Raw genomic sequence first — 137,514 nt, forward strand, 5'->3', positions numbered from 1 at the left:
TTTAAAAAACAGGCAATGGTTCATAATTGGTGGGCTGCTATCACCTAGGGGTTACTGCTGTTGGTTATTGGTACAATAGCTGCTTTGGCCATAATACACTTCCCATGGTTTGTTCTCTACAGTCTGTAGCATCTTATTGTGGTTCACTCAAGAAATGTTGTTTTAAAATTTGGTGGGTGATCACCTAGGGAATTTTGAAGAATATGCTTGGGGTAGGTCACAACATACTAAAATAAATTAAAATCACAGGGAATATAAAAAAAACTCTGTTTGAACTAAAAAAAAAATCAGTCAACAGAATTAGAAGGTTTTAACCCTTTCAGCAGTAGGTTTATACATGGGTGGGCTCTGTGGAGCCAGTTTTTTCATAGAATTTTGAAATTTTGTTAAAATAAAATCATAGTACATATGTTTTAATATATTAATTCGTTCTTATTTTTACTTTATTGCCCAACACTAGAGTAAAATTATTGTAAAAAATCATGCCAGAATTTAAAAAAAAAAAAAAAAAAATTATAAATAAAATCCATCATTACTTTTTTGATGAAACAATATCCTCTACATCTATTTATGAATTGTTCGATTCAGTTCTATCAAATTCTGAATCTACTGCAATCTTATAAATTGTGTCTATAATTAGTTGGAAACACAGATAACAGATGTAATTCATTTACTGAAAGAATTATTTAAAGTGTCCTTTGGAAACTTTAAAAGTATGCACTCCCAAAAACCCACACATGAAAATGTAGTTTTATATACGTACCGCTGAAAAGGTAAAGGAGTGGGAGATAGCACTCCTATTACACAAAAATTGAAACTTTTCTGGCTCAATGAAAACAAATACCAAACTAGTTTTATAATCAAGCTTTCAATTTCTGTTGCTTCGATACCCTTACTGATGGCTTTTTCAGAAGACCTTGGGTTAACTCAATAATCTTATGAATATCTAATGATTCACCTAAAAAAAAAAAAATAGCAATCAGAAAATCTTAGTGAATGAACTGACGAAACATATTTTAGATTTCAGAAAAATTTTTAAAATTTTTATCACTGAACTTTTCTAGCATTAAGCATGGCAGAAGCTATAAGACAATAGCAATAAAAATCCTAAACTGAGAACAACCTTGCCCTTCTGCATGTTTAGCAGCTGACAGACCCATGACTACAATAAATAAATGCATTGGTTTGCTGGTTGCCACACATTTCGGGTAATGTAGTCTTCAATTTACAAGATATTACAATGATCTAACACAGGGGTTCTCAAACTGTGGGTTATGACTTCATGGGAGTCATGAGCAACTTAGAAAGGAAAGGAGGAATAATTTTTTTTTAAATTTTGCCTTAGGCATGGCATCCAGCTCAGACTCTTCAATATTACTAAGCTTATGAATCAGTTTTCCACCTACTCACTTTCTTAGTAGAAGCACAAGGATTCTACAACCACCAGCAATATTGTATTCTTTAAATTATTATTTATATTACAGAACATTGTTTTGAAATTAACTTTTTTATACTACCTTATTTATCTTACAAAATATTTAAATTTATCTCTGTTAAAATCAAATGTTAAAAATTTGTTAATGTCAATAATGTTTTGTAATTTACCTAGTTTAAAACAATCATAGAAATCAAAAGTAAATAATACATTTATTACTTACTTTTGTTAATGTTTACTGATCTAATAAGTACACATTAACTTCTCTATTTTTATGTTTAACTTCTTATAAAATAAGCTATACAGCAGACCCTCAACTCCTAGAACCTAACTGGCTCCTGAGCAATGGTCGTAAGTTGAACCCTATAATCCCATAGATGTACGTTATGTTATTATTTCAAGTTCCATTCCTGGAAGCACATTTCAAATTGTAAAATACTGTGGCTAGTGGCATTCACTTTTGCAGGTACATGGTAGACCGATAAACATGATCAGCATGTATGCCTTTTGCAATCAATGTCGATTGGCCGTGCCACCTGATGGTGTGCCTGTGAAAGAGAACGCCATGAGCTACTGCAGTATTTTACAATATGAAATATGCTTTTACTAAAATGCCAATTTTCAACATTAAAATACTGTACGTGAAATGGCTATGAGTAATAGAGTATGTATCTCAATACTCTTCACTTCCATTATATCTGTAAATTTTCATTAGTTTTCAGATATTTTTTACTATTTGAAATAAGAATCTGATAAAAAAAAAAAAAAGAAAAGAAAGAAAGAAATGTGAATAGACTAGTTTCCTTTACTTTAATTCCCATCATGTTACTTCCTTTTCAACAAATGTAATAAATAGTTGTGATAAACAGCAGCTCTTCTTGAATTTTTCTGAGCACGCAAAGGCTCTAGAAAGTACACCGAGTAGCCAGAAATCATGGGATACCTACCTAGTAACAGGTGGGCCTTTCACCTGGATAAGGGCAGCGAGGCATTGCATCCACTAGTTTACAAAAACGTTCCACAGGTATTTCCATCCCTGCTGCTTGCTGCACCGCTGTCCATTATTCCATTGCATTCCTGGGTGAAGGATCCAAAGCTCAAATGGACCTTTCCACAGCATTCCAAAGCTGCTCCACAGGGTTCATGTCCAGTGAACAATGGGGAGGCCATTCCATGGTGGTAAAATCTGTGGAATGCTCTTCAAATGTTCTAGTCACTATGGTTCTGTGTGGAGTTGCATTGTACTGCCCTGCTGGAAGAGTCCATTGCCCTGTGGGTGCATGATGACCACGAAGGGATGCAGATGGTCTGCAAGGATGGACGTGTAACCTGGACTGTTCTGACATGTATCTAGACATACCTGAGGTCCAAACATGTGCCAGTTGAACACGCCCCAGACCATTACCAACCATCCACCTGCTCAAACAGTTCCTTGTTGACATGATGGGTGCATAGCTTTGTGCAGTTTTTGCCAGATATGCATCCGCCCATCCGCTCTCGAAATAACTGGATACAGGACTTATCAGACCAGGAGACCGATCTCCAATCATCCAAAGCCGATGTTCTTTTGCCCAGTTAAGGCATAGAGTCCTGTGCTGTGTTGGGACTCTGGTGGGCTGGCGGCTCCCATAACCTATTGCAGCTAATGATCACCTGATGGTCTTGGTGGAGACATTTCTGGCACCTCCCTCATCGAAGTCGGTGGTGATTTGTGCCACTGTCACTCTCTGGTTGACTGAAACAATGTGAGACAGATGTCAATGGCCACGTTCATAACCACCTTTCTCTGTCCACAGCGCTATCCACGATGAGATGTTATTCCGGAAATGGCATATTCCCAATACACTCTTGATACTGTTGAACGGGGATAGTGCAATTTCTGTACCGCCTCCACGATAGAGTGAACCATGCGTCGGGCACCAACTATCATCCCTCTTTCAAAGTCAGTTAACTGATGATGTTTATCCATACTGACATTGAATTACCATCTACACGAATGCAGTGTACTCATATATCTGCCAAGCGGTGGGTTCATCCATTATTGGGAGGGTGAGAGCATCACGTTGCCCAGGAACCAGGTATCCCATGAATTCTGTCCTTTCAGTGTGGTTGCCAACATTAACTTTGAATTGGTTATTACTGTAATGGTGGGTGATAGTCCTAATAAGATTTCCATTTATCCCTGTTTGTTCCAGTGCTTAAAAATGTTCCAGTGTATCCTGTATTAAACAGCTTAATACAGGGTACTGTCATAAAGTTTTTCAAGGTCAACAAAGGCAAAGCAGATCAGCTTTCTGTTGTTCTATATGTTCTCTAAAATCTGACAAATGACAAAGATATTTTTCACACATGGCTCTCCAGCAGTGAAGCCACATCATTCCCCCAGTGTTTTATACTCTCTTTTTCACAATCAATTATTCCCACTATTCTTATCACTGAATTTAATATGATAATTCCCCTGAAATATCTGCATCTTTTTTTACTTTCTGTTTTGAAGATCAATGTTATATAAATTCCATTAATTCTGCCAGAATATTTTTCCATTAAATATTTCTTGTATCAGCTCTGTACATAATTTTTTTATGATTTCTTTGCCAAACTTTAGTAGTTCCATCAGTATTACCAGTCACATCTGGTAGGGAGCATCATCTTGTGGATTGAATTCTGGTCTTTCTTCTTTTAACTCTTTCATAATAAGTAGCACACTGTTCTATCCCTATATACTATATGCTTATATTTCCTTTTTTTCATACTTCTTTACTGTGTTTGAAACCTATTGTACTATCAATCCTCTTGCAAGCTAATTCTAATCCTTCATTTTCATTTTCTAGTACTTTCCTTTTGCTTTATTTATCCGCTTATATTCTTTCCAATCATTTAAATCTTGGTAGTTATCTATTTTTGATGTGCCATTTTCTTCTCTTTTAGAGAAGAAAATGGCACATCAAAAGAGAAGAAAATGTGCCATTTTCTTCTCTTTTAGAGAAGAAAATGGCACATCAAAAATCCCGACTATATATGAATGGTACTACTGTCTTGATCTCCTCATCCCTCCAAAAGGTTGTCCTTTGTTTGAATTCTTCCATTCCCAACACTTCTATAGCCACTTCATGAATGCATTTCTTCAGAAATAGCTATTTTTCATCATTGTTCTCTTTTCCTTTTCATTAAGTTTACTTTCCAGTCTTTGTTCAGAATCCTAATACCCTCCTGGTCTAATAGGTATAGTTTGTACCTGGAGTAGTTGAAAACTGAAACCAATTACTTTCAGTAATTGGTTTCAGTTTTCATGTATTGAAGATTTTTAAATCACATTCACCACATAAGTCTATGATTTGACATCATAGACCTATGATTATCACTTCTCATTTTTTTTTACCATACCTTAGGTCTCTTCCTCCTCCTTTCCACACTAAAGGATAAATCTTAAATAAAAATGCAAGTGCTTAGCAAAAACATTTTCAAAGTAAATGTTTTTTCAACTACTGTTTGATGTATCATTGGAGACCAACTAACATTATTTACTATATATGAATGTCAGTAATTTGGAGAGTTCATATGAATTCAAACTTTTCCAAATGAATTCTATTCACACACAGGAAATAATCTGGTAAAGGAAATTAAAGTAAAAAAGTTAAAAGGATAAAAAATTAAATCTGTCATGTAATCTGAGTTCTCTAATTAATCCAATATAAGATGATGATGATATTTACCTGATGGTATACCATATCCTCGTTTTAAACCATAGGGATTTGAAGGTGTTTTACAATCCATGTTCACTTCCTTTCGTAATACTGTATCAACATCAACTGAACTAAAGAAAGCAACTGACTGTAAAAAGAAACAAAAGAAAATTAGAAAAAATAAAGAAACCAATAAATAACTGAAATTTACTTATATTTTAAAAAAATTACTATTAATTTATAATAAAACTAAACTGGTACATACTTTAATTTAATTTTTAATAGTCATAGTGATTGTTCAGGCATTTGCCCCAGAAAGTTCATCCCTGGTACAAAGTTTTGCCAGACATAGTGTGCATAGTGTTAGGGTCAGGTGCCACCTGTGGTTTCCCACATCTGCGCCGTATGTACAATGTGAAGAAATACAGTATTATGGTAAATGGCAGGAAAGTTTGTGTGTTGAATGTGTTGGGTTGTTGTGTGTCCTGGAATTTGGCCTGGTGGGGGCCACACGTTGCCCACACACATTGCTAGGAGGTAGCCAGGCTGCCCATTATTTTCTGGCTTGTCTCCACCAGGGCTGCTGGAGCTTCCTGGACAGACTAAAAAAAAAAAAAGGTAGAGCCGGGGGAGTACAGAATGTATGCAAGAGGGGAGGGTATAGCTAGAAATATGGAGGATGTAGGCAAAGCATCCTCCAGGTTATCAATGAAGTTTGTGTGTTGAATGTGTTGGGTTGTTGTGTGTCCTGGAATTTGGCCTGGTGGGGGCCACACGTTGCCCACACACATTGCTAGGAGGTAGCCAGGCTGCCCATTATTTTCTGGCTTGTCTCCACCAGGGCTGCTGGAGCTTCCTGGACAGACTAAAAAAAAAAAAAAGGTAGAGCCGGGGGAGTACAGAATGTATGCAAGAGGGGAGGGTATAGCTAGAAATATGGAGGATGTAGGCAAAGCATCCTCCAGGTTATCAATGGAGTCATCAAGCAAAAGGGGAACCCAGGGAGGATAAAAGCTGCATGTAAGTCGCCACTGGTGAATCAGGTGGCCAGAGGGCTAATTAATCCTATCCACGGTTTTGCCGGACAACAATTTTTCAGATTATTCCATCTGCCTCTCCAAGTTAGTATGGATGTTCAATTTAGAAGGATTTAATCAATAAAGCTATGTTACCAAGTTCAATATGGCTATACACTATTCTTCAAGATTTTGATATTCCCAGGTTTATTTTTTATCATGGATGCCAACAAACAGCACTTCAGTTTCATATCTTAGATTTGTCCATTTGCCAAATTTTATAATCTGGTTTTCATTTTTCATTGGAAATTTTGCATTTTTCACTTGAATACATATATTTTTAACAAGATAGCCAATTTTTTTATTATTATTAGCCATATGGTGCAAGGAAGCCTGAGGCTTATGCTGCAGCGGCCAAAAAAAAAAAAAAAATTCCCTATTACCCTGAGAGAGAGAGAGAGAGAGAGAGAGAGAGAGAGAGAGAGAGAGAGAGAGAGAGAGAGAGAGAGAGAGAGAGAGAGAGAGAGTTTGTTATTTGGTTTTTAGGAGCATTAGCAACTAAGGCCATATTGCTCTGGGATATGCGGTGGTCATTCCCTGACCTTTCCGCATCCTCCGTATTTGGTGGTGACGGGTTCGAACTCCGGTCTAATCAAGAAGCGTGTGCTACGCACTGCTGCTCCTTCCCACCTGGCTACGGAGGCGCCGAGAGAGAGAGAGAGAGAGAGAGAGAGAGAGAGAGAGAGAGAGAGAAGTAGAAAGGAATCACTAAGAAAGAGAAGAGAAGAGAAGAATGATGATATCCAGCTCAGGACCCTGGGTGTGCCAAGCCCATACTCACCAGATGTGAGCTCCTGGGCACAAAAGTTTCTGAAAAGGCAATCATATTTGCCATGTAACTTTATTTTATTGATTGTTTTAATAAAAATAACAAAAAAATAATATTTTTTGCAACCAAATAATGTCAGTGCACAATGCAGTGTATTGCAAGAACTTCAGGACATACTTCCTTTAGGTGGGCTATAAAACCTCTCTCCAAACATGGAGGTAGCACCATCAGTGGCCCAGGATACCAAATTTTCAAATGGTACTTGTTTTTCATCAACCCATGTTTTTACAGCAGCAAAAATGGATGCTCCAGTACAATCAGTTTCTATAAATTTTACAAACTACATCTCTTCTTGTATTTTATAATCATCTTCAAAATAACGAACGTATGCCATTGGAAGGGCCTTATTGTCAGTAACTGGAATTCATCAATCTGAACAGAAAATTTTCTCATTTTTAGTTTGTCAATTAGCTGCTCTTCAATGTTAACTGATATTTCATTGATTAGTCTTCGAATTGAATTGTTGCTCAATAGCAATGCTTTTAAAATACTGAAAGGATTTTGATGCATTACTGTTGAAAGTAGTCTCTAATGTGGTTCGTATAAAGTCTCAACAACTGTATGAGCCTACCAGTTTTTGCAATGATTTCTGCAATTTTATAAGATGCAATCATTCCATCATTTGTTTGTGTGTTCTTCTTAAATACGTAAGTAACAGTGTTACATTGCTCAAAATTCTGTTTTAAATTTTTATAATATTTGATATGTTGATCAACTTTATCAGGATGTTTCCTTTTTTAAGTTATCTAAAAGTCTTGATGATCTTACAGCCTCATTTGAAAATAACTATTACACATAAGACACATGGGCTGTCTTGAGTGAATATCTATTTCTTCAATATGTCACAAGGACAATGTTACCATTCTATTTAACCATATTCCAATCATGTTACATTTAATTTTCAACTCTGTCTCCTGAGTTTTATAAACATCCTTGCACTGTTTCAGATGGGTGCACTAAAACTTTCTTAGCTCCCCCCCTTCCCCCCAATTACAACTAGCACAACATATCTCATTTCAAATTTAATAATTTCATATTTTTTTTTTTTTTTGTTGTTGTAAACTTCCTAAAATGATTATTTTCACGACAAAATCTACAGTAGCAGCTGGCTCCATTTAAAAGTGAAAAGGTTGTCTGTCTACTAGGCTCATAACAATCTTACACAAATTTTATCAAGAATCATGTCATTTGTGCTGCTTTTCAAATCTCAGATCTAATGGTTAAGACTGACATAATTTAAAGATCAAACCACTCTGGTGATTTTTCAAAGGTGTGACTAATTAACACATACCTATTCACCTTACAAGCACCATTCCAACTCTTCTTCACCTATCAAAAATGCTAATCTTTTCATTCATGTTTTCTCAGCTTTCTCCTTGAATTGTGATTCTGTTTCAGGCCACTATTCTCAGTTCACAGTTGATATTAAATATTAGTTCAATTCATTTTAATTTAATCCCAATGATATTTTAACTGTACAATGAGAAAATAAACACTGCTCTTGTACAAGTCCTTCAAGGCCAGGGTTTTTTATTTATTTCTTTATCATTTCTGTTATTTCTTTATCATTTATGTTAATGTCAAATCCTAATACTCTATGGATCATATTATTTAAAAAATGCTCAGATTTTACTGCCAATTCTAACTATTTTATTCAATTTTTGCCTTTCTTCTGGAGCATATTCCAGTATTTTCAAAACACCCCATTTTCAAAATTAGTGGAAATAAATCTGATCTTTGTAGTTACGAATCCATCTTGGTCATTTCTACCCATCTTTGCTACCTTCGAAAATTTGAGTGCTCATCTGCTTACCCACCCACGTACTGTATTTCAGTTTGCTTTTCTGTCCCATAGATCAATATGCTCCAATTTTTTCTCATTGTTACATTTTATTCAAGTAAATCTAGAAAAGGGTAATCAAGTAAATTATCTATTCTTAGAAGTAACTAAAGCTCTTGACTAAGTTCATCCTGAAATTCTTCTTTTTAAATTACTGATCTATACAATGTTATCCTACCTTTACGTGACTCTACAATTTAGTTATCAAATAATTGGTTAACATATCTATTGTTTCACCATGGATTTAACCTAAACTTTATCCCCCCCTTGCTGAATGCCTCAGGATTCTCTATACTTATAATACAATTCAATCAACTCACTCACAACAGCACTGCAAACTTTTGATATGAAATGGCATCTATTTACCATGATTTTAGAATCAATAACCTTATATATTTTATCATCAATGCTTATATTCAACCTTCTAGTGCTGGCCTACAATCCAGTGCTACTACAATGATTGGCCTTTATCAGCATGGTACCTTCGCACTTTGCAATGTGGTGTTGCCATAGTTTGGTTGAGCCACGAAACACAATAAATAAATAAAAATGTCTGGAATGCTCAGAACTCTTTGAACTTGAATAACTCAAAGGCTAAACAAGCTTTTGACCCAATTCTTTTTTGCAATACGTTTAATTTATCAGTAAAACTAAGAAAAAAAAAAAAAATGCAAAAAATTTTCCGACTGATAATCCCGACAATTGATTTAGTCCCAGTGAAACTAACTTGCCATTTGCTTTGAAAAGAAGACAATTTCTTAGCTTGATTGATTGATTGATTTGGTAGTTATTGGCGCATCGGCTTCTGTGGCCATATTGCACCTCCCAAGGTTTTTGCAGTACTTTGATCCAAGCCCGAGGCGGGAATCGAACCCGCGACCTTTGGGTTGCCGGGCAGGTACTTTACCCACCAATTTCTTAGCTTTTGTCATCACAATCAATAAATCTCAGGGTCAGACTTTCAACGAAATTGGTGTTCATGCTCCTGGACAACTTTACTTATCAGTTTCCAGGTCCAGATAACTTTTTGTAATAATTTAAATTTTTTTTTAAGGAAGATATAGTCTTACATTTAAAAAAATTATCAAATTGCATTTTTACCTGAGTCCATCTGACTGACACCTCAGCATGTAGCAAGGGAGCCAAAGGAGAAGTTTTTTAATTACTTCGATATTCATCTTCACTTCTCTGAAACAGTTTTGGTGAAATCCGAGCCAATTTTCAAAATTTCTGTTACTTTTTTTCCCAACCGATTTTCAAAATTTCTGTTATTTCATTTTTTAATTTTATAAAAATAAAAAATTCCAGGATAATCTGCTTTTCAAAGACATTGCTGACAAGCTCAACAGTGAAAGAAACAACATAGAGCTTGGCAGAGTGATGAAAAGCAGCTTAAATAAGAAGAAAAACAGCAAAAGGCGAAGGATTGCAAGGCAGGAAGAAATAGATAGACAACATGAGTGTGACAGATTAACTGGTGAATCAAATTAGATTTTAGCATAATGCTTTGCACTTGCTCATGCATGGCTTTCAGCACTAGACTTCAACATAATGCTGAAAGTCATGCATGAGCAAGAGTAAATCATATATCAGTGCAATAAGAAGTATCCATAGTTGACAACAATTATCAAATTGCATTTTTAGTTATTTTATTACCAAAGTCTGTCCCACTGACACCTTAACTAGCAGCAAAGGAGGTGAGGAAGAGGATTTTTTTAATTACTTTGATATTAATCTTTACTTCTCTGAAACAGTTTTGGCAAATTTTCCACAGGTATTCTGGTAACCTAAAAAACCACTCCCATTAAAGTCATTGCATAAATGTAAATTTTTTTTTAAAAAATAAATTTAAAGAAAAAAATATAAAGAAATGAGACTCATTACCTGAGGAAGATCATATATACCCAATTTGAAAGCAAACATAGACCGAGTCAGGAGATTAGTTATTTGAAGAGCAAGACAAGCATAATAGCGGTCTTCACTTTTCACTAGATATCGAACTTCATCATGAATGCTTATAGAGAAGCGCCCAGATATGCCACAATCTTCCATTAACCATCTCATGCAAACAAGCATTAAATGTAGATAATCTACTGCAGAACTCTGAACCACCCAGTTCACACGGCTTGTCATAAACTGAAAAATATCAAAATACTTTATAAGACACATACAATCTGAGTGAATGTATACCTGCCAACTTTTATTATAAATCTATCTTCCAGCCAAAATACACCACAAAAGCATTCTGGATCATTTCTGCCATATTAAAAATAAGTAATTAATGTGTACCATTCAATGGTAGGAAAATCATGCATGTCATTATGAAATGCAATAAATCATATTTTAAAATTATTTTCTCATTTGTATGTTTAAAAAGTACTTATTATTTATTTTTACATTTAAAATTTTTATTTCATACATTTCCTGCTAATTACATAGGTCCCCATGGACTGGAGGTGTACAAATGCATCCCCAATTCACAAAGGGGGTTCAAAAGGTGACACAAGTAACTATAGACCTGTTAGTTTAACTTGTGTTCTGGGGAAAATAATGCAGTCACTGGTTAAAGAAGCATTGTAGGATCATCTAGACCAGTGGTTCCCAATCTTGTTTTGCTCGTGGCCCACTTCTGAGTTTCATTCACCTCTGTGGCCACACCCCTCACATTGTTTAATTATAATAAATGTAATATTTATATTAAATATGTACTTTATCAACTGCACTTTTTATTTAAAACACATATTATTTGTTTATAATATAAGTAATATTAATATTAACTACAATCTTTATTAACTACAATCTTTATTTATAAGAGAATTTTTACTCATATAACATTTTGTTTATTCACAATATGCAATTATGTTAACGGCTAACAAAAATATTATGATAATATTATCGTCCCTTAGTTTGTGAGATTCTTGGGGATCTCACTAATTTATTTTTTTATATTAGTAATAATTTTATTATAGAACTGAACTTTTTGTGGCCCACTTAACAGTGTCCATGGCTCCCAATTTTATGACTTTTACCTGTGGCCCCTCAAGAAATATGGCATGGCCCACTTGGGGGCCATATGGCCCCCACTGATCTAGACAAGACTGCAGTAGTAGTTAAGACACAGCATGGATTTGATAAAGGGAGGTCTTATCTGACCAATTTGATTGGATACTATGATGTGGTAACAAAGGAACTGGATGCAAAAAATAATTTTGATATCATATATTTGGATTTCAGAAAAGCTTTTGATACTGTTGCACATGGAAGACTGCTGTACAAATTGGAGCAGTATGGCATTAAGGGCAAGTTGCTACAATGGATAAAGGGATGGTTGAGTGGGAGACGACAGCGAGTGGCAATCAATGGACATTGCTCTTCGTGGACTAATGTTATTAGTGGAGTTCCCCAGGGTTCGGTGCTGAGCCCATTGTTGTTTTGTGTATTCATCAATGATATTGATGAAGGTATATCAGGCTTAACATCCAAGTTTGCAGATGATAAAAGATTGGTAGGGTTGTTAACAACAGTAAGGACAGTATATTACTGCAAATGGATCTAGATGCTGACGGGGTACTTCCGCTTGCTCAGACTGAGAACCTGAGGGGGCATAGATTCAAATTGAGGAAAGACAATTGTAGAAAAGATGTGCAGAAATTTGCCTTTAGCCAGCGTGTAGTTGATTGCTGGACCAGACTTCCATCTGTTGTGGAAGTTAATAGCAGATGGGTGAAATGGGATGGTTTTTTTTTGGCTGATGCTGTATAAGCTTGCTTCCCTGCATCATATGCCTCAACTAATGCTAATGATAGATATGTTGGGCAAATGGGCTGAGAAGTGGCAACTGAAGTTTAACATTCACAAATGCAAAGTACTGCATATAGGTAGCAGTAACCCAAGAGAAAGATACAAACTGTGCAGTACTACACTCAAGGAAATGGAGAATGAAAAAGACATGCGGGGGGGGGGTAATTGTGCAGTAAGGTATGAAGTTTGCTGAGTAGTGCAGATGGGCTGCCAGAGGAGGTCATGGAGTCTTGTCAATGATATATAGGAATTTTGCTAGCAGGGACAAGGTGATTATCCCGTTGTACAAGGCAAGGGTCAGGCCACACCTTGAATACTGTGTACAGGTCTAGAGGCCTCATTTTAGGAAGGATGTAGAGTTGCTAGAAAGAGTACAAAGGGCAATGAGATTGGTGAGGGTAATAAAGGGGTGCTTGTGCCAAGATAAGCTTAAGTAGAAAAAAACTGCAGCACCTGGAGGCTAGGCACATGCGAAGTGATCTCATTGAGGTGTATAAGGCTTTGAACAGGTTGAGCAAGCTCAATGCTAATGGGATTCTTCCTCTTGCTCAGATTAAGAACCTGAGGTGGCATAGATTCAAATTGAGCAAAGACAGTTGTAAAATAGATGTGCGGAAATTTGCCTTTAGCCAATTGGTAGGTGATTGCAGGAACAGGCTTCCACCTCTTGTTGTGGAAGTTGATAGCTTAAATAAATTTAAGGCTGAGCTGGACAAGCATTTGGAGTGAATAGATGGGTGAAATGGGAGGGTTTTTTTTTTTTTGGGGCTGATGCTGCATAAGCTTGCTTTCTTGCATTGTATGCCTCAACTAATGCTAACAGTACTGTATTTGTTACTGAAAATTTTGCATTCTGCAACTGTTTTTCGTTAGGGAAAAAAAAAATACAAAATAAAAATGCCAAAATAATTAAATCTATTTACAGAAAGAAACATTGAAATTAAAAGAATCTGATATCAATATGTAATCTCTGTACAGCCACTTCCTGACTTACGTAAGGGTTGTGTTCCATGGAACTCTCGAATTTTATGTAAGTTGGAATTTCCCTAAATGCTTATGCAGCACTTGCAAATTTGATTGAATTTAATTGAAGCAAAAAAGAAATGTTTGATGAACATATAAATAGAATTATTCATTCAATTTTTTCATCTCATGTGCAGGAAAAAATCACAAAAATGTACAAAACTATAAAATTACAAAAAGAGAGAGGAGACAGGCATAATGTCAGCAAATTTTACCTTTCAAGCATCGCTGCCAGAATTAACTTTCTAGCTGATAAGCATGCCGCTGTGGAAGTTGAGGGCTGTGGAGATTGTGAGAAGGATTTTTTTCCCAATACACCAAAAATTTCTCTCCAGCTGCAGAATCGGCACTGGCAACTTCACCACATACTTTAATGTTTTGGAAACCAGCGTGATGCTTGAACCTATTAAACCACCTGTTGCTTGCCACAAACTTGGCATGGGGGTCGCCATACTTATCCTTAATATCTTCATAAAGACTTCTTGCTTTTGCTTGAATTGCCATTGGACTCGAGGGCACTTCAGTCCAATTGCCATTCAAGCTTTTCCATCTTCGATATAGCGCCTGAATGCTTTTGTGATCACTGTTGACCTTAAATTGATCCTTTAACATGTTCTTTTATATGCGCACTGTACTTTAAAATAGTATTCACTGTTGAAGAAGCAGAGAGACCTAATTCCATGCAATAGATGACAAACTTTGTCCTGCTTTGTACTTCTTAATCATCTTCATTTCTAAATCAATTTTGTTTCGTTTCCTAGCACTGCCAGCACTTGCATTTTACATTGGTCCCTTTCCCTTCACCATTGTAATAAGTAAATAGGAATGAAGAGAAGATTCTGAAAATTTATTTATGTTTTTTATATGATTGAAGATTTCAGTGAAGGGGAACTCATTTCACCATAATACCGTAACGTAAAAACACACAGAATTACAGTTATCGGTATTATTGCAAATGCAGTGAGATTGAGTTTACTACCCATTTATAACAGACTGTGTTAACAGAAAAGACCAATAAACCAGAAAGTGCAAATTGTTTTTATTGTTTTATGATAGTGACCTCCAGAAAAATATCACAAAGGCATTCAAAAGTGATTAGCATTAGCATTACCATTAGTAGAGGCATTTGATGCAAGAAAGCAAGCTTATGCAGCATCAGCCAAAAAAAAAATAAAGTAAAATAAATAAATAAAAAATAACCACTTCCACTTCACCCCTCTGTTCTTTCGAAATACCTGTCCAGCTGAGCCTTAAACTTATTTAGGCTATCAACTTCCACAACAAGGGATGGAAGTCTGTTCCACCTACCAACCACCCGCTGGCTAAAGGCAAATTTCCGCACATCTATCCTACATCTGTCTTTCCTCAATTTGAAATTATGCCCTCTCAGGTGGTTATTCTGAGCAAGAGGAAGAATCCCATCAGCATTGGGCATGCTCAAACCATTCAAGGCTTTGTACACCTCTATCAGATCACCTCGCTGGTGCCTAGTCTCCAGACACTGTAATTCGCAAAACTTAAGCCTTTCTTCGTAAGAGCACCCCTTTGTTCCATTCACTAATCTTGTTGCCCTTCTCTGTACTTGTTCCAGCAGCTCTACATCCTTCTTGAAATGAGGCCTCCAGGCCTGTATACAGTACTCTAGGTGTGGCCTGCCAAATTGCCTTATACAAGGGAATAATCACCTCCTTATCCCTGCTAGAAAAATTCCTATATATAATTGACAATACACCATGAGCTACTCGTGCAGCCCGTCTGCATTGCTCAGAGAACTTCATATCTGCCTGCACAACCACCCCCAGGTCCCTTTCATTCTCTACCACTGTCAGTGTAGTACCACAGAGTTGATACATTGCTCTGGGGTTGCTGTTTCCCATATGTAGTACTTTACATTTGTCAATGTTAAACTTCATTTGCCACCTCTCAGCCCATCTGCTCAACCTTTCCAGATCTTGTTGCAGCAGCATAGTGTCAGTAGTGCCCTTAACAACCCTGCCAACCTTTGTATCATCTGAAAACTTGGACATTAAGCTTGATATACCATCATCAATATCATTTATAAATACAGAAAACAATAAAGGACCCAATACTGAACCCTGAGGGACTCCACTAATAACATTAGTCCACAATGAGCAGTGTCCATTGATTACCACTCTCTGTCTTCTCCCCCTCAACCACCCCTTTATCCATAGCAGCAATTTGCCTCCAATGTCACACTGCTCCAATTTGTGCAGCAGTCTTCCATGTGCAACAGTATCAAAAGCCTTTCTAAGATCCAAGTATATAATATCAAAGTTATTCCCTGCATCCAGTTCTTTTGTGACTGCATCATAGTATCCAATCAAATTGGTCAGGAAAGACTTCCCCTTAACAAAACCATGCTGTGTCTGAGCTATAACTGAAGTCTTGTCTAGATGATCCTGTAGTGCTTCTTTAACCAGTGCCTCCATTAATTTTCCGGGAACAGAAGTTAAACTCACAGGTCTATAATTACTTGTGTCAGCCTTTGATCCTCCTTTGTGAATTGGGGTCACATTTGCACATCTCCAGTCCATGGGTACCTCCCCTGAGTCCAAGGAAGCTCTCATAATTATGGCTAAGGGTTTGCTTACTTCCTTTGCTGCCTCCTTTAATATAACTGGATAGATCCCATCCACCCCAGGTGCCTTTCTTGTGTTTATCTTCAACAATTTCTCCTCCACTTTACTCTCAGTTATTACAAGATTCTCTAGCTTACTGCCAGAGTTGAATACACCTCTGGTATTCCCCTCGCTGAATAACTCCTCATGTGTGAATGTCGATTCAAAATATTCATTTAGTTTGTTAGCTACCTGAGCAGGATCATCAACAGTTGACCCATCGATATCAAGTGGACCAATCTGATTCATCTCCTTCCTTCTAGAGTTTCATAAGTAAAGAACTCTTTGCTGTTTTTCTTCGCATCCCTTGCCAAGGATTTCTCGTAATCTGCCTTCGCCTGCCTAACCTCCTTTGTAACTTGGTTACAGATCAACTTGTATCTATTATAGGCTTCTGTGTCACGTGTTAATTTGTATGTATCCCATGCATTTTTCTTCTCTGCCATATGCCTCATTAGTTCATCTGACATCCATTTAGGCCTAAACCTTGAACAATATTTCTTAGTTGGTATGTAAAGCCTAGTTCCAAGATAAGTTCTTTGAATGCTTCCCATTTTGAACTTGCTGTTGGTAACATCATCAGTTGATCCCACTGTATAGAATTTAAATACTGTCTCAGTCCATCGTAGTCACCTTTACGAAAGCAATACCCCTTCCCTTTACCCCTAATGGTAGTTACCTCTTTGAGTAGTAAATCCCACTTCAGAACACTGTGATCACTGCCACCTAGTGGTTCATTTATCTGCAGATTCTTAATGCATGAAGAATCACTACTGATAATCAAATCAAGAGTATTACCCCCTCTAGTTGCCTCCCGAACATGCTGATGTAGAAAACAATCATCCAATAAATCCACAAAAGCCTTGCTAGTGTGTGAGTGACCAGCCCCCAAATTCCAGTCAATATCTGGGAAATTAAAATCCCCCATTATAAGACTCTCTGATTTACTGGCCCACTCTATTTCTCTGTACAGTTTCTTATTATACTCATCAGAGTCATTAGGCCTATAGCACACTCCTACTCTCAATTTTGATCTCCCAATGCTTATGTCACACCAAACTGACTCGACACTGCACTGTCCAGCGATGTCGACTGGCTTCACTTCCTTGGATTTTATGTGTTTCTTAACTAATAGCATAACCCCTCCTCCCTTCCTATCCTGTCTATCCTTTCTGTAGACATTGTACTTCCCAAATTCCAGTTCTGCATTCCTTATATCTGTGTGACACCACGTCTCTGAAATCCCAATAATAACTGCCTTTGATGTTTTGAGCAATACCTCAAATTCATCAAATTTATTTACTAAACTCCTAGCATTGGTGTACACGCAAGTATACATGCACCTGTTCTTCCTCTTAGCCACCCTAACACAACCCATGTGTTTACTTGTACCCCCATGATTCCCAGCAGTCTCTGAATATTCTGCATCTTATTTTCCAGGCCTGCTGCTCATTCCAATAGAAGCAGTGCAAGAATAACTTTCTCCTCTGCCAGCGGCTGCTGTTAATCTATTAGTCCTTGTATCCCCCCAATCTAGCAGTTTTCCGACCCACCTAACACTGCCTCGATAGCATCAGCAAACATTCTTGCACCCTTTCTATTTCTGATTCTTATAATGGAACATATGATAATGATGAAAGTGTAGTGCAATCCATTATAAAAATGACCTTTTAGATAGATATATGGCGAAAATTTCAACTTCAGAGGTCTTGGAATGAATTACCAAAAAAAAAAAAAAACCACGTGTTGTTGGGTTCACATTACAATATTTTCGCGATACCTCCATTTATTTCTATGGGATGCAAAATACTTTTCCACGATTGCTGGCAGATGCAAACTTTTTTAAGTTTGCATCTGCCAGCAAAAACTTCCGTAAAGTCGAATTTCCCTAAGTCGGGGAGTGGCTGTAATCTATAAACATGTAATATAACCAACACAATCTATGAGTGTGCAGATTAAAGTAATGTATACCTATCAGTTCCCCATGACATGGATGAGACTGATCGAAGTACATTCAAATGCTTTAGTCAGTCAAATAGTTCTTAAATGAGTGATGAGCTTGGAAATTTAGCTTGTTTGTTAGTTATTTGGTTTTTAGGAGCATTAGCAACTAAGGCCATATTGCTCCGGGAATATGCGGTGATCATTCCCTGATCTTTCCGCATCCCCGTATTTGGTGGTGACGGGATCGAACCCCGGTCTAATCAAGAAGCGTGCGTTACACACTGCTGCTTCTTCCCACCTGGCTACGGAGGCGCCATGGAAATTTAGCATGCTGTCTACTGCAATCAAAGCTCTACATAACAACCCTCCAGGGGAATGAGAAAAAGGTTGCTATATTGGAAGGACATTATACTGATTGTTCCTAAAATCTCCAACAAAACAAGTAAAGGCTTGAATATTTAATGTAATTCTACTAATACAATGTAGTATAATCTTACTGATAATATATATATTACAGTATTAAATTAATAGAGGAAGAAGCATGCAAAACTGCAGGATGTTGATTTTGCATAATTTTTGCTTTCAAGACAGCACCATTTTAATAGCCTTCTTCGGTAGTTTTTCATAAAAAACTGGATTACACTTTGATCAAGTGGCTGAAGAACTAATGTCACATTTGGTGGTAGGTACTTGACAGTGATTGCACATAGGTCATTTACTTGACAATGAGGAGTGGAGTTATCCACAAATAGCAAATTTTTTCTATTCTTCTCACTCATCCTGCAATCAAAGTCACCGATCCATTCTTCATAGATTTGTGATGTCATCCATGACTTTTGGTTTGCTCAATACATAGTTGGTAATGTCTTCAAACCTTTAAAGCATTGAGGCCTTCTGGACTTTTCCAACGATTAAAGGAGGAGGAAGCTTCTCTGTGTGACAGTCATGTTTGCTGCTAGTAAAATAGTAATCCTTTGTCTGGCCTTTTTTTCCAACACTACATTTCTCGCCTTTAAATGTAAGTGTTTTATCCAGTAGCAATTTAAAAAAGAGTCCAGTTTCATCAGCATTGAATATGTCATTGTAGTCGTATGTCAGCAAAACATTTTTTAAATGATTTTCCTTCAATTTCTTTGTAGGGTCTCTGTCCACGGCTGCACTTTCACCACACACTCTTTTGAAAGATAGGCCACAACGAGTCAAATTTCTGGAACGATCCATCTGAACTTTTAAATTCTTCAATATCCATTTGATGGGCAAACAATTCAGCCTTAGCTTTTAAAAGGTTACCGCCTAAAGGAACTTTTTTTGCACGCTTCATCATTAGCCATTTCAAAATTACCGTTTCAAGATCCAGATACTTCGCCTTTCGTGCTCAAATTCTACCCTGCGCAGCAGCAGATTTCTCTAAATTTTCAATCTTTTTCTGATCTTTCAGGATAATGAACAGAGTACACTAAGGAATGCGTAACTATTTGGTAATGTCAGTCAGAATGCACACCATTATTTACAGCTTGCAAAATCCTAATTTTCTGCAATTAGCAAAGCTATCCGCTTTCTTGGAGCCATACCAATAAACATACACTGTAACTGACTTCTGGTCGATGTACATTTGATTACCGCACTGTGAGAAAAGAGTATGGGAAATTTTAAAAAATGATTTCTCACAGTCACGCTGCGATTAATCAATATATTTGAAGCATTGTCATTTTTAAATGCAAATATTGTAATAAGAAAGTGAAAATTCAGATTAAGAGGTAGAAATTTATCGTCATTATAGAGAAATCCTTTTATTTTCAAGGTCGTTATACTGAATGTAAAATAGCATTAGGTTAATAAGAAATTGGCCGGGACCCACTACACAGGATGTTATAACATGTTGGAAAGTTAAAAAGAGGGTCCCTATAAAGAGCTTCAACTGTATCAGTCCCAGAAATCTAACAGTAATGACAAGCGGGATTAGAGTATTGTTTATTTCTAATTCAGAATCAGGAAGGAGAGTCGCTGCTTACAGAAGTCGCAGTTCATTTATTTTCTGATAGTCAATAAATACGTCAACTGGCACTTCTCCAATTCGAAAGAATTGGAGAAGTGCAGTATACCACCAACCCATTGTAAAGCAAGGTATAAGGGGAAGTGGGTAACTGCATACCAAACAGATTGGCTTTAGTGGTGGGGAAAATCATGGAATCAATGATCGAGTGCAGTATAGGAATATTTAGATAGAAATGGAATTCTGAAGGAAACACAACATAGTTTTGTAAAGGGAAAGCATATTTAATTAATTTGACAGAGTCACTTGTGAGCTGGATGTAGGAAATAATTTCAACATTATTTATTTGGATTTCAGCAATGCACTCAGCTTAGTCTCTGATGAGAAGTTACTGTGGAAGTAAGAATTATCAGTATCACATGTATGATTCTCAGATGAATCTCAGGGTTTCTGCAGGGCAGAATGCAAAAGGTTGTGATTAATGATTACTCTTCAGATTAGGTTAACGGTTTTCTTTTATTCAGAATTTAATTATCGGAATATCATTATCTCTAGAGATATTCAAGACTGATAGCCTGGGGAAATTCAGAGGCCAACAGGAAAGGTATAGTGTGCATACAGGTAGTTTATTTGTTTATTTTATTTCAATGAAATGAATAGATGGGTGAAATGGAAAAGTATTTTTTTTTTGGTTGATGCTGTATAATAATAATTTATGTATCCCTATTTTATGTTACACTTTTTTGGGAGATAACAGCAAAAAGGGAGGGCAAACACATAAGCCAATGGATTTTTAGGGGGTGTTCCCTTAAAAAAACGATGAATATATAAATATACAACTGAAAAATAATACTATATCAGATTTATTAACAGCATTTAACGTGTTTGCTACAAGTGAACAATGTTAAAAAAATAAGTTAAAAAGTAGAAATCTCCTTAAATTAATAAAAAAATATTTCCTTAAAAATGTACACTTGAACGTTTTTAACTTTTGTGGCCAGTGGAACCCAAATTTTGGGATTATTATGACCCAAGAACCATTAATATAAATACTCACTGTATAAAAACACACACACACACACACACACACAATTTAGATGAATAAATGGCTATTTTCATATACAGTTGTTATTTGAAAAGACTTTATGGTGTATTGGATACCAGGACTATAACATATCTAGCATATGGCACCAGACCCACACAAAATTATAAAAAAAAAAAAAATCACAAAATTCATTATGAAGAGCTTATTTTTTAGAACATAAGCAATAACATTTAAAAAAAGATAAACACAGTAAAATAAAACCAAATTCTTACATTTTTATCAACAATTTTTGGTTCTAATGCACGACTAATATGACATCCTAATACAGGTGTTCTTGGTTCAGCACTATGAGCAATATCCTCCAATTTATTGAACATGTGAGATTCACTAGGAAATCAAGAAAAAAAAAAAAAAAAATTCAAGGATAATATAAAATCATAAGCGAAAAGAGAGCTAGGAAACAAACTATTCTGCTTGGTTAGAAAAAGATTTATCATATAAAATTATGCTCCAAAATATGCATAACTCGTACAAATCAACTTGCAGTTAAAGGAAAGGTAACCTAAACAATAAGGAAATGAGAGAGAGAGATTATATTAGAAACTGAATATGTATTCAGGAATTTTTTTCCTATAGTATATATTTATTTTTGCAGAATATGAAACATAAAATGCTTCGCGCACACACACACACACACACACACACACACACACACACACACACACACACACACACACACACACACAAAACCCACTTATTTTTAAATTACAGGTTAAGCTGCATCAATAAAACAAAACATAGGAATCATGAGCTACAACTGAACCTCTCATATCCAGCATTCAGTTTTCTGGTTATTTTTAGGAAAATGAGTGAAATCTGGCAAATCGCCTAAAAACCAGCAAATTTAGTTCTTCAGCTGACATCTGCCCAAAGTGAGCATCAATGATTGTTGTAATTTCACTTCAAAAGTTTTTACTGCACTCCATCCATTTTGAAGTTAGCACACATTAACATAAAATATAGTTGTTTTGAAGTTAAAGCATATCTACATATAATTAATTAACTGCAGGGGAAATTTTGTTATAGGTTCCAGGCATTGTGTACTATTATTCATGCCAAGATTACAGACTGATAATTAGTGATGAAAAATTTCAAAAAATTTTTGGATCACATGATTGTTATTTATATAACTTATTTATATGTTATTATTATTTATAGTACATTAGCAACTAAATCTATATTGCCGTGTATGTATAATTATGTGTATGTACATAGCATGTTATGTGGGTTGAAAAGCCTGGAATAACTTATATGCAAAATTGTACTTCCTCTTCCCTAGGTTGGCTAATTACAGCACCAGCTGAAGAGTTCCTTAGCATTATTAGAGGAATATGATGCAAGAAAGAAAGCTTATGCAGCATCAGCCAAAAAAAAATACCTGCTCCCATTTCACTCCCTCTGTTCATTCCAAATACTTGTTCAGCTCAGCCTTAAATTTATTTAGGCTATCAACTTTCACAACGACAGATGGAAGTTTGTTCCAGCAATCAACCACCCGCTGGCTAAAGGCAACCATTTGCACATCCATCCTACGACCATCTTTCCTCAATTTGAATTTATGCCCTCTCAGGCAATTATTCTGAGTCTAGTCTCCAGACACTGTAATTTGCAAAACTTAAGCCTTTCTTTGTAAGAGCAACCCTTTGTTCCATTCACTAATCTTGTTGCCCTACTCTGTACTCGTTCCAACAGCTCTACATTCTTTTTAAAATGAGGCCTCCAGACCTGTATACAGTACTCAAGGTGTGGCCTGACCATTGCCTTATACAAGGGGATAATCACCTCCTTATCCCTGCTAGAAAAATTCCTGTATATCATTGACAAGACACTGTGAGCTACTCTTGCAGACCATCTGCAATGCTCGGAAAACTTCATATCTGTCTGCACAATTGCCACCAGGTCTTTTTGTTGTCTACCACTGTCAGTGTAGTGCCACAGAGTTGATACATCACTCTGGGGTTACTGCTTCCCATATGTAGTACTTTACATTTGTCAATGTTAAACTTCATTTGCCACCTCTCAGCCCATTTGCTCAACCTTTCAAGATCCTGTTGCAGCAGCGTACCGTCATTAGTGTCCTTAACAACCCTGCAAACCTTCGTATCATCTGCAAACTTGGATATTAAGCTTGATATACCATCATCAATATCATTTATAAATACAGAAAACAACAATGGACCCAACACTGAACCCTGAGGTACTCCACTAATAACATTAGTCCACGATGAGCAGTGTCCATTGATTACCACTCTCTGTCTTCTCCCCCTCAACCACCCCTTTATCCATAGCAGCAATTTGCCTCCAATGTCACACTGCTCCAATTTGTGCAGCAGTCTTCCATGTGCAACAGTATCAAAAGTCTTTCTAAGATCCAAATATACGATATCAAAGTTATTTCCTGCATCCAGTTCCTTTGTTCATACACATCAGTGCCAAATCAAATTGGTCAGGCAAGACTTTCCCTTAACAAAACCATGCTGTGTCCGAGTTATAACTGAAATCTTGTCTAGATGATTCTGCAGTGCTTCTTTAACCAGTGCCTCCATTAATTTTCCTGGAACTGAAGTTAACTAACAGGTCTATAATTACTTGTGTCGCCCTTTGATCCTCCTTTGTGAATTGGGGTCACATTTGCACAACTCCAGTCCATGGGTACCTCCTCCGAGACCAAAGAAGCTCTCATAATTATGGCTAAGGGTTTGCTTACTTCCTTTGCTGCCTCCTTTAATATAACTGGATAGATCCCATCCACCCTGGTGCCTCCTTTATGTTTATCTTCAACAATTTCTCCTCAATTATGGAAGTGAAACTTGGGCATTCACCAAAAGAATGGAAGATGGGATTCTAACCGAGGCCTCTCCAAACAAGTGGCAGACCCACTATACTATCACTAAGGACCTGTAATACACACATGAAGCATTAGGTTGACATTTTTTTTTATGAAAATCCCAAACATGAGAGGTATTAGAACTAAGGTACCATACATGGGTTGGAGGTTGAGAAGCTGAAAGAAGATATTTGTTACTTCTGTAGATTGTAATTTTCAGGAAATACGTATGAAGGTTGTTCCAGAAAACAGAAGTTGACTGAATAAATGAGGAAGAAGAAAAGTTGGTTCTGTGAGTTTGAAATTGAACAGTAAAAAGGGTGTTGACTGCTTGCAGCATGTGTTCAGACTGCTTTGAAAGAGAGCAGGAATGATAGAAGCAAATTCAGAAGAACAATGACTGTGGAAGAATCTATAGAAAAGACATGCAGCAGAAACAGAATATCTACAAGACAGAGTGAAGAGACTCTGTTAGAGATGAGTCATGAATTAATCTAACTGTCTTCTTTGGAATGGAATCTAGAAGTGTGTGAGAGAGAGGTTTTGGGGGCACTGCCCTAGATGTGGAAACAATATTCCATGGTAGGGCGGATTTGCAATTAGTACAGAGTGAACTTTGTTTTTTTTTTAAATGGTCAAATACAAATTGATGATATTTGCCGATATCATTTTTCTAAGGAAAAATGATAAAAAAACGGTTTGGAAGAAAAGTAAAGATGAGAGCGAAAGAAAAAACACAGTTTTTAGATGCAGAGGAAGCAATATTTGTAATATGCTTATGTCAAGAGAGATCAGAAGTCAGGATAATCTCCAATAGAGCTATATACCCTTGCCTAAAAATCTGAGCATCATCAAAGATAAGCATAGGAGCAGAAGAATCCTTTTTGAGAGATATAAGAGAGGACTGAGTTTTAGAAGGATTGAAATCAACTAAGCTATCTTTGCCCCACTGGAGATCAGCATTATGCATTCATAACGCTGAACAATGAATAAAATGCATTCATTGAAAAAAAACCAAGCAACATAATAGTGTTTCAAGTGAAATTCTAGTGTTCGTGAAAAATGATATCGGCAAATTTCATCAATTTGTATTTGACCATTAAATAAAAAAAGTGTTTGTTGATTTGGATACATCATATCAAGGTTAGTATTAGTACTGGAAAAACAATGTATATGTGATATCACACAAAAAAAATATATATGTAAACAATGAAATTAATTTTAATTGTTGATTAGAAAATATAAAATGACAATCTAATTTTGCTAAAATATTGTCACTTAGGAAATAGTGAATTATGTTAAAACACGTAGTGAATTAAATTAAAATAGAGAACTGTAGGGTGGGAGTTATGAATTCTTATTTCATAGTTTTATCATTGATTCTTTATTTTTTATTTTGCAATTAAATTTTACAGTTTTTATTTTGTACTATATTTTGTTGTCTTTTGTTTTCATTAATAACATTTACTGACTGGAGCTGGAAGGGATATATCCATAGTGGATTAATTCTGGGAGAGTAATCCTACCACTAACAGTTCTGAACATTCTAATCATTCTTATTCAAAGTTCAACTATTACATTTACTGTATTTAACACACTTTTTTCTTTTAATTTTTTCTTACTTTATTTTTAATTTTTTCTTTTTCATTAATTACAAATACAGGCAGTTCTCGCTGCTTTACGAGTTCTCAGGTTTACAAGTTTTTTTCCCTCCAAGTATCAAGTATTAACAAAATTGAAAATATGAATGTTAATTGCAAAAAATGAATGTTAAACATTCGTAAATAATGCATTTAAAACCACGTGCACAGCTATACAATACAGTGTACCCTGCTTTACGATATTAATCCGTTCCAGAGACACCATCATATCGTTAAAATATCATAATGTGAACCCAATAACACTGTTTTTTGGTAATTCGTTTCAAGATTTTGGAAGTTGAAATTTTCACTGTATAACTAAGCTATTTATCTCTCTAAAATGTCATTTTTAAGGTCACAAGCGTGACCTTAAGGCCATATAAAAGGTCGTGAGCATGGTTTGTAAATTGTATTAGTTACCAATTCAAATCATTAAAATGCACTACACTTTCATTGATATCATATGCTCTGTTATAACAATCAATTTTAAATGCCTTTTTGATATTTTCTAAAGCACATTTCTGGAGGTCACCACTATAAAACAATAAAAACAATTTGTGCTTTCCGGTTTATTGGGCTTTTCTGTTACTGCAAGAAATTATAAATGGGTAATAAACTCAACATTATTGCATTTGTGAAAATACCGATAGCTGGAATTGTGTGGGTTTTTACGTTATTATGGTGAAATGCGTTTGCCCTTTACTGAAATCGTCAATCGTATAGAAAACATAAATAAATTTTCAGAATCTTCTCTTCCTTTTTTTTAAAGCTTTGTAAACTTGTTACTCCGTGCAAATCATGTTAGTTGCAATTTGTATGTGCCGTTAAAAAATGCTTATGCATACAATTATCTTGCTTATGCTTATGCATACAATTAAAAGAGATTATCTTGGAAACAAATGCCTCTTGAAACATTTCTGAAGAAGACGACTCCTTGTGCAACAAACCAACAAGTGCCAAGCCAATAATGAGTGATCAATGAGTGTGCATTTAGTTGATGATGATGAAGAATAAACATTCTTTAACATTTGTAAGTCGAAAATAATTTCTCTATTATTATAATTTGCTTGATTTTACAGGCTATGTTTTCATTTATTTGGATAAATCAATTATTGCTTAAACAAACTAATTAGCTAACTAATTTCATTGTTGAGAACATAACCCCTATTTTTAACCTTATGTCTATGTGAAATACATTCTCGCTTTACGAGTTTTCACTTTATGAGCACGCGCTAGGAACGAATTAACTCGTAAAGTCGAAAACTACCTGTAGTCTATAGTACATATTAAATGGTTTTGTATATTATTATAAATAGCTCTATGAGCACTCTCACAAAGTGAATAGCTGCTCAAGCAATATCTTGAAAAATTTTAAAAGCATTTTAACTTCTAATACTGCATCTGGTTTTCTCAATTCTCGAATTTAACTGTCAAACCTTGCAGTAAATGTTTTTATGTGCATATTAATTTTTTTTTTTTTTTTATGAAATCCCCAAACACGAAAGGTATCAAAACCTATAGTACTTAGTACCGTGCATGGGTTGAAGGAGAAGTATGGGGGGGGGGGGAGGGGGATGCCGGAAACTTTGCTCTAGAGACTAAACATGGGTTTCACCACTTCAAGCCTCCAATAAGCAAAGTGGTGGTATTGCACCGGTTGATGACAGTCATCTACCACCTACAAATTGCATAGTGAATTAAGTTAAAATAGAGAACTGCTGTGTGGAAGTCATGAATTCTTATTTCATAGAAAAAAAAATCTTTGATATTTTTTTATTTTGAAATTAAATTTTATAGTTTTTATTTTGCATCATCTTTTGTTGTCTTTTGTTTGAAAGCTTGATGGCATTTGAAATATGAAATAGATCAATAGCACTAGATTGTGATATATGAGATAAATGTTTTCTCAACATTTAGAACACAACATAATCCTTAGTCCTAATCTCGCCTAATTAAAAAAAAAAATTAACTAAATACAGATGTTTGTATAAGTAGATAAAATAAAGTAAAATCTAAATAAATACTCTACCTTCCTCCTACCCACTGTTCTTTAGTAACTGCTTCTTCATTACTGCTACTGCTCATTAAAATAACATCTTGCCCATCAATATCTTCCATATTTAGATATTTCCTAAGTAAAAATGGTCAAAGTTTTACTAATGAATCTGATGACTCCTACCTTAGAATCATGCAGTGTTGCTGCTTACTCAATAAATAAATTTCAACAAACACAGTTAATTATAATTCAAAAGCAGAATAAACAGCATAAAATATTTTTAATAAGTATGATTATGTAATCCTCACCTCACCATGGCTTCATTCTTGAAATAAATCCAAACAAATGCCTATGGATTTGTTTGGGTGACAATAAAGTTTATCCCTACTATGTAACTAAAACTTTAAATACCAATAAACATGAAAGATTTTACATGCTATATATGTTATAGTGGTTTGTTTCTTATTGTTGATTATAGCAGTGATGCAATATTTACACATTATCATTAGTAACTAGTAGAGACATTCACTAATTACTAAGAGTAATTAGTGAACAATTACTATTATTGAATTATTTTTAATATAATTATTAAAAACTCATTAAACTTCAGGCTGGTGTAAAATTTTTTCTTACATTCACAAGAGATAATAATAAAAAAAAATTTGATGAACATGTAACACACTATAGTTGCAATCACAATTCAATTTAATAATGCTCTTAAATAAGTTATTTTCTTCATGAATATTTTCCATAATTTTTAGATGGGGTTATCCATCTAGAAATTAAACTTACAAACAATATTAAACCATAACAAATATTTATTTACTGTAGTGTAATACTGGTTTAACTTGTTTGCACAATGAATATTTATTCATTGTGATAACAATAAATAAGTATTCATTGTGGTAACATACATTATACCTGTATAAGAGTGTTTGCCAACTAATCTTCAGGTTGTGTAGGCTGAGAAACCAGAAAAGTTCCAGGACAAAACTCTATTCCTTCCACCCTAGGTGGGCTAAATGCAGCTGCAATGGAATTTGAATTGTGACCACTTCAAACAAGTAACAAAATACTTACAAGAGAAATTTTAGCGATGGAAGGTCATTTGTGGAACCCTTGTCAATAGGATGATTCAGGTATAACAGCAGTATTTTTAAATTTTAATTTCTAGAAGTAGACTATTTTTCCTTCTGTGATTTAGATCCAACTGAATAATAATGCTTTTTTAGAAGAAAAATTAACTTTTCAATACAGTACTTATTATTGCAAGATAGCCTAAACTTCAGCTTTCTTTTAAAATTAAATTCCAAATTTGGAAGTAGCCTCAGTTGAATCTCTCTTCTTCCCCCACCCACCAAAATGTTGTATTTATCTCTACATTTCTATTTCTGCAAAGTATCATACACACACAAAAAAGTCATCATCTAACAGCACAATGTGAAAAGCAAGAACACACCATTAGACAGGCATTACTACATTTCACAGATGGGTTGGTGTCATCCTTCATATTTTTCTCTAGTGTAGTACTACATTTGAATTTTGCCGTCTGAATGAAAACAGCATATATAGAAATGCAACATTGCAGAAAATCCTTCGCCATTCGAGAGGTCAGTTCCATCAAGCATAATATCTACTACTGCACAGCAATTTTTCTGATGGTTGATTTTTTTTTATTTTTGGTAATATTTGATGTACTTTCTATTTTGGCCAGGGCACATGAGTTTTTAGTACAGAACACATAGATTGGCTACATATTATTATGCCTGTATAAGCATGTGTCTGCCAGTTGAGCTTCATCTTGCACAGGCTAAAAACAAGAACAGCTTACTGGACAAAACCTTATTCCATCTACCCTAGTTTGGCTAACTACAGCTGCAATGGGATTTGAATTGTGATCACTCAAAACAAGCAAACAAAACTGCTTACTATTACAGAGGGAAATTTTCATGGTGAAAGGTTTGTGGGTGGTGGCACATTTGTGGAATCCCTGTCAATAGGATGCTTCACATGCATCATGCATACTAACTTCCCATGCAGTTTCAGACCTCTTGGCCAATTCACTGGTAGCTCCAACCACAGCTTTAACAAATAACATCAATAACTCCTGTCATGTCTTGTGCAGTCTACCTAATCAAAAGCCAACCTACCTCTTGCTTTCATGTTAGAATTTCCTGAGCCAATTTTTGAGCTCAGCAAATTCCATTTCATATGTAGCAGCTGCAAAACTAAAAGTACCCATTCAGTAACTTATTAAAGAATAGCCCAAATCACACCTGCAGTCTTAAAAAACTTTTTTTCCTTCACTTAGTAAAATATCTGTTATTCAGAACACACTCTCTCTCTCTCTCTCTCTCTCTCTGAACAATGAAATTAATTTATGTTCTTATTTTCTTTGCTCAGGAAGTCAAAAATAAACAAAATACGATGATTAAATTGTTCAATGGTTACATATTTATTAAACAAACACAACATAAAATGTAAATAAAAAAGAAAGAAATATAAAATAAATATAAATAAAAGTAGTGATTTGGCTTGGATATGACTATCTTCTCAATTGGTAGTTATACCTAATACGGTTATAATTTGGCAGTTTGATACTGTTTGCAGCCCTAAAATTTTATAAATCTTATCACAGCTTTAAATTTAAGTCATTTGAACTCCATTATCTTAGTTAAGGAATAAAAAGCTCTCATCAATATATTAAGCAGCACATTATATGTGCCTTACTGTCGAACTCCTTTGGTTTCAGAATACATCTTCTTAGCCTTTCCTTTAGCTTCTTTGGAAGTAAGTTGGTGATTGAACTGCATCAAAAGGCGTTGAGCAAATGGTAATCCAGCTCCATATATTCGTCCATAATTAATTATCTGAAAATAGATTTATAAATCAGAAACATGTCTCTGGACAGAAGATAAATGAAGTATGTATGTAGATCAATTTTTTTGCTTATTACTCTGGAATAGCCACAAAGAGTAAGATGTTTATAAGATAAAGACTATAAAAGTATTATAATATTGTGGCATTAGAGATTTGAACATGCAGTGCATATATTGTGCACTGACTTGGCTAAGATTATGCTTAGTGTAAAAAGACACTCAACATTCAAGGCTCAACATTTTATGCTTGTATACCACTACATGACAGCCATCTGTGAAATTTATTTGCCCATATGTGCATAAGAGGTCAGTAAAGATCTATATTTGGCTAGACTCCCTGAGAACAGAATGTTGAAATTTGGTGCATTTATTAGTCCTTTCTTACATAGTTATTAGCCATGACTCAGTCTCCAAAATCACTGCATTATCATTATTAAAATGACTGCCATGCAAAAGTGAAAAAAAAAAAAAAAGGGCTTCAGGAATGGAAAGAGAAAAAAAAAAAATCTAAATAGTAAATACCAGGAAAATATGGGAGGTCTAAGAAAATTTCAAAGCCATTTTGGCTTGTCATCTTAGTGGCAGGATATGAATTGCATATGTGCAAGGGATTGTCAGCAATCCTTGCCCTTTTTTCTTGATAGTTACAGGTGCACTGATACAAGGTTAGAGTGATAAGCTGCAATGAAGATAATCAGTGAGAATTACATCACAACTGATCTTAGGAAACTAACAGCATTACCTTTCCAGCAGATGCCTGTGCCTTTTGGAATAAGTGCAGATGTCTGAATCTATTCTCAGTCATTATCCCCTTCTTTTGGAGACACTGATTGAGAAAATTTGCATTATTTGGAACATTTCATGGTTTCAGAGCAAAATAATGAATCTGTCTCTCAACAACAGTCACCATGTCTTCCACTTCATGATGATGGAATAAATTATAATCAAAACAAACTTTTTCTGAACGATGCTCAAGATATATTGTGAAAACTCCTTTGGAATTCAGAGTCTGCACCACATTCTTCTGAGTACTGTTGTCAATATTTAACAGTCTCAAATCTTCAACCTTAATTAGGATAAATTTGCTTTTAAAAAACAGCCAAAAGTCATTTTGAACAGTCTCCAAATAAGATGGATGATCATACTGGTCAATATCTTTTATATTTAAAAACTGTTTCCCAGAAAGTGCACTATGAATCAGGGAATTGTAGTGCTGAAGAAGCTAATTACTGGGCCATAATTTACTTGCATAAATTAAAATCTACATAAACTAAATAAAAAGTCCTTATTTTATTTTTATTAAAACCCCAAACACGAGAGGTATTAGAAACTATAGTACTTAGTACCGTGCTTGGGTTGGAGGTTGAGAAGATGAGAGAAGATATTTATTGACATTAGACTTGAACTTCTGCAGATTGTAATTTTCAGGAAAGACATATGAAGGAAGGTTATTCCAGAAAATGGCAGTTGAATGAATAAACAAGGAAGATGAAAAGTTGGTTAAGTGAGTTTGAAGTTGGACAGTAAATGGATGTTGGCTGGTGGTGGCACGTGTTCAGACTGTTTGGAAAGAGAGAGTGGGAATTATAGAAGCCAATTCAGAAGAACAGTGCCCACAGAAGTATCTGTAGAAAAGGGATGCAGCAGAAACAGTACGTCTATGAGATAGCGAGTGGAGAGATGCTGTTAGAGATGAGTCATTAATTAACCTAAATGCCCTCTTCTGAATGGAATCTAGAAGCCTGAGAGAGGTTTTGGGGACACCAACCCAGATGTGGGAACAATATTCCATAGTAGGGCAGATTTGCGATTTGTACGGAGTGAACAGCTGTTTGGAAGAAAAGTAACGCCGAGAACGAAAGAGAAAACCAAGTTTTTTAGATGTAGAGGAAGCAATATTTGTAATATGCTTGTGCCAAGAGAGATTAGAAGTCAGGGTAATCCTCAAAAGAGATATATCATTTTGCCTAGAAATTAGCGTGTCACCAAAGATAAGCATAGGAGCAGAAGAATCCTTTTTGTGAGATATAAGACAAGACTGAGTTTTGGAAGGATTGAAATCAACTAAGTTGTCTTTGTCCCACTGGAGAATTACCTGGAGATTCGCATTTAAGGAATTGGTAGCGGATATTCGAGAAGTTGAAGCTGATTGAGCAGGGCAAGGTTTCTCAAAATGGAAAGTGGAATGCAATGTGCTATCATCGGCAAAACTATGGATAGGATTTTCAGTCAATGGAAGGTCATTAATATACAAGAGGAAAAGAGTGGGGGAAAGAACAGAACCTTGGGGGACACCAGCATTAGTGGAAAAGTTAGAAGATAGAGAGCCGTCTACCGTTACCCTCAGTGAGCGATCAGAGAGAAAACCAATTACAAAAAACAGTTGGCAAACCATAAGATGGAAGCTTGTTTAGAAGACCTTTATGCCAAACATGATCGAAAGCCTTTGAGATGTCAAGCGCACCTGCTTGTGTTTCACCAAACTTTTCCATTGAATTTGTCCATAAATGGGTAACATAAGCCAAAATATTACCAGTGGATCGACACTGACGGAATCCATACTGGTAATCGTTGATCAGATGGAAGGTTTCTAGGTAGTTTAAGTGTTGGTGGTTAGTTGACTTCTCCATTACTTTAGAAAGAGTAGAAGTAATTGCAATGGGATGATAATTGGATGGGAGGAACTTGTCACCCTTTTTAGGAACTGGCTGGATATGAGCAAATTTCCAAGCAGAAGGAAAAACACCTTTTGGAATAAGAAAGTGAAAAAAAAAAAACATAAGCCAGAATATTACCAGTGGATCGATACTGACGGAATTCAACCTCTTAACACTACTCTGAATTCAACTCTGTGGCAGGTTGTTCCTTGAAGACCTTATTCCCTATCCCCCCATCCCCTTCTTCAAATGGTTACTATCTGCTGCTACAAAGAAAATTGTGGCCTGCTTTTCATCTAATTCCGCACCTGTCATTACTCAGAGAAATGGGCATGTGAGATCTTAGTAAAGTATTTTCATCTTAAATATTTTTATGTAAGGAATTATCACTTTAGGTGACACTTGCTACTTAATTTTTATTCATTAAATATTTTATGTAGCAACTAAACAGCTGAATCATAAAATTTTAAACGTTTATATCCAATGACGTTATAAAAATAAATAATTTTTTTAATAACATACACTGCTTTCACAAATTTAACAGTTTTTATAATTGATAAAAGCTCTTTTATAATATATGAAAGCTTTTTTTTTTATTTTAGCATTATATCCATTAACACATTTATTAATAAAATTTTATTTCTTACCTTAGCTTGATCTCTGGATATTCCCACTGTAGCAGCTGTTTTGCTATGCATATCTGTTCCACTACTCTTTTTACCCTGTAAAGTCATCCATCCAAATGCAGTACAACCTGCACAAAGATTATTTTGCTGAATTGAGAAATTATCATTCATATTTAAAATAAATAAAATATATTTATTTATAAATACAGGCAACCCCGCATAACATGGTTTCGCTCTAACACGACTGATAAATTGTGGCAATCCTCGCACAACACAGTACTTATATAACTGTTTCTCTCTAACATGGTTAGAGAATTTTGGTAAACCTCGCATAACAGGGTATTTTTGAGCTTTTGTGTGGGAAAAACCCTGCTATTATGTTGGATGTAATTTTTCATCCAACATACAATTACATCCAAGTTTTAAATTTGGATGTAACTGTATTGTATTTTTATAGTTTTTAAATAAAAGCTCTACAGTGATATTTTTTTATTTATTTTCATCAGCACTAACTATATTTTATTTATTAAATTTTCCATTTCTTTGTGTTCTAAGTATTTGTTCTTTTAAGGCTATCTTTTGCTTCACTAATTTGGATTATCGCTGAATCCGGATGACCTCTCCTCCCAATTACCGTATTTCCCCATGTATAAGACGCACCTTAATTTTGGGGCACGAAATTTGAAAAACAATGTATTATTACATAAAGTTATTGAACTCAAGTTTTATTCATCATAAAATTCATACAACTTCTCATCACTGTCAAAACTTCTATCCATTAGCTTGTCCTCATCTGTGTCTGATGACGAATCACTGTCTTCATATATTGCCCCGTCCTCAATTCCATCTATGGCATTTGAAATGCCACACTTCTTAAATGGCTTGACAATGATCTCGATCTTGATATTATCCCAGGTTCTTTTCACCCAGGTACAAACTTCTCCTATAGTTGGTTTCTTCACTCTTCCTGCTGGTATCAAATTGTCCCCAGAAGACCTCATCTATTGGTTCCATTCGTCTCTCATTCGTCTCTCGCAGCTTTGAAGGGTTTGTTAATGCTGACATCAAGTGGTTGGAGCTGGGATGTCAAGCCTCCAGATATGACGGCAAGTTTTGTTTTTTGCTCTGCAGCAATCTTCTTTGTATTTTTTGTTATGTGTGCCCTGAACTGATCAAGCACCAATAGGGCAGGTTTGCGTAAGAGCCCACCTGATCTCCTGCTCCAAACTTTCTCAAACCAGATCTTCATCCCATCCTGATCCATCCAACCCTTGTCATGAACGTGGACAATCACTCCTCGAGGAATGTCTTCTTTTGGCATTGTTTTGTGATTGAAAATCAGCATAGGAGGCAGCTTGGTTCCGTCGGCACAACAAGCTAGAACAACTGTATATCCACTTGTCTTCACAGTTACAGTTTTCACCCCCTTCTTATCAACAGTTCTGTTACTTGGGACATCAAATTGAAGGGGGACTTTGTCCATATTTGCAATCTGTCCCAACTCAAACTGATGTGTCTTCCGACATTGAATGACAAAACGATGAAATTCAAATGATGGCATCTTTTGGGCAAAGTCTGGTGCGTGTACGCATGCTTAGTCCATTCCGTTTCATGAACCTGAAGCACCAATTGTGTCCTCCTTTGAAATCAGTAACTTCTTTTTCATCAGCAATTCTTCTTGCCTCATGCTGAACCATCTTTGTGGACACAGGAATTCCAATTGTCCTTTGCTCTTCAATCCATATCTTCAATTCCCTTTCTAAATCAGGCCATTTTGCTGACTTGCCTCTCATGGCCTTCTACTGTGGCATTTTCAGTAGGGTTTTTTCTTCCCATAGCCAGTCTAGGATTGTTTTCTCAGTTGGAGGAGGATCAAACTTACGTTCAGCAGCACGATTTCCATTCACTTTTGCAAACTGGATCACTTTTAACTTAAATTCAGCACTGTACGAAAATCTTTTCTGAGCCATTTCTCGGCAGAATGTGGCAAAACGTAACCTAATATACTGGTAACAAGTGCGAAACAATGAGTGCAAAGACAACAAGTGTGAAAAAGCAGGAAATGCAAGTAAAAAAAAACCTACAACCACTGTATAAGATGCACCCAGTTTTTAAACCCCAATTTTTTTGAAAAAAGGTGCGTCTTATACATGGGGAAATACGGTAAATCGGATTAGCGAAGGTTTACTGTATGATATAATTTAGGTATAATATATTTATTATACCCAAGCCTTCTTTTGGTGACTACTTTATTCTTCATACATTATACATCTGCACTACTGACTTTTGTGACTGGGCGTCACATTTTAAAAAATTCTCAAATAATTTTCCCCCAATAAATATCAAAAAGTTCTAAATATGTGTATACTTGAATTCTGGCTATACACTTCATTACATAAAATACAACTATATACTTCATTAACTTTAATTTTGGCCATACACTTCATGATATCAAAGATAATCATATACTATACATAGTCTATCTTTCTTTCTTCTCACATACATACGTATCAGTACCTCTCACTGGAGAATGTCCATTACAACCGCAGCTTACCCAAGTATTACAATATTTTAGCAGTGTACTACTTTCTATCTGTTACCTTTAGCAACACTACTTCCACTCTATTCTTCACCTTCTCTGCCATTAGCCAGTTGTAATTTTTTTCCCCTCCATATATTTTACATGTAAACTAGTCCTCTACACTACTTCAACAAATTACTGTAGGTAACAAATTAAGTCAGTAATTTAATTTGTTACCTACATTTTAATATTTCATCTATTAATATATCAACATGCAGTCCGATAGCATCAGAAGCACCATTTTTGCTTTTGCATATTATAAAATCATAGTACTTTGTTTTGTTTGGTTTTCTTCATTTTCTATTTTGATCTGCTTGCATCAGAAGAAGTGTACGAAACATTATGACTCCAATGGATCATAGTGGTCCCCTAACAAAATTTGCTAAGATGAACCATTTTACTCTATTTTCTTCCCAGCACTGATAACTGTACCCTTCATCTCAGGCCTCACATAAGAATTGCTTATTATTGTACATTATAGCAAAATTTGCACAATGTTCACTGGATTTCTTCCAACTGCTCACCTCTATAACACAAGATGGGAGTTTGTTCGAACAATCAACGACCCTCTGGCTGAAGGCAAATTTCCATATAACTGACCTGCAACCATCCTCAATTTGAATTTATGCTTACTCTCATTCATGTAGTCTGAGCAACAGGAATGATTCTATCAGCATTGAGTTTATGCAATCTTTTCAAGGCTTTAAACACCTCAATCAATCAGATCTCACACATGCCTCATCTCTAGATGCTGCTGCAATTTCCAGAACTAAAGCCATTCCTGATAAGAGCAACCTTTTGTTCTGCTCACCAATTTTGTTGCTCTTCTCTGCACCTGTTCCAACAGATCCACATTCTTACTAAAATGAGGTTTCAAGACAGACCTGTATGCAGTACTTTCTTATCCGTGCTGGAAAAATTCCCGTACATGATTGACAAAATCCTGTGATCTTTCCTGGCAGCCAGTCTGCACCACTCAGATGTACAATTATCCCCTATGTCTTTTTCATTCTCCACTGCCCTTAGTGTGATATGTTAATCAGAGATTTTTACAAAGTACCTTGCATTTGCCAATATTAAACTTTAACTGCCACTTCTCAGTCCATCTGTCTAGATCTTATCTCAGTAGCTTATCCAGATTACTGTGATTAACTACCCTGCTAATGCAAGTATCATCCACTGACATTAAACTTGATATGCCTTCGTCAATATCATTAATAAATATAGAAAAACAAAATAGCGGGGGACTCCACTAATAACATTAGTCCAAGAACAGCAGTGCCTATAACCATTCTGTTTTCTCCCACTCAACCATCCCTTTATCCATACCAGTAAATTTCCCTTAATGCCACACTGCTCCAATTTGTATAGCAGTCTTTTATGTGCATTGCCATCAAAAGCTTTTGTGAAATCTAAGCATATGATAAAATTATTTTTTACATCCAGTTCTTTTGTTACTGTGTCACAGTATCCAATCAGACTGGTCAGACAAGACTGCCCCTTAACAAATCCACACTGTGACTGCAGTATAACTGCATCCCTGTCTAGATGATGCTGCACTACTACTTTAACCATGTGACTAAATTATTTTCTCTGGAATAGAAGCCGAGCTAACAGTTATGTAATTACCCTTGTCTCCCTTTGATCTTCCTTTTTGAATTGGGGATACATTTGCACATCTCCAGTGTATAGGGACCTCCCCTGAATCCAAGTATGCTCTCTTAATCATTATTAGAGATTTGTTTGTCTCTTTTGCTACCTCCTTTAATATAACTGGATAGATAGATCCCATCCACCCCCAGGCACCTTGTTAAAGTTGTAATCAACAATTTCTTTTCCATTTTCTCCTCATTTATCACAAAATCAGTTCTCCACCAGAATATGAATCATTTCTGACATCCCCTATCCCTAAAAAATTCCTCATGTGTGAATGTAGATGCAAAATACCTTTTCAATTTGTCTGCAACATTCTGCACGATGTTGGCATAGTGCAGAATGAACATTTCAACTTGTTATTGTGGAAAAATTTCCTTTCTATTATATATATTTAACTTAGGAGAAACACAAATAGTACTGAATTAGAGAAAGAGAGGGATAACAAAGTAGTGTGCAGGGGCTATTTCAGAAGTTTTCTGTATTCAAGTGCAAAGTCTCTTGTGATTGTAACAAGAAAAAAATATAAAATAAATAACAAAAAAGCAGAATTTAAAGTCTTCAAATTTCAAAGGTTCTCATTTGCCAAGAATAGAATTATTCCTTATTTTTCCTTTGCCTTTTCCAGAATTATGTGTATACTTGCACTAAAGTATGTGCGTGTAATAAATGTGAATTATGTATGGATATTCAGCAGATCACCACTAAAAGTATTCATGCAAGTTATGCTGAACAATACATAACATAATAGCTTTTAACACCAGTTAAGTGGCCCTATTGGGTGCCATGTATTGTTTCCCATGGCATTTGATATTGAGACATTATATGGTCATTGATACATTAGGCAAATTCTAAGCACTTTAATAAATACTGGCAGCTATGCCAGTATTTATTCACATGTTTTATCTTTCAGAAAGTTAAAGATTTTGTAATTTTTATCAGAAAAAGCAAGACTAAAACATGAGAATTTTTCAAAATTCAGACTTTGAACTTGTTTAATAGTTCTAGGCCCACCTTAACTCTAAATTACTATTATTCATAGTCTCAATAGTTAAAATTATAAAAAAAATCAACTTAATAAAATGTTCATAATATAAATTTTTATAGCTGCAGACATGGTCAGCATTTTATAATGTAGATTTATTTCTCACTGTTTTTTGTTTTGTTTTTTTTTGTTTGTTTGTTCTGGAGAACTAAGTATAAATAATTATATTTATAACAGCAATAGTTGTTTAAAATAAAAATTAAATAAAACATTTATATCTCCAATTTATATTTTCGAATTTTGTATCTAATAGTAAGTAACAATAGGGATTATTTTTTTCTTGAGTAATGTGCACTACTATAAGCACTATTAAAAGTAAAAATCTTAAGCCTATTTTTTTATTATTATTTTTTTTACGTAAACCCCAAACACGCGGTATTAGAACCTATAGTACTTAGTACCGTGCTTGGGTTAAGGAGAAGTATGGGGGGGAGGGGGATGCCGGAAACTTTGCTCTAGAGACTAAACATGGGTTTCACCACTTCAAGCCTCCAATAAGCAAAGTGGCGGTATTTCACCGGTTGATGAAAGTCATCTACCACCTAATTTTATTTTAATCAAACTAATATTTATCACAGAATTCCAATTTTAGAAAACTGTAATGTGGCTGTGAACAAAGATTTTTTAAAAGGAAATTTTTTCTAGTCAGTACAACTATATGCAATGTTAAAAGAAAATATGTTAATCATGAAATGATTATCATTTTTTATATAACCTAAGTGATTGCTTCTACTCATCACAGCATTTTAATTTTAGAAAATTATAATGTGGCTGTGAATAGAGATTTTTTATTCAAATTTTTCCCTGTTAGTACAGCTATATGCATTCTTAACAGCCCAGTGGAAACATGGGAGGGAATGGATCAACCGATCACATACAGTTCGTCATATCTAAATTGTAAACACTTAGACAAAGCTTTTAATGATTTTTAAGAACTCTGTTTTTATCCTTTTACTGCAGAAGAAATGTATTAGTTTTCTTCTAGTTTTTAAAAGTTTTTAAATATTAAATTCATTAAAGTTTTCTTTTCATTACATGAGGAAAGATTCATTAAATTTTCATGGCCCACATTTCTCCCTACAAACCTCTGTTTTTAATACTGTTGCTTATCACTAATATGCAATTAGTTCTAAAATTTAATCATTAATAAACATAATACAATAATACAAATCACTGTGACACTCAAACAGATTCAGAATCAGTACCATGTAATCCTCCAAAGTATGCATCCCCCAAAATAGCAGCTATCCAAAGTTCTTGAGAATCAACATCTGCTCCAACAAAATGGTATCCAGGAGGTGCTTGAATCATGGCTTTAAGTTCACTCCCCACACGATCTTCCTGAAAAACAGGAATTACGAATATATGTAAAGTCTGCCTTTGCGGTAAAGAGAAGTCAGCTATAAACATAATTCTCTTCTTGACTGAGGAATCAATCTGAATCCAGTAAGCTTTTAATGAAATTAACTATTAAGAACCTCCTCAACCTGCAAGTGAGGTATGCAACTCCATTTTTTTTGGATGGAGGATTTTTTTTTTTTCACAAAACCGCCGTGTTGGGACACAGTGGTCAACAAAGTTAACTTACAATACCTTTCAAGAAAAGTTTTTGTCTCAAATTCTCCATTAAAAATTCAAGAAATCTCCATCAAATAGAGTAAAAGTAACATTTGAAACTAATACTTACACATACTTAAGTGATTAAGTTTGCATGCATACCCCCACACAATACATTAGGACCTCTAGCTATAGTTGCCCACTTAGAACTGCAGCTGCTGAACTTATAATAAACATGATCAGACACATCTATTGTACTTATGCATATTTATGTACAGATATACTACCTGTGCCCCTGTCAATAGGTGCACTAGGAGTACGTCTATGGCCCCAAAAAGTTTAAATATACATCCAAACACAGGTAGTTCTTGACTTTACGAGTTAATTCGTTCCTAGCATGACTTGTAAAGTGAAAATGAGTAAAGCAGGAATTCTTTCCCATAGACGTAATGTTAAAAACTGTGGCTATGTTCTCAACAATTAAATTTTACCACAGTAATGTTAAATAAAGGTCAATAAAACAACAGTTAATACTTAAACAATGATTTATTTCTGAAGGAAAGAATGCACAGCCTTTAAAATCAAGCAAATTATAATAATAAAGAAATTATTTATGTCATTCAAACGTTAAAGAATGCTTATTTTTCATCATCGTTGACTGATGATGAAGAATAATGAGATCATGTTTGCTTATGATTTCATATTTTGTTTCCAATGTTATTCCTCTTTGATGTTTCTTTTTATTAATATCACGCCCCATAGTATTACTTCACTTTGGCATACTGTACAGTATTAATAAGCAGGTTAAATTTGAAATAAGACAAGACAGCGAAAATGAAGAGCAACACAACCACTCTTTGTAATGCCAGCGGGTAACTGCTTTTTGTTATGCGAGTCAGTGAAATGCTCTCATTTGTTGGAACAAACAAATGAATACACTGTAGTACATGTAGTTATACAATAATACAATACAATGCTAAGCGCGTGGCTTGAAATAAGTATTTATGAATGTTTAGCAGCTATTGCAATTTAATGTTCATATTTTCGATATTTGAAAACAAGAACTCTTAAACCAAGGAACTCGTAAAGCGGGAACTACCTGTACATAAAAGTTTTTAGCAATAGGAACCCCCAAATAATCTAAATTTACTACTGAGTGTGAGTGATTTTGACTGAAGCACAAACAATGCACAAATCTTAGAATACTCTTTATTTATAAGAGTACAAAATAACTAACCTTAATTCCCACACTGAACACAATTCAAATACAACTTCAAAAAGAAAAACAAACATCAAAGGGTGACACGAGTAATTACAGATTTGTTAGCTTAGCTTCTGTTCCAGGAAAAATAATGGAGTCACTCTCCCAGCTAACCAGCTCATTGTTATAGTAATTTGCATTAATTATCTCTTGATTACTTCCTCCCTATTATTCCATTTAAAAGCTACTCCTATGCTAGTGTTTTCTAATGAGCATTATTCAGAAAGTAGCCATAATTAATTCAATGTTTCTTCTGCTGACCTTCTAACGTAAGGAAGTTATTTAAATTCTGCAACTGAAATGACAATTTGGTTGCATAAAGTCAGCCAAAGAGCTGAGAACTTTCTGCTCTGTTGTGATTAGAAAATTCTTTAGATCCTTCTGGGATTGCTCTGGTCTTTAAAATTTACAAACGTAGGAGGGAAAAATTGTTTAGAGCTTCTTCTGTGGGTTGAAACCAGGAAACATCTGATTACAAAACTCAGCTGAAACCATCACTGAGAAATCCAAGAGAAATATAAGAATCATTAACTTGAAAAATTTTTAATTTGGCTGTGTGAAGAAAAATGAAGTTCCCAATTTTTCTGTATGCTAAATACTTACATAGGCATTGCTTGCAGTCAGCCAGGTTGGTTCCACTGCCCTTCGTGTCACTGTTCCTGCTGTGACGAGGCGAGGAAGAATGGCACCATACAAACAATCTTCATCATAAGAACTATTACTAATAAAAAAATTTGCAAAATAATGAGCAAATAAGCAACATTCTTAAATATCCTTCAGTCATAATTACCAATTCAGATTCCAAAAAAAAGAAGAGCAACAAATAGTTCAAATAAAAATGAATTACATCTAAAATAATATTGACTATATTTATTTAATATATATGGTAGAAAATTTATCCATCTGTCTGTTCCATTATCTAAAATAATGTTTTTGTTTGTATATCACGATAGCCACACAGGATCAGAAGAGTTTACAAGATATAGAGAAGAATATTACCACATTTCATATCACGTGGACTTGAAAATGTGCCATGGGTAACTATGTACTTGCACCTGACCAACAGGCTACAAGTTATGCCACTCAAGACTCTGCAGGAGACAATACAAGCTGACTTCTCTAATTTCATCTCGAGAAAAGTTAAGGCTATGTTAGGATATAAAATATTTGCTCCCAAAAGTGTTTTGAACCCCCCATACCAGATCACTATAGTAGATAGAAAATCAGTAGGGAAAGGTTCTCTCCCAGAAGTGACCCTCTCCCTGGACCCAATGATGATCTCATTGACAAAGGGAAAGTGTGTTTGGTGGGATGTGGTTGACCTGAGATAGTCTGGTATTAATGTCCCTGAGGAAGCAGGTTTTGAAAACACTTAGGCTCCTGACTATCCCTGACTTGACTGTTGTACATTAGTTGGACTTGAAGTTCAGTACAGTGCCAGTATCTGTAGATGATGGGAATGATCTGGTTATTTTCAGTCTTCAGGTATGCCCAAGAAGATAAGAGCAGCTGAAGGATGAAAATTGTTTTGGTGTGAGATATTAAGCAATGCATGGAACTTAAAAGGTTTCACTGACCTGCACCAAATAACCAGAATGTCCATATCAAGTCACCTATACATCTAAACTGTGGCACATAATTATGTGGCTAATACATATAAAAATGAACTAGCACAGAGTACCCAATTCAAAATCTGATGAGATAAAGATATCTATCAGGAGGGGGGGCAGAGGATTACCCATATTAAGTACTTCCTCCAAAATAAAATTTGCTCCTTGAAACCAAAAAATTGCTCAGCTGAGAGATCTCTTAGCTCCCTGCTGTCTCGGAATGAAAATGGTATAGGCTGGCTGGTGTGTACCTACCACCTTATACCATTTTCATTCCCAGACATCAGGGAGCTGAGCGATCTCTGAACATACTTTGGATAATAAGTAATCTTAATGGGCACAGAGTTTCACTCCAAAATAAGAACAATACACATTTTTTACCAATTTAAATTCTACCAATTCTGAAATCCCATCCTGTTTTAATATCAAGGCTCACACTGAGAGTTTGCTGTGTCTGGCTTAATTAGTGCCAAATTTAATCCTGGATACAAACTGGCCTTGTTACTGATAGTGTTTTGTCATCCTTACTTCTCGAGACACTATTTTACTCTGCAATATTCGAAGAATATCCAGTAGATCATAGTAGTTGACATCTTTCCGAAGAATTTCTTAGTGAGTTCTGACATCAAGTTGATGTTTGTCAGTGTTCTTCCGGATGAAACCTTAGCAATACTTTTAGGATTTACTGAAATCTCAGATGATTATCTGTATTTCCCTTTTAATGGAGGGATGTACCAACATACAAGTGGCCTTGATATAAAACCCTTTCTCATAACAGAAGCATTCTTGGGCAGTCTTGAAAAACAGACTCTACTGAAATAATCTCACTAAAATTTGATTTGGTTATATAAATAAAATTATTTATTAAAATTATTCATATAATAATAAAAATATTCATTAAAGGCTTGGTCTGCATGTCAAGCATGCATTGAGCAAAGGAAAAGCCTTCCCAGATGTCACTTTGAAACAAATTTATGCTTGGATAGACCCATAAAACTGAACTTATGTCCAGTGCTAGTGGGTTCAGCCACATATCTTTCTTAAATGTAATCTACAACATATCTAATTATACAGGCAGTTCCCGCTTTGAGTTCCTGGGTTTATGAGTTTTTTTTTTTTTCAAATATCAAGTATCAACAAAATTGAAAATATGAACATTAATTGCAAAAAAAAAAAAAAAAAAAGAATGTTGAACATTCATAAATACCGCAATACAGCATATCCCACTTTGCAATATTAATCCATTCCAGAGACACTGTATTGTGAAAATATCGTAATGTGAAACCAATAACACATTGTTTTTTGGCAATTCATTTCACGACCTCGGAAGTTGAAATTTTCGCTATGTAACTCTCTAAAAGGTCATTTTTATAATGTAAATTGTATTAGTTACCAATTCAAATCATTAAAATGCACTACACTTTCATCATTATCATATGTTCTGTTATAAGAACCAATTTTGAATGGCTTTGTGATATTTTTCTAAAGCACATTTTGGAGGTTACGACCATAAAACAAAAACAATTTGCACTTTCCGGTTTATTGGGCTTTTCTGTTACCGCAATCAATTATAAATGGGTAGTATACTCCATGTTATTGCATTTTAGAAAATACAGATAGCTGGAATTGTGGTTTTTTACATTGGTGAAACGTGATTCTCCTTTACTGAAATCTTCAATCATATAAAAAACATAAATAAATTTTCAGGATCTTCTCTTCATTCTTTTTTTTTTTTAAGCTTCGTAAACTTGTTACTCTGCGCAAATCATGTTAGTTGCAATTTATGTGTTTTGTTAAAAAAATGCTTATGCATGCTATTGAAATTTATAAAGAAAAGAGAAGATTATCTTGGAAATAAATGCCTCTAAGCATTTCTAAAGAAGACGACTCCTTGTGCAACAAACTAACGAGTGTAGAGCCAATAATGAGTGATAAGAGAGTGTGCATTTAGTCGATGATGAAGAATAAACATTCTTAAACATTTGCAAGTCATAATAAATAATTTCTCTATTATTATAATTTGCTTGATTTTACAGGCAACATTTTCATTTCTTTGGATAAATCAATCATTGTTTAAACATAAACTAATTAGCTAACTAATTTCATTGTTGATAACGTAACCCCTATTTTTAACATTAGATCTATGGGAAATAAATTCCCACTTTACAAGCACGCACTAGGAACGAATTAACTCGTAAAGTCAGGAACTACCTGTACCAATTTCTTTACTAGGAAATTCAAAAATAGTATTTTTATTCAAGCCAATAAATAATATCTCCTTGACAAGAATAGAGACTCCCAAATGAATCCACACTGGTTTAGCATCTTTGGACATATCTTTCATATGCATCCATTCACAGGAATCAATATTTCATTGATCTAAAAGAGAGGGGAGATGTCTACCAAATGGCTCTTACTAACTTGTCCTGATTCTTTCTTGATTCTCCAGGTTGATACAGTAGTCATCTATATCACTGTTACCTGCTGGAGACAGCATTCAACAATCTTATTTTGAGATACAGGTAGAAGTGCCCTATCACATTCACAATCAGGTTAATGGCACTTTACATCTGTTCTACATTAGAGACAAAGTGAAATTGGTAATTCCTGTTCATACAGAATCCATCAACTATTGCTTGTAACTATTAAATTAATTTGACAACAATCTGTCTGGGAAAATTACTACTCTATGTAAAGCTTTACTTCAAATTTTAATTGGTATTAATTAAAAAATTGTAAAACTTTTAGTAACTTTTCTCTGCTGTAAGATACTTTTTATTAGATAAATTTTCTTTGATTTAAGTTCTTATTCCTTATTACACTTTCCTTATGCTATACTTTTACACACCTGTTTAAATTGAATTACTGGCATTCTGTATCATGTTTTTCAGTTGGCACTATGTGATACTGCACTCTGATTACAGCAACAACATAAAGAAAGATTAAATACTGAATATCTTACAGTCACTTGGAGAACACAAACTTGCAATTATTTCCACTATCACAAGGGTTAACAAATGATTGCTCTCTTGACACCAAAATGCAACATATGTTCCTTGCTATTATCATTAGCTTCTCTGATATAAATTTGCTATTTTTTTCTTTTTGAAACAGGTTGAATAACATTTAATAATAAAAACTACTTACCTAATGATAGAAGAAGACAGTTCTTCTTTATTTAGCCAAACTACCATCTGAGACCTAATAAAATACTAAAATTAAGATGTGCAAAGTTAAACATTTAATTAAAAATTGATATTTTATTAAATGCCAATAAAATTTAAATCAGTATCAGAAATGACACCAAGTTACACAACATGCAAGCTGTAACACTCAATAGAAAAATACCCAATGAATACTAGTATGTAACCAACATTATCTAAACACCTTATAATCAATTGTCATTATTACAATTCAATTCTATTATTACTAATGGGTGCACTATATATTACAAACAATCTTCTTGGCTGTCAGTCTTCCATTCACTATTTTCATCAAGCTATCCTATTTCCCATTAGATCTTTAGCTGTAGCCAGAGTTACATTCTTTTAATGCCTACTTAACATCAATGATCCAATTTCCTCTCGGTCTGGGTCTATTTTTACTTCAAAAATCTGTTTAGCTAATCTGCCCTTCCTTATCCTTTCTACAAGCCCATGCCACCTTAAGTTCACATTACTTACCTTTGATCAGATATTTGTTACACCCATTTTTTCTTATTCCTTATTTACTCATTCATAACACAGTTTAGCTATTGCTTCGATCTGTTAGTTCCGTTTATTTTTCTTAAAATATTAATTTCTGAAAGTTCAAATTTTTGATCAATCTTATTATTCTTACCTACTTCACAGCTCTATAGGTAAAAACACAAGTAACCTATCATAATGTGAGTAACTTTTTTAAATGCCACCACACATGTGGAGTTCGGCCAATACTCAATTTTAAAATAGTGAACCGCAGCCATTTTTCCATATTTCTTATTCATTACTTTCCCACTGATTACCACAACTACATGGCCTCTAAATGCAATGTATCATTTTCATATTACTAGCAGTTGTTTTTTTTTTTTTTTTTTAATACAATTTCTGATGAAGGTAAGTTTTTTGGCCATTTTTAAACCTCAACTTTAAAAGCAAATAGTGCAAAAATAAACAAATATTTCTCATTGAATTTTTTCCTGTTAGTAAAAAAATAGTAGACTTTCACTTCTAATCTGCACTTCTTCAGTCAGAATATCTGCAGCTTAAAGAACTGTCTGATCTTGAAAATCTAGCTTCCATAACTGTTGCCTTACTGAAACCTGGACTTGATGAAGATACTTTGGACATTATTTCTGCTGGTAATGCTGGTTATAAATTTTATGTGAATAGCAGAACAGTTAAAAAGGGGACAGGGTTAAGGTATTAATAAAAGAGAGCTTTGTTGTATCAAAATTTTTATGCTCTCAATCTCCCATTTTTGAAGCCCTACTAATGGAATGCCATCTGGGGACTTTTTTAGTTTAAATGTTGTGAGAGTACATGTTCCGTCCAGCTCAGAAGAATAGGTCTTTATAGATTTGATTGTCTGGCTCAATCAACATCTTAATCTGAAAATTAGCACTACTATTTTTGGTGACTTTAATCTTCTTTTTCCTTCCTATGATGAATTATATTCACAAATGCTTCAATATTTCAGTGCTCTTAATTTATTCCAAATTGTTAACCTTCCTACCAGACATGCTTGTCACTATTATTAATGCTCATAATCCTAAACTATTAAAAGACTAGCAGCCTACTGCCATATCCATCTTACTGCTTAAATCGTTTCAATTTAAATAGCAGAAAAAAGGCATTTCCACCATCACTAATCTTTCAGAAACTACTTTTCTTGCACCTGATGCTATTAACTGCAAGGGTCAACTGACCTGGTTTACCTTGATTTATCATCTGCATCTGATGCTGTTCACCTGTCAGTGCTTCTGTACCTACTGTAAAAAATTTATGGCGTACAATGGAACTGGCTCATTTTCATTCAATGATCTTTCTCCACAGAACCTTCTATTAGTTTCATGATTCCTTGCTAATTAAAAAAATGCCTCTCATTGCTTATGTTGATGATATTAGCTGATATTGGCTGATGAGGCTACTGTACTAGAAGTTTTTTGGGAGCAGCTAAGCAGAACTTTATTTTTTATAATTCCCTGATTAATTTGGGAATTTGTTCTTTACTTGGCCCTTGTAATTGCTTAAAAAACCAGTCAATTTCTGCTGCCATCATATTGTATTGATAAGAACATTTCAGTTTTGCTGCCATTGTTTTAGTATTGATATAGGTGACACTGAGCAGTGTAATCAGTATTAGAAGAGGCTTATAAACTATAAAGCAATATAGACAGGTTTCTATAACTTAACTATATCATGTAGTACATAATGTAGAACATTAATAATCGCAGAGATTTTGTACTGGTGATTAGTGTGAATATAGCATTGCATAACTAGTAGTATAGTGCATACTAGTGGAATTGTAGGTTTTAATTGTTGTAAACAAGTAGCTCATAGGCTCTAATCACATAGGTTGGCATTTTTTTTTTGTTTTAGCTAAAGTGAATACAAATAATGTAAACTTGATAGCATAATACACATAACATAAGTTTTACAGTGTAATATGTATTATTGCATTTAGGTATCTATCAGTTTAGTGTATTATCCTCAGATTAAATTGAATTTAAATGGAAATTATGCCTCAGACTAGAGCAGCAAAGCAACGGGCACAAAGTATTGGAAGTGGTGTAGCTCGGGGAGAACCAAAGGGGCGGTTCTCCTATGAATCATGGTCTAACGAAATGTACTTGTGTGATGTTTGCAGACCATCTGGAATGACACAATGGAGCCAAGTGAATGTCTTCTGTGCATGTTTCGTGAAAAAAGTATGAGAATATTAGGTGTAAACTCAGCATTCTGATGGCCTTTTATAAGAGTTTGAAGAACAGAGTAAATGCCCTTGAAGTGATTAAAATGAAGAGCCGTGCCAGAGCCCTCACTTGTGCGTCAGGCAATGCAGAGGCAGAATCCACTGGTCCTAAAGGAGGTAGTAACTGTTGGTGACTATTTTCAGAGAAATATGATATGCTGTTCAAAAATGGTAAGTGGAACATGATCATTTTGTTCTTTTCAATCTTTCTGAAACTCAATCCTGTCATATATCTTGCAAAAAAGGTTTCTTGTTCCTATGCTTATCTTCAATGATATTAGATTTCTATACGAGATCATATATTTCTATTAGGGATTACCCATGACTTCTAATCTATTTTGGAATAAGTACATCACAAATATTGCTTCCTCTGCATCTAAAAAACTTTTGGTTTTCTCTTTGCTCTCAGCATTACTTTTCTTTCAAACAGCTGCTCACTTTGTACAAATTGCAAATCCACCCTACCATGGAATATTGTCCCACATTTGAGGCAGTACCCCCAAAATCTCTCTCTCTCAAGCTTTTAGATTCCATTCAAATGAGGGTAGTTAGGTTAATTAATGACCCATCTCTAAAAAAGTCTTTCCACTCTCTGTCTCATAGACATTGTTTCTGCTGTATGCCTTTTCTATAGATCTTTCCATGGGCACTGTTCATCCAAATTGGCTTCTATAATTCCTGTTCTCTCTTCCAACCAGTTCGAGACACATGCTGCAACCAGTCAGCATCCTTTTAGTGTCCAACTTGAAACTCACAGAACCAACTTTTCTTCTTCCTTATTTATTCCTTCAACTTCTTTGAAGTCTAATGTCAACAAGTATCTTTTTTCATCTTTTGAACCTTCAACCCATGCATGGTACTAAGTACTATAGGTTCTAATACCTCTCATGCTTGGGGTTGGCTGAGGAATGGCAGTTTAAATTTAACATTGCATTTATCAAAGTGCTACACAGGTTAGCAGCAATCCCAGATCAATGTAACCACTGTGTGATATTACACTGAGGGCAGCGGAAAATGAAAAAGTAATGTGCATAATTGTGCAGTCAGATATGAAGTTCCCTGAGCAATGCAGACAGGACAGTTCACTGAGTTTTGTCTATGATATATAAGAACTTTGTTAGCAGGGGGAAGGTGATTATCCCATTGCATAAGGAAATGGTTAGGTTGCATCTTGAGTACGGTATACAGGCCTGGAGGCTTCATTTTAGGAAAGATGCAGATCTCCTGGAACAGGTGCAGGAAAGGGCAATGAGACTGGTGAGGGGGAACAAAGGGATGCCCTTACCAAGATGTGTTCAGTTCTGAAAATTTCAGCATCTTGTAATCAAACCTCTTTGCATTTATACTGCAACCACCCTTCCTTAATTGAAATTGAGGAACGATGATTGCAGGACAGATGTGAGAAGGTTTGCTTTCAGCCAGCAGGTGGTTGACTGTGGGAACAAACTTCCATCTGGTGTTGTGAAAGTGGGCAGTTTTATTAAATTCAAGGAAGAACTAGACAAATTATTGGGGTGGGGGTTGGATAAATGATGTGGGAGGGTTATTTTTCCCTCTTATGGCTGATGCTTTATAAGCTTGCTTCCTTACATCATATGCTGGTCGGTTGTTAGAAGTTTCATGGTGCATCAGCATCTAATGCTATTGTGCACCAAGTCTAAAGATATAAAATATAAAAATATGCAAAAATATAAAATAATATATCTGATTAATATATTATAAACAAATGTATGACATAAAAACAGTAATAACATATTAAAAAATTAAAGTAATCTAAATAAAACTATATAGATTAATCAGTTGTAAATACCTGAATACATCTGTCATTGTCCGATAAAATCTGCCTGAGTGTATAAGGCTGAGACAGATAGGTAAAACATAACAGCATTCATTACAAAAAGACGTACATTCTACTAAAATGTCACAAATAGTTAAAACTGCTTTACAATGTCTACACACAGGACAATCTGCCCTCAGCAAATAGGAATATGTCAGGTGAGACATAGACTAGAATGCCAATGCATTATTACATACTTGATTTCATTTAATTTGTTGGTGGGGCACCCATTCCAAGATTCTTGCCAAAATGCATAATTTTTGTGAATTAGTTGCCTGCAGTCTGTATAGGGATTGACAAGCGGATGCGACTTTGTGGTGCTGCTGATTTGGCTGCTGCATCTGCCAAGTCATTGCCTCTGATACCAACATTGCTAGGGATCCAGCAAAAACAAATATCAAAGTTTAACTCTGAAAGGGAGTGTAATATTTTCTGAACCGAATATAATGCTGGGTGAGTGCTTCTCACGTTGGATAAGGCCTCTAATACACTTAGGGAGTACGTCATATGCCCCTAATAATAATAATAGTGGTATAGTAATCATAATAATATTAAAATCTGTGATATCTTCATTTCAATTCAGGAGGCACAGCAAAACAACTCACTTATTAATAATGCTACTGCTATGGTTACCAATTATGTTAGCCAAAATCTCTTTATCCATTTAATCTTACCATTCTTATTGATTCTGAGTCAGTTAAATCAGTTTTGTGTTATAAAGATTTTGGTGTTCTCTGTTACTAAACTCAATTTTAACTTTCACATCAACCTTAAAGTTCTCTCTCTCTCTCTCTCTCTCTCTCTCTCTCTCTCTCTCTCTCTCTCTCTCTCTCTCTCTTCTCTCTCTCTCTCCTCTCTCTCTCTCTCTCTCTCTCTCTCTCTCTGTGTGTGTGTGTGTGTGTGTGTGTGTGTGTGTGTGTGTGTGTGTGTGTGTGTGTGTGTGTGTGTGTAAGATGTGGCTTTTAAGACAGCAGCTTCACGTCTCCAATACAGTTACCATTCTCTACTATATAAAAACCTATTTTATATGCTGTTAAAATATGGTCAGCTGCTGCACCCTTCCACATTAAGAATCTCCTCTCAGTAGAATATCTTAAAAACTGGCCAAAAACACACCATCTCCCAAACTACAATGATAGAAAACTTAAATTATGTTCCACCCAAGAAATTGCTTCACATTAAATCTTTACCAGCACTTTCTAAACTCTTCTTAAACGGTTGGCAGGCCCCATCTATTTGGAATAATGTTGGCTGGCATATCCCCCCCCATAGGAGAACTAGACAGAAGCCATTTTTAATTCCTCTTTCCAATTGAATCTTTTCTCTTGATAGGTTCTTTACACATCCATTGCTCCAACTCATTCAGCAGCTCAGTGTTGATATATTCTTATTCTCTGTAGACCATCAATACTGCAAGGAAACTGTTGATATCATCCTTTCTTCTAACTTATAGACTTGTATGTGCATGTTATTATTACTATCTATCTCTCTTCTTCTAATGGGCTTTTCCCTATCCTGTGAATCTGGTACAAGGAGCATGGGGGTGGTTTTTATGTTCATTTATTATTATTGGTTGAGGAACTCTCTGACTATCTTACAGGTGTCCAGGATTGTGGCTTTCTGGAGTTCCATGTAAGTGTTCTCCATGAGGCTTACTGTTGCTAGTTCTTATGAAGACTCTTTGGCACCATGCCAATGGCTGCCATGGTGATTGGATGGTCAATTTCTTGTTCCTTATGCCACATTTCTTTGACTTCCTGCTTAGCTGTGTGTACTTCCTGATCTTTTCTTTGTAGGTTTTCTGGAGATTGCAGGTGTTAGGCACCACTATGTCGATCAGATAGGTTGCCATTTCCTTCTTGTCAATGAGGGTTGTCTTGTTGAGAGGGATCATCTTGTTCATTATTATGGTGCAGTCCCAGCATAGTTTGTGAATAGGGGTCTCTAGTATTAATATTAACTACTACTCTAGTAGTTATTATTATTATTATTATTATATGTAAACAAGACTAATTTATTATTATTTTATGTATCATTGGGACCTGATGTAAACCCTTCTGGCTTCAGCCACATTAGATACGTTTCCTCTAGTAAATTATCCATTTGCCTTGTGCAAAAAACAAACAGATATTTATTTATTTATTTCGGAATATCTAATATTACATTCATATACAGAATGGCAATTTTTAATAAAATTTTTAACATGGGCACATCAAGATTCATCATTATTTTTACAGAAAAAAAAAAAAAAAAAACAGGAAGCTGTTTTTTCACTAAAAATCTAAAATTTCAAGTTCATAGCTGCAATAGTTATTTAAGAATTTTTTTGTAAATATCACCAAAATTATTTTTTTTTAATAAAATTAATCTGGCATCTATCAAAAGAACACCCTATATAATAGTCCATGCTTCACAAGGTGGAGGGTGAGCTATTACATAAACAAACAAATAGAAACAATTTTTTATAAGCTGTTATCTCACTCTCCAAGAGATTGTAAAAAGACACGTCAAGCAGGGAAAACAAATTGTCAGATATTGTCAGATGAAGTGGTAAAACATGCAGATGGCTACCTCCATGAAAGGACAGTGGCTGAACAGCCAGGCGGAATTTCATGCTTGTCACAACATTGCGTTATTGGCTTCCGAAAAACATCACCTCTTTGAATATCATCTGAACAATATCACCATTTTGTGCACCTAGAAGATGATAGCTGTTCTACATGTGGGTGTCTACAGAAATTTTTCTGGGAAACAGTGAGGGGGGGGGGCAAAATATACCGACACTGTAAAAAAAAAACTAAAAAGTATAGAAATGGCCAAGAGCATTTTTTTTTTTCCAATCACAATGCAAGTTGTAAACTTGTAAAAATAAAGATTTATATATCTAAAATAAAAAAATATATATAAATTTATACAATTTATAATATTCCAATAATTTGAATAATTTGATAATATGAATCAGCTTTAAATTTGCACATCTGACATCATTATTTAAAAATATCCACCTCTTCCTATCCAGGAACTTGTTTTTTACAAAAAAAGCTGACTATGCATGTAGAGGTAGATGTCAAAGAAACCAAACATATTTGGATACAATTTTTTAGTCAGGTAAAAGAAATACAGCATTTTTGAAAAGGTTTGATTTATTACATAACAAGAACATAATTACATAATACAAACAATATTATTTAAAAAGGAACTAAAGGCGACTCCAATCATTGCCAATTTGGATTATGACTTTTTTCATAAAAGCAGCATTGTTCGAGTTAATTTTTTCTGTGCACACTCAACATAAACAACCTGAATAAATTATCATCCATTATATGTGATCTTAACCATGTTTTAATTCTGTGCAATGTACTAAAGATCTCTCAACAGTACATGTCATCACAGGTAATATTAATAAGATGAGCACTGCCTGGCATATGGATGAAAATAATTCAGTTTCTGAAAGCAAATCAAGGAATTCTACATTGCTGTCTTTCACTGCTGATGCAGACTGCTTATCAAACCATGTCAGTGCTTAAATTTTAAAATTTTCTATCTTGTATACATCATTTATGATCATTTGTTCCCTGAAACTTTCACGATTGAGATTTGCAATCTTAGATAGATGAAGTGAAAAGTGGTTAAATGGTACACCATTAGCTTCAGAGAAGCAACTTTTTTAGGGCATTAATTACAGAATCCAGATATAATTGAAATATAATTTGCTTAAAGTAGTCTTCGATATTTGATGTTTCAGGATTACTGCAGTATATCTGTCTGCGACTGCCACACTGATGTGGCAAAGTGTGCTGAATATTCAATCCTTATCAAAAATATCATTTCTAAAGTATTTCTCTGCATCTTTCCTATGCAGATTTAATATGCTTAGAAGTTTTTGACATTAAAAAAGTTTTTACTGGAGTTATTCCAAAAATTTTGTAATGACAAACTGTTATGTGAAAAGCGTTATGGAAGTGACATCATCTTCAGCCAGGAGCGAATTATTGTAACTTGTATTGTTGCAATCATACTTGTATGATGGCAACAATAATTTATCTTCTACTGGATCAAATTTAATGAAATTTTGCATGGAGCTTCATCTTAGCTGTATACTAGAGGAAAAACTTTCAAACCTCTGAAAATTGCAGTAGTTTTTCAGGATAGTGGAAAATATGAACACGTGATCAAGGAAATTTTATCACGTAATAAATGGGATAATATCAACATATAACAGATCACTGGAAAGCTATGGAATTTAGAAACAGAAATATTAAGGTTTTAAGATACAAAAAAAACTTTTGAAAACTGGGAAATGCATTAATTCGAATACGCATCTGGTTTCAAGTCACCTGGTGTTTTCAGATTGAATGTAATTTTTTTTTATTCTTCTATACAATTAAACTATGAGGCTGGAAACGAGTTCTGCACTTTTATGAAAACATTCTTCAACTTGGACCTGTCATTAGATATTTCGATAAATACATGCAGTGGAACAACTATAGATAGAGTATTTAGTCGTGAACTAAAATCTCTTTAATGTAAAAGTTATATATCCTACTTTAGTCATTACAGACCAATACTTCAGTAACTGATATATTGTTACTTCAGTAACAATACTTCAGTTACTGAAGTATTGGTCTGTAATGACTAAAGTAGGATATATAATTTTTAATAATAAAATAATTATTAATTATTAATAATAAAATAAAAACATTGTTATATTATTATCCATGAATTTTATTAATATCTGAAAATTAAAATGTTTTTAATGCCTGTCAATGACTCTTAAATGTAAAACACGTTAAATATGCTAGTGGCAGGACACATGTACCTGGTACAGAATTATTTTTTTATTCTATATGATCTTGTATTTTAAGAACGTCCAGGTGAATTGCTTGAAGTGCTTGTGTAACAGATTCAAGTAGTGCAGAATATGAGGAGATGATAATTACGCAAAATAGAAAAGCCGATGAACTGCATGAACTTCATGAATCTGTCGAGTAGTTCCATCTGGTACTCACTGCCCAAGATTCCAGCTGATTATAAATATGTTCAAAATTTTCACTAAATATTCTAATGCTTTTGTATTTATTGATCCACGGAGTCCTACAAAACAGTGGTATGTTTGGAATTAAGGATTTTTTCATGTAACTCCCGTGGAAGAATACAATGAGAGCTTTAACAGTACCAACAGCATTACAAACTTCAGTAACTGCGTTGAGAACATTGACTACTAGATTCAGTCTGTGAGAGGTGCAGTGAACAAAAGAGCTTTAGAGTACATTTTTCTAATTTTTGCTTGGACACCATTATCTTTTCCAGCCATAGTAGAGCATCCATCATAACCCTGACCCAATAATTTAAGATCAAATATTCAAGCTTTTACTTGTTTTGTTGGGGATTTTAGGAACGATCAATATAATGACCATTTTTCTCATTCCCCTGGAGGGTCATTATATAGAGCTTCGACTGCACTACATTTCGACAATTATAAAATTATCTTTTTCAAGTATGTGGTAAAATGACAGTTTTAACTTCATATTTTGTAGAACTTCATCCAGAAAGTATTTATATTATAAAAAAACATTTTAAAATTAAATAAAAATTGTATTGTTAATAAAACCTACTGTAATTGGTCACTTCTCAAATTGAATGTAGGTTTATATTTTAGGTCACTAATGTGTAACGTACAAGAACAAGGAAAGTGTCATTTCTTACATATATGTGACGCTGACCACAGTGACTGATAATGGAGTTGAGGAACAAATCGACCCAAAATCATGCTCACCAGTATTGCCACCAGTTAAATGGAAAATTTCACTTTCAGTACAGCACAAATCTGCTACGCAGTGCTATGTACAAAATTTTCAAAAGTTGCTATTTTGTGAAATTTTAAATAAAAAATTTGCTACAATTCTGAAATGAAATTAACCATTTTTTTATTTGCTAGTCCTCTTGTGAGAAAAAAAATTACATGAATTATATTAAAATTGAAAAATCTAGGGAAGGGGGTGCCACCCCTTACCGCAGGCACCCATGTATGGCATATAGATTCATGTATGCGTACATACACATGCACATCCGTATGCACACAGAATAATAAGAGAAAAAAAAATATACATACATTATTCTGTTATGGGCATTCTTCCAATAGGACAGCATCTTTGCCAATCGTAGTGCTCTCTCAGCTTGTGCACCACCCCATGCTTGAAGAATTCCTTCCTCCATTTTGGCAAGAAAATCTTTAGACAAAGGATTACCTACTCGTTTGTCTGGACCATCCTATTTGAATAATGTACTATATTATTTAAACTTACTAACATTAACCTATTAGCATTAAATCATTAAATAATATATATATATAAAATATAATACCAATGAATTAAAACTTGTAGAAATAGTGGGAAGATAAAATAAAACTGGATATGTCAAATGCACCAAAGCATGCAAAGCAGCAGCAAAGGATGCAAATGTATATATATCTATATTGTAATAAATATAACTTACACTAAAAGTCAAAAAGAAAAGATGGCCAAAATATGAATAAAAGAAATAATTAAAAGGTGGTGACCTGTAAAATAAAATAGATTACATGAAAATAAAGGTAATGGCAACTGACATCAGATAAGGGTGAGCAAATTTGGATATGGTTCAAAAAGGGGGAATAAAGCAAAAATGAAATTAAATCCGATATCAGCAAAGGTAAAAAGTTGTAGTCCCCTGATGAAATACTTGACCATGTATCAACTTTTACCTTTTCTGACATCGGATTGATTTAATTATTTAACTGCGGACATGCACTTGATATATGGTAAAGCCAATGGCAGTGCACTAGAGGCTGCATGTTTGTGCCAAGAAGCATTTCCCTGCTGAAGGCAGCCCAACAGAGCACATTCATCAGGGTACATCAATGCCTTAGAGAACATGGGTGCTTTGCACATGGAGTACAAGCAGGTAGGCTCAGAAGCATAACACCTGATGTTGAGGAAAGGGTGTTAGAAAGAACATCCTGTAACATGTAACATCTGTAAAATCCTGTGGCATTGAAACCAAAAATTAAAAATGTATTATCTTATGTTTAATAAAACCACCCTTAGCAAAGGATTCACAGCTATTCGTTAAACTAGTGCTCCCTTAGTCAGTGGCGGACCTTAACAGAAAATGTGCATTATCTCGAAAACGGTTCATTTACGGAACAATGTTTACTGAGACTTTTTTGCTTATTTTAGTTTGTACTTTTCACCTTTAAATTATTGACCATTTTTGAAACACCCTGTGTGTGTATATATATATACACCATGATTTCTTTTGTTCCTTTACTCTTTTCTATATATTTCTTTACTCTTTTTCTATATCCCTATTAATAAATATCTTATAATAGTTATTTTACCAGTTAATAAATATCTTATTGCGTTATTTTACCTTGTGTGGAAGACGATAAAACCAGCATCCACGTATGTGAACATCTTCATGAGGACCATTTCCTTGATGGTGATCAGAGCAACGTAATCCAGATTTTGCCTATTAAAAAAAAATAAAAAATTCATCACACAACAATTTATATACACACACACATGCACACACTCACGAGCTATTACAAGGGAAAAAAAAAAAAACATTGCAATGTACAGACACTAAATAAAAAATTAGTCACCTGTATAATTTTTAATTAATAATATGTTACCCCTTCTTAATGAATTCTCATTTTTGGTAGGGATTTGGCTAGATCCCTTAGATAGTATATATCAATTTCAGGCCATTCTGAAAATAATCAAGCCTGTAAATTCATTCATTCATTCATTCGAGAAAGAGAGAGAGAGAGAAGTTAGGTGTCAGGAAAAGTTCACATAAGAGCTGTGAAGGACAGAATCAACAAAACTGTAGCCCAGAATCAAAAGAACTGGAGAAAAATATCATCAGTTGCAAACTGAAGGAGAGAGAACTCAACATTAGCTGCACAAGATATGAAAGCAACTAGTAAAAGCAAGGAGGAACCATTAGATCTAGAAAGAATTAGAACAGTAACTGCATTTTATGCACTCTCACCTCTGAATTTTTTCAGTTGTATGGAGTTAAGTAGCAAGAAGTAAAAAATAATGTATATATTATGTATGTTATTGAGGATTGAGTAAAATGAACAAGGAAGATCTGTTCTCGGCTGTGGGTGAGACAGGAACCATGGACACAAATATAAAATCTCGGGGAATAACAGAAGACTGGATCTCATGAAGTTCACCTAGGCAGCAGGTTGTCAAACTGGAATAAATTGCATCCTGTGGTGGAGGCAGTGAGTCTGGTTAAATTTAAAGCAGAACTAGATGATGACCTCATGGAAATAGGAACAGTTTGAATATTCTGGTTTATTTGAATTTCTTTGCATTATTTGGCACTACAATAACTGCTATTTCCCCAAAATTGGCAGTAAAAGATAAAAATTCCTTTGTAATAGTCATAACTTGATAACATTTAGCATCAAAGATGCAAAGAAAACCAGCATATATGCAAAGAAAACCAGCATATATGCAAAGAAAAACAGCAAAGATTTCTTTACTTATGTAAACTCTAGAAGGAAAGGAATGAATCAGATTGGACTACTTAACATAGATGGGTTGACTATTGATGATCATGCTCAGGTAGCTGATAAACTGAATAAGTATTTGGCATCTAGATTCACACATGAGTTATTCAATGAGGGGGAGTACCAGAAGTTTATCAAACTCTAACAGGGAGCTAAGTGATTTTGAAATAACTGAGAGTAAAGTGGAGGAGAAATTGTTGAAGTTAAACATAAATAAGGCACCTGAGGGTAGATGGGATCTATCCAGTTATATTAAAGGAGGCAGCAAAGGAAGTAAGCAAACCCTTAGCCATAATTATGAGTGCTTCCTTGGACTCAGGGGAGGTCCCCCATGGACTGGAAGTGTATCACCAATTCACAAAGGGGGTTCAAAAGGTGACACAAGTAAATATATACCTATTAGTTTAACTTGTGTTCTGGAGAAAATAATGGAATCACTGGTTAAAGAGGCATTGCAGGATCATCTAAACAAGACTGCAGTAATAGTTAAGACAGCAGGGGTTTGTTAAAGGGCGGTCTTGTCTGACCAATTTGATTGGGTACTATGATGTGGTCACAAAGGAACTGAATGCCAAAAATAATTTTGATATCATATACTTGGATTTCAGGAAAGCTTTTGATACTGTTGCACATGGAAGACTGCTGTACAAACTGGAGAGATATGGCATTAAGGGTAAGTTGCTACAATGGATAAAGGGATGGTTGAGTGGGAGAAGACAGAGAGTGGTAATCTAATGAGAATGGACACTGCTCTTCATGGACAAATGTTATCAGTGGAGTTCCCCAGGGTTCAGTGTTGGCCCATTGTTGTTTTGAATATTTATCAATGATATTGATGAAGGTATATCAGGTTTAATGTCCAAGTTTTCAGATGATGCAAAGGTTGGCAGGGTTGTTAAAGACAGTATGCTACTCCAACTGGATCTAGATAAGTTGGGGGCAGGTGCCTCCGTAGCCAGGTGGGAAGGAGCAGCAGTCCGTAGCACACGCTTCTTGATTAGACCGGGGTTCGAGCCCGTCACCACCAAATACGGAGGATTTTTTTTGTTTTTTGTTTTGTTTTGGTTTTATTGGCGCATTAGCTACTAAGGCTATAATGCGCCAAGACCATGTCATTTATAAAATAATTTAAACTTTCAGTGACCTAATTAGTTAGGTCACTATGTCAAGAAGTATAAGAAAAATGTAAATTTTATAAACGAGTAAAAATATTTATTGACTTTAGAAATCTAAAAATAGCAGACACATTGTCATTGTCGGATAAAATCTGACTGAGTGTATATGGCTCAGTCAGATGATTAAAAGCGGTAAGACGGATACTGCTAAAAACTGGACATTCGATTAAAATGTGTCTAATTGATAAAACTGTGCCACAAGACTCACACATAGGAGGGTCATCAGCCCTCAGCAAAAATGAATGAGTTAAATGACTGTGTCCTATGCGGGTCTGGGCAAGAACAACTTCCTCCTTACGATTCCTGCGCAGACTAGACTGCCACGGTTCAATTACAGGCTTTATACGATATAGTTTATTTCCAGTCTGTCTATTCCACGAGTCCTGCCATTGGGAGTGTATTTTCTCGAGTATTCTTTGCCTGTAGTCTGTATAGGGGACTGACAGGCAGCGATTATTTCTGGGAATTGCTGATTTGGCTGCGGTATCAGCCAAATCATTTCCCTTAATCCCAATGTGGCTAGGAATCCAGCAAAAGCGGATATCATATTCACGTTCACGGAGGAAGTGAATCTTCTGCTGAATGCTAGACAGAACTGGATGAGAATTAAATCTCACGGTTATTAAAGCCTGTAACACACTAAGAGAATCAGAATATAAAATGAACCGTTGGTTTTGGCATTTACTGATGTGATCCAAAGCTAACTCAATAGCGTGCAGCTCTGCAGTAAATATACTGCATTCAGAGGGAATCTGCTCCGATGTAGTGGTGTCCCTAAAGACAGCAGCAGATCCCACATATGATTCTGACTTCGAACCGTCTGTGTAAACTGGCGCGAAGTCAGAATGTTCAGCTCCGTGTGCTGAATAAAGCTGCAGGTAGACCGATGATGGAGTGTCCGACTTTCCCCAATTTTTAAGGGACAAGTCACATATTGGAATACGAGCATGCCAGGGTGGAAGGGGTTGCTTCGGTGTTTGGGCAACGTTGTCTACCTTGATATCAAGTTCTATGAGTAGCTCTTGGAGACGAATACCAAAAGGACGATTAGCAGTCTTATGGGTATTGTACAAATTTTCCCATCATGGCTCAAAAACGGATAGCCACGTAGGATGGTCTGGCAGGGATTTCAGTTTAAAAGCGTAGTTTAGACACAACTGCTTACGTCGAAGCGATAACGGTGGTTCGTTTGCTTCGACGTATAAACTCTGGACAGGAGATGTTCTATATGCTCCAGTAGCGATACGAAGGGCCTGGTGATGGACAGGATCCAGCCATCGAAGGGCACTGTCTCTGGCTGAAGAATATACCTGGGACCCATAATCAAGTTTGGATCGCACAAGTGCACGGTAAAGCCGAAGAAGCGTGCATCGGTCCGCTCCCCAAGATGTAGAGGAGAGCGAGCGGAGAATATTAATCCCGCGTGTGCACTTTGTGCGAAGTTGACGGATGTGGTGCAGAAAGGTCAACTTTTTATCAAATACGAGTCCCAAGAATTTTGTGTCCGCTGCTACTGGAATAGCATTTTGTCCGAGCATTAATTCAGGTTCAGGATGAAGATTACGCTTACGACAAAAATGTACGCAAACGGTCTTCTCCGGCGAGAACCTGAAGCCATTTGCAAGTGCCCAGGAGTTGAGGCGGTCAATGGCTTTCTGCAGTTGTCTTTCAATAACCCTCATGTTGCATGACTGACAAAAAATGCTAAAGTCATCAACATAGAGGGCACTGTTTACAGTTGGAGGAAGTTGTTCTGTGATGGAATTTATTTTGATGGCGAAAAGCGTGACACTTAATACTGATCCTTGTGGTACTCCCTCCTCTTGGCTAAAGGAGTGAGAGAGTGAGGATCCCACACGAACTTGGAAAGATCGATTGGCTAAAAAGTTTTGAATAAACACGGGGAGATGCCCTCTAAGGCCTAGGCTGTGCAAATCTTTTAAGATGCCAAATCTCCAAGTTGTGTCATACGCTTTCTCCATGTCAAAGAACACCGACACCAAGTGTTCACGTTTTAGGAAAGCATCCCGGATGGATGTTTCCAGTCTAATAAGATGGTCCAAAGTGGACCGGTTCCTTCGGAAGCCGCACTGGATGTTGGAGAGAAGGTCATTGGTTTCTAAATACCAGATTAAACGAGAATTCACCATTCTCTCCAGGATTTTGCACAAACAGCTAGTCAGAGCAATGGGACGATAATTGGTGGTAACTTTTGGATCCTTTCCTGGCTTAGCGAAGGCAAGAACGGTTGCCTTGCGCCAGGAATCCGGAAACTGCCCTTTGGTAAAGATTCTGTTATACAGAAAGAGCAGATAATCCATAGATTTTGGTGAAACATGTTTAATCATATCATAATGGATGCCATCTGGTCCAACAGCACTTGCTTTGGAAAGAGTGAGGGCTCTTTTCAGTTCATGTATAGTGAATTCCCTGTTGTAGGGACAGTCGCTCTTACACTTAAAATTAAGTGCCTGTTTTTCTATTTTTTGTTTCAGGACCAGGAACTCTGGGGAATAAGAAGATGTTGCACAGATTTTAGAGAATGTTTCCCCAAGAGAGTTGGCTATTGCAGTTGGATCTGCAATAGCGCATCCATTATAATCTATGATTGAAGTAGGGTGGGATGTATGTTTTCCCTTCATTTTCCGGATTTTATCCCAGACTACCTTAGAGTTGGTAGACTGGGTAATAGATGATGTAAAACGGATCCACGATTCCCTTTGACTCTGACGGCGGATGTAGCGTGCTTTGGCTCGTGCACGTTTAAACGCTATAAGGTTGTTCGTGGTAGGATATCGGCGGAATATCCCCCACACTTTGTTTTGAGCCTTTTTTGCTGCTGTGCATTGGGAATTCCACCAAGGTTTGGGAAATGGTGGAAACCGGGTAGATGTTTTTGGAACAGTATTCGCAGCTGCTTGGACGATAATTTCTGTGATGTACGTTACTGCATCATTGATCGGCTCCTGACTGACCGTACTGAGTTCAAAATTTGCCTGATGTTGGAAGGCAGTCCAGTCAGCCTGATCAATCTTCCACTGTGGTAACCTGAAGGGAAGACATGGTCTCCCGCTGTGTAACAAGGTTATCACAGGGAAGTGATCACTTCCAAATGGATTCTCCTCCACTTCCCAAGTGAGTGAAGGGAGTAGAGAAGGGGAGCAGATAGAGAGATCAATGGCAGAAAAGGTACGGGTAGGCATGTGGAAGAAGGTGTTTGTTCCAGTATTTAGAAAGGAAAGGTCATTGTCATTGAGCATACGCTCTATGACCCGTCCCCTTCCATTGATGTTAGCACTACCCCACAGGGTGTTATGTCCGTTAAAATCCCCGAGAAGTAAGAAAGGGGGAGGCAACTGCGATACAAGATCATCAAGGTCTTCCTGGAAGATGTCAGTCCCAGGTGGCAAATAAATAGAGCACACAGTTAATAAAAATCCCACTGTCAGGCGAATTGCAACAGCCTCAATGCTGGTTGTAATTAGCAAGGGCTGAACTGGGGTCTGATTACCCACAAGGATAGCCACTCCTCCATGAGCAGGACCATCCGCAATTCTATCCTTACGAAAGATTGTGATGTTATGCAATGTGGGATCATCATTTGCCTTTAGATAAGTCTCCTGCAAGCAAAAGCAAACTGGCTCGTGCTTTTGCAGGAGGGCCTTGATGTCATCAGTATTTCGCCGGAATCCACGACAATTCCATTGTAGGAATTTAGCCATTACTTTGGCTTGGTGGGTCCATCAGGCGGCTTCCGAGGTGCTGAGGGCTTACTTTTGTCAGTCTTGGATTTATCTTTTTTGGGGAAGAATGGACGCTGTCCCGTGTCCATTTCTTCCTCCGCAAAGAGTTCCAAGACAGATTCATCCTGTACCTCCTTGTTCTCTACATCCATTGTTTCTGTTCTTACTGCAGGCTCTTTACCACTTGGTTTTGGTAGTGGTGGAGCACTAGGAGGTACGGATATAGGAGTGGCAACTGACTGTGTTTTTTTGGTGGGCTTTTGAGAACTCAATAAATAGCGTGCAATCGGGGTGAATGACTCTTTTGGTGGAATAGTCATCTCAGTTTGTGTCCCGATAGTGCACTTAGCAGAAACCTTCTGGGCGTATGAAGGTTTCCCGCTATTTACTGGTTGGATACGTTTTCTGGCCTCTGGGTAGGAGATATTCAGCTCTGTTTTCAGTTTTTGTATTTCTTTTTCATCCTTCCACCGCTGGCATGCTCTGGAGTAGGCAGGATGATCTTGTTGACAATTTACACAGATCGGTTTAGAAGCTGAACATTCCTTGCTCTCGTGGTCTTTCGCACCACATCGAGCACAGGCAGGGTTACCACGACAAGATGTTTGTGAGTGGCCGTATTTTTGGCATCTAAAGCACCGCAGTGGGTTTGGGATATAAATCCTCACTGGGCAGTTTAGATAGCCTGCCTTGATGGAACTTGGAGGCCGTGGGGTGTTAAACGTTAGGATGAGAACTCGGGTAGGGACGAGATTCCCATCCTTTCTCATTGATATCCTTTTGACAGCTGTCACTCCTTGGTCTTTTAATTCAGAGCAGATCTCTTCTTCAGAAACATTAAGAAGGTCCCACTCTGAAATGACGCCTCTTGAAGAGTTCAAAGTTTTGTGGGGGGTTACAATGATAGGTATTCCCCCTATTGATGTGGCGTTCAGGATTTTTTCCGCCTGTTTAATATTTGTAGCTTCGACCAAAAGGTCGCCAGAACGCAGTCGTTTAACAGATTTGGGTGAACCAGCCAACCCTTCTAATCCTTTCTGGATGAAGAAGGGTGACATCTTTCCAATGGACTGCTCTCCGGTGGAATGGAGAATGAGGAAAAGCGGTGTCACTGATGGTGGAAGTTTATCCTCAGTTCTGGCTCGTTTTGCAGAGGTGTTATCTGCGTCATCATCTCGATTAGGTAGGGGCCTTGTTGGGGCCCCAGAAGAAGGATTTAAATTACTCATAGGAGTAAAGAAAAAATGTCTGATGCCTAAGTACCTCACCCACCACGGAGCCCTACGAGGGGGCGCCCACTCGTGAACTAGCAGGTACTGCGTACACGAATGGGACGCCGAGTTCGCTTAGAACACCATACCCACGTTACCAATAAGTCTTTATCCCGTCCCAGGACCATAGGGAGGGAGACTTATTGGAACGCAGTTGACCCTAGCAGTATAATACCACCCGCCGATTGATCCCAGTCGAGCCGGTCCGGGACCACCCGTCTCGTCGAAGCAGGGGCCAAAGTGGTGTATTAAGGCTGGGCCCCTCAACCACCAGGATCCCCCTTTCCGCTTCCACGGGTCGCGGCGCACGGCTGCACACGCCGGATTCCAAAGATGTAACCCTGGAACCAAGGTATGGGCGTTGGATCCCAGTGATGCTAATCTGGAAAACCAGCAGCATCACTGGGAGGTCCCCTCACCACGTACAGGTGCCCACGTCGAGGGGCCAAATACGGAGGATGCGGAAAGGTCAGGGAATGACCACCGCATATCCCAGAGCAACATGGCCTTAGTTGCTAATGCTCCCAAAAAAAAATAACCAAAAAATAACCAGATAAGTCGGGCAAATGGGCTGAGAAGTGGCAACTGAAGTTTAATATTGACAAATGCAAAGTACTGCATATCGGTAGAAATAACCGAAGAGAAACCTACCAACTGTGTGGTACTACACTCAGGGAAGTGGAAGGTGAAAAAGACCTGGGGGTAATTGTGCAGTCGAATATGAAGTTTGCTGAGCAGTGCAGATGGGCTGCCAGGGCAGGTCATGGAGTCTTGTCAATGATATATAGGAATTTTGCTAGCAGGGACAGGGAGGTGATTATCCCATTATACAAGGCAATGGTCAGGCCACACCTAGAGTACCTGTACAGTTCTGTAGGCCTCATTTTAGGAAGGATGTAGAGTTGCTAGAACAAGTACAAAGGCACGATATGGCCTTAGCAGCCCTTGTGCCATTAAACAACAAACCAACAACAACAACAACAAGAGGAAAGAAGAGCAACAAGATTGGTGAGGGGAAACAAAGGGGTGCTCTTACCAAGAAAGGCTTAAGTTCTGCAAATTGCAGCGCCTGGAGAGTAGGCACCTGCGAGGTGATCTGATTGAGGTGTATAAGGCCTTGAATGGTTTGAGCAAGCTGAATGCTGATGGGATTCTTCCTCTTGCTCAGATTAAGAATCTGAGGGGGACACAGATTCAAATTGAGGAAAGACAGTTGTAGAATAGATGTGCGGAAATTTGACTTTAGCCAGTGGGTAGTTGATTGGTGGAACAGACTTCCATCTTTTGTTGTGGAAGTTGATAGCCTAAATAAATTTAAGGCTGAGCTGGACAGGCATTTGGAATGAATGAAGGGGTGAAATGGGAGGGTTTTTTTTTTTTTTTTTTGGCTGATGCTGCATAAGCTTGCTTTCTTGCATCGTATGCCTCTACTAATGCTAATCAGCAGCTTAGCATTAGTAAAACTGACAAAAAAAAAAAACAATTGGGAGAAAGATTTATGTATATTTATGAGGGATAGATCAAGTGGAAAATTATTCCATATTTTTTAATGGAGAGGAGGAACAGAAAAAAAACAAATAAAAGTTGTAGAGAATTTGGCGCAAAAATATAGTTACACCTAAACAAAGGTTACGTAAGTTGAGAGAGAAGGAAAATTTAAGTTGTAGACTAAATAATCAAAAATTGGAACATGTTAGTAAATTGGTGCATTGATAAACAGTCTAACTCTTTATCAAAATGGTTTCTGAACAGTTATGTACATGATATGGAGTGAATTTTTTTAAAAATTGAAAAACTATATAGATAAATGCTTTTAATATTAATTTTTTTTTTCCCTATTCTGGTGTTATAGCCAAATATTAGAATAGGATTACTGTCCAAATAAAATCAAAAATTTCATTAAAAACCCAAAAAATTATAAAAAATTGTATGAAAACTCATCATTACTTATTTCTGTTTTTGCAAAGGTGCAAAGAAGTCATAGGCTTTTTCTGCACCAGCAAATAATAATAAAAATCCCTTCTTATGTGTTTCACACCTCACACAGGTGCTGATCCAGTTGACCAATGAATTTTTCCAAGATGTCAACCTCAAATACTTATGGTGTTAATTCACAAGAAAAGACTGAATATATAACCTCTTCCCCCTTAATTTGAATCATGTCCCCTAGTTCTAGTATTATTTATAATCATGAAAAATTCACCTTGATTTGCTTTATTATCCCCTCTCAGAGCCTTACTGTAGTTACCAGACAACTTACCCTAGGAAATTATGTCCTCAGAATGACCCCCCCCTCAGAAAGGTGACTCACAAGAACTGCTAATCATCGTGTGCTTGAGACTAATCTTTCAGGTCAATATTCTATACATTGCATAATGAGCTCTCTTGTTTTTTAAAGGATCAACAATGACATATCCCCTTACCACTACTATGGCTGCATTAATATGGACATAAGTGGTGTAAGTAGGGTATAATACAGAAAAAAATAAAATAAAAAAATAAATGATAATCATAATCTCTCAAAATGGTCAGTTGCCTTGATAATGCACTGTTTTCAAAGACATTTGTTTGAAACTAGTGGGTAGCTGATATATTAACTTTTTGGAAATGGCCTTACATTGTCAAAAGGTTAATGTTCAATTTAGTCATTGTCTTATCTTTTAAATAAACAGCAAATTAATCTTTCAGAACAAATGATATCACAATAACGATATAATTTGCCTGAAAGTTGTGCAAAACTCATTGCAAAGAAAGTCTGTTCTACTGTCATCATTAAGGCCATTGCCTTAATGATGAGAGAGAGAGAGAGAGAGAGAGAGAGAGAGAGAGAGAGAAGAAAATGCAGTGAAATGTCAGTATAACAAAGTTTTGGTGGTAACCAAGTTATGTTATGTTATTTGGTTTTTAGGAGCATTAGCAACTAAGGCCATATTGCTCTGGGGATATGCGGTGGTCATTCCCTGACCTGCCCGCATCCTCCGTATTTGGTGGTCACGGGCTCGAACCCCGGTCTAATCAAGAAGCGTGTGCTTTGCACTGCTGCTCCTGCTCACCTGACTACGGAGGCGCCCGGTGGTAACCAAAATATGTTCATTATAGTATAGGTATGTATATTCGTGTCGGACGGCACCTGGGATTTCTCCCATCTCCGCATCATTATAGTATACTGAAATTTTGTTATAGTGAAACAATAAAAATGTCAGAGCAATAGTTACACATTACAAAACAATGTATAATTAAAGACACCACAAACCAGTGCTCACTTTCTTAAAAAAATTTAATAATTTTTTCTGTACTGTCTGTTTCAACAAGGATTTTTTTTATAAATTTTTGAACAATACTGAAACTCTCCACACACTGGGTGGAATGTCTTTCTATATCATTAAGAAATGGTGAAGACTTCAACACTGTACTGGCTGCTTCTGAGAAAGTAACTGTAACATCATTGCCACAACTGTCTTTTCTTTCCTCACTGTCCTTAGCAGCATTTCCAACTGTACATTTCATTAGATCTTTTTTTTTTTTTTTTTATGCCAGCCTTGACACTTTGCCATTAGATGACTCAGCGGTGTATAGGGGAAACCCTGGTTACGGCTTTTACATACAAGAATATTTTGTCCTGTGCCACAGAATTTTCTAAATCTGTACAACCAACCTGTACTAGCCTAACTAGTTAGTTCAGTTAAATTCAGCCTAACTGAACTTTTTTCATTCCTCTGTCAATCTATTCTGTAATTTTTAGGCACATTTTCATATATATATATATATAGACAGAAGCATGGAAAGAAGTGAAAGAATAACAAGAGACAGACAGACAGATGGGTGAAGAAAGGAAAAAATTAGTTAAGAACTTATTAGGTGAAGAAACAGTAGTGAACAAGAAAGATAATGGGGAAAGCAATGTAGATTAGTGGAGTAGTTATCAGGAGAGAGAGTAAGAAAAATAGAAGGAAGATAAAGAGGAATAGCAAGGAGACAAGAGAGAAAAGATTGAGTGAGAGAATGGTACATAATAAAACATCATAAAAAATGTAATACTAAATGATACACTATATAAAGAAGAGTGGATATTGTTTCACAATGTACAATACAGTGTCTTGACACAGATTGCACATTGGGTAACAATATTCACTCTTCTTTATTATTTAGTATTACATTTTTTTTATGATGTTGTTTTATTACATGTACCATTCTCACTCCATCTCTTCCCTTGTATTCTTGCTATTTCTCTATCTTCTGTTTTTCTTATTTGCTCCGGGGCTCACATCTGGTGAGTATGGGCTTGGCAAACCCAGGGTCCTGAGCTGGATATCATCATTCTTCTCTTTCTTGGTGATTCCTTTCTACTTCTCTCTCTCTCTCTCTTTCTCAGGATAACTCGGGGAATTTTTTTTTTTGGCTGGTGCAGCATAAGCCTCAGGCTTCCTTGTACCATATGGCTAATAATAATAATAATAACAACATCCCTTTCCCAATTATCTTTCTCTTTCACTACTGTTTCTCCACCTGAATTCTTAAGTAATTTTTCCCTTTCTTCATTCATCTCTCTCTTTTGTTATTCTTTCACTTTTCTCCACTCTTATCTATCTTCTCTCCTCTGTCCTTAAAACTATACATACAGTAAACCCTCACTAATACGGTTATAGTTAATCCAGATGTCAGATAATCCAGATCAAAATATGAAAAGTTCTGTTCACAGTTGAGTACTTTGAAAGACATGGGATTTAGGAAGGCAAATAGTAACTCTCACTGCACGCTGATTGACTGCACAGAGAGAGACAGAACATACATTACATTGTCTTGCATGTTGTTCAGTATTGTTGTTGACTCTGAGTCAGAAGGATGTTATTGCTTATATCGCTTCATTTGCATACTTCTTTATACGTATATACACATGTACATAAGTTAACATATTTTATATAATTATAGGTTCTAAAGAATTAAAAAGTGAAATAAAAAGAAAACACTTTAGAGAAAACACTATCATTAACTTGAAAATGGTGTTCCTGGAAAAAAAAATTGCTGAAGAATTTGGTATTGGCCAACAGGCTGTGTCAGATATTAATAAACAAAAAAGAATCTATAAAGACATTTCCTTTAAAATTCGATGTGGGGAGTGACGAAAACAGCCTATCAAATAGACAGACTTTTAAAAAGCCAAAAGAAGTGTTGCTGGAAGAAGCTGTATTTAAGTGGTATTCCTGTCCACAGAACGATCAAGTGGCATTGGCGTGCGACGTCAGTGCCACCCGATAAATGTAAATAAAGACAATACATTTATCCATATATCGATGGACAAATGTATTGTCTTTTTATAGTTTTTAAATAAAGGCTATGCAGTGATTTTTTTAAAATTTATTTTCATCAGCACTACCTATATCATTAAATTTTCCATTTATTCGTTTTTTTTTTGTCTTTTAGGGCTATCTTTTGCTTCACTAATCTGGATAACCTCTCCCACCCATTTATTCCGGATTAGCGAGGGTTTACTGTATGTATATATACATGCATAAGTGCCTACTGTTTTTGCCATTTCTGTCTGTCCACATGTAATAACTCTACTCCCAGTGGACAGTTTCACAAAATTTTATTTTTAGTACTTTTAGAAAGATTTGTCAAGCCATCAAAAATTTTGTTAAAATCAGAAATCTGGCAATTATTATTTATTTTTTTTTTCATATGGTTTATATAGAAAAATGAAATTCATAGATTAAATATGGTTTTAATGCAGTTTTGTTAGCTTTACACAGTACATACATGTTTGAGTGCATGAAAAGAGAGAGAGAGAGAGAGAAAAGGACCTAAAAAAAGTATATGGAAGAAGAGTAATAAATATGATTGTTTGATTAATTTTGTGTTTAATAGCACATTGGCAGCATAGATCATAATGTGGCAAGTCAAAATAAAAAAAAAAGGACTAAGAGCATTCTAGGGTAAAGGCCTCAAACTACATAGTTTACTGACATATATGGGTTAGTGCAATCACATCAGTTTTGTATGTAGCAAACTACCCAAAGTATGTAAATGGCATCGTTTTAATTATATCTTATATTGTGAATACCTTCACAATGAGTTGCCATGATATTGCACTACCTCAAATAAGTAATGCTTCACCAACAGAGAAGACTACTGTTACTTATTCTCGGCAGATACCACCACCCAGATGGCACTATTTGCAAAAGGGTTATGGGATAAAAACTGTGTTATCCACATCTCTGTCCCTACTAGGCTTAAGAAAACAAAAAAGGGTAGAGGAAAGTGATAGTGAAAGCAAAGAGAGGAAGAAGAAGAAATGTCATCAAAAGAGGAAAGGGACAGTTACTCCTCACACAGATCCCTTGAATAGGCGAAGCTTCCCCATTAGGGAAGCCTGTTGTTACCTATTCTCAGTAACTCGGGCAGCATCAAGCTCTCCCAGACGGAACTGTTTCAAGGCTTTTCAGCTTCTCTTTGGTGGGTGGGTAGGTACCCAGGTGTTGCAATGATACGAGTTGCCATGATATTGCATTACCAGTAATGCTTCACCAATGAAGAAGACTACTGTTACTTATTCTCGGCAAATACCACCACCCGGACGGCACTGTTTCAAGAATTTTTTTGCTTCTCTTTGGTGGGTGGGTAGGTACTCTGGTGTTGCAATCGTGACAACTCAGTTATGAAGTATAACTCCATAATAAGAGAGAGGTCTGACGGTGTGCAGTAATTTAGACTAAGAGAATTCTATGGTAAAGGCCTCAAGCTACATGGGAGTTTACTGACGTACAGTTTAGTGCAACTGTATCATTTTTGTACATAGCAAACTACACAAAGTATGGAAATGGCATCGGTTTAATTATATCTCATACTGTGAATACCTTCACGAGTGGTGCGTCCGTAGCCAAGAGGGCAGGAGCAGCAGTGCGTAGCACATGCCTCTTGATTAGGCCGGGGTTCGAGTTCGTGCCCACCAAATACGGAGGATGCGGAAAGGTCAGGGAATGACCACCGCATATCCCTGGAGCAATATGGCCTTAGTTACTAATGCTCCTAAAAACTAAATAACAACAAATAACAATCACGAGTTGCAGTGATATTGCACTACCTTGAATAAGTAACATGGCAACTTGTTGTGAAGGTATTCACAATATGAAATATAATTAAAATGCCATTTACCTACATTTGCTACGCAAAAAAATGATGTGATTGCACTAACCCCCCACGTAGCTTGAGGCCTTTGCCGTAGAATGCTCTTAGTCTAAATTACTGCATACCATGAGGCATCTTTCATACTGCAGAGTTATACTTCATAACTGAGTTGTCACAATTTCAACACCAGGGTATCTGCCCACCCACTGAAGAGAGGCTAAAAAGTCTTGAAACAGTGCTGTATGAGTGGTGGTGTCCACTGAGAATAAATAACAGTAGTCTTCTTCATTGGTGATGTGTTATTTATTCCAGGTAGTACAATATCATGGCAACTTATTGTGAGGGTATTAACAATGTGAGATATAATTAAAGCAATGCCATTTACCTACCTTGGGTAGTTTGCTATATATAAAAATGATGTGATTGCACTAACTTGTATGCCTACAAAGAGGCTAATAATAAATATGAAAAGAGAAGGGAGCAGATTTCACTCCGAAAGAAACAAACAGCATCATCATAACTTTCAATAACTGTATTTTTTGCAATGTCAAGTAAACATATTTTACTACCGGTAAAGCAAATTTAAAAATATTTTTTTAAAGACATATAGGGTGTTAGCAAGCACTGAGAGAGTTTTTTCAGATGATAAATATGCAAAAAAAAAAAAGGGGTTTTTACCCATGACGAAAGTTTAAAAAAAATTAAAATAAATGCATAAATTCTGAAAATTCAAAATTACAATATTTGAAGTAGAAATTTAAAAGTGGCAAAGTAAATTTAGTTGAAATGTGTATTTAAAAGTATATCTGATAAAGTATCTTACCTTAAAATTTTTAGAATTTTAATATAAAGTATATCTGATAAAGTATCTTACCTTAAAATTTTTAGAATTTTCACCTAAAATAACTTTCCACTGACTATCTTCTTCCTCTTTCTTATTCCTAGGACTCTTTGCCTTTTTCCATAGTTCATCAAGTTCAGTGCTCTCATGAGAAGTTTGTTTAACAACTGATGGATATGAAATCAGCTCTAACAAGGCACTAAAATATTTTTTATGTAAGCCAACTGGATATAGTTTCTATTACAAATGCATTACATAAAATACATAGTTAAAACAGTACGTAAGCTTACTACTGCAACCAACTTCATATAATAATTCTTCATATAAAGCAAAAAAAAAAAAAATTTAAAGCATCCATCCATCATCCTTTCTAAATCTTCACTGAAATCATATGCTCTGATCTTAGTGAATATCAAAGTTTTTTTAGAACTTCCACACTCTTCAAATAAATATTACTCTCTCTCTCTCTCCTAAACATGCACACACTTACCAAAGCAAAAGACTCATAACACAATTTACAATGGAATACACGTGCATTACAAAATGCCAAAAAAATTTTCTTCATGTCCTGCATGATATGCATTCTGCCAAAAATATTCCAAACAACAAACAATCATTGGTGCATTTTCAAAATATATTCTGTATTTAAGAAATACATATAAATCATCAGGCAAGTTTTAATAAATTTTAAATCAATTCCAAAGAAACAAAAACAATGTATTTTCTTGAAAGCAAATTTGGCAGGTTCAGGAAGAAATTCTTTTTCCTCTTCTTCAAGTATGGGTAACAACAATAATTGCATTCATAAAAAATGCAACAAAGAAACTAAATCTTGTTTAGTTTCTTTGTTGTAACATGCAAAGTAATGGTACTAGTTCATTACTGTTTAAATTAATTTGATGAATAAATAAATTCGTTATGTTCAAGATGCTGTTGGGTTTTAGGAGCATTGCCAACTAAGGCCATGTTGCTGCGTGTATATTGTCTGTAAGCAAATTCAAATCAACTCTGTGGTACTACACTGACAGTGGTAGAGAACGAAAAAGACCTGGGGGTAATTGTGCAGGCAGATATGAAGTTTTCTGAGCAGTGCAGATGGTCTGCAAGAGAATCTCATAGTGTCTTGTCAATGATATACAGGAATTTTTCTAGCAGGGATAAGGAGGTGATTATCCCCTTGTATAAGGCAATGATCAGGCCACACCTTGAGTACTGTATACAGGTCTGGAGGCCTCATTTTAAGAAGGATGTAAAGCTGTTGGAACAAGTACAGAGAAGGGCAACAAGATTAGTGAAGAAACAACGGGTTGCTCTTACGAAGAAAGGCTTAAATTTTGTAAATTACAGTGTCTGAAGACTAGGCACCTGCGAGGTGATATGACTGAGGTGTATAAAGTCTTGAATGGTTTGAGCATGCTCAATGCTGATGGGATTCTTCCTCTTGCTCAGAATAATCACCTGAGAGGGCATAAATTCAAATTGAGGAAAGACAGATGTAAGATAGATGTGCGGAAGTTTGCCTTTAGCCAGCGGGTAGTTGGTTGGTGGAACAGACTTCCATCCTTTGTTGTGGAAGTTGATAGCCTAAATAAATTTAAGCTGAGCTGGACAGGTATTTGGAACGAATGGAGGGGTGAAATGGGAGCGTTTTTTTTTTTTTTTTTTTTTTTGTTTAAGATGCAGAGTATAAAAATGAAGATGCATTCTAGAAGAAAAAAAATTTTAACTCTAAAACCTAATTACATTTATAAGTTAATTTTAAAACAAATAAAATTAACTTATAAATGCAATATTTTTACACCTGTTGAGCAGGATATACAGGGTGTCTGCATAAGAATGGCCTGATTTCAAGCTTTAATAAATTCAGAAAAAAATATGAAAGACAATTATAAATTAATTACTGAATGAATAATGTCATGAAGTTTCAAAACTCGCTCAATAAATTTTCATATTTGATCAGTTCACTTAGTCAGTCATAAAATGTTCAAATGGTTTGTTGTTGTTATTTGGTTTTTAGGGGCATTAGCAACTAAGGCCATATTGCTCCAGGGATATGCGGTGGTCATTCCCTGACCTTTCCGCATCCTCCGTATTTGGTAGTGACGGGCTCAAACCCCAGTCTAATCAAGAAGCGTGTGCTACGCACTGCTGCTCCTTCCCAGCTGGCTACGGAGGCACCCTTGTTGTTCAAATGGAATTTCTTCTCTTTCCATATTTTGTAATTAAAAGTTGGAAAATCTGGTACAACAGTTCAAAATACAATGCCCTTAACATAAATGCCACAAGCCAAGTGAAATAATATTAGGTGAGCATGCTGGCCAAAATGGGTCTGTTCCTACCTATCCAGTGGCTCGGAAAATTTTCAACAGGGAGTGCCTGAACAGAATGACTCCTAGTATGTTGTCAGCTGGGAGAAGTGCCTGCGCCATGCTGAAAGAGTATAGTCAGTTTTGAATCTTGAAGTCTTTTTTAGACTTCAAGCTAAGGGATCATATAAAGCTCTAACAGAACCCAATAGACTGTCAGTGATTGACTTCTCGATGAATAATACTGTAACAGAAATGGTGGCACCACACATCCACTTTTGGACTGCTATTAACATGTTCCTTTATTGCTCAAGGATTTTCTAAACACTAAATATTACTGACTTTACCTGATATGTGAAATGTTGACTTGCTTGTGAAGCATACATGTTATAGATAATGCAATGCAGCATTCAGCAAGCAAAGCTTTCTCAGTGTGGATAATATGCTGGGTCCAAACTATGGAAAAGCTGCAGTTTTTATGCATATAAAAACTGCAGCATTTGATTTTGCATCTTATACAGTTGTTTTTAGAGACACTTCTAAAAACAACTGTATAAGATTTAAATCTTATACAGTTGATTTTAGAAGTGTTCATATGAAGCTCATCTCACTGAAAAATATTGTTTGGATTTCTGTTAAGGCACTTGGAAATCCAGAACTGCATTTTTTGTTTACTGTCTGATTTCCAGAAATGCTTATAGCCCAAAATCTTATCATTTTTATAATTAGACAGTGACTTTTTCACATTTGTTTGTGTGACACTCTTAAAACATGGAAAAATACACCCCAAGACAGAATCCCAAGTGATAAGCACTCACGAATTACCAGTTGAGAAAGGCTGATCTAGATAACAACACACAAAATTAATATAACTGTTATATAAAATGTTACATAATAAAACTGTCTTTATACTTTGCTTTTGTAATTGTTATATTACATTATTAGAAGAAATGCTGCTGAGAGAGAGACACCCTATTTTCACAACATAATTTAATCCTTGTCAGCACACTAAGTATTTCCTAAGATTAAATTTTATTCAAAGGAAAAATAGTGTGTTAAAGAAAAATTAACAGTAATTTTAATGCTTATTAATAATTAAGTATAAACTATAAAAGCAAATGCTGTCCAAACATGTTATACAACTAAATATATACTTACTTTAAAGGAAAGTCATTTTCTGTATTACTGTTTTCCGCCTCCTCTTTCCCTGGAACAAGGTAGCCCCAACCATGTGTACTATTGTAATGTAATGGATAGTTATACCATGTAAGGCGCATAAGTTTGGGAACCGATCGCATCTAAAGAAAAAAAGCTTTGTATTAGTTTTATGAAAGCAACATTAAATTACAAAGCTATTAAAATATATATAGAATCAATAAAATGTACTTTATACTAAATTAAGAACTCTACAAAAAAATAATTATATGAACAACAGCAAAATCTATTTTCAAACATGCTACATTCACTAGTACTTTATAATAAGGATAAATAAACAAAACTATAATATGTGATGTGTGAAAGGAATAACATGGGATATACTTGTACTAAATTATTTTTGAAATGAAAGAAATTTAAACCATGTTTGCAATAAACTTAAGTAACTGAACACTGAATTCTAATTAAAGAATTTCAATTTAAAATCTTAAAAAACCAACATTAGTACATCGTACTGCTTAAATTAACTTGCAAGCTACTCTGATTTTTCTCAGGGCAACCATCATCAGGTCCTATTGATAGAAGAGAAAGAGAAGAAAACCAAAAACTAACTGAAGTTCCAATATTATAAATAAACAACAACAAATATAATTAAATTAATTAATCAACTCTATCACATCCCAAGTTGGAAGAGACATCAAGAGAGGCAGGGAAGTGGGAGGCAAGGTAATTTTTAACTCAATGGTATCAATGTTGACAGTTTTCTGGTGTGGGGATGGTTTACTGATTTTATTCAAATGGGCATTTATTGGTCATGTTTTCAAATTAAACTTTTATCATCTCTAATGTGTTTAAAATTACTTAAAACAGATTTTATAGATAAAAAGAGACACAGATATGTTAGGAATTTTCTTGAAGGAGCCTGAATAAGGAGAATTTATGCATTAATTTAAGCAATTTTAAAACTTTTAAATATTGCGTTAGTTTTTAAAGGTTTTAATTTTAAATTCTCCAACATTTAGCATTCAATAAACTAATTCATTTTGTCATAGACTTGTAAAGTGTTTTCATTTCATAAATAATTTAGTCTATTTCACAGCACTGAAAATAAACATAAAAATATCTAAAATAACTAAAAAATTTTTCAAATTAATTTTTTTACATATAATTTGATTTGATTTCTACTTTATTTGTTATGATACGGATGTTAATACCTGTGTACTAATAAGAGTTGGCCCAGGTTCCCATTCTAGAGATTCCGTGCTGACAGGTTTTGCACACATTTCACGGTACCAACTGTAAATACATAAAATATGCCTTATTTTAAACAGCATATATTTTTTTTTTCATCTATTACATAAGAACCAAACAATATCTAAAACCTGAAAAGAAAAAGTAGCCTGCTTTAAAATTCAATATCATATTACACAAATTGGAAATAAAAGCAGAGAGTCAGTCTAAAAATAAAGAGACTATTTAAAAGTTTTATCTTTTCATGCTTATCAGTTTTAGAGGAATCCCTCATCAACTACAGGGGATACATCCCTGAAAAGCAGAGTGTATGGGAAGATTAAGGTCTTATAGAAAATGTGGAGGGGGGGATTAAACATGCTGATATGACAAAACACAGACTTCATTTTCAATTCATGCAAAATAAAAACAATGAAATCTAACAAGTACTTTTATCTTCATTTCATAACTTTATTTACTGTTTTCACAAATTCACCTTCGGCTCTTACTGAATATACTGATTACAGGCCTTATTGATCATTGTGGCCTATAATCAATCAAATCAAATTAATTATAATTATATATTAATTACATATAATTCATTGTATATTATTACTGCATATTATTAATTATATAATTGTAATCAATGAAATCAAATAATTTTATTATAAATTATAAGTATAATCAATAATAAGATTATAATCAATATGATGTGTCCTATATGGGACATATCATATTGATGATTATGGGACACAATAAAGGATAAAATAAATAGTGGTTTATAACAAATGCAATTACCTTCAAAAAATTATGAAAACAAGTCCAAAAAAATATATACTTCTGGTAAAAATAAATTTTAGTCTTTAAAAACGATAATCTGAAGAGAAGTTGTGGTAGCACATCATTCACGCACAGCAATGTATTGCATATATGGTACTGACAATACATCATTAAGAGGGCAGAGTGAAACAAATTCTGCTCCTATGAACTACTTCCTAGACTCTCCCCATGATCTGTGGGAGGTGGGAACCATAATTCTTGTTTTATTTAGATTAAGGAGATGGATTGAACCATATATATTAGAGAGAGAGGAGTAAAAAAACATGGATTGAAAAATTTTGGTATACAAATACAAAATCACAATTAGCATTGGCATTAGTTGAGGCATATGATGCAAGAAAGCAAGTTTACACAGCATCAGCCAAAAAAAAAACTCCTTCCCATTTCACCCATCCGGCCACTCCAAATATTTGTCTAGTTCAGCCTTAAATTTATTTAAGCTATCGACTTCCACAACAATAGATGGAAGTCTGTTCCAGCAATCACTACCCACTGGTTAAAGGCAAACTTCTGCACATCTGTTCTACAACTGTCTTTCCTCAATTTGAATCTATGTCCCCTCAAGGTTCTTAATCGAGCAATTGGAAGTATCCTGTCAGCATTGAGCCTGCTCAAACCATTCAAGGCCTTATACACCTCAATCAAATCATCTCGAAGGTGCCTAGTCTCCAGATGCTGCAACTTGCAGAACTTAAGCCTTTCTTTGTAAGTGCACCCCCTTGTTTCTCTCACCAGTCTTGTTGCCCTTCTCTGTACTCATTCTAGCAACCCTACATCCTTCCTAAAATGAGGCCTCCAGACCTGTATACAGTACTCAAGATGTGGCCTGCCCATTGCCTTTTACAAAGGGATAATCACCTCCTTGTCTCTGCTAGCAAAATTCCCATATATCATTGACAAAACTCCATGATCTGGTCTGGCAGCCCATCTGCACTACTCAGAGAACTTCATATCTGACTGCACAATTACCCCCAGGTCTTTTTCATTCTTCACCTCTCTGAGTGTAGTACCACACATTATCTCAAATCACTGGTGGCAAGAGATTATTATACCCATTATTATTAGATTTTTTAATTTTACTGTTTAATTTACATCCTATTGATTTCTACTTTATTTAGGGTTGTATTTTTTTTTAAATACTGTAATTATTATTATTTTAGGAATTAGGAGTTTTAAAATCCACTCCTTACGACTGTTGAAACAGAATAGATTTATAAATTTTGAAACAGTAAATAGAGAACTGGAATTGAAAAAAAATAACAACACATATACAGTGAAAGTCTCTTAATATGAGTATGGCCTATAATTAGAAAACTGCTACAAGCATTATTAACCAATCAGTTTGATAATATTAAATATAGGGAATTTCTACCTTATAACTAAATACATACTAAATAAGTGATATTAAGTGACTCATTCAATACCATGAACTAGTACTAAATGTTACACAAAATGTGTGACATTTTACTAGTTCACTAGTAATCATTTTATAGTATTAGTATCAGTAGTGGCAATGCCTTTCATCCTTCTTTTTTTGGTTACACAATCCAAAAATATTTAAAAACAGTAACCTATTATTTGTGTACAAAATAAAAACAAATATAATAATAAAAATTTATAATTCTTAATTATAAGAAAGTAGGGAATGAAAAAGATCTGAGGATAATTGTGCAGTCAAACAAAGTTCTTTGAGCAGCATACACAGGCTGCTACAACAGCTCACTGGTTTTGTCAATGATATACAGGAATTTTGCCAACAGGTATAAGGAGGCAATAATCTTGTTATATAAGGCAATGGTTAGGCAACTTCTTGAACACAGCATACAAGTCTGGAAGCCTCATTTTAGGAAGGATGTGGATCATTGGAACAAGTGCAAAGAAGAACAAGATTAATGAGATGATGAAATGGTGCTCTTATGAAGAAAAGTTTCAGTTCTGCAAATTGCAGCTTGAGACTAGGCAACTGCAAGGAGATCTGAATGAGGTGTTTACAACTTTGAATGGACTGAGTAAGCTAAATGCTGATAACATCTGTCCTCCTCTTGCTCAGACAACCCACTTGAGGGGGCATAAATTTAAACTGAAGAACAGTGGTTGCAAGACGGATGTGCAGAAATTTGCTTTCAGCCAGATGATAACTGATTGTTGGGGCAAACTTCCATCTGGTGTCATTGAAGTGGGTAGTTTGAATAAATTTAAGGAGGACTTAGAAAATTATTAGAGTAGATGGACAGGTGATGTGGGAATATTTTTTTTTTGTTTTATTTATTTATTTATTTTTTGGCTGATGCTGTATAAGCTTGCTTCCTTTCATCATTTAACAATAATAATACTAATATGGTTTATAAAATGGTTACAATTAACACAAAAATATTTTTTGGTTATAAAAAAATAAACACATGCAAATAGCATTTCAGATGGTTTCCTCATCCTCTGTCTTTCGATGACCATTTTCAACTCCAAAACCCACAATACCATGGAAAATCTTAATAATTAATAACCCATTAGATAAAACAGAATTTTCTTATTCCAGTCTACAACTACCGTAATTTATATCCAATCTCCCCTAATTTAAACTATGTCCTTTAGTTTGCGCAGCCTGCAAAAAAGAAAATATAGAAGATGGCAAGAGAAAACATAGAAGATGAATGAATAAGAAAATTACTAGTTTCCTTATTCATGCTCCATAATGTTTCATTGTTTTCTATAACTGACATCAGGTAAACAGTGATAGAATGATGAAACATTCAGAAGGCTGAATATAAGAAGACAATGAGTAAATGAGTAAAGAGAGCTACAGGGAATTTTACATATATAAATAAAATAAAGAAAAAAGAGCAAATTAGATTGTACCCTTATATAATTGATGAGGGACAGTCATTGAACACCCAGCTAATGAATTGAACAGCTACTTTTCAAAATTTACAGATGAATGTCCTTGAGAAGAAACTGTGTGAGTAAACATGAGCACTGTGAGATCAGGAAGATGTAAATTACAGAGGACTGTTTAGTATGAAAACTTTTGAGCCTGAAGGCTATCAAGGACCCTATATAGATGGTATATACCCAATTATCTTGAGGAAGGGGACAGGAAGTGCAGCAAACCATTAAGGTTAATCATTAAATTCAAGAATGATTCCTTGGACTGAAAAGGAAGGCACCAACATATTGCTGATCTGTAATTACCACTGCTTGTTTTGTTTTAATGCGAAATCCACAAACACGAACAATATTAGACTTTATAGTAGTTGGTACTGTGCACAGGCTGAAGACTGAGAAGACAGAAGATACTTATTAACATCAGACTTGGAATTCTGTAAGTTGTAACTTTTACAAAATACATGTGAACGAAGGCTGTTCCAGAGAACAAAAGTAGAAAGGATAAATGGAGCAGAGAAAAAGTATATTCTGTGAGTTGGGAGTTCAATGGTGACTTGAATGAGGCAGTTACTCTTTTCTTAACAGTACCTTCCTAAATCTGCTAATATAAATAATCACCTAGTCTATATAAAATTTTTCAAAAACTAATTTTAAAATTTTAAAATTAGTTTTTGAAAAATTTTTAAAAAAATTTCAAAAACTAATAAATTTTAAAAAATTTATTAATTTTAATTTTAAAAATTTAAAAAATATATAAAACTACTCACTCTACTAAAGGAGCAGACTGAAATCTCCCATAAAAAGGCACTCACTCTTGTTTGTTCACTTCATGTGCATATAGAGGTTCTCATCATATTCAGTCTTTTGGATTATAGCATATCCCCCACTCTGATTTCCCTTTGTTTCCAATTACCTCACAGACTTACTACTGGGATGTGTTAGTTTCAAATCTAAGAATGTTCATGTAGTGTACAGCTTTTTTTTTTTTTTCCAAGTAATATGATATCCTTCCCCCCAACACACCCATACCCTTCCTAAATGCATTCTATATGACACAGCAAACTTGTCATCCCTTATTTTTCTGAGTGATATAAAATTTTTGTTAGAACCTATTATGTCAGCTTTAGTTTCTTAAGCAAGAGTTCACATTCAATCATTTTATTAGCAACATTCCTGACACACCATCCATTCTTTGCTAGTTTCTTGGACACAATCTAGAATCAAAAGTAAACTTAACTCCACACCAGAAAAGAAGACTTTCAAACCACAAGAGATTTGGTATACTAATTTCATTATGAGTGTGCTAAAATTTACACTGCCTAATCAGGTAACTTCATTAATCCTCCAGCTAACGGCAAAAATAAGAAACAGTTCAGCAAGAAGCAACCATAATGCCAACTTTGGGTTGGCATAATAACATCTTACACCATTATCACATTGAATGAGCATACTGAAGAGTGATTTCTTATCCAAGTCTATGATGATAAGGTTCTGAGCAAAAATCCAAAGCAAGCATTAATCATTTATGGGAAAATTTTGCAAATTCATACTAACAATACACAAGCTCATCACTTATGTTTCCAAATAAAATTATCTCATAATTTGTTAATAATAGTTCAGTACGGCCACAGATGAAGAACCTAAATGAAAGATACTTTCTAGAGGAAGATAACTCACTCTAGCTACAACAGGCAGTTCTACTCTAGTCACTAATAATGATATGACTCTGAAAATATGGTCATCTCTAAGAAAGATAAATAATACTTCTAAGAATGATAGTTCTTGCCTAGTTAGGCTCACATTTGAGTTTACATATTGTTTTTACGGTTGTGCCAATGAAGAACCTTGCAAATAGCTTAGAACCATCCGGATTTTCATACTGTTAGGACAAAAATAAAAAAGTTTCATTATTTACATAGGTAACCTATGCAAAATACACCTTGACCTGAGAAAAAGTCCGGGAATTTCAAGTTTGAAATATTTGCATTTCATCTTGAACTACAAATAGAGTAAAGTATCTTTTCAACAATTAGAGAACAGCATTTAAACATCACTATTTGATATTTTTTCATAATGTAAATAATTCGGAAGTTACCTTACTTAGGTACTTACAGTGGGTAACCTGGAAGAAATGGTCGCATTTTTGACACTTTATTCACAGTATTCATGATATTTATAATATTACTCCCTGATGAATCTGTAAGACATTCACCCAGCTTCTGTATAGTAAAAAAGAAAAAAAAATAATATATATATATATATATATATTTAATTTATTATGAAATATTGGAATAGATGTAATGGGTATGTCAGATCAGATTAATGCCATCAATTGTAGATTTAACATTACATCAGTCTGTAATCTAATTGGTATTATATAGGTATTCAAAGTGTATTAAAACATAAAATAAAATAAAAATATAATGATTATGCAGCTAATTATTGATAATCGGATACATTGAATGGCATTTTTTCGAGGGCTAATGCAATTCAATATATCCCACCAATAATTAGCAAGGCTATCTGTTTCTGATTGTTATCTGCCTGTTTAACTAGGTACAACTAATTAAACATGAAGGCAATCTATGCTAAACTTTAAATTTAACAGCAAACAGGCAAGATAACAATATTTTATTTTATTACAGGATACAAAAGTATATGGAAGAAATTAGAAAATACAAAAATAGAAAAAATACAAAATACAAAAAGATGAAGAAGTATTTAACACAAGGTGCTGAGCCGAATATAAGAAAAGTAATAAAAAGAAAAGAATGATAAATATAAAGTAAAAGAATATTTAGAACCTACAAAAAAAAAAAAAAATGTAAAATTATAAAAAATTAAAGGCTGAATTGAGCCAATCAAACATAGTTAAGCTTAAAGGGAAAGAAGAAATATATGATTAATTAATAGAAAAAATTGTGAGCATCAAACTGAGGGTGGGAGGACGGTAAATAAGGAGGGAAAAAAAAAGGTTGATGCAAACTAAACAAAATTGGTACATAGATCAGACATTTCATCAGGGGATTACACCTGATCATGTACCAAACCACTGCATTTCTATACAAACTTATGTTAATGGAGGAAAGATTAAAAATAATAGAGAAAAAAAAAAAAAAAAAAGGGAGAAAACGATAGAACCTCCAAAAACATAAGTAAGGTAGCCCAATACAGTGTATATAATTAAGGAAATTAAATTAAACAAATTAAAGTTTATTATTTATTATTTTTAATAAATAATAAACTTAATAAACATCTAAATAGGCATTTATTATTCTTTTTTAATTCATAAATGAATTAAAAAAGAATAAACGCCTTGATTTCATGAACATAACTTGAGAATATATAATGTAATGTAAAGGCAGAGGGAAATGAAAAAGTATTAAAAATAAAAGAGGTGAAAATTCTGAATCACCCAAAGGACGGGAAGAAAAAAAAAAAAGAGCTGATGTGTGTAACAATGTGAATTTGGAGATCATAAATGTATTAAGTGTGACAGGCAGTGGTATAGAAATGGGAAATAAAGCAGGGCAAGGGAAGGATAAAGGTAATAAAGAAAGTAAAAATAGCAAAGAATAAGAAAAGTAAGAATGTCCGACTCACCCTCGTATTACACTAATAGTTCAACGGACGGAAGAAAGAGAAAGAGTTTAAAGGATACTAGGCAAGCTAGGTGCGTAAATACCCAACCTCTTAGAGAAGGCCTTGGCTGAGAGAGTGTGCGCACACACACACACACACACACACACACACACACACACACACACACACACACACACACACACACACACACACACACACACACACAAATATATAATAAATAGGTAAAATGTAAAAAAAAGTGCTTTTTTTGATTTATAACAATAAATAAAGTCACAGCAAATGTTGTTGGAATATCAATGGATGTGCTTCAGTGAAAATAGTTGTGTAACAGAGAAAATATTAATTATTTTTCTTAAGAAAACATTATTATAACAACACAATTTTTAACAGTTTACATTACATTTTGCTTTTAATAATGAATATACTATGAAAATATTCAATATTTCTTGTACATGATAAAAAACACAGCTAAGGTTTGTTTTTGCTGCCATTTGTAATTGGAGCAAAAACAAAACTCAGAGATCTTTGACCTTTGCTGCTTGTCACCTTTCTCTGCTTATAACAAAGAAAAAAACAAAAGGCAGTCAAAGTCAATCACTAGACCTCTTCCATATTTTTAACACAGAGTGAGAATCCAAGTGAATGAACTTTGAATAACCTGTTGTTTTATAATCTACTTTAGTCATCCTCTGTTTGTGCACATCAGCAAGTCATTGTTTACATAAGATTACAAAAACAGATTAAAAGTACATTTAATGAAGCATGTGTTTTTACAACTGTATCTATATTGAGGATATAATCTAACTTTGTTCTCAGTTGTCCAAAAGTGACATCAAACTGATGACCAGCTCATAGATGCTCTGATGACCTGCCACATAGCTGTAATTTTCAAACACAGTTTGTACTAAATTATGAAGTTTACTGAATAAAAAATAGCATTGAAAGACAGAAATTTGAAAAAAAAAAATTTATCAAATTTATCAAAAAAATAATGTGCAGTTTTTCTCAATCGTGTTATGAAGTTTTTAATTTAACAGAATAAAGAGATGCTATGTCTGGTAAAAGAAATTCATTGAATCCTAGTGCAATATTCAGATGATGGAATCTGATGAAAGCCACCCTAATGTGTGTAGGGCTATGAATATGCCTTCATCGACTATTACTATAACTATGAAGAATGCTAATAAAATAAAACAATCAATGCAAAGTGGTAGGTAAAATATTTGGTGCCCGGAACCTAACCCTGTGATTTCCGATTGACAAAGGGTTCCATATGCACCTGTCCTGTACAGTCAGTCCTCGTATAACACGTGTTTACACTAAACGAATTTGATCATACACGATTTATAAATAGGGAAACGTTATCTTATATAACATGAACCAAATTCGCTTATGCACGATTCGCCTTTGTGTTTACAAGAAATGGCAGTCGAACGCAGAATCACCCCAACTGAACGCAACACGATAGGAATGAAGAGAATATTTTGAAAATGTATTTGTTTTTTATATTAGTGAAGGGGAAACACATTTCACCATAATAACGTAAAAACCAACACAATTCCAGCTATCGGTATAATTGCAAATGCAATTAGATCGAGTTTACTACCAGTTTATAACAGATTCCACTAGCAGAAACGCAACTGGAAATTGTTTTTATTGTTTTATGGTAGTAACCCCTAGAAATGTGCTTTAGTAAAATGTGAGGTGTTAATCTCTGCCTTTACGGTGTTGTTTATTCAGTTGCTACACGCGCACAGCTTTGTTTATGTGTATCAAGCGTGCCTCCTCGTTTTGTAATTGTGCTTTATTCCCTAAAAATGAGTAAAATACTTAAAAGGTGTGAAAATGAAGCGTCCTGGTGAAGACACTGCAGATTCAGAGAGAAAAAGAAAAGCAATATCGATAAACAGAGGCAGACTGGGTCAAAAATTCTTACCCGGGAAAATTTGTAGTGGCCTCACACTATGGTTTATGGCCAAAATCACACCGGCCTCCGGCCCACCGGGTTTCCCTGCTAAGGCTTATGGCCAGTCCGCCTCTGTCAATAGAGAAAAAATATGAAATTGTGAAACGCTTTGAGCGAAATGAAAGACCATGTGATATTGCACGTGCTAGAGACATAAATGAGGCAACGTCGAGAATTACAAAGAATGCAGAGAAAATAAAAACAATTTTCATAGCAGGAACAACTCAAAGTGTAATTAAAATCCATTAGATTAAGACACAAAGAATTGGAAGAGATGGAACGGCTGTCATCTGTTTGGATAGAAAATCAAACAAAAAACAAGTTTGCTTACGATAGAAGCAAAAGCATTAGCAATATTTTATTACATAATAGTCATAATAAAATACGTAAATATTTTATTACGATTATTTATTGTGTTTGGTAATGTTTTGGTTACAAATGTGTGTTCGATCTTGGGTGGTCAGCACCTAACCCTATTTTTCCCATAGGGCCTGTTGTTTATATTGCACGATTTTGCATCGCACGAGGGTTTCTAGGAACACAACTATCGTGCTATACGAGGACTGACTGTGTATATATATATATATATATATATATATATATACATATATTTTAGTTTGATTGCTAAGATTACTTAAATTTTTGGTATCTATTTTCTATAGGGTATTAAGGTGTATACTGAACAGTCCAAAGGGATAGCAAACTCATGTAAATAACAACCAAATCATGTAAATAACAAAAAAAATAACGCTTGTAAATAACATACAACCAAATCACGTTATTTTCAAATTAATTTTCACCACGGAGTTAAAACGGAACCCCCCCCAGTACTTAGCCTCCACCCCGGCTGACGTAGGAATCAGTCCACTCATCGGATGACTTGCAAAAATATCACCCTACAACAATATCAAGCAACAATAGATGCGACTGCGCACTCAAAACCAAACCAGTGATAAAACAAACAATGAATAGGGCTAACCCCTCATTTACCGAAAGACCACCACCGGACAGATAAGTATAGCTCCACTCGATTATTCCGATAATTACCCGTTGGGCTTTGTTTCTCCTCTACCAGTTTGCCGAATCCGAAGTTAAGAATAAAAAATTTTCAAAAATTAAAATTAAACTGAAAGACAAACTGACATAAAACTATCCTTATTCAATGAATTAAATAATCTAAAAGAGCAAAATAATCTCACTAATAAGGCAAAACTGATAAGGAGTTAACAGAAACGGGTAATTATGAGACATTCCTTTAAAACTGGCTATCGATCCGCTCAAAGCCCCAGATGAAGTAGCGGATAGATGACCAGGTAAGGGAATGTTAGTTAGTATTGATTAATATTAATTAAAGTTAAATAAATATAATTATAACTAACTTCATTAGATAGTATATAATTTGAACACCACCACAGACCCCTAGGAATAGGTTAGACTAAAAACGCTAACTAAATCTCCTGTATACATCTTAATACCCTATAGAAAATAGATACCAAAAATTTAAGTAATCTAAGCAATCAAACTAAAATATATCAAGCACGTATAATAGTCCAATTGCCACATGGCAATGACATTAACGTAGCAAGTGACAAATTAAAAACAATCTATTAGACGCTAACTAAAATAATAAAAACACAAAATATATATATATATATATATATTGGAAAATCAAGTTTAGATAAAGGACAAGATTTTAGTATTAGCCACATAGTGGCTAATACTAAAATGGTGAAATCAGGGTGAAATGCAGAACAGAGGATTTCATTCCTACAACATAATTACACTGACATGTGGGAAAGTTAATAGCAATATGCTGCCACTTGGAAATTAAAATATTAAATGGAGCTGATATTCAAATCTCACTTGTCAGTCAAGTGCACAATGAATTTCAGCGAAGTCCAGTTATAATGCAACTAGGTAAAATATTTACCTAGTTGCATATTTACCTAGATGCTGGAAGGCCTGCTAATATTCTTCAATATTAAGAATGATGGTTGCATGATAGATGTGTAGAAATTTGCCTTCAGCCAAAGGATAGTTCATTGTAAGAACAAACTTCCAGCTTCCAGTTGTGGAAGTTGATAATTTGAATAAATTCATGGGAAAAATTAAACAAATTATTAGAGGGGATGGAAAGGTGATGTGGGAAGTTTTTTTTTTGGCTGATGTTGTATAAGCTTGCTTTTTTGTCTCATTTCCCACAACTAATATAATCTCGTTATACAACCACACACTTGTTTCACTGTGCCTACCACTGATCAAAACACTTCTGGAATTTCTTTTTGATATTAAACAATTGACTAAAAATGTTTTCCTTTCATATCCCATTTAAATTTTGGGGATAACCAAAAATCATATGGTGATATCAGGGAAATAAGGCGAGTGCAGCATGATAGGAATGTTTATGTCAGTCCAAAATTTCCAGATGGTAATTTTTGACTGATATGGTGCACTGTCATGGTGAAGGAGCCAACCATTTTGTTGTCAATCATTCAAAACTCTTGGTAGTGAGCTGCATTAACAGTAACATTTCACAGAATGATCATTTATCACCTGTCACCTGTTATTTTTTTATTTATTTATTTTTTTTGTTGTTGGCACATTGGCTTCTGTGGCCATAATGCACCTCCCAAGGTTTTTGCACTACTCTGATCCAAGCCCGAGGTTGGATTCGAACCCGTGACCTTTGTTTCGCCATGCAGGCACTTTACCCACCTGACTAGCCCAGTCGGCATCACCTGTTATAATTTTTGTTAAAAATTATAACAGGTGACAAGTGATATTTAACAGGTGATTTGGGATAACCAAAAATCATATGGTGATAAATCAGGGAAATAAGGTGAATGCAGCATGATAGGAATGTTTATGTCAGTCCAAAATTTCCAGATGTCAATTTTTGACTGACATGGTGCACTGTTGTGGTGAAGGAGCCAACCATTTTGCTGTCAATCATTTCAAAACTCTTGGTAGTAAGCTGCATTAACAGTAACATTTCACAGAATGATCACTTATCACCTGTTATAATTTTTGTTAAAAATGCAGGATTCAACATAGCATGAATTTCCCAAAACAGCTAAATATAGTTCATATATTAAAATCTGTTTCTGAACAATTCTTTATGATCTTCAGATAAATAAAATGGTATGATGAATAAAAACAAATCACCCTGTAGAACATTTCTACATTTGCATATCTTTACATTGAATATAAATTTCTGGGTTAAAAATAAAAAGGGAAAAAAGTTTGTTCAGAAAATTTTTGTTTCACTATTTATTCTGAAATGAACCTGAATAAGCTCAAAACCAATAATAGCAAGACAAGCATTCAATTTTAAATACCTCTAAACTTTCATCAGTGACACCATCCATGTTGATAATTTGATCTATTCCATTTGACTTCTGTGTTTTTTCTTTCGTTTGTATTTGTGATGAATTCTTTCTAATTTTTACCTCTTGAACTGACCAGTCGAGATCCCATAACCAAGGATCATTTTTATATCTAATAATAATAAATTTTATTAAAATGAAAAAATGTAAAATAAAAAGAATATAGTTATAAATGTGATTAATATGCAATATAAGAGCTCTTGCCTTAAGATTATAATATGGAACTAAAATCATGGAAAATCAACGTTTTGCTAAACCTTGTAAAACAGATTTACTAATATTAAGGAACAACTAACAAGATATTCATAAAATTTCTTTATACAGTATATTAAAGGCAGGAGAAATACAATAAAAGTTAAATTTAAACAAAATTATGCAGTATAAGCTAGAGTTATTGCGATAAAAGCAAGATTATTTTTTAAACATGGTGACATTCCCAGGATGTACATTTTGTGGCATATACCCTTGAAAACAAATCAACCAATTCAGGGTTTCTAGAATAAAATTTTAAAATAAATATATGAACAAAGATAAGATGAAATGACAGGAGGGGTGGAATGAAAATCATGTTGGTCTAAAAGCCTAAACGGACTAAAAAATGAACTATACTGTTCTCTAAACTAGTCTAATCCATTAATCTAAGAATTCCCATGAGTTCAGTCAATCCCCAAGGAAAGGAATCTAGTTAACTTGTACAATCCAAATAAAACAAACCAACCTGCCTGAAAACTACTAGAAGCTTTTATGAGATGGTATTACTTGTAGAGACTTAATGAACTGCAAAATTTTTGTAGAGACCTAATGAACTGCAAAATTAATGCTAAGAAGCATTGCAGGATCATCTAGACAAGACTTCAGTTATAGCTCGGACACAGCATGGGTTTCTTAAGGGGCAGTCTTGTCTGACCAATTTATTATTATAGTAGTTGATTGGTGGAACAGACAGCTATCTTTTATTGTGGAAGTTGATAGCCTAAATAAATTTAAGGCTGAGCTGGACAGGAATTTGGAACGAACAGAGGGGTAAAATTGGAGCTTTTTTTTTTTTTTTTTGGCTGATGCTGCATAAGCTTGCTTTCTTGCATCGTATGCCCCTACTAATGCTAATTTATCCTGCTTTAGATAGTTATTGGTTTTACAGTTCCTCATCATCTCTTAGAATATGTTATGCCATTCATTATGTCTATACAAGTGCGCAATCACAGGTATAAAATATTTTCATGAAAGAGCAGTGGATTTCATGAACATCCAAATTGATGTTTAAAAAATTAAAAAAAAAAAATGTTAGATTTCTATTGATCTGATTTGAATGAGGTTTGGAATGGCCTTGGCCAATCTTTTTAAAAGGCTCAAAATATAAAATTTCATGAAAATCTGTCCACTGGGAGTCAAGTTGTTACATGAGAATGGACAGATATGGTGAAGAAAATAGGCACACATTATGCATATATGCTAATACATGTAACCAGTGTAGATCTGATGAGGTTATTTCACTTGTGTTTTTCTCAGCTTTAATATGATAATTTTTTTTTAAAGGTACAGTCTCATATAAACATTCAAAGTTTACTCCATGTACTATCTTACCTATTGTCATGATAAAGACTGCAGGCATCATTAGCTAAGTGCATGAGTGACAACTTCAGTTCTTTTTGCAGGTCTTCATAAGTTGCCTGTGCTTCTTGCAAATAATATTCCCAATTCTGATTTACAGGTAGATAAGTTGTTCCCATTTCTAGCATCCCAGCAAATGTAACAGGATGAGGAAATCTGGAAGGAAAAAAATGAAGAAGCTTTTATGAGACAGAAATACCTTGCTTAAAATAACATACTGGTGCATCAAAAATTAACGAAACTTTTAGAAAATAAACTTCCTCATTAATTGTTTATTAAAACAATGTTAATTTTTATTTCAAAATAACAGAAATAAATGTTCACATAAAATTGTTTACTGGCGTACTAATAGGTCAAAATTTTTTTTGTAAATATTTTTTCTATTGTCATTTTATCATACACAGTATCTACATAAATACTGCTACAAGAGTTTTGTAATAACTATCATAAAAAAAAACAGAAAATATTTATAGTTTTTTTTTTTTTTTTTTGTCATTTGCACAATTAAAAGCTTTTCTGCTGGGAATATATTTCTATTGACAGCTTGCCATAAAAGAATTGTAAACCATTGCTTTTTCTTTAAATATCCCAATACTTTTGGTAAAATAGTGCACTACAGAATACAGCTTGTTTCAAAAATGTAAAAAAAATAAATTGAAAATAAATTATTTACCTCTCATAAAATTGGGGTACCAATTTTTGAAGAACTTTGTATGTTGCCAAAGTATCATGAGCACAATATGATGTCAAATCCTAAAAATGAAAATAAAAAGTTATGAACCTAAACAACTCAGAAAGTTAGAATTTATAATAAAAAAAATTTATAATTCTAATATCCTCAATGACCAAATTATCCATTTTCAAAGTCTACAGTATAAATTTTTTTTGAAATATATTGTTTTAAACCTAAAACAATTTAGTAAAGAAGTAATATCTTACTTCTTTACTAAATTGCTGTACTGGACAAAAGCAGAGTGCAGCAGCAAAAGAGGCAAGAAAACTTTTAGCAATAATTATAAGAGTATCCTTGGATCCAGGAACAGTTGCTAGAGATGTGCAAACATATTATTATTATAATTAGCTATATGGTGCAAGGAAGCTTGAGGCTTATGCTGCAAGAGAGCAGGCAGATAGACTGAGAAATGGCAGCTGAAGTTAACATTGATAAATGCAAGGCACTGCATATGGGTAGCAGTAATCACAGAATAACATACCAACTGTGTGTTACTATGCTCAGGTTAGTAGAAATAAAAAAGACCTGGGGGTAAATGTGTAGTCAAGACATGAAGCTTTCTGAGCAGAGCAGATGAGTTGATAAGAGAGTGATAACCATTCTGTCTTCTCCCACTGCCCAATCCCTTTTTCCACAGCAGTAACTTGCCTTTAATGTCACATTGCTCGTTTGTATGGCAGTCTTTTATGTGCAACAGTATAAAAAGCCTTCCTGAAATCCAAGTATATGATATCAAAATTATTTTGTATATCTACTTCCTTTGTCACTGCATAACAGTATCCAATCAGATTGATCAGACAAGACTGCCCCATAACAAATCCATGCTGTAACTACAGTATAATTGCATTCACGTCCAGATGAATTATTTCTTTAACCAGTGACTCCATTATTTTCCCAGGAACAGATGCTAAGCTCACGAGTCTGTAATTACTCATGTCACCATTTGATCACGCATTGTGAATTGGGGGATACATTCATGCATCTCCAGTCCATAGGGACATCCCCTCAATCCAAGGATGATCTCACAATTATGGCTATGGACTTACTTACCTCCTTTGCTCCCTCCCTTAATATAACTGGATAAATCCCATCACCCCAGGCATGTTTTTTATGTTTAACTTCAACAATTTCTCTTCCACTTTCCTTTTGGTTACCACAAAACCATTTTGTTCCCTGTTAGAGTTTGATAAACTTCTGGCGATCCCTTCCCTAAAGAATTTCTCATGTGTCAATATAGATGCGAAATACCTATTCAGTTTATCAGCAACCTGAGCAGAAACATCAACAGTTAACCCATTAACATCAGGTGGCCCAATGTGATTCAACACCTTCCTTCTACTGTTATTATAGGCACAGAAGTCTTTGCTGCCGTTCTTTGCCAGATTCTTCTTGTAATCTGCCTTCACTTGCCTAACCTCCTTTGCAACTTGATTACAGACTAGTTTAAATATACCATAGGCTTCTGTATCACCTAATAATTTACAATGCATCCATGCATTTTTCTTCTCTGACATAAGTCTCATCGGTTCATCTGACTTCCATTTAGGCCTAAGCCTTGAACAGTATTTCTTAGTTGGTATGAAAATCCAGTAGCTTTTATGATTTACTTCTCTGAATACTTCCTATTTATAATTTTCTGTTGGTAACATTATAAGTCGATATCACTGCACACAATTTAAAAACTGTCTGAGACTCACCCTTACAAAAGCAAAAGCCTTTCCCTTTACCCTTGAGTTATGTCTTTTAATTAAATACCACATTAGTACACTGTGATCACTGCCACCCAGTGGGTCTATTACCTGTAGATTCTTAATACATGAAGAATCACTGTTGATAAACAGATCAAGAGTACTGCTTCCTCTTGTTGCCTTTTGCCTTTTTAACATGCTGCTGTAGAAAACAGTCATCCAATAAATCTACAAAAGTCTTGCTAATGTCTGAGTGACAAAAACCACAAATTCCACTCAACATCTGGAAATTTAAAATCCCATTATAAGACATTCTGATTTACTGGCCCACTCTATTTCTCTGTATTATTGTTTGGTATACTAAACACATCATTAAGCCTACTCCCAGGCATATTCCTACTCCCATTTTTGTTCCCCCCCCCCCCCGTGCTTTTGTCACATCAAATTGACTCAACATTGCACTGGTCACCCACAAAGACCAGTACACTGCCTTAGATTCAATATGCTTCTTAACTAAGATTTAACACAAATTTTGTAAAATAACATAAAATTTATGATTTTAAAACCTAAAATTTTACCCCATGGGCCTTGCATGTTCTTTCCAGGATCAAATTAATTGACAAGGTTCTCAACATGTACTCCCTTCTATCACGTTTGGGTAGAACTGCAGGCACTCAAATTCAGTCCTAACTTGTATCACTGTGCTAGCTGTGAAGGCTAGCAAAGTTTTTTTAACCTAGAAAACATAATGTCAACACTGCAAAGATTCATTCATTTTCTGACAAAATGATAAGGACTATTGTTAAAGTTTTTTTTAAAGAATTTTCTAAAACTGCAGCTAATGTTGTCCAAGATTGCAACTCCCATTTATGATGCTGTGTCTATGGAAAAATCTATTTTAATAGCCTTTATAGGCTATTAAAAGGCTATTTGCCCAGGAATGCATTTACAACATGAATTTGATAATTTATTTTTACAGTATTTTTAGTTCATAAGGAATATAGGTTGGATTGGTGTTCCGGGATTGGATTTAACAAATAAAATATTTAGAGATAATTATGTGTCAAATTTTTTAAAGCAATGACCTTGGCTATTTGCACTTTTTTTTTCTCCACTGCTCATCTACATTTGTAAAAAAAAACTTCAAGATCCCTTTAGTTTATGTAAAATTACAAAAAATTATTTGGTAATGCAAAGTTGGGTGAATAAGAAGAATATTGTAAGAATTCTGGCCTAGGGTTGAGAAGTCTAGTATATCTGAAGAATAAAATATTCACAGAAAATAAATCAAAGCTGCATATTCACAATTTTTTTTTTTTTTTTTTACAAGAGAAAATAATTAGGAAAATTTATCAAAATATTATAGGGAAACTAGACAAGTATATATATAGAACACATAAATGCATTCATCCTGTCGTCTGGAATTTTTTTTTAGCCCACTGGCTACTCAGGCTGCTTGCGCAAGTTATTATTATATCCAAGTTCAAGAAGCCAAAATCTGTGATATAGTTTTATCATTTATTATGCCTGTACGTGTATTCAGAGACAGAATTTTCGTGCTGTTCAAACACTAAATACAGCCATTCCCCAACTTATGTAAGGGTTGCGTTCTGCAGAACTCTTATGTAAGTTGAATTTTATGTAAGTCGGAATTTCCCCAAATGCTTATGCAGTACTTGCAACTATGCATGCTGAATTTGATTGAAGCAAAAAAGAAATGTTCAACCATGTAAACAGAATTATTTATTCAATTTTTTTATCTCATGTGCAGGGAAAATTACAAAAGTGTACAAAATTACAAAAATTTTAAAGTTATAAAATTACAAAAATAGAGAGGAGACAAGCATAATGTCAGCAAGTTTTACCTTTCAAGCATCATTGCCAGAATTAACTCTCCAGCTGATAAGCATGCCACTGCAGAAGTTAAGGGTTGTGGAGATTTAGAAGGGGTTTTTTCCCAACACATCACAAAATTTCTCTGCAACTGCAGAATCGGCACTGGCGACTTCACCGCATACTTTAATGTTTTGAAACCAGCGCGATGCTTGAAGCTATTAAACCACCCATTGCTTGTCACGAATTTGGCTTGGGGTTTGCTGTACTTATCCTTAATATCTTCATAAATACTTCTTGCTTTTGCTTGAATGGCCATTAGACTCAGGGGTACTTGCTTCTGAATCTGATTTTCCATCCATATTATTAATAGATTTTCCATCTTTGATATAGCACCTGAACGCTGTTTTGTAATCGCTGTTGATCTTAAATGCATTGATCCTTTAACATGTTCTTTTTATACACGCACTGTCCCTTAAAATAGTATTCACTGTTGAAGCAGCAAGACCTAATTCCGTGCAATAGATGACAAACTTTGTCCACTTTTCATACTTCTTAATTAATCTTAATCATCTTCATTTCTAAATCAATTTTGTTTCATTTTCTAACACTGCCAGCAGTTGCACTTTCCGTTGGTCCCTTTCCCTTCACCATTGTAATAAGTAAATAGGAATGAAGAGAAGATTCTGAAAATTTATTTACTTATGTTTTTTATATGACTGAAGATTTCAGCGAAGGGGAACTCATTTCACTATAATACCGTAACGTAAAAACCCACACAATTCCAGTTATCGGTATTATTGCAAATGCAATAAGATACCATTTATAATAGATTGCGCTAACAGAAAAACCCAATAAACCGGAAAGTGCAAATTGTTTTTATTGTTTTATGGTAGTGAGCTCCAGAAGTATGTTTTAGAAAAATATCACAAAGGTGTCCAAAATTGATTCTTATAACGAAACATATGATAATGATGAAAGTGTAGTGCAATTTCCATTATAAATATGACCATTTAGAGAGAAAAATAGCTGAGTAACGTAGTGAAATTTTTACCTTCCAAGGACTTGGAATGAATTACAAAAAAAAAAAAAAAAAAACATGTTATTGGGTTCACATGATATTTTTATGATACCTCCATTTATTCCTACAGGATGCAAAACGTTTCCATGATTTTTTAAGTTTGCACCGACCGGCAAAAACTTAAAGTCGAATTTCTGTAAGTAGAGTATTATGTAAGCTGGAAAATGCCTGTAATTTGAAAGGGAAACCTTTCAAATTACAGCCACTTTTCTGTAATTTGAAAGGGATCTGAGATCATAAAACTACAGCTCCAAATGAACAGCCTTTAAGAATTCTCCCACTTCCCAATAAAAATTGAACTCAGGCTCTCCAAACCAGTAAAAAATAGCAAAGCCACTATACTGTCATACAGGACATGGAAGTAGTGCTGTCTGATGGACTAAACCAAAATAAATTATAGATTACATGCTCAGCATATGCTATGCCAAATTTCAGAAGACCTATCTAAAAGCAGCTTTGAGGCTCCCTGATAAATTAGGTAGCTAACTGATAATCAGGTAGCTCACTGACAAATTTGATAGGTATACACTTAAAAAACAAACTTGATGACTCCAGAAGAGAGTGACACTTTGTATAAAATTACAGTTTTACAAAAGACAGATTTCTCTAGAAATATTCCAGGAAAAACAGAGAAGTTGACAGATACAAGATTATTTAATTTTGAATATGTTTACTTACTTTCAGACCTCTGTACTTTAATAAAATATAAATAAAACATAGAAATATTAATGGCTAGATTCAATGACAAGATCTTTAAATTCATAATGAGGGCACAATACATAACAGGAATGCTTTTAAAGACAAAAACTCTAATAATTATTTTATCAGTGTAATGTTCTTTCAAAGTTACCTGAAAACTATTTCTGATATCTGCTAAACTTCCAGAAACAAACATTTCTCTTGTTTCCTTCTTTAACTGGCCTTCACAGTATAAGGAATAAACATCAGCTAAGTTATTTAATGAACTAACATACATCCATTTCTAAAAGAGAAAAATATTATTAAAATTTTCATAAAATATGTATTATATGCTAGTTAATATTATAAATCAGGATATCATATGCACAATGATAAAAGTTGAACTAGTAGCATAACCAGTAGTTTCATGAGTGTTTTTATTACTTTCATTATACATAATCAAATTCAGACATTTTTTTCCCATAACTATTTCCTTGGTTCTTTTGACAACAGATTATTATATTAATGGCTCCCAAGCATAACTCAGATCTGTATAAGTACATTATGTCTCCAGAGGTATGTTAATGGGCTGATTTGTATGTTGTGCATGCTGAAAAACTTAGAACAACTCACAGGGAGAACCCTACTCCCTCCACCACAGATCAGCCAACTATGGCCTTGATTGAAGAGGACGTTAGAAATTCCTTTAGTCATCAACAGGAATCAAACACAGACTTCTCCAAATGAGTGTCAAGTGGCAAAACACTATACTTTCATGGAGTCCTTGTTTTGACAGAAAAATTGAACAAAGTGATATAAATGATATACTGTATATATAAAAAGCATGGTCCTGCGAAGGGAATTTACTGATTAAATAAACCAGCCACTGAACTTATATTTGACCTTTATAACCACCCTCCACAGATCTACAATCCATATAGATCACAAATATCACAGACAGGTCAATCACAGAATATGGCATACCTCTGTGTAAAGTAAAATGATTACTTTGCATGTATGTTTAGAAGTAAATTAAATCATGCAATCGCAAATTTCTTTCAACATGGTCCACTTTTCAAAAATATTTATCAACAAAATTAAATTATTTGTTATTAGGCTAAAATCTCTTCCTCGGGAGAAGTCCTTTCTTACCACATTAAAGATATGAGTAAATATTACTGATGAAATACAGAATATGAAAAGTATCGTACAAGTAGGGCATAGCTTCATTCTGTAAGTAGCAATAATAAAACTAGGTTTGCTACTTAACGCATTGACCGCATGCACGGAAGCACTCTGCCAAGAGTTGTTTTGATATTTCACTACTCTAAATAAAAACCATTGCTCAATGAAAAAGTATATTGCTGTTTATTTAAAGTCTATAATACTATTCAGATTGCCAGTTTTTAACCTGCATGGGGTCATTGGTGAGTAGGTAAGCACTGTTAAGATCTAAACATCTCAGAGTCAAGATATACTCACCATATATATACAGGGTGATTCACTACCAGTGCGACAAACTTGCAGGAGGTGTAGGGGGCACAAAGACGAATCGGAATCACATAGCATTGCAGGGTCCGAAATGCCTTCGTCATGCGGTAGAGGACGTTGAACGGGAGGTCGCGTGAACAGCGATCAAGCTGGAAGTCAGCATTTGCGAACCATTTCTGTTGAAGAAACCAAGTAACAAAAGTCCTCGGGAGTGGATAATCCGCAGGCTCCAATGATTGGACGCGTTGCAAATGGTATGAACTCATTTGGTTTGTTGACGGTATCCTCCATACAGTGGATTGGGAAATACCCAATCGTTGGCCTATCGCTCGAGTCGATTGCTTTCTGCAAGACGTAGGACATTCTCCTCATTGTCTGGCATCCTCGTCATTCGCTCTCGATTCATGGTACCTCTCGTGAAACAACCAGTCTCAACCGTTACAGTCCGCAGCTCCATATGCAAGGTGCATGTCAGCCAGTTCAACGTTTGAATACTCGTCCATCCTACTGCCTCGGGAACCGGTTCGCAAATGCTGACTTCCAGCGGGATCGCTGTTCACGCGACCTCCCGTTCAACGTCCTCTACCTACCGCATGACGAAGGCATTTCAGACCCTACAATGCTATGTGATTCCGATTCGTCTTTGTGCCCCCTACACCTCCTGCAAGTTTGTCGCACTGGTAGTGAATCACCCTGTATATATATATACACTACTACTACTACATGTGAGATGCATCTAAGCCTCTTTCCGCTTGAACCACTTTTAGTTCCTCTTCCCCTAGCTTTTATAAATGACTACTTTGATTTCAGTACCCCAAATGCATAACATTGTATTTAGTATTAGTATATCAGTAGCAGCAAATGATGCAAGGGAGCAATCACATACAACAGGAAAAAAAAAAAAAACAACCACATCTGTCCGGCCCCTGTAATAATTCTCTAATTCTTCCTTAAATTTATTCAATCTATTCTGTAACCATTCTTTTTTCAATTTATGTTCTCATATGTATATTGTCCAAGGATGGGTAAGGATGCCATCAGCATTTAGTTTACTCAATCCATTTAAAGCCTTAAACATTTCAATCAGGCCTCCTTACAGGAGCCTAATGCACTCATTTGTGTCCTTGACTAATCTTGCTTCTCTTCTCTGCATGTGTTCCAATAGATCCATAAACTTCTTAAAATGAGATTGCAGATCTGTATGCAGTATTTAGAAGCATTAAACTCTAGTTGCCATTTTTTTTATGGACTATACATGCAACTTTTAATTACTCTTCCCACCTTCAAATCATCAGCAAACTTTGACTGCTTCTCTTGGATATGCTTGTCAATATCATTTATGAAAATTAGCAATACTTAATTATGGAGGCACTTCACTCCCATTTGCCTTTTGCAGATTGGGGTGGTCCTGTCCATGAATGGTAGGACCTTTGATAGCAAGGAAAAGGATGTCAATATCCCTCTATAAGATGATAATTAGACTGCATTTGAATTACTGTATTCAAGTCTGCAGATCATACCTAAAACAAAAAGACATAGAAAAGGAAGAAACCAGATTACTGACAATGCAAATTTTTTTTTTTTTTTTTTTATGAAAACCCCAAACAGGAAAGGCATCAAAACCTATAGTACTCAGTATCATGCATGGGTTGAAGGAGAAATATGGGGGGAGGGAGATGCCGGAAACTTTGCTCTAGAGACTAAACATGGGTTTCACCACTTCAAGCCTCCAATAAGCAAAGTGGTGGTATTTCACTGGTTGATTGATGCCCATATGAAGAATGGCAATAATTTGCAGGTATGGACTGCAAAGTTTGACAACTAGACATCTAAGAAGTTGTTGTTGTTTGGTTTTTAGGAGCATTAGCAACTAAGGCCAGATTGCTCCGGGAATATGCGGTGGTCATTCACTGACCTTTCCACATCCTCCGTATTTGGTGGTGACACATCTAAGAAGAGATCTTACTGGGGTGTATAACGTACTGAAGTGTTTGAGTAAAATGAATGAGCAAGATCTATTCTCCCTCATAGGTAAGATAAGAACCACAAAGCACAAATATAAAATATCAGGGAATAACAGAAGATTGCACCTCAAGAAGTTCACCTAATGGCAATGGGTCTTTGAATACTGGAATAAGTTAACTCCCAACATGCCAGAAGCAGTTTTTGGATAATGCAGAAAAAGTCTGCTTACTTGCATCATTTTGACTTAACAATTGTTATGGAAAGTCTACACCAGAAATATTGTCTATCAAAAGCTTTTATAAAGCAATGCTATCTACTGAAAGATGTTGCTAATAACTAAATTAAACAAAAATTCAAGTGTTGTACGTAAAGGAACTGCTAACAGTAATTTTTAAATAACAATTAATTGAATAAACAACAATCTGTTCTTTAATTGAATGAACAAAAATCATTCACATCTTTAATATGGTATTAAAGTAATTTTGAAAATTTGACTAGTGAAAGATATTTGAGAATATATGCAAGTAAACAGGGGTTAGTACAATAATTATAAGTTTAGTATTTTAAAAAAAAAAATTGTGAAAGTACTTTAAATTTAAACATCAAGTTAGGTTGTGTTTATGCAATTTAGAATATCAAGATACTTTCATAATTAAATTCTTAATTTTTTCACAAAAAATTTATATACATACCAATGGAAAGTTTGCCTCAGAATTATTTTTACTTTTGTGTGCTGAAGTCATTGCTTGCTGTGATGATGTTAAACCTGATACACACACATGAAGTGACATTGTATCCAGAAATCTTAATTTAGTACCCTAGAGAAAAATAATAAATGGCAAATACAAATTATATGCATATTAATTAACTTGACAATTTTCACATATCTATTAAACAATTAATGCAATAATAATAATAATAATAATAATAATAAACTGTAAAAAAAATTACTAATATCACAAAAAAAAAACAATAACCATACAATACTAGTATTATTCCAGTACAGTAGTTCTTGCAGAGATTACACTCTAGATGGGTTGATAACCCTTCAAAGTTGTTGTGTGATTTACTCCAATCTGAGTGAAACTCCAGTGTATGGCAGTCTTAACATTATCATGGAACCTTAACATAATGCAGCCTTAACATTATCATGGAACAGATCACACTCACCATGTGCACACACAAATTTGGATAAATACAGGGTGTTTGTGTGTGTGCATTTAAAATTTTAACTAGAACACAGGCATGCTTATATGTTTTTGTGGCAGCTCTCATGGTAATGTTGCAATATTACCATATTGGGATATTTCTTTGTCATATTTATTTTTAATTCCTCTACACCACAAAATTGTCATCCTTCAGTATAGATCTGATTTTAGAGAATAAGAAGTAGTTTAAGAGAGATAAATCAGAAGAATTAGGGGGGGAGAGGAGCTAAAAAACTCTCATGCTTTGCCAAAATTTCTCGACAATCAATGCCGAATGGAACCTTAACATTATCATGGAATAGAAACGCACTCCCTTTTTTCATGAAACAAATCTTACTTGGTAAATCCTCTTAATCAAACAATCTAGAACTTTTACATAGTACTCCTTAGTCACTGATTTATCTACAAGAACAAATTCCTTGTGACTTACTCCTTTGCAATAAAAGAAATATCACTTTTCTGATTTTTGAAGATTTTTTGTCTCAAAAAAGGACACATGCTCTGTCAATATATTGGATCATATTCAAATCGCCACAACTCATCATGTTACAATTCAAGTGAGCAAAGGAAAAACTGTCATCAAAGTTTGAATGAGTTCATAACATGCTTTAAGTTTAAGCAGCTTTTGTTCATTAGTCAAAATGGGATCATATCAATTCACTGCATGACAATTCAGTGTACAACAATTCGCTGCATGACATTTCATTGAATGCGATAATTTGGTGAAAGACAATTCGTGGCTACAACAATTCAGTGTATCAGAGGATCAGAAATTAAATATTTTGATGACTTAGAAAGGAGGAATGCAGAAATTGAGAAGAAAGAAAATCTTTTTTTTTTATCTTTTTAAAATTTTACTATTTTACTTTTCTTCTTCTTTCCTTTTTCTTCTCTTCTTCTTCTTTTTTCTTTTAGTTTTCTTCTTTTTTTTTTTTTTTGCTCTTCATTCTGTCTTGCTCTTTATTTGTTGCCTTCAGTTCATCATAACAAGTGTTTCTTGACTAATTTTTTCTTCTTTAGATTTCTTTTTCCCTATAGGTTTCTTGGGCTTTATGACTTTCAGAAAGATGTAATATTCCTCATCAATATCTTGGTCCTGAGCAGTCTGCAGAAGCTCAAACTTGTTCTTAAGTTCCAGTACATACTGCTTTTTCTCCTCTTCTGTTATCTCAAAGACCTTTGTGTTATTTACTCAAGTCAGTTTTTTCCTTTCCTACATCTATATCAAGTGTACATCTTACCATTCTGTGATCACTTCCAACATTTACCTTATTCAGAACGGTAACATCATTCTTCGATATATCTTCTGTAAGTGAGGATGAAGTCGATTTCATTAGTTGTTAATCCATTTGGACTCTTCCATGTCCACTTTCTGTTGACCCTTTTCTTGAAAAAAAAAAAGTGTTCATTACTGACAATCCTTGAGATTCTGCAAATTCCACAAGTCTTTCACCTCTTTCATTTCTTTCACCAATTCCAAAATTTCCTATAGTTCCCCTTTCTGCACTGTTTTGTCTTTTTCCAACCTTAGCACTGAAGTCCCCCATAATAATAGTGTAGTGGGTTTTCTGCTCATCTAGAAGACTCAATTTCGGTGTACATTTCTTCAACCTCTTCATCATCATGGCTCGATGTTGGTGCATAAATCATTATAACCTTTAGCTTGTACCTCTTAGAAATCTTGAGTATTAGTCTTGACACCCTTGGTGATGTACTTTTGAATTCCAAAATGTTGCTTTTTATATCTTTATGGACCAGAAACCCAACTCCACTCCTTTCACTGTTTCCATTGGTGTACAGCAGATTTCCACTTGATAAACTTATAAGTGATTCATTTCTTCTTCTTCTTTCAGCCAAACCGATGATATTCCAATTCACATTTTCTAATTCCTTTTCCAGCTCTAATATCCTGTCTTCACCGATGAGCGATCTTATGTTGTAACAGGCCAAGTTCAGTTTCCGTGCATGGCAGTCTGGTCATACCCAGAGATTCTTAGCACCCTCTGCTTCCACTCTGATCCTCTCGCTGCCATAGAGGGGGAGTGAAAGCCACCTACGTGATGTAACAGGGCTTATCATCGAGAAGGTGTGCATGAATGGATTTTAGGGAGGTAGGCCAACTGGACTTCTTCTGTAATAGAAAGATATTGAATCCATCAGTGTTTTAGACAGTGTCTGATAACACACAGAATACCTGTACCCCCTCTAAGCCCCTTAGAGGGGGCAAAGCACATGATATCCTATTTATGATATATAAAAGACCTCGGCAAGAAGTAAAAGGCAAAAGATGTCACTGTCCCTTGATAAAAGATAATAGTAATACGGAATTGGGAATACTCTGTTTATCTCAGAAGGTGTGGACTGGATAGCTTGGCAACTAGGTATCATGGGGTGAAGGGAATATATAAGGCTCTGAAGGGAATGAGCAAAATGATGGGAAAGGTATGAATGACAGATTTTTTTTTTTTTTTTTTTCATGATGCAAAAAAACTCCACTTGCTTGCATCATTTAGCCATTATAGTACTAATGCTATAGTGCTTTCAGAAGGTTAGCTGGACCTTTATATACTGTACTGTATATGATATTTGAATCTGCTAGTGCCAGTTCACTGGTCTGTTCCCTCAATGTATATTGTGATCACTCAGCTAACAGATTTTACACTAAATATAGTACCAAATACGGAGGATGCGTAAAGGTCAGGGAATGACCACCGCATATTCTGGAGCAATATGGCCTTAGTTGCTAATGCTCCTAAAATCCAAATAACAAACAAACAACAAACTAAATATAGTTTGTGTTCAAAATTTTAATAACCATTGTTAAGGGAGCAGAGTACAATAGAAGGTAAATTAGGAGTGGTGACACTGTAACTTGGCTTCTTAAATTAAGCTCTGAGAGAAGAAACTTAGGTGTACTTCAACTTTTACATATTCTTTTTTATATTCATTATTTTTACAAGTACAATAAAAGTCTGCTATAACAAAAGTTCAGTATATCCAAAAGAATAAAAAAAAAAAAAAAAAGACTCACTATATAATATTAATGGCTAGAAAGCATATAAATGCAATAAATTCAGAAAATCTATTGTATATTCACCTTTTATCACCCTAATATTATATCATTCTTCTACTACACATTAACAAAAATTAATGCCTAATGTCACTAAGTAACTTCTATCTTCTCATCCTTCAACACATGCATGCTACTAAGTACTAAAGGTTCTAATACCATTCATGTTTAGGATTCTTCATAAAAAAAAAAAAAAAAAAAAACTGAGATGATATCAGCATATTGATATAACACAGAATGAAGAGATGCAATAATATCAATTAATTATTATTGGAGCAACTTTGAGAATAGTCTGAGCTACATATAAACAACAGTAGAGAGGGTAGGTATGCTAAATAAAAAAAGAAGATAAAATTAAATGTTACCATCTTACTCAATGTAATATCGCACAGAATGAAATGTAATGATTAATTCAGTTGTCATATTATTACAGCATTCCATATAAAAGGAAATATTACACACTCTGCATCTTACTGTCTGGAAATATTGACATATTCTCCTGACACAATAAGATGCAATGAACCATAAAACACACCTGCATTTTAGAAGGCAAATTTTAGGAAAAAATATTTTATTGCATATATTTGAAAGATGTTGTTATTTGTTGTTATTTGGTTTTTTTAGAAGCATTAGCTACTAAGGCCATATTGCTCCGGGGGATATGCGGTGGTCATTCCCTGTATCCTCTGTATTTGAAAGAGATTTTCAAGTGCTTACTAAAAAAATGTTACTGAAGAACACCAAAAACTTTGTCACTGCTGTTAATCTCATCATTACTAATTTTTGATCACCCATTTGCATTTTCTTTTGTGAAATTGTTGGTCGCATCATTCGTCCCGTTGATGTCAAATCATGATTTGGTGCTTCCATTTAGTTGTTCCATGCATATTATATTTTAAAGGGTTGTTAATTAAAATTTCCAATGGTTGCTGGCTAAGACCTGGAATTATAGCTAACTTGGTGTTTAACTCAACAATTGTCCTTTTTGTTGTCTCCATTACATGTGACCCAAAATGGTTGAATTACAGCTCCTTCAGAAGGCTGTCTGAACATTCTGACTAATTTCTCCAGCTATGGTAAGAGATAAATATACCACTGCCTGCACCTAGTATACCTCTGACCCATAAGGGACAAGAAAATACAATAAATAAATATTTTTTATACTCCAGGGTGGTCATATTGAATCAGCAGAGTTTACAGCTACTAGTCGCAGTAATCAATACTATATATTTTTAGCACTATAAGTGCAAACAAGTGTGTAGGATTCACTGCCTGCAAATTACACACAGTCATAGTTCGCCACATATTGAAAATAAAATGTTAAAAATCAGTTTATTTTTCATTACACGGGCAAGTGATAAAGCATGAAAATTGATTTGATACTACCCATACGTACCTCTAATATATATTGCTCTTTCACATATGCTCTGTCAAAGGAAACATTATGGCCAATCACAAGTCTTGGACATAGTTCTTTATTATTTGGTCTCACTTGACCAGACTTAGTCTCTAATGGAATAAGATCACTAGAGGATATTCCTTGTGACCAAGAAAATTGGTCTCTTACAAGCCTATCACTACACCAAGAATACCTAGAAGAAAGAAAACATTTGTTAAATATTTAACTATAATATTTACATAATATTTAACAGAGGTCTGAAAATATCGATCTAAATTCTTTAAAACAAGAGACTCATTAAAGAATTAATGAAATTACAGGCATTTATCATATTGTTAATAATAGAAATGAATTAAAAGTCAAAAATCTTTACTGTAAAAATTGCATGTTACACCATAACAAGTAAACAAACAATAAGAACTAGGTTCATATTGTCTGTTTACATCAATGTGACAATTTGAGTGCTTAAAGCAGGCATAACGCCAGAATAATGGTGCATGGAATAACGGAATACAACCTCGGTTCTATTTTGTTAGTTTTTGGAACAAAAGGTAGTGATTATTATTATTATTATTATTATTAGCCTTATAGTGCAAGGAAGCCTGAGGCTTTTGCTGCACTAGCCAAAAAAAGAAAACAATTCTGAGTTACCCATGAGAGAGAGAGAGAGAGAGAGAGAGAGAGAGAGAGAGAGAGAGAGAGAGAGAGAGAGAGAGAGAGAGAGAGAGAGAGAGAGAGAGAGAGAGAGAGAAATAGAACAATGATGATATCCAGCTCGAGACCCTGGATGTGCCAAGTCTATATTCACCAGATGTGAGCCCCTGGGTGGAACAGGGGCACTTGTACTGCAATGTCAAAATGACTGTTGATCAACTGATCTATAGTAATATTTAAAATGCAATAAGACAATACAACTTGAAATGCAACTTTGAGACTCTTCACAGGTGCCTTTCCACATTTGTAAAAGGCCTGGGATTGGCTCCTATCAAGACAAGAAATTGTTATGGACTTTTTCACATTATAGTCATGTTTACTGGTCTTGGGCATGGATTAAATCAGGTTCGTCCAGCAAAACAAGAAAACTGACTGCAGAATAGAATACATGCAATTCACAGCCATTATACAAACTTTTCAAGATGACACAAATGAGTTAAAAAAAGGTTTGATGAGAGTCATCATGGTCAAATAGCTGTGCCTTAAACAGAGGTCTGCTTCTAGATGCTACTGTCAATTAAAAACTAGTGCAAGATGGACAAAGATGTGACTTCATAAACAGCAGTCTGTAGTCCCATGTAATCATTAAACTACTGTAGACTGTTCTTAGAAGCAAATTCAAAACAAAGCTCTGCTCCTGAATGCTACTGACAATTACATATGAAGTGCATGAAGGACATTGTAACATGGGTTACAGCAACCTGTAGTTCTATGTCACCATAAAATACTTCTGACAGTGAACTCCTAAGCAATGTATATCATTTCCTACACATTACGATAAAGATACTGCTTTTTTTTTTGTTCTCAGCAGTGGTTTGAGGTCCTATCTGCTAAGGAATATTTTGGCTTGAGCAGAAATTCCTTGGGACCTTGAATTACTTCCACTACCCAGAACATAATCCTGAAGAACTGATGAATTCTCCCTCAAGATTAGTTTCTTACTATTGCTGTGATGAGTCTCTACACCTGCATCACACCTCTGTGTGCAAGGCAAAAATAAAGAAGGCAATTTTGGGAAAATAATATTTTATTTCATATATATCTGAAACGAAATGTAAAAAGCGCTTACACAAAAATGGCAGCATAGAATGAAGCTCTTACTAGTTGTAGAATGGCAAAAACTTGTTGTCCTTACTTCCACAACCTGATGTCACAGTCTGAACTTTTTTTAAAAAAAAGTATCATCTTCAATGACATAAGGGGCCATTGCTGATTCCACAGACCTTGAAAGGTCTGACAACTGGCTCATGATTCACACTAACTCCCACAAACTTTTCACCCACTTCCATACCTATAAATTGTTGATCACTTTATTCTTCTTGTAGGTATCAAATCATGATTTGATGCCTACATTTGGTTCATTCCACAAGAACACTTTGAACGGTTTGTTAATGGCTGCATTGGAAAACCTGGAATCACAACCAACTCAGTGTTTCATTCAGGACAGTCCTTTTCGTTGCTTCCATTGCATATGATATGAACATGTCACACACTGAAAGAGCAAGCTTTTCAGATGACCACCACTTTACCATCTTTCTCTAACCAAAACTGGAAATAAAAACATCATTGCATGCACCTGGTATAAATAATTTGAGACCATAAGACTCAGGGGAATTTAAAACAAATTTCCAGAAATAATTATTTGAAGTGTACCTTATGGATCGAAAAATGCGGCAATTCTGACATCATATCTTTCACTCAACCTGTTAAAAAACAAATCTGTTTCTTAACCACTAACGTTAATAAATATTGAAATATGAAGACAAATTTTGAAATAAAGAAACTTAAAAAAATTGAGCTTTGCAAAAACAAGGGTTGCAAACAATGACACAGTTTGTTCTTGGAGCCCACAAACTTACACCTAACAGTGCTGTCTGCCTCTAAGACCAGCCTCCTGAAAATTTGAAACGAAAAATGTGTTTGTACTTTATAATTTCATTTTAAATGGAAAATTTCTAACATAGTTATAAAAGCATCCAAATAACAAATTACCAAGCTTTATTAGACACAGCTGTTGCAAGTGTTGGGTAATTTCCTTCTTGCATACAGACTTCCACATCAAACACTACTGAGAGCTCTAGAGGATAATCAACTGCTTCAACTTCCCCACCTGCACAATAACGTGTCCAACCTGGTCTAAATTCCCACTGTTTAGGAATATCAGGTATCTTGAGGGAAATCAGTCTATCCAAAAGCTTTCTGTATGGTGAAGAAAATTTTAAACCTAGATAGTAAAAGTGTTCTCCTATATCTTTGCCAAATAAATGAGGTAGTGAAAGTTCCACATCAGCTAATGTTGGAATGTCCTGTGGTTAAAAAAGAAAAAAAATTAAAAATATATTACATCTTAGATTATTTTACTCTGATTTCAAAGAATGTTATGATAGTGATAAATCTAATGAAACCGTGTAAAAACAGCTCACGTTCACATTCAAAATTCTGCCGTATGGGATAATAAAAGATGTCTGTGTTACATCAACCCAAAATAAATCTCACTTGTAAAATTACTTATACATCACTCCATTTTACTCTACTACTCTTCAATTATATAGGGTGGCCACTGAAAGACTGAAGGGTTTGAAAAAGTCATAACTTGTTCATTTTTAATCTTTTTTATTTTCTTTTTTTACAGGTTATAGAGCATTCCTTGGAGATTAAAATGTGGCCACTGAAAGACTGACCACCCTTTCAGAATCTTCTGAAGCGATGTTCTGAAGATGCCCAGTTGAGCAGAGCGACGACGGGTAGAGGCAAATGGATCCTCAAGGACACTCTGCCGTACAGCTTCAACCGCTGCGTCAGTGCACACAGTGCGCTTAGGACCTCTTCCCGGAAGATCGTCAACTGATCCAGTTCTTTCAAACCACGCGATTAGGTTCCGAATCATGTTATCGCTAGGAGGACTTTAAAATATTGCTGGTATTTTCTCTGAGTTTCAATAATTGATCTTTCACTGGAATAGAAAAACCCAACGAGTTTTACTCATTGCTGGACATCATACGTAGCCATTTTAATCTCCAAGGGATGCTCTATAACCTGTAAAAAAAGAAATAAAAAAGATTAAAAATGAACAAGTTATGGCTTTTTCAAACCCTTCAGTCTTTCAGTGGCCACCCTGTATAATTTTCTCAAGTCATTTAACTTATTCTTTTATCAAGTTGGCAACATTAGAGGGTTATCTTAAGATTAGAAAATAAAACAAAGAAATGCAACACCTTTTCGAAATTTCTAATCTGGAGATAACTGGGTTGGAGGAAGGATATAATGAAATGCACATTTTTTAGAATACTAATTAATACTTAATTTGTTAAATTATGTTATTTATTAGGAAAAATTATTAATAGAACTTTTGTGATATTTTGTGGTATTTATTTGTAAATATTTCTAATTTCCAATTTAGGATTTTATTAAAGATAATTTAAAATGAAGGTTTGTAAATAGTTGATCATGGTGCATAGAGCTGAAAGTACAATTTTTTTTGGAGAACACCTATTCTAGAAATGTCATAAATTACTTGCCTGATTTAGTTCTTAAGATTTACCTCAATGTACTTATTATCATCATCATTAGCCAAATGGTGCAAGGAAGCCTGAGGCTTTTGCTGCACCAGACAACAAAAAAAAAAAAAAAAATTCTGAGTCACCCTGAGTGAGTGTAGGGAATCACCAAGGAAGAGAAGAATGGTGATATCCAGCTCAGGACCCTGGGTGTGCCAAGCCCTTACTCACCAGATGTGAGCCCCTAGAGTAGTTTACTTACCAAATGCATTTTTCATAATAAAAAATTATGTAATTCTACAATTATTTTATTTGAAATAGGGATACACTTGTGAAAAATTGTATTAGCTCAATCTTGTGACCCTGTTTATTTTTCAAGTAGTTCATACAGTGGGAAAGGCTCTTGGTTTAAAACATTGTGGTTCATGATACAAGTATTAAATAGTTTTGTAAGTTACATACATTCTAAAAAAACAAACATCATCATCATTATTATATAATTGTGCAGTCAGATTATGAAGTTTTCTGAGCAGTGCAGACAGTCTTCAAGAGCAGCTCATGGTGTCTTATCAATGATATACAGGAATTTTGCTAGCAGGGATAAAGATGTGATTATCCCCTTGTATAAGGCAATGGTCAGACCACACTTGAGTACTGTATACAGGTCTGGAGGCCTCGTTTTAGGAAAGATGTAGAGCTGCTGGAACGAGTTTAGAGAAGGGCAATGAGATTGGTGAGGGGAACAAAGGGTTGCTCTTAGCAATAAAGGCTTGGGTTCTGCAAATTGCAGCATCTGGAGACGAGGCACCAGTGTGGTGATTTGATTGAGGTGTATAAGGCCTTGAATAGTTTGAGCAAGCTCACTTCTGATGGCATTCTGCCTCTCGCTCAGATTACGCACCTGCGGGGCATAAATTCAAATTGAGAAAAGACATTTGTAGAATAGATGTGTGGAAATTTGCCTTTGGCCAGCGGGTGGTTGATTGCTGGAACAAACTTCCATTAGTCATTGTGGAAGTTGATAGATTAAATAAATTCAAGGAAGAACTGGACAAACTTTTAGAACAAATGGATGGGTGAAATGAGAAATTTTTTTTTTTTTTTTGGCTGATGCTGCATAAGCTTGCTTTCTTGCATCATATGCCTCTACTAATGCTAATCACATCTACCTCTAAATTAAAACATTCTAAGACCCAGAGAAATTACAAAACCTGGAGCTCAATAGCATGCTTAAATCAAGACTTCAAGTCCACAAATGGGTGGCAATGCTAGAAATTTATGAAAGGTTGCAAGGAATGACAGCCTTTCAACCAATAAGATTCATGATGTGTTATACAATAACACTAATCCCAAGAACTTTACTATATAAAGTTCTTGGGATTAGTGATTAGTGTTAGTGGGATTAGTTTTATATATACTTTACTATATATAAAACTCCACAAAACCAATGAAATCTTTTTTATTTATGTGAATACATTCTACATTTATTTATTTATATTTATGCATTGTATACTATTTATTTTTTTGTGGCGGTGATGTAAACAGTCATTCATTTTTATTTTTTTTCTGTTTCAAAATGGAAAGTTACAGACAAAACATTTCAAAGATATGCTTATATTGCAAAAAAGGTAATGGAATCACTAGAAAATATCAAGTCATGCCAAAAGTAATATCATATTTTTTGCATTGTCATATTTATGCAAGTATCTGTGCATCACAAGGAACATTTCTGATAATTTATGCAGACATTAAATCATAAGTCTGCATGCAAGTTTAACAGTGCTCCATTTTCTTTTCCCAGTGTTAAAAACAAGTTGGGATTCTCAAAAGAACACATTAGTCATATAATGCTTTATGAATTTAAGTAAAGGAATAACATGATTCTAGCTAAGAAAAATATTCAAGATATATTTTTTCATCACAAGAAAGCTGTCACAATGCAAGGAACTTAGTGAATAAACTATTTGGACAGACCTACTCAGTTCAATGACAATCTGCCAATAGCTACATCAAAAAGTTACTGCTATACCTGTTCAAGAACTAACTCAGAAACTCAATTTTACCCATTTCACTGTTCATCACCACTTGCATTCTTCTACATTCTTTGCTTCAAAGTCAGAAAAATTTTATAAAAATGATATTTAAATGTTTGTAGGAAGGAGAAAGCCATATACACACAGATGCTTGCGTGTATCTCTGTGCAATTAAAACTTGAAGTGATGTGGTTGTATTTTTATTTCATAAAAGAGGGAAAAAATTACCTATGAGACTGATCTTATATTTTGAAAGAATATTATAGATACATTTTAGCAAAATTTTAATTTTTTTCAGAGTTGAAAAACCTGTACATATTTCCATTTAGCATTTCTATTATTAAAAGGGATAGATACAGCTGAGTAATTAAGTCACCGATAAACCAAAATTCAGTGTAGATGAACACATTAAAAGGAAAGAAAGGAAAGAAGGTTGTTTTGACTGCTTCAGGAGAGAAATAGTCTACTCCATGGGTCTCTCAAACTCATAAGGGCTTGGGGGGGGAGCACTAAACTTCTACTTGTTAGTTTGTTATTTGGTTTTTAGGAGCATTAGCAACTAAGGCCATATTGCTCCAGGGATATGTGGTGGTCATTCCCTGACCTTTCTGCATCCTCCGTATTTGGTGGGCACGGGCTCGAACCCCGGTCTAATCAAGAAGCGTGTGCTACGCACTGCTGCTCCTGCCCATCTGGCTACGGAGGCGCCTACTTATACTTGAAATCTATATGTTATAAAAGGAGACTCTGCGTCCCTGAAAATAATCAAAATGCCTTAACACTTTTCATGTCCAACACACATAATCTAATAAAAGAAACTTGCATCCAGGAAGGTTATTGTTCCATTACAAAAGTTAATGGCTAGACTGCATTTTGACTACTGTGTTCAAGTCTGGCGGCTGCATCTAAATAAAGATACTGGGCTGCTTGAAAGAGTCAAAGGACAGATGACTGATGAGGATAGCAAAGGATCATTTATAGGAGGAGAGACTATAAAGATGTAAGTTACAGAGCTTGGAATTTAGGTATCTCAGAGGAATCTGAATGAGGTGTATAAGGTGCTGGGGGGGGGGTGCAAAATGAATGATGGCAGAATTTTCACATCAAAAACAAGGGAGGGCCATAAACAGTAATTGCATCAGTAATGGCAAATGATGTAAGAAAGCAAGTTTATACAGCATCAATCAAAAAAAACAAAAAAAAAAAAAAAAATTCCAATAATTATAAGCTATTGTGGAATGCTGACAGACCTCAGAAAGTTTACATTTCATGAGCATGTTGTGAACCAGAGGAATAAACTGTCTCCCTGGATGTCTGCAGTTGACAGGATGGCAAAATTCAATGTTTTTTTTTTTTTTTTGGCTAAAACAGCAATGCCTGGTTTCCTTACATATTCTGGCTATAATGAAACATACTACTTTTAAAAAACTCTACAAACATAACAGTATAACCTAATTCATATAACGTAAACTTGATAGCATAATATATCTCATTGCATTTGGGTATCTACCAGTTTAGTGTATTATTCTCAAGTTAAATTGAATTTAAACAGAAATCATGCCTCAGCAGCAAAGCAATGGGCTCAAAGGAGCAGGAGTGCTGTAGCTAGGGAGAGAACTGGCAGGGCCAGTTCTTGAATCATGGCTCATTGAAATGTGCTACTTGTGCGATGCAGAATGCAATGGTCCCACAAGAGGTAGTTATTGCCCGTGATTTCATTATCAGGGAAATGATAAATATATTTTGCAGAAAGGATAGGTGGAATAGGACCTGAGTATGTCTAAGAGGGGCAAAACTTGATGATGTTATAAGTAGATATCATCTTTTAATTTTTATAGTGATAACAGTCAGTGTCAGTATAGTCAGTAGTTGATGGCAGTTGTCATTCTTTTGTCTCTTCTTGGTTGAAGTGGTTTGTTCTTTCCTTTTCAAAAAGTTTTGTGAATGGTAGTCTTGGTCAGTAGACATTACTGTGGTGCAGCTTGTAATGGAGGCTCTGGGAAAGGTATCACTGTAATAGTATATCAGAGGGGGAATGTAGTTCCCCTTGTTATTTCTTCCTTGTACTTGAAACCTACAAGTTGGTTTTCTTCCCTGATATTGCATTATTGTCTTAGTACTAGTTTTCTTTCAGTTCTGTTCACTTTTATGGCCTTGATAGAAGTGATTTCCTTCTCTTGAATGCTGCTATTGCAAAATCTGTGAAAGGTGTAAAATGGGGTTTGGTATTGACTAGTCTTGTTTCCATTCCTCTTCTTAGTTCTCCTATTTCCAATTCCACATTGTTTCCAATATCTCTATAAGAGTGGCAGTTGAAGAGAACATGGTCCCAGATCTCTAGCTCTTCACAGTGGTAGTGCGGGGAGCTGGAAATTCCCAGTTGTTGTTGTTGTTGTTATTTGTTTTTTTAGGAGCATTAGCAACTAAGGCCATATTGCTCCGGGATATGCGGTGGTCATTCCCTGACCTTTACGCATCCTCCGTGAAATTCCCAGGCCATGTAATTTATCATTCAAACTCCCATGCCTTGTAATTAGGTAAACAGGGGAAGGTGGGGGGTTAAATTATGCTCTTAGTTAAGAAGCATATTAAATATAAGGCAGTGCATCCATTTGACATGGGTGGCAAGTGCAATGTTGAGTCAGTTTGATGTAACATAAGCATTGAAAAAACAAAAATTAGGATAATTAGCATTAGTATCAAAAGTAGCAAATGATGCAAGAAAACAAGCTTATAGAACATTGTCAAAAAAAAAAAAAAAACCTACCCACCTCACCAATCCAGAAAGAATGAGTGAGGTGGGTAGTTTCCCCCTCCAAGAATTTGCTTAATCCTTCCTTGAATTTATTCAAACTGCCCACTTCCACCACAGATGGAAATTTGTTTCAACAATCAACCAATCACTGGCTGAAGGCAAATCTCTACATGTCTATCCTGCAACCATCCTTCCTCAATTTGAATTTATGTTCCCTCATTTAGCCTACTCAATCCATTCAAGGCCTAAACACCTCGATCAAATCTCCACGCAGGTACCTAATCTCCAGATGCTGCAATTTGCAGAACTGAAGGTAAGAGTATCCTTTTGTTCCCTTCACCAATCTGGCTGCCCTTCTCTGCACCTGTTCCAGAAGATCTACATCCTTCCTAAAGCGAGGCTTCAAGACCTGCATATAGTACTCAAGATGCAGCTTAACCATGGTCTTGTATAAAGTGATAATCACCTCCTTATCCCTGCCAGCAAAGTTCCTGTATATCATTAGCAAACCCCCATGAGCTGTCCTTTCAGTCTGCCTGTATTGCTCAGAGAACTTCATATCTGACTGCACAATTATTCCCAAGTATTTTTCATTTTTCACTAACACTGATTGTAGTACTGTACTAAAAATATAACAATTTACGCACCTGTTCTTAGTAAAATTAGATTAAACTACACCCCACAAGCTGCAATATATGGTGCCAATATTTCAAAACCTTAAAAATTTAGGCACACTGACACAATACATTTAAATGTCGATATGCAAATGGCATAACCACAACACAAATACACACCTTATTCCACAATTTATGTTCCTTCAGATGTTCTACGCACATATTTATGACATCAGAATTAACTTCTGTTTGCACCTTGCCAAATATCTGCCTGTGTAGATTAAATGATAACATCTGAATATTAATTTCATTAAAACGAGATTCATTTTCGCTCAGAATCTTCGAGTTTGAGATCGTCGCGCACAATTCTTCAATTATAGGGTGGGATTGCAAAAATCCATGATCATTTTTGGGTAGTTGTTGTAAGCAATAACTCTTTGTCAACCGTTTAATTAAAGTCAGCATATTTATTGGCACTAAAGGGTGTAAACCTCCATGAATTTCACGCTTCTAAACAATAAACACCTTTCTGCTGGATAAATGAACCACATGTGTCATAATTTCCCGCTTGGAAGAAATAAACATACCACAAAGCGCCTCACAGTGGAATGTCCAGCAATTGTTATTATTATCTGACATGCAGCTGGGTATTTTTATGGAACTATCTGAATTACTTCTGCATAAGCCGATTGCTATAAAAAAAGCAAACATTTTTGTCCAGATTTAAACAACATCACCAATTCAGGAATTAGATAGCTGGGGCCTGACTCACATAAATATTAAGTGCTGGAAGTGCTTCCTGCGAAACTGCGCTAATAACCACACAGGAAGGAAGAAGACGCTAACGCATGAATTGGAGTATTGAAATGAATACCTACATCATGCGAGCATTCTATGAAATAACCAGGCTAGAGACCAATGTATGTATTTGCGTACAGGTCGCAAATACATACCAAGTGGATGGAACGATTCCCAGATATTCAGGTCACCGAACAGCGATTAGAGGACCAAAGAAAGACCATCGTCACAAAGAACCTAACAGCTCCTGCTATTGTGGAAAAAATCAAGCAGGATGTGAGCGATCAACTATAAAGAACAAAGAATATGGAACCAGAGGAGGAACAGCATACTGCGGAACCAGAGGAGGAACCGCATACTGCGGAACCAGAGGAGGAAGACCAAGAAGAAATACAACCCAGAGTAGCCGAAGGGGAAAGAGACGAAGTCATGATATTAATGATATTGAAATTTCGCAAGATTATTTAATGAAAAAACTTTCGAGCCTACAGACCAGTAAGGCTCCTGGAGTTGATGGAATATACCCTATAATCTTAAGAGAGGCGGCAAGCGAGTGCATTGAACCATTGAGGCTAATTATGCGAGCATCACTAGACTCTGGGGAGATTCCCTTGGATTGGAAAAGTGCAAATGTATCTCCCATACATAAGGGTGGCTCTAAAAGTGAAGTTGGAAATTATCGACCTGTCAGTCTGACTTCAGTAGTAGGGAAAATCATGGAGGCAATGATCAAGGGTGGAATTCAGGATCATTTGGATCGAATTGAAATTCTCAAGGATACTCAGCATGGTTTTGTAAAGGGAAAATCATGTTTAACAAATCTGGTTCGCTATTTCGAAAGGGTCACTCACGAGCTGGATTTAGGGAATGATTTCGACATTATTTAGATTTCAGCAAGCTTTTGACTCAGTCCACATGAGCGGTTGCTTATAAGCTGGAACAGGTTGGAATCACTGAGAAAATCCTTAGATGGATAGAAGGATGGCTTCAGGGCAGGAGGCAGAGGGTTGTGATAAATGGCTATTCCTCAGATTGGGTTCATGTAAGAAGTGGGGTTCCCCAAGGATCGGTATTAGGACCACTGTTGTTTTTAATTTTCATAAACGACATTGATGAAGGAATAGAGGGCGTTATGTCTAAATTTGCAGATGAAGTTAAAATTGGTAGAGTAGTTAATGATCACTGTCAAGCTGAGCTTCTTCAGAGAGACCTAGATAGACTTCAGTAATGGTCAGAAAAATGCAGCTGTGCTTTAATCCAACAAAGTGTAAGGTATTACACCTGGGAAACAGTAATCTCAAAAAAACTTATTCACTTGGTGGGGTTCAACTAAACCCAGTACTGGAGGAAAGGGACTTGGGTGTTACGATACGGTCAGACATGAAATTCTCTGAGCATTGTAAACAGGTTGCAAGGAAGGCCCATGGTGTCCTATCAATGATCTATCGAACTTTTGCAAGTAGAGATAGGGACGTGATAATCCATTATATAAGGCTTATGTTAGACCACACTTGGAACACTGTGTTCAAGTATGGAGACCGCACCTAAAGAAAGACATCGAGCTTCTTGAAAGGGTGCAAAGAAGGGTAACTCGCCTGGTGAGATCGGCAAAAGGGCGTCCTTATGAAGAAAGACTTCGATATGTGGTTGCAGAGTTTGGAAACTAGACACATTAGAGGAGATTTGATTGAGGTGTTTAAGGCTCTGAGAGGCATCAGTAAAATGAATGAGGACGAAATTTTCAAGATTATAAATGATGCTAGAACTAGGGGACATAAATTCAAGTACGGGGGGAAATGTTTAGATTGGACTGCAGGAAGTTTTATCTTAGCCAGCGAGTTATAAATTACTGGAATAAGTTGCCTTCATGGGTGGTAGAGGCCGACAGTTTGGGGAAATTCAAAGGTCATCTGGACAGTACTTTCGGGTAAGGGAAGCGCAGAAGCGCATAGGATGATAAGTTTATTTCCTTTTTGTTTTTTATTAATTATTATTATTTAGTTTTTATTTTATTTTATTTATTTTTTTTGTTTTTATCATTGTTTTGTTCGGATTTTTTTTTTTTTTTTTTTTTTTTTTTTGGCTGGTGCAGCATAAGCCATAGGCTTTCTTTACCATGCGGCAGTTACTAATACTAATACTAATAGTATCCAGAACAGAAGACGAATGGAAGAAGGCGCTAAGAGAATTCAAAGGAATGGACCCCACAAGAACGCAGGTGATACCTAAACAGAAGTCAAATAAAATCTTGTGGAGAGTAACAGACCACCTCAATGGGCAAATAATACCACATTACCTTGACAACCAATAGTGCAACGCTGGAGGCTATCCACATGGCCATATACTGTGTTGCCATAGCAGCCACTAGGATTAATGGAAGGGAAACGAGAGACCAGCAGCAGAAGAACCGGAAACAGAAGGAACCGCCAGGGAAGAAGAAGAAGAAAACAGAAGGAAGACTTCACAGAAGGCAGAAGAATTAAGTCAAGACAGGACAATTGACCCAGTACCAAAGGGACTATAGGAGTAAGAAATTGATTGGGAAAGTGAAGCGCATCCTCAGGACAGACATCGTCCACAGCAAACATTTGATAAAATGACAAACAGTTGACAAAAATCAGAGAATAGGAGAGTACTTGGACACACTGAAGCAGAACCTGCTCGCACTCAGCAAGAGACTACGCTGATACAAAGAGAGCTCCCAGAGGAAAGTAAACAACCGAATCTTCGAAGAGGACCAAAGAGGCTTCTACAGGAGTCTTGGAAGACTCCTGTAGAAGCTTGGAAGACAGGAAAGAAGGGAACGGACCACCCAAGCAGAAGACGATTGAAGAGCCCTGGGACAGCATTTAGAGCAGGAAAGTAAGACATAACAGCTGAGCCTCCTGGGTAGAAGTAGAACGCAAGAAAACCAAGGACGTACAAGAGATGAGAGAGGGGGAGATTTGGGAAGAAGTAAAACAGATCAAGAACTCTCACAACTGGCGCGAACAATGGAACAGATAACGTCCACAACTACTGGTACAAGAAGCTCGCTTGCACACACAAGCACCTGGTACAGAAGTTCACCCGAATGATAAAAGCACCCAGAAACAATCCCGAAATTTCTCATTCAAGGAATCACATATCTGAAGCCTAAAGACGAAAATACAAGAAACGCGGCGAAATACACGCCGATCAACTGAATCCCAACAATGTACAAGATCCTGACCAGCTGTATAACCAGGAAGATATCAGATCACTTGGAGAGTCAGAACAATATGGCTGAACAGCAGAAAGGATGCAATCGCTGAGCATAGGATGCAAGGAGCAATTAACCATTGATTCCGGGGCTATAGAGCAAGCCTACCAGAAGCGCTGCAACATGTACACAGCCTATATCGATTACCGCAAGGCCTTCGACTCCGTGCCTCATAGCTGACTAACAGAGGCGCTGAACATCTACAAAGTCAATCCGATAGTGACAAACATCCTAGGAGAAACGATGGCGAAATGGATTACCACCATTAAGGTCGAGAATATCACAAGATAGGGAGTTGCCCTGAGCCCACTGTGGTTCTGTCTAGCAGTTAACCTGCTAGACAGAACCACACACAGAAACACTGCTAGCCACCATGCTGAACAGCAGCAAGTACGGATATAACCTCAAAGAAGGAAGGAAGAACCTGTACACCTTTACCCACCTGATGTACATGGATGATATCAAGCTCTATGCGGGAACCGAGAAGCGACGCCAGCAACTACTCCGGATCACCGAAGAATTCAGCAATGATATTAGGATGGAATTTGGCCTAGACAAATGCAAGACCCATGGATCGCACCAGGTAAAATTAGTCAATCGAAACTACCAGCTGCAGACTGGTAAAGAGATCGAAGCCATGGCAGAGGGGCAGGCCTACAAATACTTGGGGATAATGCAGGCTCAACAGTTACAGCCCAAATTAAGGCCCTGCCTGACCGAAAAATACCATCAGAGACTAAGAAGCCTGCTGAGAGCAAAGCTGAACGGAGGGAACACAGTTAAATCCATAAACACCTATGCAGTCCCAGTACTAACATACTTCTTCGGGGTCATAGATTGGACTAACACCGAGCTGGAGATTATCATGAGAAAGAAAAGGACAATGATGACCAAGAGCCGCCAATACCACCCGAAGTCAGCGGTGGAGAGACTGACAATTGCTCGGAAAGAAGGAGGAAGGGGCCTGATAGACGTAATCGTGAAGTGAAGCAGAAAACAGAGATTGCTAACCTGAAGCATTTTTTCCAGAAACACAGAGCAGCGCTTCACCAGGCCATAAGGAAGATAGACAAGCAGTACACCCCACTCAACCTAAGCGAGGAGTACCCTCCCAGCCAGAAGGCACAAACGAAGCTAGAAAAATGGGCAGAGGTGACACTGCATGGCAGACACTACAATGATCTCCATCAAGATCACATAGATAAAATTGCCTCCAGTGTGGCTCACGAGCAGAATGCTCTTCTCCGAGACTGAAGGATTCATGCTGGCCATCCAAGACAAGGTAATCAACTCCAGAAACTATAGAAAATAAATCTGCAAACAGCCCGGAGTGTCCGATGACACATCTCGACGATGTGTAATCGGTCAACCACTTCACCGCGGGATGCCTACACTCATACACACGACCGGGTATCCAGGATAATACATCAGAAGCTAGCAAGGAAATACCAGTTGATCGAAGAAAGTGCCCGTACTACAAGTACGAACCCCAGGCAGTACTATAAACCCAAAACCACAAGCTGTACTGGGAACGCGCCCATAATAACGGATAGGACAATCCCGTACAACAGACCAGATATAACCCTTGTGGACAAGAAGGAAAAGGCTACCTATCTGATTGACATAGTAGTACCCAACACTGGCAACCTGCAAGAAATCCATGGGGAAAAAAATCAAGAAGTACATGAACCTAAGACAGAAGATCAAAGAGATGTGGCAAATGCAACAAGTAACGACCATCCCGATCATCGTGATAACCAAAGGTATAGTGCCAAAGACCCTGCATAACAGCCTAGCACAATAGGTCTCCCCAGCCAACACCTACAAGGAACTTCAGAAAGTCGCAATCCTGAACACCTGTAGGACAGTCTGAGAATTCCTCGACCAACCGGACATAACAACAACCACCCTGTGTACTTGGTAGCAATACTCGTCACGAGGTGGAACCCCCAATCAGGGAGAAATAATATAAGAGAAATAATAAAAATAATAATGGTCAATCTTCTGTTGACCAATCCCCAATCAGAAGAGGAGTCTTTCAGAGAGATGCTCTGAGCCCACTGTGGTTCTGTATTACACTCAACCTGCTATCCATCATGCTTAACGGCAGAAAGTATGGATATAACCTCAAAGTAGGAAGAGAGAATCTGTACATTCTAACCGGCAACATTCACAGATTCTAACCGGCATCAAGCTCTACGCGGCAACCGAGAAGCAACTCCATCAACTGTTCCTGATCACGAAGAATTCAGCAAGGATATCAAGATGGAATTTGGTCTAGACAAATGCAAAGACCTACACACTGAATCACAGAAAATTAGTCGGCCGAAATTACCATCAGCTGACTGGTAAAGAGATCGAAGCTATGACAGAAGGAGAGACATACAAATACCTAGGGATGATGCAGGCTCAGCAAGTTAGAGCCCAAGGAAATCAAGAAGTGCATGACAATGATGACCAAGAGCCGTCAACACCACTCGAAGTCAGTAGTGGAGAGACCAACAATAGCTCGGAAAGAGGAAGGAAGGGGCCTGATAGAACAACAGGAAATAGCTATAGTTAACCTGAAGCATTAGCATTAGCAGTAGTTGAGGCATATGATGCAAGAAAGCAAGCTTATGCAGCATCAGCCAAAAAAAAAAAAAAAAACAAAAAACCCACTTCCACTTCACCCCTCCGTTCGTTCGAAATACCTGTCTAGCTGAGCCCTTCAATTTATTTAGGCTATCAACTGCCACAACAAGGGATGGAAGTCCGTTCCACCAACGAACTACCCGCTGGCAAAAGGCAATTTTCCGCACATCTATCCTACATCTGTCTTTTCGCAATTTGAATTTATGCCCCCTCAGGTAATTATTCTGAGCAAGAGGCAGAATCCCATCAGCATTGAGCATGCTCAAACAATTCAAGGCTTTATACACCTCTATCAGATCACCTCGCCGGTGCCTAGTCTCCAGACACTGTAATTTGCAAAACTTAAGCCTTTCTTCGTAAGAGTAACCCTTTGTTCCATTCACTAATCTTGTTGCCCTTCTCTGTACTCGTTCAAGCAGCTCTACATCCGTCCTTGAAATGAGGCCTCCAGACCTGTATACAGTACTCAAGGTGTGGCCTGACCGTTGCCTTATACAAGGGAATAATCACCTCCTTATCCCTGCTAGAAAAGTTCCTGTTTATCAATGACAAGACACCATGAGCTACTCTTGCAGCCCGTCTGCACTGCTCAGAGAACTTCATATCTGCCTGCACAATTACCTCCAAGTCCTTTTCATTCTCTACCACTATCAGTGTGGTACGACAGAGTTGACACGTTGCTCTGGGGTTGCTGTTTCCCATATGTAGTACTTTACATTTGTCAATGTTAAACTTCATTTGCCACATCTCAGCCCATTCTGCTCAACCTTTCCAGATCCTGTTGCAGCAAGCATAGCGTCAGAGAACAATTACTTCGAGAACAATAGAGCACCACTCCAATCCATAAGGAAGATAGATAAGTGATATACTCCACTCAACCTAAGCGAGGAGCCCCCTGCTGCCCAGACGACACAAGAAACAAAGCTAGAAAGATGGACAAAGAAGACACTCCAAGGCAGACACTACAATGACCCCCATCAAGATAACATCAATAACATTGTTTCCAATGCATTCTCACAAGCAGAACGCTCTTCCCTCAGACCGAAAGATTCATGCTGGCCATCCAAGACCAGGTAATCAACACCAGAAACTATACAAATACGTCGCAGAGGAGCCCCGATTGTCAGATGGCACATGTCGACGATGCCATCTGGCCTCAGAAACGATCCAACACATCACTGCGGGTTGCAAGGTGATCACCCAACTGAGTACACTCACAGACCCGACCAGGTAGCCAGGAAAATAAATCAGAAGCTAGCGAGGAAATACCAGTTGACCAAAGAAAGTGTACCATACGTACAAGGTACAGAATCACAGGCAGTACTAGAGATCGGAACCCACAAGCTGTACTGGGGACCGCACAATAAAAACGGATAAAACCATCCCGCACAACAGATCGGGACAGTAACCCTTGTGGATAAGATGGAAAAGGTACCTACATGATTGACATAGCGGTGCCCAACACTAGCAATGTCCAGAAACCCATGAGGATAAAAAATTAGGGAAGTACACCGAATCTGAGGCATGAGATCAAGAAATGGCATATGCAAGAAGTAATGACCATTGCCCAATCATCGTGTCAACCGTCGGTATGGTGCCAAAGACTCTACATAGCAGCCTAGCGGAAATAGGGGTCTCGCCAGAGAACACCTACAAGGGAACTCCAGAAAGTCGCAATCCTGAACACCTGTAGGATAATCAGAGAGTTCCTCGACCAACATTAACACCAGACATTACAACCACGGCCTGTGTACTTGGTAGCAGTACCCGTCATGAAGTGGAATCCGCCAATCAAGGAGAAATAATATAAGAGTAATAATAATAATAATAATAACTGTTTGGTTGTTGTAGGTTTGTAGGCGCATCCGCGACTTAGACCTTATTGCGCCATATATAATTGTCTGTAAACTTCGTGTGTTCTGTGCTTGATTTGCTGTTTTTTAGACAAAAATACTCGAGTTTGTTTCATGGAGGAAAAAAAAAAAAAAAAAAAAAAAACATTTCCCCCCCCCCCCCCCCCAATCCATATGACTCGAGCTAGAATTCCGGGAATCGAACTCAGCACTGTGCCAGCAAGACTCAGCCTTCCTCCTCACCTTAAGTGCAACCACAGGGGAAAGAGAAATGAAGGGAATAAATTCCCCAAGAACATTTTGTTTTTTATTAAAAAACTCTGCTGTTGCATGCTGATGTTTATAAAAGTTACCAATGTAGACATACGAGCGCCCCTTTCCCCCGACCGAAACAAAACTTCTGAGTGCGCCACTGTTCTTCACTCTATCCACTCCACTTTTCTTTAGTTTCTGCCTCCGTATCTTTTTTCATTTTCTGACTCCGTTCCTTCTCAGTTAATCGATCAGCAAAATTCAAAAATAAAAAGGTGTAAGTAACTGATTTTTTGTGACACTTTTCAAAATTTATCAAATTTGATATGAACTAGAAATCAGTTATATAGTACCTATTGAGACAATACTGTTTTTATTACATATTTTATTAATTATTAAATAAAGCCTTATTTAATTAGGTTTAAACCCGGGACAGGTACTTATATCAAGTGGACGGGGTGATTGGCTGTTGTAAAGTTTTAGCAGCACATGAGCAACTTAGGCCATATTGCGTCGCATGTAATGTCTGCAAACTGCATATGTTCTGTGGTCGATTTGTTCTTTGTGGAATGAAAAACACGAATTTTTGACAGGTCTCTTATACCTGATTATGGGATGTTGTTATGTCCGACTGTTATGATTGTTTGAGGAACTCTCAAACTATAATATCAGCCGGAGGATCTCTAACATCCGGTAGGCCACGGCTTTCTAGGGTTCTTTATAGATATACTCTGGGAGGTCTGTTACTGCTAGATTCTTACGTAAGCTCTTTGGCCCCCCATGCCAGTGGTTCACACGGTGATCGTAACTAGTTCCATATGTTACACCTTTTTCTTCTTATTATTTATTTTTTTCGTGTGTGCATTCCAGATGGAAAAAATTGAATCAGTTGGTTCACCACATGTAAGCCCTCGCGCATAGCACAGTTGTTATAATCGCCGTCCTCCCCGCACCGGGTGGAAACAACCTGTATTCGAATCTCATCAATGATGCGAGGAATTTTTATGGGCTTTTTTTACAATGTAGCTGAGTTAGTCGGTCTCAGGCGAAGGGAGCATCGTTTTTTCTCCCGGAAACTCAGTTTTTCGTCCAGCAAACAGACCTTAGAACTCGTGCAACTTACAGACTATATACACGAAGCAACATGGCCTTAGTCTCTGTTGCTCCTAAAAGAAACCCTACGATGCAATATGTAGACAAATATTAAATTTTGAAAGGTAAAAACATGGCCTCCACATATATTTGCAAATTAAATAGTTTATTTATTTAATTTGCAAACTTACTGCCTAGAGCATGGTTTATTAAATATTTTGTTCTTTACCTAATCTGTTACAACCTGTCTCAAAAGTCCAGCCACCTCTGCATTTAGTAACTTTTTCAGTTAGGTGTGTATTAAGCACCAAAGACTATGGGAAGGCAGTATATTGTATCCGTAATTCTGTGCATTTTTCAGTCAGTTTGCTGGACAAAAAAAATCAGTTTTCAGTCAGTTTGCTAGCTGTAAGCAAATTTTCACACACCATCCTACAAACAACCTTTTTCAAGTTTAGTTTATATCCCCTTGCATGTCTTATATGGAATAAGACCAGGGTATGTCTGCCAGGGGCAAAGGTTGATGACGTTGTAGAGCGGATATCATCTTTTAAGGGCACAAAAGGTGATATAGTTGTACACGTTGGCACTAATGATATTAAGAGTAGGAGACCGGCGGAATTACTTAACAAGTACAGGTCACTGTTGAAAAAAAGCCGTCAATTAGGGTTGAATTTGAAAGTGTCTGCAATTCTGCCCAGACACGATAGGAGGGAGTATATGATGAGAGCCTTGCCGATCAATTCGGCCCTGGAGGGATTGTGCAAGGCTCAAGGGGTAGAATTTTTTTCAGCCTGGACTGTACTTGTTAACAGGAGAGATTGCTTCTACAGGGATGGGATACACTTATATAGAAAGGGTGCAAGAATTTTTGCTGATGCTGTCGAGGCAGAGTTAGGTGGGTCGGAAAACTGCTAGTTGGGGGGGATACAAAGACTAATAGATTAACAGTAGCCACTGGCAGAGGTGGAAGTGATTCTTGCATTGCTTCTATTGAAATGAGCAGAAGCCTGAAAAAACAAGATGCAGGATATTTCAGAGACTGCTGGGAGTCATTGTGGTACAAGTAAACACATGGGTTGTGTTAGGGTAGCCAAGAATAGAAACAGGTGCATGTATACCTGCGTGTACACCAATGCTAGGAGTTTGGTAAATAAATTTGATGAATTTGAGGTATTGCTCAAAACATCAAAGGCAGATATTGTTGGGATATCAGAGACGTAGTGTCACACAGATATAAGGAATGCGGAACTGCAATTTGGGGAATACAATGTGTATAGAAAGGATAGACAGGACAGGGGGGAGGAGGGGTTATGCTATTAGTTAAGAAACACAAAGTCCAAGGAAGTGAAGCCAGTCGACATCGATGGACAGGGCAGTGTCGAGTCAGTTTAGTGTGACATAAGCATAGGGAAATCAAAATTGAGAGTAGGAGTGTGCTATAGGCCTAATGACTCTGATGAGTATAATAAGATATTGTACAGGGAAATAGAGTGGGCCAGTAAATCAGAGTCTTATAATGGGGGATTTTAATTTCCCAGATATTGACTGGAATTTGTGGGTTGGTCACTCACACACTAGCAAGGCTTTTGTGGATTTATTGGATGATTGTTTTCTACATCAGCATGTTCGTGCGGCAACTAGAGGGAGCAATACTCTTGATCTGATTATCAGTAGTGATTCTTCATGCATTAAGAATCTGCAGATAAATGAACCACTAGGTGGCAGTGATCACAGTGTGTTGAAGTGGGATTTACTCAAGGAGGTAACTACCATCAGAGGTAAAGGGAAGGGTTTTTGTTTTCGTAAAGGCGACTATGATGGTCTGAGACAGTATTTAAATTCTATACAGTGGAACCAACTGATGATGTTACTAACAGCAAACTCAAAAGAACCAACTGATGATGTTACTAACAGCAAACTCAAAATGGGAAGCATTCAAGGAACTAATCTTGGAGGCTACCAGGCTTTACATATCAACTAAGAAATATTGTTCAAGGTTTAGGTCTAAATGGTTGTCAGATGAACTAATGAGACATGTGGCAGAGAAGAAAAATGCATGGGATACATACAAATTAATGGGTGACATGGAAGCCTATGATAGATATAAGTTGGTGTGTAACCAAGTCACAAAGGAGATTAGGCAGGCAAAGGCAGACTACGAAAAATCCTTGGCAAAGGATGCAAAGAAAAACAGAAAAGAGTTCTTCACCTATTTAAACTCAAGAAGGAAAGGGATGAATCAGATTGGTCCACTGGATATTGATGGTTCAACAGTTGAGGATCCTGCTCAGGTGGCTAACAATCTAAACGAGTATTTTGCATCTACATTCACGCATGAGGAGTTATTCTGGAAGGAGAATGATGTAGGTAAAGTAAACATTGGCAGTGAGTTGGATGATTTCGTAATAACTGAGAGGAAAGTGGAGGAGAGATTGTTGAGGATAATCATAAAAAAGGCACCTGGGGTGGATGGGATCTATCCAGTTATATTAAAGGAGGCAGCAAAGGAAGTAAGCAAACCCCTAGCCATAATTATGAGAGCTTCTTTGGACTCAGGGAGGTACCCATAGACTGGAGATGTGCAAATGTAACCCCAATTCACAAAGGAGGATCAAAGGCTGACACAAGTAATTATAGACCTGTTAGTTTAACTTCTGTTCCAGGTCAATTAATGGAAGCACTGGTTAAAGAAGCACTGCAGGATCATCTAGACAAGAATTCAGTTATAGCTCAGACGCAGCATGGTTTTGTTAAGGGCAGGTCTTGCCTGACCAATTTGATTGGATACTATGATGTAGTCACAAAAGAACTGGATGCAGGGAATAACTTTGATATTATATATTTGGATCTTAGAAAGGCTTTTGATACTGTTGCACATGGAAGACTGCTGCACAAATTGGAGCAGTGTGGCATTGGAGGCAAATTGCTGCTATGGATAAGGGGATGGTTGAGTGGCAGAAGACAGAGAGTGGTAATCAATGGACACTGCTCAACGTGGACTAATGTTATTAGTGGAGTTCCTCAGGGTTCAGTGTTGGGTCCGTTGTTGTTTTCGGTGTTTACGAATGATATTGATGATGGGATATCAAGTTTAATGTCCAAGTTTGCAGATGATACAAAGGTTGGCAGGGTTGTTAAGGACACCACTGACGCTATGCTGCTGCAACAGGATCTGGAAAGGTTGAACAGATGGGCTGAGAGGTGGCAAATGAAGTTTAACATTGACAAATGTAAAGTACTACATATGGGAAACAGTAACCCCAGAGCAACGTATCAACTCTGCGGTACTACACTGACAGTGGTGGAGAATGAAAAGGACCTGGGGGTAATTGTGCAGGCAGATATGAAGTTCTCTGAGCAGTGCAGACGAGGTGCAAGAGTAGCTCATGGTGTCTTGTCAATGATATACAGGAATTTTTCTAGCAGGGATAAGGAGGTGATTATTCCCTTGTATAAGGCAATGGTTAGGCCACATCTTGAGTACTGTATACAGGTCTGGAGGCCTCATTTCAAGAAGGATGTAGAGCTGCTGGAACGGGTACAGAGAAGGGCAACAATATTAGTGAATGGAACAAAGGGTTGCTCTTACGAAGAAAGGCTTAAGTTTTGCAAATTACAGAGTCTGGAGACTAGGCACCGGAGAGGTGATCTGATAGAGGTGTATAAGGCTTTGAATGGTTTGAGCATGCTCAATGCCAATGGGATTTTTCATCTTGCTCAGAATAATCAGCTCAGAGGGCATAAATTCAAATTGAGGAAGGACGGATGTCGGATAGATGTGCGGAAATTTGCCCTTGGCCAGCGGGTGGTTGGTTGGTGGAACCGACTTCCATCACTTGTTGTTGAAGTTGATAGCCTAAACAAATTTAAGGCTCAACTGGACAGGTATTTCGAGCGAACGGAGGGGTGAAATGGGAGTGGTGTTTTTTTTTTTTTTTTTTTTTTTTGGCTGATGCTGAATAAGCTTGCTTTCTTGCATCATATGCCTCTACTAATGCTAATGATATAGAGTAACGGATGCCATCGGCATTTAGTTTATTTAATTCATTTAAAACGTAAACAGGCTTCCCCACAGGTGCTAATTTCTAAGCAGTTAAATTTGCACTAGTCTTCCATGATAGGAATACCCTTTTGTATCCTTAACGTGTTGCTCTTCTCTACACCCATTCCAACTATTCCACATTTTTCTTGACGTGATATCTCCAGACCTGTATGCAGTACTCAAGATGTAGACTGATCATTTCTTTATAGAATGTGATAATCACTACCTTGTCCCTTATAGAAAAATTCCTGTATATCACTGACAGACCCCTATGAGCTCTCACAGGGTTCTCTCAGTGATATGCTGCCTATCTACACCATTCAAAGAACTTTTCCTCACTGTACAATTACCTTCAGGAATTTTGTTTCGATAAACATGGCATTCTGGACACACAGCATGGCTTTAAGGGTAATAATCATGCTTAACTAACTTAGTCGGCTATTTTGACACAGTTACTCATGAGCTGGATTTAGGGAATAATTTCTATATATAATTTATTTGGATTTTAGCAAAGTATTTGACTCAATCCCTCACGAGAGGTTATTGCATAAGCTTGAACAGGTTGGGATTACTGGTAAGATTCTAAGATGGACTGCTGGGTGGCTGTAGGACTGAAAGCAGAGGGTTGTGATTAATGGATATTCTTCAGAATGGTGTAATGTCAGGAGTGGGTCTCTCAAGGGTCAGTTCTCGGACCACTTGTTTTTCATTTTCACCAATGACATCGACGATGGGACAGAAAGCGTGATGTTAAAATTTGCAGATAACATAAAGGTTGGCAGAGTTGTTGTTATTTGGTTTTTAGGAGCATTACCAACTAAGGCCATATTGCTCCAGGGATATGCAGTGGTTATTTCCTGACCTTTCCGCATCCTCCGTATTTGGTGGTCAAAGCATGTGCTATGCACTGCTGCTCCTGCCCACGGAGGCAGTGTTGTTAATGATCAGTGACAGTAGTGTTCCTTAACCATGACTTGAACAGATCGCAAAGATGGTCAGAGAAGTGGCAGCCATGTCTGAATGCTGCTAAATGCAAGGTCTTACACTTGAGCAATAGCAATCTGCAAATAAATTACTGTATTTCTTCGATTCTAAGACGCACTTTTTTCCCCTATAAACGTCTCCAAAAACGGGCTGTCTTACAATCGCGTTTTTTTTTTTCGAATTTTCCCACACTTTGCACAGCACCACACGTTTTGTTTTTACGTGGAAACCCCGCCTCCAAGTTATCGCATTCTCCAATTCCATTGAGGAATAAAATGGCGTGGGTGATTTTACGGGATTTCGAAATGTGAAGCCACCATTATTTCATTACAGTGGAGCTCACTCAGTGAAAACTAGGATGTTTTGTTTGTATTTTCGAAAGTAAGAAGTGGAGTTACTGTATTTCGTTAATTTTGATCCCTTACTGCACATTAAAATGTCAAAAAGATTGCACTATGAAGCCGCATTGAAACTAAAAGTTGTGCATGCAAAAGAACATGGAAATAGACCTGCGGGGCGACATTTTAACATTAGTGAAGTAAATGTTCGTCATTGGAGAAATGATCGCAATTCCATATTTTCATGAAAAGCAACAACCGTGTTTTACAGGGCCTAAGAATAGAAGATTTCCACAAGTCGATGAAGCTGTGATAAGTTTTGTAACGGAGACACGCGCAAAAGGATCACCCATCACTCGACAAGTCATGCAATTGAAAGCCAAAGCAATTGCCAAGTCCCTTAGAATAGAGAAAATAATTTTTAAAGGCTTTTTAAAGACTCATGCGTCGTAGTGTATTATCGTTAACGTGCTGAACATCTATTTGTTAAAAAATTCCTGCAGACTTTCAACAGCTGGTTAGCTTTCAGCAACAGGTGATGAAATTAAGGGAAAAAAGAAACAAAGTTTAGTCAAATTGAAAATGCTGATAAAACCAGTCTTCTTCAATATGCCTCGAAATTAGTCAACGCTAAAGAAATCAAGGTTATAAGCATGGGCTACGAAAAACAGCGTATCACTGTGATGCTATGCACCACCACTGATGGTCGAAAGTTGCCACCATATTTAATTTTAAATCGAAAAACCATACCGAAGAATGAAATTTTACCCAAAGATGTCATTGTGCGTGCACAAAAAAAATGAATGGATATCAGCAGAGCTTATGGAAGACTGGCTAAATGTTGTGTGGAATAGATGCCCTGGAAGCCTTCGTAACCCACCTAGCATGCTAGTACTTGATGCATTTCGTGGACATTTGTTCGAACATTTGTCAAAAATAAAATTGTGCAAAAACGTGGTGACTTTGTTGCAATTCCTAGTGGCATGACTAGCCAACTGCAGCCACTCGACGTTTTAGTCAACAAACCATTTAAGGATTACTTGAGAAAGGAATATGAATCCTGGCATTAAAAGTGGTGGAATGGGTATCAACAGCTTGGAAGCTGATCCCAAAAATAATAGTAAAGCACTCATTTAAAAAATGTTGCATCACCAATGCTCTCGATGGCTCAGATGATATATTATGGGATAATGAAGATAACGTCTCAGAAGAACCTGACCCTGAATGTGAAGTAGACTCATATTGATTCATATGCAGATATCGACCTAAGATTCAGAAGGAAGTGATGAATAACATACCTACTGATAAATACCAGTACTATTGTTGTTAGTAAATTGAATTCTATTATAATAAATATATTTGTTAGATTTATTTTAGTGTTTTATTTATTTATTTTTTTTTTTAGAATCAAAGCGTTTTTTCTGAAATTAAGGTGGGTCTTACAATCGATGGCATCTTAGAATTGAAGACATATGGTATAGACTTGCACACAGTCAGTAGTGGTTTCCAGACTCTTGGCTCTGCAGAATGTGAGTGGGGTTTGAATTAAAAATAGTGGAGGAAAGGGTTCTGGAGTTACATTATGGGCAGATATGAAGTTTTCTGATCAACATAAACAAGCAACTAGGAAAGACCATGGTGTCCTATCAATGATTTATCAAATGCTATCCTTCAGAGAGAGGTCATAATCACACTATATAAGGCAATTGTAAGACCACATTTGGACTGTGTTCAAGTATAGAGACCTCATATGAAAAAAGATATTGAGCTTCTTCAAAGGGTACAAAAATGGGCAACTCAAATGGCGAGACCGTACAAGGAAAGACTGATTATGTGGGATATAGCTTGGAAACTAGGCACCTCAAAAGTGACCTGATTGAAATTTTTAAAGGTTCTGAGAGAGATTAGTAAAATGAATGAAGATGGAATCCCCAGTTCTAAACAATTCCAGAACTAGGGGTTATAAATTCAAATTACAGGGCTTGAAGTTTAGATCAGATTGCAGGAAGTTTTTTTTAGGCCAGTCAGCCATTGATAACTGGAACAAATTGCTCTCGCAGGTAGTTGAGGCTGATAGTTTGAATAAATTCAAATGTCATCTGGATACTTACTTGTGTGAGAAGTGAAGCATATAATTCATGTTTTCTTATCTACTTGGTTGGGATTTTTTTATTTATGGTTTCCTTGCACTATATGGCAAATACTATTACAAACACAACTATCAGATTGGAAAACCACGTACTGCAATTTGTCACTCCAGAATAAATCTTTCCAAAATTAGACACCAATTGTTATGGGTTGTGTACCAGTCAAGTTGCTGCTATGCATTACATACCAAAGCTCTTTGGTAAAATCAATGCTCTGCAGCTCTACATAACATTCTTGCACAAATAGTATCTGTAGTCAGCTGGAAGTACAGGTTGACAGTATTCAAGGACTATTAGAAGCTACATACTGCTCTTCTGAGCTCCCTCCGGTCTCTTTCTCTTAATTTTTGTGCTCTACCTGAACATTTTCTAGATGTAGTAACACCACAAAGTTTCCATTTGGCAATTACATCAGCCACTATTGATTTAGGGTGTTGCAGTTTTGGCGCAATAGTACAAAAACAGTGGCCTGGGGCAGGCAAGGCAATTGCCGCCAGGCCTGGCATCTTGGACTAATTTAATTTAATTGTTTTCATATTAATTTGTGACCTCCTTAGTTATGTGTTTGTGTGTGAAAAACAAATAGGAAAGGTATTTAAAGGGTATGTTATCGCCTAGTGAAACTTTATTATGTATCACCTTTGGTGTATTCCTTGGGTGAGCAAAAGACAGCTAAACTTCGTTTGGTTTGAGTGCAGTGGTGGGGGATGCATGGCAAGACCGATTTATGCAGGAACATTTTAAGGTTAAAAATGGCAATATATTATACTCATATTCAGGAAGGTAGACCAATACTTAATAACCATAAATCGTGTGCAGTAAGCAAAGGACGTAAGTCGGATTGATCAGTGTCAGCAATGGTTAATCTGTCTCGCGCTTGCACCAATCACAAGCCGTCAAATTTGCACCCTATACAAGCTACGCTGCACTTTAAACCAAATAGACTTTAGTGACACTATCGAATCTTATCTTATATGGTTTTGATTATTATTCACCCTTTTGAAGCTGTTATCGAAACATCTCACACTTAACAGGGTAAGTTATTATTTTAATGCCCAGTTCTACCAATGAGACTTAAATTTTAAAGCTAGGCTTAAACAGAAATAAAGATTGCTTACTAAGCTGATTTTAAACTAGACTTAAAACTTAAATAAAGATTGCTTACTACCTAGTTAGTTTTATTTACTCTGTAGATATACAGTAATTTTTTTTTTACTGATCATTATTCTGTTGATCTTAATCTGTAATTAATCAGAATCATTATTCTGTTGATCTTAATCTGTAATTTATTTTTTAATACATCATTTATACCTTCAAAAATGTATTCATTATATTTATTAGTGTCTACAGAGGCAGAGGAGGAATTATTAATGGTTTCAATTTTTTTTAATCTTCTTGTGTTTATATTTTTGCAATTTTCATTAATTAAGTAGGGGCCTGAACATGTTCTTTGCCTCCGTGCCCAAAAAAGGATAGCTACGCCACCATACAAACAGGTTGATTGCTAATACAGCATCTTACAATGACTCTCCCGGTGGAAGTCACTAAGCTCAATGCAGTAGGATAAAGGGGCATAAATCTTGATATTACCTATCTAATACATTACTATGATGTGGTCACACAAGAGTGGATGCAATAAATAATTCTGAAATTGTATACTTGGGCTTTGGCAAAACATTTGACACAGTCCTACGTGAGAGTTTGCTTTAGAAGCTGGAGCATACTGTGATTACAGGCAACACTTTAATGTCAACTGAAGGCAGAGGGTTTATAATTGACCACTCTTCAGAATCAGTCAGAGTTTTCAGTCAAGGGAGTGGTGCCCTTGACATTTGGAGCCACTCTTTCATGTGCTCTTCAATAATAGTATCAGTGAAATAAAGGGTAATGTTACCCTTTCTTCTTTGCTTCCTTTGAAATTTGCAGATCATATAAAGATCAGGAAGGTAGTTAATGATGCAAGTCAGGATAAGCTCCACAGATGATGGATATCTTTGACAGTTATATTTTAATCCTACCAAACATATGGTTCTACATTTGGCAATTGACAACCCAAGATTAATTTACATGCTAGGGGATGGAGAGTTGAGCACCTGTAAACAAGGAGCAGCTCTGGTATTAAAATACAATCGGACAATGAAGATAATGTAAATAGGTGGCGAAAGAAGGCACACAGTGTCATCA

General features: G+C 35.8%; 1 protein-coding gene across 1 annotated transcript; it reads right to left on the bottom strand.

Annotated features, from left to right (window-relative positions):
- Window positions 1-860: 860 nt before the first annotated feature.
- PolG1 (DNA polymerase gamma, catalytic subunit tam) lies at window positions 861-118,411 on the bottom strand. The gene is made up of 24 exons (XM_090376447.1): window positions 118,127-118,411; window positions 111,040-111,353; window positions 108,331-108,526; window positions 103,349-103,474; window positions 99,373-99,504; window positions 93,861-93,940; window positions 93,161-93,343; window positions 91,529-91,688; window positions 84,734-84,840; window positions 78,886-78,967; window positions 77,675-77,814; window positions 74,244-74,409; window positions 58,900-58,998; window positions 57,602-57,759; window positions 46,848-46,901; window positions 42,694-42,811; window positions 40,478-40,613; window positions 34,015-34,121; window positions 30,562-30,701; window positions 27,865-27,966; window positions 21,581-21,695; window positions 10,748-10,999; window positions 5,149-5,266; window positions 861-958 (listed from the first exon to the last, which is right to left on the bottom strand). The coding sequence occupies exons 1-24, from the start codon at window positions 118,409-118,411 to the stop codon at window positions 861-863; spliced, it is 3,468 nt and encodes a 1,155-aa protein (XP_090232573.1).
- Between the last annotated feature and the right edge of the window lie 19,103 nt (window positions 118,412-137,514).

The sequence above is a fragment of the Mastigoproctus giganteus genome, chromosome 6 (assembly GCF_048544385.1).
Source record: "Mastigoproctus giganteus isolate SK-2022 chromosome 6, ASM4854438v1, whole genome shotgun sequence".
Taxonomy (NCBI): domain Eukaryota; kingdom Metazoa; phylum Arthropoda; class Arachnida; order Uropygi; family Thelyphonidae; genus Mastigoproctus; species Mastigoproctus giganteus.

Bases quoted from the DNA above. Each gene is read 5' to 3' on its own strand.
- PolG1 (XM_090376447.1), bottom strand. From the start codon at position 118,411: ATGCTGACTTTAATTAAACGGTTGACAAAGAGTTATTGCTTACAACAA. The intron at 99,505-103,348 runs GTATGTATATAA...TTTCTCTTTTAG, and splicing joins CTGAGGCAAACTTTCCATTG to AAATGGATGTATGTTAGTTC. The intron at 27,967-30,561 runs GTAAGGCACATA...ATTTTTACTTAG, and splicing joins GAAACCAAAGGAGTTCGACA to GAAATATCTAAATATGGAAG.